The following is a 142,833-nucleotide window of genomic DNA, read 5'->3' on the forward strand; positions in this document are numbered from 1 at the left end:
GGTATCTAAGCTGAATTCATAGAATCAAAAAGTAGAATGACGATTGTCATGGGCTGGGGGAAAGGGATATGGGATTTATTAATCAATGGCATCAAGTTTCAGTTAAGCAAGTTAAGTAAGTTCTGGGTACAATATTGTACCCATAGTCAACAATAATGTATACTACACTTAACATTTTGATAAAAATGGTGTGCTTGGGTGGCTCAAATGGTTAAGCATCCACCTTTGGCTCAGGTCATAATCCCAGAGTCCTGGGATCAAGCCCCTCATCAGGTTCTTTGCTCAGTGGGGAGCCTGCTTCCCCCTCTCCCTCTGCCTGTTGCTCTCTCTGCTTGTGCTCAAATAAATAAATAAAATCCTAAAAAAAAGTTTAAAATTTTGTCAAAAAAGTAGATTTCTTATGTTGTTTCTACAATAAAAAATGAATAATTTAGGAATGTATGATATGGGTATGGAAGAGATTTGAAATTATACAAAAATATTTGTGCAAATCTGTTGTCACTAAATTTGAAAAGCTTAAGGAAAATATGGAAGGTTCTATATAGAGTTAAGATAATCATAATACCTTAACTTGATAAAGATGGCATTTTTTAACTTGCTTATCTGTTTTTGGGTATTGAGTTTAAGAAGTTCTTTCTAGGGGACGCCTGGGTGGCTCAGTTGGTTAAGCAGCTGTCTTCGGCTCGGGTCATGATCCCAGCGTCCTGGGATCGAGTCCCATATCGGGCTCCTTGCTCGGCGGGGAGCCTGCTTCTCCCTCTGCCTCTGCCTACCTCTCTGCCTACTTGTGATCTTTCTCTCTCTGTCTCTCTCTCTGACAAATAAATAAATAAAATCTTAAAAAAAAAGAAGTTCTTTCTAGATCTTAGTTATCAGCCCTTTGTCTGTAGCATCATTTGCAAATATCTTCTCCTATTTTCATTGTTTTGTTGACTGTTTTTATTGACATTATTTTGTTTGCTGTGCAGAAGCTTTTTATCTTGATGAAGTCCCAAAAGTTCATTTCCACTTTTGTTTCCCTTGCCTTTGGAGATGTGTCTTGAAAGAAGTTGCTGTGGCTGATGGTAAAGAGATTACTTACTGCCTGTATTCTCCTCTAAGATACTGATGGATTCCTGTCTCACATTGAGTTCTTTCATCCATTTTGAGTTTATCTTTGTATATGGAAAAGAATGGTCGAGTTTCATTCTTCTGTACACAGCTGTCCAATTTTCCCAGCACCATTTATTGAAGAGACTATCTTTTTTCCACTGGATATTTTTTCCTGCTTTGTCGAAGATTATGTCACTATAGAGTTGAGGGTACATATATGGGTTCTCTACTCTGTTCCACTGGTCTATGTGTCTGTTTTTGTGCCAGTACCATGCTGTCTTGGTGATCACAGCTTTGTAATATAGCTCGAAATCAGGCAACGTGATGCCCCCAGTTTTATTTTTCTTTTTCAACAATTCCTTGGTGATTGGGGGTCTTTTATGGTTCCATACAAATTTTAGGACTGCTTGTTCCAGCACTTTGAAAAATGCCAATGGTATTTTGATCAGGATGGTGTTGAAAGTATAGATTGCTCTGGGCAGAATAGACATTTTAATAATGTTTATTCTTCCGATCCATGAGCATGGAATGTTTTTCCATCTTTCTTTGTCTTTTTCAATTTCTTTCATGAGTGTTCTGTAGTTCCTCAAGTATAGATCCTTCACCTCTTTGGTTAGGTTTATTCCAAGGTATTATATGTGTTTTGGTGCTGTTGTAATGAACAGACATTTCTCCAGTGAAGACATAAATATGGCTAACAGACACATGAAAAAACGTTCATTATCATTTTCCATCAGGGAAATTCAAATCAAAACCACATTGAGATACCACCGTATACCAGTTAGAATAGCTAAAATGGCAAGAAACAGCAAATGTTGGAGAGGATGTGGAGAGAGGGAAACCCTTTTACATTGTTGGTGGGAATGCAGGTTGGTGCAGCCACTTTGGAAAACAGTGTGGAGATTCCTCAAAAATTTAAAAATAGAGCTACACTATGACCCAGCAATTGCATTACTGCATATTTGCCCCAGAGATACAGATGTAGTGAAAGAAGGGCCATATGTACCCCAGTGTTCATAGCAGCAATGTCCACAATAGCCAAACTATGGAAAGAGCTGAGACGCCTTTCAACAGACAAATGGATAAAGAAGATGCGGTCCTTATACCCAATGGAATATTACTCAGGCATCAGAAGGGATGAATACCCAACTTTTGTATCAACATGGATGGGACTGGAGGAGATTATGCTGAGTGTAATCAGTTAAGCAGAGAAAGTCAATTATCACATGGTTTCACTTATTTGTGGAGCATAAGGAATAACATGGAGGACATTAGGAGAAGGAAAGGAAAAGTGAAGGGGGGAATTGGAGGGGAAGATGAACCATGATAGATTGTGGACTCTGAGAAACAAACTGAGGATTTTAGGGGGGAGGAGGGTGTGGGGATGGGTGAGCCTTGTGGTGGGTATGAAGGAAGGCATGCATTGCATGGAGCACTGTGTGTTATATGCAAACAGTGAATCTTGGAACACTACGTCAAAAACTAATAAAGTATTGTATGGTGACTAACATAAAACAAAAAAAATAAATAAAAATAAAGCTTTGGAAAAAAAAGATGACTTTTTTTTTTTAATTTTAAGAACTATTTTATTTGTGTCTGTAAGATTTGGTTCCATTGTCCTCAAGCTGAGCAGTTTGTACTGAAAACTTGCAAGAGCAGGAAATGGCAGTCAAGACCTTTAATGTTGCAAATAAGATATTAATTTCTGCAAAAGAAAAAGTCAAATCTCAAAGAGGAAAATTCAGAGGGTGAAGAATAGAAAAAAATTTCTTTCTTGATGCTCAGCTGAAATCTACAGACTCAGAGCACAGCATTAACTCTTGTTCCAACTCAATCAGTGAAGAACATTAACTTCTACCACAGTGAAGTCAGCTTCCACCTGCCCTGCCAGTAACCAAGAAATTCATGGGCTGGATCTTTACCCTCAGAAGGAAATTCTATTCTCTACCCCAACAGAAGACATTCGTTCAAGTAAAAGATGACATTTTTAAAGTCAGAGACAAATCTCACTTATTCTGAATGCGGACGCAAACAAAAAGATATATTACAAATTTGTGAACTGGAGGAAAATACCATGCTCAAAAATAATTAGTGCCAGAAACATAACCATGAATTTGGCATTAAGAAGTAATCATAACTCTACATCTAAAGAAATAATCATACTCCACATCTAAAACTAATGATACACTATATGTTAACTAACTGAATTTAAATAAAATAAGTTAAATTTTAAAAGATGGTTCATCATAATTCATCACAAAAATGTAAAGGAGGGGGATTACCTTGGGAGCTCTGTTTCGCCAGTTGCAACTGCGGAGGAAAGAAGGATCTAGCGAAATATGGCTACGGAGGGTCCTGCCATGCGTTGAGTGCAAGTGGCAGAACATCCCAGATTGCTGAAGCTAAAGGAGATGTTTAACTCTAAGTTTGGATCCATTCCCAAGTTTTATGTTCGAGCACCAGGGAGAGTCAACATAATAGGAGAACATATAGATTATTGTGGATATTCTGTTCTTCCTATGGCTGTAGAACAAGATATGTTAATAGCTGTGGAACCTGTGAAAACCCAAACTCTTCAACTAGCCAATACAAATCCCTTACACCCGGACTTCAGTACTAGTTCTAATAATATTCAGATTGACAAAACCAAGCCTTTGTGGCACAACTATTTCCTATGTGGATTTAAAGGAATTCAGAAACACTTTGGTCTTAGCACCCTGACTGGAATGAATTGCTTAGGGGATGGAAATATCCCACCAAGTTCTGGACTCTCCAGCTCCAGTGCTTTAGTCTGTTGTGCTGGCTTGGTGACACTCACAGTGCTGGGAATGAACCTATCTAAGGTGGAACTTGCAGAAATCTGTGCCAAGAACGAGCGTTATATTGGCACTGAAGGAGGAGGGATGGACAAGTCCATATCATTTCTTGCAGAAGAAGGAACTGCCAAGTTGATAGAATTTAGTCCTCTGAGGGCAACTGATGTGAAACTTCCAAGTGGAGCAGTATTTGTGATTGCCAACAGTTGTGTGGAAATGAATAAGGCAGCGACTTCTCATTTCAATATCAGGGTGATGGAGTGTCGGCTGGCTGCAAAGCTCCTGGCAAAGTACAGAGGCTTGCAGTGGGGTAAAGTACTACGACTAGAGGAGGTGCAAACCAAACTGGGGGTCAGTCTGGAAGAAATGCTGTGGATCACAGAGGATGCCCTTCACCCCGAGCCCTATAGCCCTGAGGAGGTCTGCAGGTGTCTGGGAATTAGCCTGCAGGAGTTTCGAACCCAAATTCTGAGTCCAAACACTCAAGATGGTGAGTCTGCAGAAGAAAGTGAAGAACATGCTAGTTCCCCTACTCACAGCTGGAAAGATTCCACTTTTCCCATGAATTTTACTGATTTTGAAGCATACTTGAGGGTATTTGGAGAATGTGTATGTTTTGGCAAACTTAATTCTCTAGATTCTGGACTTCGTTAAATTCATTGATTCATTATTCAATAAACATTTCCTGATCTGCCATATGCCAGGTATTCTGGCGAGGTAAAGGTGGATAAAACATGGTTCCTGCCCTCGAGAAGTTCCTACTTCAAGACGTTTCTCTTTCTTTCTCCCTCTGTGCATTTTTCTGATTATTATACTACGTGCACAAAAAAGTCTAGGTTGGAGCAGTGCTTATAACTGCTGAGACACCCCCTGGAACACCAGGAAGTTCACTGCTTAGCTTGGAACTTGTTGCCCACCTAGCGTGAAAGCTTTTTCTGTTTGCCTGCTGCTTTCACGTGATGTTGTTTTCACAATGATAACATCAGATCCCTGAGACGGTAAAGGTTGGAGGTGAGGGATGCAGCGCTGGGGTGGCTTCTCTTCTTAGAAGTAAAAGTTGTCTATCTGTGGGCAGTCACCACTGGGGAGCAGGGGCATCTAGCTAAGATCCAGTTGTCTCTGGAGGTAGAGTTAGGGTGCGAGCTTGTAAAGGCTGGCCTTCAGTTCAGTGCATTGCCTAAGCTCCTTAACGTGGATGCTAGTTTTCTCCTCAGTTTGGCCTAATCCTGTGCTTTCCCTACTCCCTGTTGAGTCCATACAAGCACTCAGACACTATTGTCTTGGTTGAACTATTGTACTTACTAATTGCATCTTGGTTGTGCCTCTCGACTTTTAATCCTAAACATCACTGCCCTATTCTGATGGGATCTTTACTCTTTTCTGAATTGAGCTTATTCTCTTTCTCTGTACCCATGTTCCTTTTTCTCTGAATCTGCATGTCTTTCCAACCTTTTTTTTTTTTACCATTAAAAAAAACCCAAGTTAGCTTCCCAGAAAACCTTGGAAAACACGAAAGATACTTTCCTTAATATAGTACATGCATTGCTGTTTATGTATATATTTAAGGTTTCCCCCCAAAATAATGGTTTCATTGTTTTTATAAAAACGATGCATGCTTAATCTTACTCCTTCATCTAAAATAACTACCCTATTAACCCACTTGCAATGCCTTCTATAATTTACTTACACTTTGTACTCAATAAATCTATGTTGAATGAATGAAAAAAAAATGTAAAGGAATGGGCGCCTGAGTGGCTCAGTGGGTTGGGGCCTCTGCCTTCGGCTCGGGTCATTATCCCGGGGGCCTGGGATGGAGCCCCACATCGGGCTCTCTGCTCAGCAGGGAGCGTGCTTCCCTTCCTCTCTCTCTGCCTGCCTCTGCCTACTTGTGATCTGTCTGTGAAATAAATAAATAAAAATATTTTTAAAAAAACGTAAAGGAGAAAAAAATGAACATAAGAATACATGCCAAAAAATTGTTAAAATTCACCACCTATTCTTATTTTTGAAAATTTCATGGGAACACAAAAATACTACATAAACATAGTGAAGACTGTTTACCAAAATCTAATGGCAAATAACATTTTAATTATTGAGGGGTGCCTGGGTGGCTCAGTGAGTTAAGCCTGCTTTTCTTGTTTGGTTTTGTCAAATTGGCTCACTATGCTTCCCAGAGAATCTATTTGATAGTGAGGGGTTTTCTTATTCTGGGGTCCAGTTGGCATCTCATTACTCTGATTTCTGTCTGACACGCACTAATACCACTTCGGTCTTGGAGCTGTCAGTAGTTTGTCTTCATCTATGCATACTTTGGGGTTTGTGAGATGCCTTATCAGCTTTTGTTATTATTCATAAGTTTTGATTTTGCCGTCCTAATGCTTTGTCTTTATGGAGTGATTTGAGGAGATTCTGAAAAGGAGTGCTGTGCCACTTTCTACAAATCTCCCTTCCTTTCTCATAATTAAATATGTTTCCTAACCATTAAAAAGTAGAATATTGCCCAGTATGATAAATAATTTTTCCATGGACTGTGATATGAAGCCTTACTCAAAAAGTTTTTGTTTATATTTTTGTTTTGTTTTTAAACCTAGAAAACCTGAATTCAAGTCCCAGTTTGGTTATTTGCAAATTGTTATTTTTGTCATTTAATCTTTTTGAGCATCAGCTTCTTGTTTGTAAAGTGGAAATAACAATACATGAGATTTGTTGATTGTTCAACAGCATTTCTAGAAATGCTTTGCAAAGTACAAAGTGTGAGGCAAATATAAAATATTGTTACTTCCTTCAAAGTTTCCCTTTTGACTAAGAACTTTTCCAGGATTTCCCCTTTACCATGCATGTTTTTTTCCAAAAAGTTTTTTTTAATTTAAGGAGAATATAACAAAGTTCATACGATATAATCGGGAATATTTGACCCATCATAGAGGCTCAGTGAATCAGCCGGGAATGAAATCCTTTGCAGAAATGACAGTGCCATCCCCAGATGTCGTGATTCTGCTTTATTTGAATTACATCAAATATAGTAAGCATTTATAATGCCCAGGATCCCACCAGAGCACTTCCTTTGAAGACTTTTGTGTAAAATGGACCCATCTCCAAAATATAATGAGTTTTTTAAAGCATTATACTATTTATGTTATACATATACTGTAAGGGCCTATTCAGCCAGAGCAGCCCCACCCTGGTTGAACTGGCATTTTGTTGTAAAACTTGGATTGACCTTGCCCCCCCCCAGGGGAACTTGCTTAGAGGCAAGTCCCAGAAACCAGTCCCATGTAACAAAGTCCAAGTACAAGGGTGTGTAAGGCCAGGTGGAGACATTCAATCAGTGGGCGCATACTGTCTCCTTGCTACCAAGGTGATGGGCTAGTTTTCATGGCTACTGTGGGGTGAATTGTAATTCAATTAGCCACCTGTGTGTGGCCAGGCCCAACCACATGGCCTTTGCTCTATAAAAGTCTGGAAAGCAGGGAGGGGTCGTCCTCTGTAAGGGGTGGCCCCAACCTGTCTGTTTGACGGGTGGTCTGATTCCTGATGCTTGGCCCGAAATAAAGGTTTGTTTGACTTTCGCATCAGTCTCATTCCTTTAATCACAGACCCATTATTGGGTACCCAGTTTTGGGGGGACCCAACAATACTTATGTACATAAAACAATATCATATATTTTCTACCTAAAAATGGACAAAACTGATAATAATGGTTCCCAATAGGGAGGGCTGGGGAGAAGTGATTACGAGAGAATTAGCCATATATTTAATGTTCTTCACTTTAAAAAATAGCTTTACTGGGGGGGGCGCCTGGGTGGCTCAGTGGGTTAAAGCCTCTGCCTTCAGCTCAGGTCATGATCTCAGGGTCCTGGGATCGAGCCCCGCATCCGACTCTCTGCTCAGCGGAGAGCGTGTTTCCCCTCTCTCTCTGCCTGCCTCTCTGCCTACTTGTGATCTCTGTCAAATAAACAAATAAGATATTTAAAAAAAAATAGCTTTACTGGGGCATCTCAGTGGCTCAGTCAGTTAGTAGCTGCCTTTGGCTCAGGCCATGATCCCAGAGTCCTGGAATCAAGCCCTACATCGGGCTCCCTGCTCAGTGGAGAGCCTGCTTCTCCCTCTCTTTCTGCCAGCTGCTCTTCCTGCTTGTACTTGCTGTCAAATAAATAAATAAAATCTTTTTTAAAAATAAAAAAATAGCTTTATTGATGTATAATTAACATACTAAAAAAAGTCACCCATTTAAAGCTTACAATTCAGGGCGCCTGGGTGGCTCAGAGGGTTAAAGCTTCTGCCTTCGGCTCAGGTCATGATCCAAGGGTCCTAGGATCCAGCCCCACATCAGGCTCTCTGCGCGGCAGGGACCCTGCTTCCCTTCCTCTCTCTCTGCCAGCTTCTCTGCCTACTTGTGATCTCTGTCTGTCAAATAAATAAATAAAATCTTTAAAAAAAAATAAAGCTTATAATTCAGTGGTCTTAGAGTATTTACAGATTGTGCAGCCACCATCATAATCTAATTTTAGAACTTTTTTATTACTCCCCATTCTCTCCCCTAAGCTTCTTCTATATATATACTTTCTTTGATTTACCTATTTCAGACATTAATATAGATGAAATCATACAATATGTGAACTTTTGTGACTGGCTTTTTTTACTTAGCATAATGTTTTCCTTTTTGGTGGCTGAGTAATACATATATATGTATATATGTGTATATGTATATATCACATCTTCTTAATCCATTCATCAATTGATGCCAATTCTAAAATGTGTATGGAACCAGGAAAAACCCTAAATAGCCAAAGGAATTTTGAAAAAGAAAACCAAAGCTGGAGGCATCACAATTCTGGATTTTAAGTTGTATCACAAAGCTTAATCATCAAGACAGTATGGTACATGTACAAAGGTATGGAGGTCGAGAAAAATTAAGGCCATCCCACCTCAGGTTTAGCCTTAGAATAAGTACAGCCATCTCAGACCCCTATGCCCAAGGACTGAACTTTCCCCCACCCTGCTTTAGTAAGCCTCACCCTGCTTTGGTTCCAGGAATCCCCACCCTGCTTTGGTAACAGGGACCCGTAAATACCCCTGCTTTAACTAAACCTGGGGTCCAAGTCCCTACTCCGCTGTGTCGGATATACTTGGGCCCAAGCTTAAGCTTGTTGAATAAACCCTCGTGTGATTGCATAGGTTCTTGGCTCCTTGGTGGTCTCTCAGAGGCGAAAACTCAGGCATAACAGAAGGTAGACACAGATCAGTGGAGCAGAACAGAGAACTCAGAAATGGACCTTCAGCTCTATCTTAAACAAAGCAGGAAAGAATAACCAATGGAGGGACGCCTGGGTGGCTCAGTTGGTTAAGCAGCTGCCTTCAGCTCAGGTCATGATCCCAGCGTCCCGGGATCGAGTCCCACATCGGGCTCCTTGCTCTGCCAGGAGCCTGCTTCGCCCTCTGCCTCTGCCTCCAACTCTGTCTGCCTGTGCTTGCTCTCTCTCTCTCTCTCTGTCTCTCTAATAAATAAACAAAATCTTTTTTTTAAAAAAAAAAAAGAATAACCAATGGAAAAAAGACAGTCTCTTCCACAAATGATGTTGGGACAACTGGACAGCCACGTGCTGAAGAATGAAATCAGATCCCTTTCTTAAACCACACACAATAAACTCAAAATAGATGACAAACCTAAATGTGAGGCAGGAATCCATCAAAATCCTAAAGGAGAACACAGGCAGCAACCTCTTTGACCTTGGCTGCAGCAACTTCTTACTAGACCTGTCTCCAGAGGCAAGAGAAACAAAAGCAAAAATAAACTACTAGGACTTCATCAAGAAGTCAAAAAGGCTTTTGCACAACAAAGAAAACAGTCGACAGAACTAAAAGGCAACCTACGGAATGGGAGAAAATATTTGCAAATGACTTATCAGATAAAGGGCTAGTATCCAAAGTCTATAAAGAACTTCTCACACACAACACCCAAAAAACAAAATCCAGTCAAGAAATGGGCAGAAAACATGAATAGACATTTCTTCAAAGAAGACATAGAAATGGCTAACAGACACGTGAAAAAGTACTCAACATCACTTAGCATCAGGGAAATGGAAATCAGAACCACAATGAGATACCACCCCACACCGGTCAGAATGGCTAAAATTAACAACTCAGGAAACAACAGATGTTGGTGAGGATGTCGCGAAAGGGGAACCCTCCTACACTGTTGGTGGGAATACAAACTGGTACAGGCACTCTGGAAAACTGTATGGAGGCTCCTCAAAAAGTTAAACATAGAGCTACCCTATGACCCAGCAATTGTACTACTAGGTATTTATCCAAAGGTTACAAATGCAGTGATCTCAAGGGGCACATGCCCCCCATTATTTATAAGCAGCACTATCCACAGTAGTCAAAATATGGAAAGAGCCCACATGTCCATCAACTGATGAATGGACAAAGAAGATGTGGTATATTACACAATGGAATATAACTCAGCCACCAAAAAGAGTGAAATCTTGCCATTTGCAACAACATGGATGGAACTACAGGGTGTTATGCTAATCAAAATAAGTCAGTCAGAGAAAGACAAATATCATACAATTTTCATATGTGGAATTTAAGAAACAAAACTGATGAACATAGGGGAAGGGAAGGAAAAATAAGGTCAGCTAAAAACAGAGAAGGAAGCAAAGCATAAGAGACTTAACAATAGGGAACAAACTGGACACCTGTGTTGACTCAGTCACTTAAGTGTCTACCTTCAGCTCAGGTCATGAGCTCAAGAGTCCTGGGATGGAGCCCCACACTGGACTCCCTGCTCTGCAGGGAGTTTGCTTCTCCCTCTCCCTCTGACCCTCCCCACCCCCCGTTTGGCTCATGTTCTCTCTTGCTCTCTATCTCTCAAATAAATAGATAAAATCTTTTTATTTATTTATTTATTTTAAAGATTTTATTTATTTGACAGAGAGAGAGAGATCACAAGTAGGCAGACGAGCAGACAGAGAGAGAGGGGGAAGCAGGCTCCCTGCTGAGCAGAGAGCCCTATGTGAGGCTCGATCCCAGGACCCTGAGATTATGACCTGAGCCGAAGGCAGAGGCTTAAACCCCTGAGCCACCCAGGCACCCGATAAAATCTTTTTTAAAAAATAGGGAACAAACTGAGTTGTTGGAGGGGAGGTGAATGGGGGCATTGAGTAAAATGGGTGATGGACATTAAGGAGGGCACTTGATGAAATGAGCATTGGATGTTGTATGCAAGTGATGAATCACTAAATTCTATCCCTGAAACTAATACTACACATATGTTAACTAACTTGAATTTAAATAAAATCTAAAATAAAAATAAAGGCTTCCACAGTAAAGGAAACCATCAATAAAATGAAAATGCAGCTACTGAATAGAAGAAAGTATTTGCAAATCATGTATTTAATAAGGGGTTAATATCCAAAATATGTAAAGAACTCCAACAACTAAATAGCAATAAAACAATCCAAATAAAAAATGGGCAGAGCATCTGAATAGACATTTTGCAGAGAGGACATACCAGATGGCAAACAGGTCCATAAAAAGGAACTCAGGACCACTAATCATCAGGGAAATGCAAATCAAAGCTACAATGAGATATTACATTACACATGTTAGAATGGTTATTATCAAAGACACGGAATAACAAGAGTTGGCTAGGATGTGGACAAAAGGGAACACTTGTGCACTGTTGGGGGAAGATAAATTGGTGCAGCCACTATGAAAAACACTATGGAGGTTCCTCAAAAAATTATAAAGAGAACTATGATATGATTTAGTAATTCCAGTACTGGCTATCCAAAGGAAATGAAAACACTAAATTGAAAAGATCTCTGTAGGGGCGCCTGGGTGGCTCAGTGGATTAAGCCGCTGCCTTCGGCTCAGGTCATGATCTCAGGGTCCTGGGATCGAGCCCTGCATCGGGCTCTCTGCTCCGCAGGGAGCCTGCTTCCTCCTCTCTCTTTGCCTACTTGTGATCTCTCTCTCTCTGTCAAATAAATAAAAAAATAATAATAATAAAATAAAATCTTAAAAAAAAAAAGGAGCTCTGTACCTCCATATTTGTGGAGCATTATTTACAATAATCAAGACATGGAAGCAATCTATGTGTTTATCATTGGACGTATGGATAAAGAAATATATATATTTATATATACATATAAAATATCTAATATATACCTATGTATAAGGGAATGGTATATGTAATATATATACAATATTATTGAGAAATAAAAAAGAAAGAAATCTTGCCATTTGTAACAATATGAATGGATCTTGAGAGAATTCTGATATGTAAAATAAGTCACTAGAGAAAGACCAATACCATATGATCTCAACTGTATGTGGCATCTAAAAACAAGCAAAAAGCAAAACTACCTCATAGATACAGAGAATAAGTTGCCAGAGGCAGGGCATGAGAGGGTTGGTGAAATGGGTGAAGGTGACCAAAAAGTACAGACTTTCAGTTAGAATAAATAAGTCCTGGGGTATAATATACGGCATGATGACTAATTAATACTGTATTGTGTATTTGAAAATTGCTAAGAGAGTAGAACTTAAAAGTTCTCATCATAAGAAAAAAAATTATAACTGTGGTGACGGATGTTAACTAGACTTACTATGGTAACCATTTCACAGTATTTGCAAATACGAATCATGTTGTACACCTGAAACTAATATATTATATGTTCAATTATATTTCAATAAAAATAAGCTTAAAAATGAAGTTTGAACATACGAAAAGCTGAATTTTTATCAAACTAACATAAGTCTTTGTTGTGAGCATAATTACATTCATGTGAGGTTATGAAGATGTGATATGGGTTTTCAATAAATTATTTTTTAAAAAAGTTTCTTGGGGCCCCTGGGTGGCTCAGTTGTTAAGCGTCTGTTTCAGCTCAGGTCATGATCCCAGGGTCCTGGGATCGAACCCCACATTGGGCTCCTTGCTCAGTGGGAAGCCTGCTTCTCCCTCTCCCACTCCCCCTGCTTGTGCCCCCTCTCACTTTGTGTCTCTCTCTCTCTCTGCCAAGTAAATAAATAAAATCTTAAAAAAAATTTTTTTTAAGTTTCTTTCGCCTTTCACTGGGCCCCAGAGAATGTGGTGGAGTCTTATTCCAGGCAACAAGGATATTCTCATAAGCAGTCCTGCAGGAATAAGAGAGGTGGTTGGGTCAGGTCTGAGGAGAGAAATGGCCTCTCCAAGTCTACCATTAAGGCATAACCCCTGGACTCCAGGAGCACTAATACATATCTTCAGCACCCACATTTTCTTTCCCACATTGCAATTTCCCTTTGCTCCAAAATCTGGATAAAATTATAGAGCCTCCTCCCCTACCATAGTCTACCCTAATGTGGGTAAAACTTCATTTCCTGGAATTCAAGATTTGATAAACTTTTTATTATTTACTTGACAATTTATAAATGTTTAGCAATCAGGGTGCCAGGGTGGCACAGTTGGCTAAGCATTTGACTCTTGGTTTCAGCTCAGGTGGTGATCTCAGGGTCCTGGGATCAAGTGCCCTGTCAGGCTCCAAGCTCAGTGAAGAGTCTGCTTAGGATTCTCTCTCCCCCCTCTTCCCTCCTCCCTCTCTAATATGAATAAATTTTTAAAGTTTAGTATCAATATTGCATCTTAGTAAGATTTTGATTGTGTTAAGGAGTAGCAAGAGGCATTCTGCAAAGTGAATTGAATCTGGCCCTGTATTTTAAGGTTAGCTCCAGTAATTACTCATATGATAGACATTTATTAAGCATTTACAATATGCTGAGTTCAAGCACTGAATAGGAAGTCGACAGGCTCTTCCATGATGTCAGGATGTAATACGAGAAAAGACATTTTCATCAATAATAATGACACAATTTGAGAACTCATAATAGAGGTCAATTAGGGACACATTGAGTGTTTTCTCCATCATTTTTACCACAGTAAAAAGCCCATGAGGGAGTGGAGAATGGAGATGGAGTCATACCTGAGGAGTGATACAGGTTCCACCACTGACCAGTTCTGGAACAAATTTTCTTTGCTTCCTCATGAACAAGATGGAGATTTCATAGGGAAGTTGGGAGGACTAAATTGAGAAAATGAATGCGAAGTATTTAACATAGTTCCTACCACAGAATGAATAACAATATTATATTTGCTTCGTGCTTCTTCATGGAGAAGTATCTACCACCTCTAAGCTCCTTTGCCTGTAATTGGAGAGATTCCTTTTGATGTGAGTCAGCAAGTTATTAATTTCAATAAATTAAAAAAACAGAAAAGACAAAATTTTAGTTTTATACATATACTTAGCACTATGGTATGTTGGGGTGTGTATACTGTTAGAAAATAAGCTTAGTTTTTTGAGTCTAGGTGATGCTCTTCAGACATGAGACATTTAGAGGTCTGAAATTCATCCCATGAAGATTAGTAATGAGTAAAGGTTATGAAATCTGCTCTAGAACAAAAATAAATGAAACCTTTCAGGTGAAAGGGCATATGGCTCTATGAAATTCTTGGAAATGTTGGGAAGTAAACTGGATATACATACATCATGTTAAACACCTGCCAGATTTGAAAAGGTGGATGATTTTAACACTTGCCCCTTGACCTTGGGACAATCAGGGTCTTCTGGCTTCCCAGGTATAGTACCTCCCACAGAGTCCCAGAACAAAATGGACTCAATAAATATGCCAAGTGGAATCTGAAGATATGTATAATCTGAATAGGGTTTTATTTATTTTTATGCTTAAACACTCTTCATTTAATGAATATACATTTATAAGGCAAATTAAAATGATCACACAAACAACTACCCTCATAATAGGTAGTGGTTACTTACAAAGTGAAAGTAATAAATGCAGGCTAATGTGGTAGTACATGTCAAACAACTTAGACGAAAGATGGCATGTACTAAAAAAGTTTCTGGTGAATGGAAAAGTTGGCCCAAGACAAATACATTGATGTCTACAGATGCATGTGAAGAGTTCAAATGAAATGTGGAAAAGAAAAAGTAAAATATTTAGTATATTAAATAAATAAAAGCTTAATTACTAAAATGAGTTCCAAAAGTGGATGAATCCCTCCTCCTACATTAGTATATTTTTATTCAGAGCCCATTCCCGAGCCATCAATTCCCACTTCACTTGTACTTCCCTGAGCCTCATTCCCACTCAGTGCTTGAGATGTTTGATATATTTAGCTTCTTCCTCTCACTACTTCTCTTATGGCTCTGATTCTTCCTCCTCTTCCTCTTCTTCCTCTTCCTCTTCCTCCTCCTCCTCTTCTGGCTGAACCTCTTCTGCTGCCTCTTCTGGACCCTTTTCTTTGGGCTCTGGAGGAGCTTTTCTTGAATGTTTACACAAAAGGGTGATAAAAGCAGTTACAACTATTAATAGTAGGAAAAAAAGTATGAGAAATATTATGATCATATTGTCTACGAACTCATGCTCATCTTTGGCAACACTGAAAGCATTTTCAGATTCCCGTTGTAAAACAGGAGAGCCACTGTCCACACTACCCCCAGTTCCTATAGTCGTGCAGTCAGGAGGGGCATAGCCAGCCTCACAATGGCAGTGCTTTAAATTGTTGCAAACTCCTCTCCCATTACACATTTGTCGTGGTTCACAGTCGTAGTTCAGCACAGCATGATCAACGCAGGAGTAATTCAGACAGATTTTTTCTGGAGCACAACGTGTGCCAGCGTCCACATCTCCATCATCAGGGATATCAGTATTATTGTAGGCATCCATGCTCCAGCACCAGTCATCCCTATGAGGCACCTGGATCATTGTTTGCATGGGTTTGACCACTGGTACATGTTTAACATTTGTACATATAATTTTCCCACAATATATATTTTCAGCTGTACACTTTACGTATTCCTGGTTATCTGAAGTGGGAAGGCCACAGTTTCCAAACCGGTCCCCTTTAGTGTTCATGGAAACGTAACAGTCTTCTGGGGCAGACCTTGCAGGGTATCCAAAAACATTTGTGCATTGAAAATCAGCAGTCTTGCACAGACCTTCAATGCAATAGTGAACTCGTTGACAAGGTGTACCATTTTGCTTGTATGTGTTGGTGGGGCACTTGTCAGAGTTACCATCACAATACTCTGGGAGGTCACACTCTCCAAAAGGAGAACGGCACATGATTCCCTTTTCTAAATATCCACACGTTTCATTACAGCAGGGTCCAGAACTACACAATGCTGTTGCCTTCAGCCTACATGTTTCGTCACAGCACGGGTTATTACCACAGTCAGGTCCACAGTCACACTCCTCATTCACCTCCAACACACCGTTTCCACACGAGGCTTGCCTACGCAGGCGACCTTGGGGCCGGGGCTTGTTAAATAGGCAGGCCCCTTTGTGTTCCCGGAGGAACTGGTAGAAGTGGTCAGAACTGCAGTTGCTGAAGCCACTTTCTTTAGTGATGTTTTCACGCATGAGGCAAAAGCGTTTATCTTTACAAGTGCAGGCCGAGTGGTCGTGCTGAATACCCAAGTTGTGCCCAAGCTCGTGGGCCACGAGCGCCGCAAACAGGAGGACATCTTCATGGTGGAAGGATTCAACAGCGGCTGCAAAGCCTCTTGAACAGGCACCATTGAGAAATGCCTGTCCCACATGGTCTTCAGGATGATGTCCCACGATCATGTGGGCAACATCGTGCTTCACCCGGGGGAAGAGCTTCTCCTGTCTCCAGCTGTTGAAATTCCTCAGTGTAACTCGCAAGTCCGCTGGGACTTCTATGAGGTCCCCCTCGGTCCAGACCTCCATTCCAGCCAGCACCACCTCGGTGTTTATTCCCCGAGTGAAGATGTTGGCCAGAGCAGTGATGTCCATTACTCTCTGGACTGTCTCATCGACGTTACCGCCCCACATTTGGAAGCGCTGGTTGCTGACCACGACGAACATCTCCACGTACTTGGTGTGTGACCAAAAGGACGGCAGTGCCTGTGGACGGCGAGGCTTCCTGCTCCCTTGTTGCCGGCTGGTGGACACCACTTGGCTGCCTTTGGAAGTGACGCCGCAGGACACTCGAGCTTGGGGTGCCATGGTGTACAACACATGTTCAAACTGTTCTGAGCTGTCCATGGGCTCAATGCCATAGGGTTTCCCCTCCTTAATCAGGATGCCCCTGAGGCCTGAACAGGTGTTGAGGGAAACAAAAGAACCCGGGACTCCTTCTATGTAGCCTTCGTAGTGACAGTCATGCGAGATGAAAGGCACTTCTTGCCGCAGGACCCCACTGTGGTAGCTGAAGACTGGAAAGTTATTCACAAAATAGTCTCTCTTCACCTTCAGTTGAATCACCTGCTTCTGGCCCTGCATTAATAGCGTATAGGATGATGCCTTTTCCCCTGGATCTTCCCTTCCCTTGACCGTCAGACTCTTGGGGATGACTGTTTCGTAAGAAGCGTAATATACAGATCCAGGGTCACAGTACAAGCCTGGCAGGAAAATCAGTACCAACACCAGCATGATGCCCAACCTGACACACGAAGGTCCCGGCACTTCTGGTGCTCGCCTCCAGCCCTTCATTTGTGGAGCCCACGCCGGAAGCTCTCTGCCAGCCTCATAGGCAGCCACTTGGTATTTCTGTAGAGAAGACGAGGAGGAGGCAGACTGTCTCAAAGAAGCTGCCACTGACGTGGCCGTTGGGAATCGGTTGATGGTGTGTGGCCTGTGTCCATCAGTAGCAGCTGTCCCTGACACAGAGACCCTCGGGCGGTAGCTCCAGATCTATGCTGGCCGCATGAAGGGTGGCTACCGCCTACCTGAGAGAAGCATAGCCTCTGGCTATGTCCTTTCTAGTCTTTCCGATCTGTTATCCTTCAGGTAGTGTCCTTTCTGTGTGACTTCTTCCCCAGCATCAACTTCAGTGCTTCCTGGCTAAGGTCCTTTTGACATCGTGGACTGATGTAATCATGAAGGACTGCAGGTACTAAAAGGCAAGACCCTGCCTGGAGAGTGGAAACAAAACCTCCATGCCTTCTCAACTGTGCCGCGCGGAATGCCCCACCCCCGCCCCTCCTGTCGTCCGTTGCTTGGCTAACTCCAAGTGTTCCAGACCAGGGGGCTTAGACATCTTTGGAGGCACACTCTGTTGCTCACTTCCCCTCCTTTAAAACTCTTGCTCCAGGGGCACCTGGGTGGCTCAGTGGGTTAAAGCCTCTGCCTTCGGCTCAGGTCATGATCTCAAGGTCCTGGGATTGAGCCCCGCATCAGGCTCTCTGCTCAGCAGGGAGCCTGCTTCCCTTCCTCTCTCTCTCTCTCTGCCTGCCTCTCTGCCTACTTGTGATCTCTGTCAAATAAATAAAATCTTTAAAAAAAAACAAAACTCTTGCTCCATAACACACGGACATCATAACTCTGATTGTTCTTTATCCATGGATGGCATTATAGGGATATGCGTCATCTCACAGGCCAGTCTGTTAGAAAAGGCCAGTGGAGTGGCAGCCCTGTGCCACAAGATAGACTTGAGTGAGCTGGTGACTCTTGGGGCAAGGGTCAATACCCCTGTGTTTTAACATCGTCAGAGTTTGGTTTCTCAAGTTCTGTTGATAACACTGTCCAAACGTGTGTATGGGGATGCCAGTAGAGCGGCCTCCCCTTCTGGGTGAGTATCATGGGCCCGTTGGTGGGTGAGTCCAGGCCCACACTCTTCATAGGATGGCCCTGACATCCTGGTATGTAATACTATGCCTGTTGTAAACTAGGTATCCTGAAAGTCTCTCCTGTGTTAGAATGCGGCCTCCGTGTGTTCAGTGACCAATTCTGTCTGTTCGTCTTTATTATACCCTCAGGTCTAGGTGAGTGCTTGTCCAAAAGTAGACAAACAAGAATTATTTATCAAGTGAATAAATGACTCCCAGGTTATGAGTGCTGTGATGTCTCATCTGTTGTTTGTCATTTGTTTTTACTTGCTTGATGCCTGTCCTGAATGGCTAAAAATGTCTTCAGGAAAACCCACAACCATACTGACTAACGGCACATTTGTGTTCTCAGTATGTGCCTCTTCCTACATTCGGCCAGCAGGTCACTCTTCTGACTTCTTCTGGCCTCACCTTTGGCTGAGAAAAATAGAAGCAGTCCAAAGAGTGCTTCCACGTGTCGGTGCCGGGTGAGCCCCCCTGTGTCTAGATCTTCCTCCTACGATGGTGGATAAGTTGTCCATGCTCCAGTCGAAGGCCAGTCCCTCTGCTTGCATGAGGAGTCTCCTACCCTTTTTAATTTCTCGTGGACTTTGTTTGCTTTTCCAGTTGTCCCTTCTCCCTTTTCCATCTTAAACATCTGTTTGTCCATAGATCCAGTCTCATTATAAGCTGTAATATCTCACCCTTATGAAACCATCCTTCTCAGCCCATGTCACTCTCAGTCACATCCAGTTTCTCTTCTGTTTCATAGTGAAGCTCTTTGACAGAGTGTATTAACATTCTTTTTCCAGTTTGCATCACTTTTTTCTTTTCTGAAATGCTTAACTTTGAATCACACCACAAACCCATGACATGCATAAACAGAAATATGTTTTACACTGAATTATTAAAAAGAGAACAGCTTAGCCAGACACAAAAGGACAAATATTTATGATTTCATGTATTTAAAAATTTTTTTATTTAAGTGAAATTCAATTAATATAAGGTGTATTATTAGCTTTCAGAGGTAGAATTTAGGGATTCATCAGTTACATATAAACCCAGTGCTCATTCCATCAATTGCTCTCCTTAGTGGCCATCACCCAGTTACCTCATCCCCCCCAACCTCTGCCTAATTCCAGCAACCCTCAGTTTGATTCCCATGGTTAAGAATATCTGATGGTTTGTCTGCCTCTCTGTTTATGTCTGATTTAATTTTTTTCCCTTCACTGTGTTTATCTGTTTTGTTTCATTGATCTCACATGTGAATGAAATCATATATTTATCTTCCTCTGACTATCTTATTTCACTTAGCATAATACACTCTGGTTCCATCCAAGTCATTGCAAATGGCAAGATTTCATTCTTTCTGATTGGCTGAGTGATATTTCATTGCATATATACATATGCACATACACCCACACACACACACACACACACACACACACACACATACACCCCACATTTTCTTTATCCATTCACCTGTTGATGGACATCTAGGCTCTTTCCTTATTTTGGTGATTGTGGACATCAGTGCTATAAACATTGGCATGTGTGTGCCCCTTGAGATCATTACGTTTGTATCCTTTGGATAAATACCTAGTAGTGCAATTGCTGGGTCATAGGGTAGCTCTATATTTCACTATTTGAGGAACCTCCATAGAGTTTTCCAGAGTACCTGTACCAGTTTGCATTCCTACTAAGAGTGTTAGAGAGTTCCTCTTCCTCCACAGCTTTGCCAACATCTGTTGTTCCCTGAGTTGTTAATTTTAGCCATGCTGACTGGTGTGAGGTGGTACCTCATCATGAAACTGATTTGTATTTCTCTGATGCTGAGTGGTGTTGAGCATTTTTTCATACATCTGTTAGCCATTCCTATGTCTTCTTTGGAGGAATGTCTATTCATGTCTTCTGCCTATTTCTTGACTGGATTTTTTGTTTTTTTGGGTATTGAGTTTGAGAAGTTCTTTATAGATTTTGGATACTAGCCCATTTTCTGATATGTCATTTGTAAATATTTTCTCCCATTCTGTAGGTTGCCTTTTAGTTTATGTTTTGTTCTTTTTTTTTTTTTTTTTTTTTTAGATTTATTTATTTGACAGATAGAGATTACAAGTAGGCAGAGAGGCAGGCAGAGAGAGAGAGAGGAGGAAGCAGGCTCCCAGCCAAGCAGAGAGCCCGATGCGGGGCTCGATCCCAGGACCCTGGGATCATGACCTGAGCTGAAGGCAGAGGCTTTAACCCGCTGAGCCACCCAGGTGCCCCTGTTCTTTTTTTTTTTTTTAAGATTTTATTTACTCATTTGACAGAGAGAGAAAAGCAGGGGAAGTGGGAGAGGGAGAACCAGGTTTCCTGCTGAGCAGGCAGCCTGATTGGGGTAAAATCCCGGGACCCTGGGATCATGACCCGAGCCGAAGGCATCCACCCAACCCACTGAGCCACCCAAGCGCCCCTGCCTTTTAGTTTTGTTGACTGTTTTCTTTGTTGCGCAAAACTTTTTGTCTTGATGAAGTCCCAGTAGTTCTTTTTTGCTTTTGTTTCCCTTCCCGTTGAAGGGGTGTCAAACAAGAAGTTGCTGCAGCTGAGGTCAAAGAGGTTGCTGCCTGTGGTCACTAGTATTTTGATGGATTCCTGTCTCACATTTAGGTCTGTCTTCTGTTTTGAGCTTATTTGTGTGTATGGTTTAAGAAAGAGGTCTGATTTCATTCTTCTGCAATGTGGCTGTCCAGTATGAGTTATGTATCAATAAAGCTATTGTTGAAAGTCAAGATGTGTTGAACCACCCTGCAACTCAGGAGTAAATCCAACTTGGTCATGGTGATCCTATTAATGTAATCTTAGATCCTATTAGCTAGTGTCATGGAGAGAATTTTTGCATCCATGTTCATCAGGAGTATTGCTCTGTAGTTCTCCTTTTTGGTGAGGTCTTGGTCTGGCTTTGGAATCAAGCTAATGCTGGCCACATAGAGTGAGCTTGGAAGTTTTCCTTCCATTTCGATTTTTTCAAACAGCTTCAGAAGACTAGGAATTAATTCTTCTTTAAATGTTTAGTAGAATTCCACTGGGAGGCCATCTGGCCCTGGTTCTGGTTTTTAGGGAGATTTTTGATTACTGCTTCAATTTGTTTGCTGGTTATGGGTGTGTTTAAGTTTTCTATTACTTAAAAAAAAAAAAGGTTTTACTTATTTGTCCAAGAGAGCACAAGCACAAGCAAGGGGAGAGGCAGGCAGAGGAGAAGCAGGTTTCCTGCTGAACAGGGAGCCCGATGCAGGACTCCATCCCATGACCCTGGGATCATGACCTGAGCTGAAGGCAGGTGCTGAACCGACTGAACCACTCTTGGTGGTCCGGGTTTTCTATTTCTTTTTGTTTCAGAATTGGTCATTTGTATGTCTCTAGGAATGTGTCTGTTTCTTCCAGATTGTCTAATTTGTTACCATATAATTGCGCCTTATATTCACTTGTAATTGTATTTCTTCAGTGTTGGCTGTGATTTCTCCTCTTTCATTCATGATTTTGTTTGTTTGGGTCCCTTTCTCTTTCCTTTTTGGTAAATCTGCCTAGGGGTTTATTGATCTTTCAGAGAACCAGCTCCTAGTTCCCTTGTGATCTGTTGTAGTGTTGTTGTTGTTGTTTTTTTTTAAATTTCTGTATCTTTGATTTCTGTTCTGATCTTTATTATTGCTCTTCTCCTGCTGGATTTAGGCTTTGTTTGCTGTTCTTTCTCTAGCTCCTGTAGGTGTAAGGTTAGATTTTGTATCTGAGACTTTTCTTGTTTCTCGAGAAAGGCTTGAATTCTTATATACAATATAAGTGGCTTTGGGCATCCCAAAGGCTCTGAACCTTTCTGTTTTCATTTTCATTTGTTCCTATGTATTTTTTAAATTCTTCTTTAATTTCCTGGTTGACCCATTCCTTAGTAGGATGCTCTTCAACCTCCATGTATCTGTGTTCCTTCCAACTTTCCTCTTGTGATTGAGTTCATGTTTTGAAGCCTTGTGGTCTGAAAACATGCATGATATGATCTGTCTTTTTGTACCAGTTGAGACCTGATTTGTGACCCACTGTGTGTGACCTATTCTGGAGAATGTTCCATGGGCACTTGAGAAGAATGTGTATTTTGTTGTTTTAGGATGAAACGCTCTGAATATGTCTGCGAAGGCCATCTGGTGCAGTGTGTCATTCATTCAAAGCCCTTGTTTCTTGGTTGATCTTCTGCTTAGATGATCTGTCCATTGCCCTGAGTAAGGTGTTAACGTCCCCTACTGTTATTGTACTATTATCAATGTGTTTCTTTAATTTTGTTATTAATTGGTTTATACAGTTGGCTGCTCCCAAGTTAGGGGTATACATACTTATAATGGTTGGATCTTCTAGTTGGATAGACCCTTTTATTATGATATTGTGTCCTTCTTCATCTTTTATTACAGCCTTTGGTTTAAAATCTAGTTTGTCTGATATAAAGATTGCTACTTGCAGTTTTTATCAATGTCCATTAGCATGAAACATGGTTCTCCATCCCCTCACTTTCAATCTAGAGGTGCCTCTGGGTCTAAAATGTGTCTCTTGTAGAGAGCATATCAATGGGGCCTTTTTTTAAATCCAATCTGATACTGTGTGTCTGTTGATTGGAGCATTCAGCCCATTTATATACAGAGTAATTACTGAAAGATATTAAGTGCCATTGTATTACCTGTTAAGTTGCTATTTTTGTATATTGTCTCTGTTCTCGTGATCCCTGTTGCTTTTGGGCTCTCTCTGCACTCAAAGGATCCCCTTTAATATTTTTTGGAGAGGACACCCAGGTAGCTTGGTTAAGTGACTGCCTTTGGCTCAGGTCTTCATCCTGGAGTCCTGGGATGGAGTCCCACATCAGGCTCCCTGCTCACCAGGGAGTCTCCTTCTCCCTCTGACCTTCTCTCTGTCATCCTCTTCCTCCTGTTCTTTCCTTTGTGGTGAGTTCTTCCATCTCATCATTAATTCCAGAAAAGAAGAGAAGAAAGAGAGAAAAGACAAAAATAACAACAACATCAGAAAATACAAACAAAACTAACCAGAAGAAATAAGAAACAAACAAAAGTAAGAAATCAAACAACAAGTAAAACAACAAAACAATAAACTAAATCCTGAGTGTATTTTGGTTTGTTTGTTAAAAGAAACTGGATCTCAAAAACAGAAAAGAAAGAAAAACTTATATATATATTTTTGTGTATCTTTGTGTGTATATATATCTCAATGTGTATGTGTAGGTCTCAAATAGGAAAGAATGAAAAACTTTTATATATAAATATATATAATAAGTATAGTATTAATTTATATATAAATATATAAGATTATATATAAACATATGTATTTATATAGAAATAACAAAACTTACATGTAAATGTAATATATAATATAATGTTATAATAACATGTAACATTATATATAATAAAAATACAATAAAATACAACAGAAGGAAACATAAAGTATATATTACAAACTTTAATAAGAACCAAAAAGGAATTTAAAAAAAATAAGAAAATACCTGAAAAGAGTAAAACTGAAAGACTAATGAATAATAATTATTTTTAAAAAGCTGTGAATGCTCTATACTGTCTTTCCCAAAAGCTGAGGTTTTCTAGTTCCCTATAATGGAAAACTTGGTGCTGGAGAGTTGTTCCAGCCGGTCTTCTGGCGGAGGGGTCTGTTGTGGGGATTCTCAGGTGTCCTTGCTTGGTGGAATTGCACTGCTATTACCAGGGGGCAGGGCTCAGTGCGAGCAGCTCCAGATTGCACGGTGTTGCACACCGTTTTGTTCTCTGAAGGCCTTCAGCACCGATGGGGTTTAGGATATGGATATGACCATGCCCCAATCTCTAGCCACCACCACCCCCCAGCACTCTTCAGGGAGTCCTTACAGGTGCAGTGAATCACCTCTTGTCTCCCTGGTTCCGGACAGAACTCTTTGTTCACCGGGCCTGTGACCGAGCATTTTTATCTCAGGCACCCACCCAGCTCTGAATCTCTAAACTTGACAGACTCCTGCAGTGCGAACACATGCCGTTTTTCCTAGGAAAGGGGGTGCGGGCCTCACTGTATTTCTGCCTGTTGCTGTCCCCTGCCCAGAGAGCAGTCATACCACCATGAAGCAATTCACAGTTCATGGCAACACAGAGCAGAAAGCCGGCTGCTAGACTTGCTGTTTTCACCTGGCTTCCCAGCTCCGATCCCTGAAAATCCTGCCACACTCTGGCACCCCACATTCTTCTTGTGACCTTGGGGATCCCGGGGCCACGCTATCTGACATGGGATTCCACCCCGCCTCACCACCTGAGCATCTTTAAGCCAGGGACGTCCCCCACTGTAGCAGATTTCTAAAAGTTCCAATTTTGTGCTCCCCTGCTTATAATACTTTGAGGGAGCTTCCTTAAGCAGGCTTCCTCCCTCCGCCTTATCTACTCATCTATTGCCCCGAATTCACGTCTCCATACCTCCTACCCTCCAAAAGGTGGTCACTTTCCTATTTGTAGAATTGCAGCAATTCTTTTCTCAGATCTGCGATTAATGTTGCAGGTGTTCAGAATGATTTTGTAACTATGTAGCTGAATTCCAGGAACCAGACGAAATTAGGGTCCCCTACTCCTCTGCCATCTTAACTTCTCCTCTGTGATTTCCTTTAGATGAGGTTCCTCAAAAGGTCAAGTTTATAGAGAAAGTAGAATAGAGTTGACCAGGAGCTGGGGAAAAGAGTGACGGGGAGTTATTATTGTCTAATGGGTACAGAGTTTCAGTTTGGGACGATGACAGGTTCTGGAAATGGATGGTGGTGAAGGCTGTCCAGCAGTGTGAATGTACTTAATGCTACCAAACTGTACACTTAAAAATGGTAAAGACGGTTAATTTTATGTGATGTATATTTTACTGAAGGAGGGAGACTGCTGAGTAGGTACAACCCGAATGACGTAATCAACAGTTTTAGCTCCGTAGAAATCACCCATGTGCCATTGCCAATCACAGATCCTCCTGCATCACAGATAATCATGATCCTGTCTCTCATGGTAACAATTTTCTCCTTTAAAAAAATTGTTTTGCTTCCAAATATGCATCCTGGTTTAACTGTGTAATTTTATTTTACTTGTCTTCCCACCAAGCAGAGAACCCGATGTGGGGCTCAATCCTAGGACCCTGGGATCTTGACTTGAGTCGAAGGCAGAGGCTTTAACACACTGAGCCACCCAGGTGCCCCGGAATTTTTAGTTTTAATAGCCAGTCTTGTGGGTGTATAGCAACATCTCTTTGTGGCTATATGATCTGTGTTTCTCTGAATATCGATGACAGTGGAATGCCCTCACAGATGTTTGTTTGGCTCACCCTTGGCACTTTGACTCCAGTAGAATAAGCTTTCATTCCCACCCATCCATTCAAACTGCTCTGCTCCAGGATACCAATGAATAACTCTCCATTGTCAAATCAAATGATCAACACTCGGTCCTCACCTTGGACCTACTAACAACACTTAAAAGATGATCGGAATGTTCTGACTTACCTTTGAAAAGAATCGCTCTGCCCACTGGGTGGAAAACAGGCTGCTGGGAGAGCCAGAGTGGAGGCAGAGAGACCAGTTAGAGACTTCTGCGGTTGGAGAAGGGAAGAGGGAGTGGATGATGGCTTGCAGTGTGCTGCAGAGTGGGGGTCAGTGGCGGTGGTGGTAAGAGGTCTCATTCTGGATATCTGTTGAAAGTAGAGCCCCGAGAAATTGCAGATGGACTGGCATTGTAGTGTAAGGCTCTTCTAGAAACACTTTCGCTCTTGGGTTTTCAGGACATGCTCTCTCCTGGTGGTTCCCCTACCATACCAGCCACTCCTTCTCCCCCCACTTCTTTCCTGAGTCCTCATTTTATCAACACCTACACATGGAGCACCCCGGAGCTAAGCCCTCACCCAGTCCTTGGATCTGTTCCTTTCTCTATCTGCTGGCTCTGCTCCCTGGGCAGTGGCCACCATCCCGTGGCTTGAATATCATCTCCGGACTGGCAACTCTCAAACAGACATCTGTGGCTGACTTTCCTCCTGAGTTCCAGACCCAGTCGTCTTGCTGCCTAGCTGCCATGCCCGCCTGGGTGTTTAAGAGGCATCTCAAGCTAAACACGTCCAACGCCTGCTTTTTCCCACTCATCTGCACCTCAGTGAATGGCAACTCTGTTCTTGCCGTTGCTCAGGGCAGAGCCAGTAGAGTCCTCCTTCTTTGTCACCTTTCTCTAACACTCTACGTGTGCTCTGTCACCAAATCCTTTGAGCTCTACCTCACGGTATACGCAGATTCTAGCCGCTCCTCACCGCTACCACTTCAGCCACCCTCCTAAAAGCTTCCAACATCTCCTGCTTGGTATATCACAGGGTATCTCAGGATTTTCTGCTTATGCAATGGTGCATCATCCCACCCCTTCCTGTTCTTTGATCATGTAGCAGATGGAGTGATCCTTCAGTACTTCTCAGCTCTGGTCACCCCTTTGCCAAAGGCCTTCTGTGCTTCCCATCCCCACTGAAATAGAAATGTAAGTCCTTACCGGTCCTTACCAAGTCTTCACGTGACCTGTCTCCATCCACTGCCCTCAACTGCTACTCCACCATGCCCACTCTGTCCAGATAATGCTGACCTCCTTGCTGCTCTTCAGACATGCCAAGCACGCTCCCATCTCAGGACCCTTCCACTTAGACTCCCCTCACCCTGATGGGCTCTTCCCCTTCTCTGACCATTGGCTTCAAAGAGAATTCCACCTTCACATCACTCTTGTTCCCCTTGCACAGCTTCATCTGCTCCGTTGCACATGTTACAGCCTGACGCATCATGGAGTTATCTTTTAGTTGGTGCCAGGTTTGCAGTCTTTTCTTTTCTTTTCTTTTTTTTTCATTTTCATGGGATCAGAGGCTTTGTCTTATTTTCTACCATGTCCCTAGTACTAGTACAACAGTTCATAGGTAAGGACTCAACAGTGGTTGTATGCATGAATGAGGAGAGGTGACGTGTCAGCTTCACAGTTCAATTAGACTTCTGTAAAAAGCACCAAGGTTGGACAGCAAGCCGCGAATGTGCAAGTTGGCGTGTCTTGAGCCATTTGCACGTTAAGGACTAAGGATGCGGTCAGAAGAGGGAGATAGCTGGAATCTTTGACTTAGGATCCAAGCAGCAGGTTGCTTTTAATGCCACCATGGTCTTGAAAGGAGGGCTCTAAGGAAAGGAAGAAAGTCCTTACCAGGCTTACCTGTAACTGGGCCCAAGGCAGCAATTGCCACGTCAGTCAAATCTTGCTCCTCCTCCCCCCAGAAATTTTCAATTTAGTAGGGGAAGTAGAATGTGTTTGCAAATGATCATGTATGTGATAGGTCAGAATACCATAGGTATAAAGGAAGTTCAGTACTGGGACTTGGTGGGTGTAGATCTTACCATAGCTGAACAACGTACAATTCATACACTCTTACATCCATCGACACAGTTGATTTTAGATCTCCTAAAATCAGTGTTGATGTGCATACCCGCTGTATGCCAAGCAGTGCTCTCGATACCAGCACACACATCACCCAACTTAATCTCTCAGCCAGTCTGTGAGTGGCGTCCTTTGTGTGGCCATCTTACTGAAGCAGAAACCTAGGCCTGAGGAAGTGAAGTCTGGTGTCTAAGTCCAACCAGCCAGAGAGTAATACCTGGGTTTAGAGAGAGGGAAGATGAATCAGAAGAAAGGTGTTTCCCTTTTTTTTCTAAAAGATTTTATTTATTTATTTGACACAGAAAGAGATAGCAAGAGAGGGAACACAGCAAGGGGAGTGGGAGAGGGAGACACAGGCTCCCCGCTGAGCAAGGAGCCTGATGTAGGGCTTGATCCCAGGACCTTTTGATCATGACCTGAGTCGAAGACAGTGACCTAATGACTGAGCCACTCAGGTACCCCGACTCTCTTCTTTTTAGAAAGGTTATTTTTTACTCTCATTATCCTTTCTGGTTGGATTTGTTAGGTTAGGAGAACGCAAGACTCCAAGCTTACACAGTTCTCATGCTCTTAGCATCCAAGGAGAAGAAAAGAGCTCTCCTACCCTACGACTCAGCAATCCCACTACTGGGTATTTTCCCCAAAGATACAAATGTAGTGATTCAAAGGAGCATGTGCACCCAAATGTTTATATCAGCAATGTCCACAATAGCCAAAGTATGGAAAGAACCTAGATGTCCATCAACAGATGAATGGATTAAGAACGTATGGTGTATATATACAGTGGAATACTATGCAGCCATCAAAAGAAATGAAATCTTGCCATTTGCCACGACGTGGATGGAACTAGAGGGTATTATGCTGAGCAAAATAAGTCAATCAGAGAAAGACAATTATCATATGCTCTCCCTGATGTGAAGAATTTGAGATGCAACGTGGGGAGTTTGGGGGTTAAGGAAGGAAAAAATGAAACAAGATGGGATCGGGAGGAAGAGAAACCATAAGAGACTCTTAATCTCACAAAACAAACTGAGGGTTGCTGGGGGGAGGGAGATATGGAGAGGGTGGTTGGGTTATGGACATTGGAGAGGGTGTGTGCTATGGTGAGTGCTGTGAAGTGTGTAAATCTGGCAATTCACAGACCTGTACCACTGGGGCTAGGAATACATTATATGTTAATAAAAAAAAGAAAAAGAAAAAAGAAAAGAGCTGTCATGGTGCTTAGGAAAGGTAGTCTATTATTGTGTCTTATGCTTGAGTTGTTTTGTAAAACACCACTAATGTTGACATGGGTCATAAAAACAGTTAACGCGACAATAAAGATGATTAAAAATTGTATCTGTTTTGGAAAGAAAGAATGCATAAAAGGAATAGTTTCTTTTTTTTTAGGTGCATCGTTACATAAAATATAAGTACTGCAATAGAGACTCTGAATAGTTGGGGGATCTGATGTACTGGTACTTTGTTGCAACAGTTTTATAAAGAAATTCCTGGTTGTAGGCTTTCTTTAAACCATGACACATCAGTGTCCAGCCTGATTTTTACAAAGCATAGAATTAATTGGTAGCCTTTGCTCTATTTGGCATCTTGTTTACATTTCTGTATTTTTCTGATGACCTAACTTACCTGTGAAACCATAAAGGAAGGCCCTGTTTGGATAAGGGGTCAGTGGATGGCGTGAGGGAGATCCTTCTTTCCTGTCCTCTGGCACTTACACTGTGCTTTTTTTATTTCTGTTTTTCATGATGTGAAATTGTCTGCACTCACATCCAGCTCGTGATTGTTAGGCGACCGAAATGCATTACTAAGAGAAAGGTTGTGGCTTTGGAGCTCTTTCCTTTTGTGTCTTGCAAGGCTTTCTTTCCATTTCTCCACTAACACATGAGTAGCTCTAGAATTTGAGATTCTGAGAATATGTTGCATGAGTAAACACCTTTCTCACAAAGTCCTAACTGGAGATTTCACTCAAGGACAAGGATGGATGGATCCTCCCCTGTTCTATAGAAAGCAGTCCACTTGATGGTCTGTTTCAGACTGACTGCCGTATAGGACTTTCCATGGGTTTCCTTGAGAAAGAGACTCCATGTTTCCTTGAGAAAAGTAGAGAGAGGTATGCTGGAGCAGTTTTAAGAGCCTCCCTGGAGGGGTGAAGGTTGAACCAAGTAGTAGGGAAGAGTAAGGTCATTTGATGGAATCAAAAGCCCAGAGCAGAAAGTGGCCATGGCATGTAGTGAGGACACAGGTCCTTCCTATCAGACAAACTGATATGAGGAATGAGGACATGCTTGTTTTCAAGTCACAGGAGACAATGGCTGGAAGTGGACAGGAGGACCCAGTTGTCAGAGTCCTTTAAAGTCACACCAAGTTGGGGCACCTGGGTGGCTCAGTGGGTTAAGCCTTGCCTTCAGCTCAGGTCATGATCTCAGGGTCCTGGGATCGAGCCCCACGTCGGGCTCTCTGCTCAGCGGGAGCCTGCTTCCTCCTCTCTCTCTGCCTGCCTCTCTGCTTACTCGTGATCTCTCTCTGTCAAATAAATAAATAAATAAATCTTTAGGAAAAAAAAATCGTCACACCAAGTTTATGTTGTCTGCTCTAGATAATGAGAGACCAGTGGACATTCCTGAACTCCAGACTGTGGTGACAAGATTAGTGGCCAAACAACATTGGGAAGGTCATTAGAGAGCCTGGTTAGGTAGGTTTCAGCAATAAAACGAGCATTGGTTTGCAAATACTTGATCAGTCATGATTCCACCTCTGGTTTCCTTTGTAAATATTTAGAAAATTGTTTTCTTAACTGTGCGAAGAGTTGCGTGGGTTTGTCCTTCACAAACTAATGCTTTTGTTATCCTCATACATTTCATTGCAGCGTGACCTCCTTAGGTAAGACTGCCATGATTTTATTAAATAACAATAGCCATATTGGACCTTCCCCCCAGCCTTCTTCCCTGGTCCAAAAAGTTTTACAGCTTAATGTTCAGAAGCAGGGGGAATATTAATTTTAAAGAGTCAACATTTTGCAAACATTCTTGGAGGAAGTCTGCTCTTGGTTTTGAGCAAACATTTCAGTGAGCATGTTTGCCCAAAGGAAACACCAAAATTCTGTTCTGACGTTAAGTTTCTTAACACTGGAAGTTTTTATTTTAATTTTTAATACCATGTCAAGAAATTTTGCAGACAATGGGTGCCCGGGTGACTCAGTGGGTTAAAGCCTCTGCCTTCAGCTCAGGTCATGATCCCAGGGTCCTGGGATTAAGCCCCGCATCAGGCTCTCTGCTCGCTGGAGAGCCTGCTTCCTCCTCTCTCTCTGCCTGCCTCTCTGCCTACTTGTGATCTCTATCTGTCAAATAAATAAATAAAAATCTTTAAGAAGAAAAAAGAAATTTTGCAGACAAGTGCAGAACTTTAGTTAGTGCAGCGTTGTATCTCTGTGAAATTGATAATGTCACCTGTGTTTAATGTAAATCTTTTATTTTTCCTTCAACTGAGCCCCAGAGGGGAGGGTGGTGTCTGGCTCCAAGTTTTGAGGACATTCCTAAAGTACTCCTACATGAACAAGGAAAGATGTCAGGTTGGGGACATCCAAGGAAAGAGAGGACGTATCCAAATCTCCCAGGTAGGCGCATGACCTCTGGACTCCAGGAACATTAATATTGGCCACATCCAAATGCATTCTTTTTCACATTGTAGTTTCTCTTTGTTCCCTCTAAGTCTTGATAAAAGTCTAGAGCCTGGACTTGGCTGTGCTTTGGGGAAGCAAGGAAAGGGCTTCAGTCTCCACCAGCCTTAGGGAGCACAGAGAGGACAGTAGCCACCCAGAGAAGATGGGTTAAAGGATGGCAAGGAGTCATTGTCAGAATCTCTTGGGGCTGCAACCAGCTGGGTCATGACTGACTACCCATGCAGATCACTTGTACATGTAAGCAAACACACCTCAGAATCCCCCAAACATAATGGGGTAAGGAATTAGGTGATAAGACTATGCTCTGTAGAAGCAATCACACAAATGCTGAACACTGAACCTTGACTCCAACTTACCCTACTTCCCCTATTTTGCCCACATTAAAATCGGTCCCCTCCTTTCTATAACATACGCTAAACAACTTCAACCAATCCCTGGGATTTGGAGTTTCCATACATTTTAAGATTTACCTGAGAGTTTATAAGTATGTCCAATTTTCTATCACTTTTTCAGAGGAAGTTCGTTCAAAGAGCCTGTCCTGACCTTTGTTTCCTGCTTTCAATGCAATCATAAGGACAGCAACTAAAAATTTATAATGTCTGTTCAACTTCCAACTTGCGTATTTGCTAAATTTTTATAAATTTTGTTGTGAAATATTGTGAAGTTTTTGTTTTTGTTTTAAAGATTTTGTTTACTTATTTGAGAGAGAGCATGAGTGCAGGGTGGGGGGCAGAGAGAGGAAGAGGGAGAAGGAGAAGCAGACTCCCCACTGAGCAGGGAGTCTGACATGGGCCTTTATCTCAGGACCCCAAGATCATGACCTGTGCCAAAGGCAGACGCTTAACTGACTGAGCCACCCAGGCGCCCCTTGTTGTGAAGTTTAGATAAGTTTCAATGATTGATTCCAATTATCTATCTGACTTTTGGTCTTTAAAGAATGCTATTAAATAGCTAAGCATAATTACCCCCTACCTAAATCATGATTCCCTTATACTTGAGAAGCTAGTAAAACTATGTGATGCTTTTCAGCTTTTGGCCTAGTCCCCATCACATGTGCAGTTAGGAAGGTCACCCCTTCTGTTCTCCACTGAAGTGCTTCTCACTGGAAATACTTCACATCTTTTTCAAAGTCTCTAAGCACAGGTTTATATGTGGGTAAACTTACCCAGTTTTACCCTTATCATCACAGCTCTTGGCTGACCACCATTTAATGTTCTAATTAGATGGTGGTCTAGGAGTGTTTTCACCATGCATCCTGACCTTCTGGCATAAAACACTTTGAGATTTGGCTACCAATAACTCTCATGACCTGGAATCTTACATAACTGAAGTCCTGAGTTTGGATTTTTGCCCTTAAGTTTAGTTTTGTTCCAGCAAAAGTAATTAATATAAGCTTCTTTAAGGCTGAAGTCAGGTCTTACCATTCTTTTTTTTTTTTTTAACTTATTTGACAGAGAGAGATCACAAGCAGGCAGAGAGTCAGGCAGAGAGAGAGAGGAGGAAGCAGGCTCCCTGCCGAGCAGAGAGCCCGATGCGGGACTTGATCCCAGGACCCTGGGATCATGACATGAGCTGAAGGCAGAGGCTTTAACCCACTGAGCCACCCAGGCACTCAGATCTTACCATTCTTTTTTCTGTTCTTTTCTGCTCATGTAGGCCAGGCAGTTAGAAGAGGAATTCAGCAAATGTATTTTCAGGGACTGATGCTCAGGAACGTCCCTGAGACTCAGAACACTCAACCTGTAGCAACACTGCAGCCAAGCAAGGTTTTGGCAAGTGGCATCCATAGAAGTTACCCTCGTATTTTAAGGTTCCCTCTGGTTAAGTCCTTCATTTGGTCAACATTTACTGAGCACCCACAATGAGCTGAGGTCTCTGCCTCAGCTGCCTGCCACTCCATGATGTCAAGGTATAATAGGGGAAAAGGCACTTTCATCGGTAATGATTACACAGTGTGGTAGGTTCATGATAGCAGTAAGGCATCCCTCTGTAAGGCTTTTGTTTCGTTAGAGTCACTGAGGAAGAAGCCATTATCTGGGCACTTAAAAGACATATTGACCATCTTTCTAGTCACTTTTTTGTACTGAAGGAAGGGCTCATGAGACAGTGGGGAACGTAGATTCAGTTGGATGTTGGGTGGAACAAAGGTTGCTAGGTCTGGAATAGAACTCTTTGGGGTCTGTTTCCTCATGCAGAAGATGGGAGGTCTCATAGGACGGGAGGTAGGATAAAATTAAGACAACAAATGTAAAGTGTTTAGCACAGTGTCTCGTTCTGAATGGGTCATGTTTTTATGTAGGTACTTCTGCTGTCTTTATAATTAACTACCTTCCAAAGCTCTGGTCCTTTAGACAGTCACTCAACAATAAATTAACTTAAAAGAATTGAGAATTAAACAGAATCAAAAAGGTTGAAAATAGGAGTGCCTGGGTGGCTTAGTGGGTTAGAACCTCTGCCTTCAGCTCGGGTCATGATCCCAGCATCCTGGGATGGAGTCCCGCATGGGGCTCTCTGCTTGGCAGGAAGCCTGCTTCCTCCTCTCTCTCTCTCTGCCTGCCTCTCTGCCTACTCGTGATCTCTGTCAAATAAATAAATAAAATCTTTTTTTTTTTTTAAAAGTAGAAAATAGAAAATGAGCACTAGTCAAGATCATCTCTTGGCCAGATTGCCCACCCCTGTCACCCGGAACCAGGGTGATCATACTGCCATGAATTGAATGGAGAACCACAAAATGGAAGGAGACCCAGGTAATAGGCCACATAAAGCCCAAAGTGATACCGTTTGAAAACAGGTATTTATTTACTTTTTAATTTAAATCTTTTCATTTCATGGATATACTTCACAGAGCAATTAGAACAATAAACATAGAAACTACTTTCCTAACATAATGTGTAGTTATAAGTGGGGTGAAAAACCTGGACCCTAATAGATATAAACGTTTAATACTGTATATCCAACACAGTCGATGCAAGATGACATTCCCTAAAAAACAGTTAACTCAAAACTGGACCTACTGAAGACAAAATATTGAGCTGAAAGTTTCATGAGAGAATTTTAATTTAAATAAAATTTCACAAAATATGATAATGAAATATTAAAATATTTTTATAAATGATTTCATCTATGTATATGTAATCAATGAGTACATTGAAGAAGAAAAGCCCTTCCTTGCACAGTTGTACATTTCATAAGACTGTGGAGTCCCTCTTAGGGCCACTGCTGCCATCGGTGTGCACTTCATATTTCCTCCACTGAACCTCCATTCCAGCTAGTGTTTGGGTATTGGCTATATTAGACTTCTTCCTATCACTACTTATTTCTTCCCTCTACTTCTTCCTCTACTTGGCCTCCTTCCTTTTCTTGTACAGCTTCTTCTTCAGTATCTTCTAGAGCCTCTTGTGAGCACTGTGATATCTCCTTTCCAGCCCCAACACTGGCACCAATAATCAGACTTAAAAATATTGCCACAAGAAATAAGGGAAATATGTACAATAGATTGCCAAGACTTTTGCTTTCAAATTTATTCTCACTGCCTCTGCCAAAACTACCATGATGAGAACTAAGACCTCTAGTTTCATCTTCACTTACATTTCCATCATCTGGCTTGCCGGGGGGACCACTGTCCACACTACCCCCATTTCCTGAAACTTTGCAGTCAGGGGGTGCATAGCCCTCCTCACAATGGCAGTGCCTTAAATTGTTGCAGACTCCTCTCCCATTACACATTTCTTGAGGTTCACAGTCGTACTTGAGCACAGCACGATCAATGCAGGAGTAGTTCATGCAGATTTTGTTTGGGGCACAAAGGGTGCCAGTGTCCACATCTCCATCATCAGGGATATCAGTAATGTTATAGACATCCATGCTCCAGCACCAGTCATCATTGTGAGCTACTTGAATCAGAGTATGGTGGGGTTTGATTGGTGGAACCTGTGTAATATTTGTACATATAAGTTTCCCACAAAATATATTCTCATCAGTGCACTTAACGTATCTAGGGACAGCAGCAGTAGGACAGCCACAGTTTCCAAACCGGTTCCCTTTCGTGTTCATGGAAATGTAACAGTTTTCTGGGGCTGACTTTGCAGGTGACCCATATATATCCATGCACTGAGTATCAGGGTTCCTGCACCGGCCCATAAAACAATAGTGAATTATATCACACGATGTACCATCTTGCTTATAGTGGTCCCTGGGACATTCTCCAGAAGTACCATCACAATACTCTGGGAGGTCACACTCCCCAAGAGCAGAACGACACATGAAACCCTTATGTCTCCACTGGCAATTAAAAGAGCACAGTCCATCACTACACTGTGCATGCTCATTCAGCCTACATGTTTGGTCACAGCACGGGTTATTACCACAGTCAGGTCCACAGTCACACTCCTCATTCACCTCCAACACACCGTTTCCACACGAGGCTTGCCTACGCAGGCGACCTTGGGGCCGGGGCTTGTTAAATAGGCAGGCCCCTTTGTGTTCCCGGAGGAACTGGTAGAAGTGGTCAGAACTGCAGTTGCTGAAGCCACTTTCTTTAGTGATGTTTTCACGCATGAGGCAAAAGCGTTTATCTTTACAAGTGCAGGCCGAGTGGTCGTGCTGAATACCCAAGTTGTGCCCAAGCTCGTGGGCCACGAGCGCCGCAAACAGGAGGACATCTTCATGGTGGAAGGATTCAACAGCGGCTGCAAAGCCTCTTGAACAGGCACCATTGAGAAATGCCTGTCCCACATGGTCTTCAGGATGATGTCCCACGATCATGTGGGCAACATCGTGCTTCACCCGGGGGAAGAGCTTCTCCTGTCTCCAGCTGTTGAAATTCCTCAGTGTAACTCGCAAGTCCGCTGGGACTTCTATGAGGTCCCCCTCGGTCCAGACCTCCATTCCAGCCAGCACCACCTCGGTGTTTATTCCCCGAGTGAAGATGTTGGCCAGAGCAGTGATGTCCATTACTCTCTGGACTGTCTCATCGACGTTACCGCCCCACGTTTGGAAGCGCTGGTTGCTGACCACGACGAACATCTCCACGTACTTGGTGTGTGACCAAAAGGACGGCAGTGCCTGTAGACGGCGAGGCTTCCTGCTCCCTTGTTGCCGGCTGGTGGACACCACTTGGCTGCCTTTGGAAGTGACGCCACAGGACACTCGAGCTTGGGGTGCCATGGTGTACAACACATGTTCAAACTGTTCTGAGCTGTCCATGGGCTCAATGCCATAGGGTTTCCCCTCCTTAATCAGGATGCCCCTGAGGCCTGAACAGGTGCTGAGGGAAACAAAAGAACCCGGGACTCCTTCTATGTAGCCTTCGTAGTGACAGTCATGCGAGATGAAAGGCACTTCTTGCCGCAGGACCCCACTGTGATAGCTGAAGACTGGAAAGTTATTCACAAAATAGTCTCTCTTCACCTTCAGTTGAATCACCTGCTTCTGGCCCTGCATTAATAGCGTATAGGATGATGCCTTTTCCCCTGGATCTTCCCTTCCCTTGACTGTCAGACTCTTGGGGATGACTGTTTCGTAAGAAGCGTAATATACAGATCCAGGGTCACAGTACAAGCCTGGCAGGAAAATCAGTACCAACACCAGCATGATGCCCAACCTGACACACGAAGGTCCCGGCACTTCTGGTGCTCGCCTCCAGCCCTTCATTTGTGGAGCCCACGCCGGAAGCTCTCTGCCAGCCTCATAGGCAGCCACTTGGTATTTCTGTAGAGAAGACGAGGAGGAGGCAGACTGTCTCAAAGAAGCTGCCACTGACGTGGCCGTTGGGAATCGGTTGATGGTGTGTGGCCTGTGTCCATCAGTAGCAGCTGTCCCTGACACAGAGACCCTCGGGCAGTAGCTCCAGATCTATGCTGGCCGCATGAAGGGTGGCTACCACATACCTGAGAGAAGCATAGCCTCTGGCTATGTCCTTTCTAGTCTTTCCGATCTGTTATCCTTCAGGTAGTGTCCTTTCTGTGTGACTTCTTCCCCAGCATCAACTTCAGTGCTCCCTGGCTAAGGTCCTTTTGACATCGTGGACTGATGTAATCATGAAGGACTGCAGGTACTAAAAGGCAAGACCCTGCCTGGAGAGTGGAAACAAAACCTCCATGCCTTCTCAACTGTGCCGCGCGGAATGCCCCACCCCCGCCCCTCCTGTCGTCCGTTGCTTGGCTAACTCCAAGTGTTCCAGACCAGGGGGCTTAGACATCTTTGGAGGCACACTCTGTTGCTCACTTCCCCTCCTTTAAAACTCTTGCTCCGTAACACACAGCTATCATAACTCTGATTGTTCTTTATCCCTGGATGGCATTATAGGGATATGCGTCATCTCACAGGCCAGTCTGTTAGAAAAGGCCAGTGGAGTGGCAGCCCTGTGCCACAAGATAGACTTGAGTGAGCTGGTGACTCTTGGGGCAAGGGTCAATACCCCTGTGTTTTAACATCGTCAGAGTTTGGTTTCTCAAGTTCTGTTGATAACACTGTCCAAACGTGTGTATGGGGATGCCAGTAGAGCGGCCTCCCCTTCTGGGTGAGTATCATGGGCCCGTTGGTGGGTGAGTCCAGGCCCACACTCTTCATAGGATGGCCCTGACATCCTGGTATGTAATACTATGCCTGTTGTAAACTAGGTATCCTGAAAGTCTCTCCTGTGTTAGAATGCGGCCTCCGTGTGTTCAGTGACCAATTCTGTCTGTTCGTCTTTATTATACCCTCAGGTCTAGGTGAGTGCTTGTCCAAAAGTAGACAAACAAGAATTATTTATCAAGTGAATAAATGACTCCCAGGTTATGAGTGCTGTGATGTCTCATCTGTTGTGTGTCATTTGTTTTTACTTGCTTGATGCCTGTCCTGAATGGCTAAAAATGTCTTCAGGAAAACCCACAACCATACTGACTAACGGCACATTTGTGTTCTCAGTATGTGCCTCTTCCTACATTCGGCCAGCAGGTCACTCTTCTGACTTCTTCTGGCCTCACCTTTGGCTGAGAAAAATAGAAGCAGTCCAAAGAGTGCTTCCACGTGTCGGTGCCGGGTGAGGCCCCCTGTGTCTAGATCTTCCTCCTACGATGGTGGATAAGTTGTCCATGCTCCAGTCGAAGGCCAGTCCCTCTGCTTGCATGAGGAGTCTCCTACCCTTTTTAATTTCTCGTGGACTTTGTTTGCTTTTCCAGTTGTCCCTTCTCCCTTTTCCATCTTAAACATCTGTTTGTCCATAGATCCAGTCTCATTATAAGCTGTAATATCTCACCCTTATGAAACCATCCTTCTCAGCCCATGTCACTCTCAGTCACATCCAGTTTCTCTTCTGTTTCATAGTGAAGCTCTTTGACAGAGTGTATTAACATTCTTTTTCCAGTTTGCATCACTTTTTTCTTTTCTGAAATGCTTAACTTTGAATCATACCACAAACCCATGACATGCATAAGACAGAAAAGTGTTTTACACTGAATTATTAAAAAGAGAACAGCTTAGCCAGACACAAAAGGACAAATATTCTATGATTTCATGTACTTAAAATTTTTTTATAATGCAATTCAATTAATATATGGTGTATTATTAGCTTCAGAGGTAGAATTTAAGGATTCATTAGTTACATATAACACCCAGTGATCATTCCATCAAGTGCTGTCCATAGTGACCATCACCCAGTTACCCCATTACTCCCACCCCCGCCTATTTCCACTCCAGACACCCTCAGTTTGATTCCCATGGTTAAGAGTCTCTTATGGTGGGGCATCTGGGTGGCTCAGTGGGTTAAGCCTCTGCCTTCAGCTCAGGTCATGATCTCAGGCTCCTGGGATCAAGCCCTACATCAGCATCTCTGCTCAGCAGGGAGCCTGTCCCACCCACCCCCCACCTGCCTCTCTGCCTACTTGTGATCTCTGTCTAATAAATAAGTAAAATCTTTTTAAAAAATTTAAAAAAGAATCTCTTATGGTTTGTCTCCCTCTTTGTTTACATATGATTTAATTTTTCGTTCCCTTCCACTGTGTTTATCTGTTTTGTTTCTTTGGTCCCACAAGTGAGTGAAGTCATATGATATTTGTCTTCCTATGTCTTATTTCACTTAGCATAACACCCTCTAGTTCCATCCAAGTCATTGCAAATGGCAGAATTTCATTCTTTTTTTTTTTTTTAAGATGGGACCTCATCGTGATATTGATTTGTATTTCCCTGATGCTGAGTGATGCTGAGCATTTTATCATGTGTCTGTTAGCCATTCCTATGTCTTCTTTGGAGGAATGTCTATTCATGTCTTCTGCCTATTTCTTGACTGGATTTTTTGGTTTTTTGGTTGTTGAGTTTGAGAAGTTCTTTATAGATTTTTGATACTAGTATGTCATTTTTCTGGTATGTCATTTGTAAATATTTTCTTTTCTGGTATGTTTATTGATCTTATTAATTCTTTCAGAGAACCATCTCCTAGTTCCCTTGTGATCTGTTGTACTGTTATTGTTGTTGTTGTTGTTTAATTTCTGTATCTTTAATTTCTGCTCTGATCTTTATTACTGCTCTTCTGCTGGATTTAAGCTTTATTTGCTGTTCTTTCTCCAGCTCCTGTAGGTGTAAGGTTAGATTGTGTACTTGAGACTTTTCTTGTTTCTTGAGAAAGGCTTGAATTCTTATATACAATGTAAGTGCATTTGGTGCATCCCAAAAGCTCTGAACCTTTAGTTTTCATTTTCATTTGTTTCCATGTATTTTTTAAATTCTTCTTTAATTTCCTGGTTGACCCATTCCTTAGTAGGCTGCTCTTCAACCTCCATGTATTTGTGTTCCTTCCAACTTTCCTCTTGTGATTGAGTTCACGTTATGAAGCCTTGTGGTCTGAAAACATGCATGATATGATCTGTCTTTTTGTACCAGTTGAGACCTGATTTGTGACCCACTGTGTGTGACCTATTCTGGAGAATGTTCCATGGGCACTTGAGAAGAATGTGTATTTTGTTGTTTTAGGATGAAATGCTCTGAATATGTCTGCGAAGGCCATCTGGTGCAGTGTGTCATTCATTCAAAGCCCTTGTTTCTTGGTTTGTCTTCTGCTTAGATGATCTGTCTATTGCCCTGAGTAAGGTGTTAATGTCCCCTACTGTTATTGTACTATTATCAATGTGTTTCTTTAATTTTGTTATTAATTGGTTTATACAGTTGGCTGCTCCCAAGTTAGGGACATACATACTTATAATGGTTGGATCTTCTAGTTGGATAGACGCTTTTATTATGATATTGTGTCCTTCTTCATCTCTTATTACAGCCTTTGGTTTAAAATCTAGTTTGTCTGATATAAAGATTGCTACTTGCAGTTTTTATCAATGTCCATTAGCATAAAACATGGTTCTTTATCCTCTCACCTTCAATCTGGAGGTATCTTTGGGTCTCAAATGTGTCTCTTGTAGACAGCCTATCGATGGGGACTTTTTTTTTTTTAATCCAATCTGATACCATGTGTCTGTTGATTGGAGCATTCAGCCCATTTATATTCAGAGTAATTACTGAAAGATATTAAGTGCCATTGTATTACCTGTAAAGTCGCTCTTTCTGTAGATTGTCTCTGTTCCTTCATGATCCTTGTTACTTTTGGGGTCTCTCTGTACTCAGAGGATCCCCTTTAATATTTCTTTTTTTTTTTTTTTTTTTTTTTTTTTCCATTTTATTTATTTTTTCAGCGTAACAGTATTCATTCTTTTTGCACAACACCCAGTGCTCCATGCAAAACGTGCCCTCCCCATTACCCACCACCTGTTCCCCCAACCTCCCACCCCTGACCCTTCAAAACCCTCAGGTTGTTTTTCAGAGTCCATAGTCTCTTATGGTTTGCCTCCCCTCCCCAATGTCCATAGCCCGCTCCCCCTCTCCCAATCCCACCTCCCCCCAGCAACCCCCAGTTTGTTTTGTGAGATTAAGAGTCATTTATGGTTTGTCTCCCTCCCAATCCCATCTTGTTTCATTTATTCTTCTCCTATCCCCTTACCCCCCCATGTTGCTTCTCCATGTCCTCATATCAGGGAGATCATATGATAGTTGTCTTTCTCCGATTGACTTATTTCACTAAGCATGATACACTCTAGTTCCATCCACGTCGTCGCAAATGGCAAGATTTCATTTCTTTTGATGGCTGCATAGTATTCCATTGTGTATATATACCACATCTTCTTTATCCATTCATCTGTTGATGGACATCTAGGTTCTTTCCATAGTCTGGCTATTGTAGACGTTGCTGCTATAAACATTCGGGTACACGTGCCCCTTCGGATCACTATGTTTGTATCTTTAGGGTAAATACCCAGTAGTGCAATTGCTGGGTCATAGGGTAGTTCTATTTTCAACATTTTGAGGAACCTCCATGCTGTTTTCCAGAGTGGTTGCACCAGCTTGCATTCCCACCAACAGTGGAGGAGGGTTCCCCTTTCTCCACATCCTCTCCAGCATCTGTCATTTCCTGACTTGTTAATTTTAGCCATTCTGACTGGTGTGAGGTGATATCTCATTGTGGTTTTGATTTGTATTTCCCTGATGCCGAGTGACGTGGAGCACTTTTTCATGTGTCTGTTGGCCATCTGGATGTCTTCTTTGCAGAAATGTCTGTTCATGTCCTCTGCCCATTTCTTGATTGGATTGTTTGTTCTTTGGGTGTTGAGTTTGCTAAGTTCCTTATAGATTTTGGATACTAGCCCTTTATCTGATATGTCGTTTGCAAATATCTTCTCCCATTCTGTCAGCTGTCTTTTGGTTTTGTTAACTGTTTCCTTTGCTGTGCAAAAGCTTTTGATCTTGATGAAATCCCAATAGTTCATTTTTGCCCTTGCTTCCCTTGCCTTTGCCGTTGTTCCTAGGAAGATGTTGCTGCGGCTGAGGTCGAAGAGGTTGCTGCCTGCATTCTCCTCAAGGATTTTGATGGATTCCTTTCTCACATTGAGGTCCTTCATCCATTTGGAGTCTATTTTCGTGTGTGGTGTAAGGAAGTGGTCCAATTTCATTTTTCTGCATGTGGCTGTCCAATTTTCCCAGCACCATTTATTGAAGAGGCTGTCTTTTTTCCATTGGACATTCTTTCCTGCTTTGTCGAAGATGAGTTGGCCATAGAGTTGAGGGTCGATTTCTGGGCTCTCTATTCTGTTCCACTGATCTATGTGTCTGTTTTTGTGCCAGTACCATGCTGTCTTGATGATGACAGCTTTGTAATAGAGCTTGAAGTCCGGAATTGTGATGCCACCAACTTTGGCTTTGTTCTTCAATATTCCTTTGGCTATTCGAGGTCTTTTCTGGTTCCATATAAATTTTAGGATTATTTGTTCCATTTCTTTGAAAAAAATGGATGGTATTTTGATAGGGATTGCATTAAATGTGTAGATTGCTTTAGGTAGCATAGACATTTTCACAATATTTATTCTTCCAATCCAGGAGCATGGAACATTTTTCCATTTTTTTGTGTCTTCCTCAATTTCTTTCATGAGTACTTTATAATTTTCTGTGTATAGATTCTTAGTCTCTTTGGTTAGGTTTATTCCTAGGTATCTTATAGTTTTGGGTACAATTGTGAATGGGATTGACTCCTTAATTTCTCTTTCTTCAGTCTTGTTGTTGGTGTACAGAAATGCAACTGATTTCTGTGCATTGATTTTATATCCTGACACTTTACTGAATTCCTGTACAAGTTCTAGCAGTTTTGGAGTGGAGTCTTTTGGGTTTTCCACATATAGTATCATATCATCTGCGAAGAGTGATAGTTTGACTTCTTCTTTACCAATTTGGATGCCTTTAATTTCTTTTTGTTGTCTGATTGCTGAGGCTAGGACTTCTAGTACTATGTTGAATAGCAGTGGTGATAATGGACATCCCTGCCGTGTTCCTGACCTTAATGGAAAAGCTTTCAGTTTTTCTCCATTGAGAATGATATTTGCAGTGGGTTTTTCATAGATGGCTTTGATAATATTGAGGTATGTGCCCTCTATCCCTACACTTTGAAGAGTTTTGATCAGGAAGGGATGCTGTACTTTGTCAAATGCTTTTTCAGCATCTATTGAGAGTATCATATGGTTCTTGTTCTTTCTTTTATTAATGTGTTCTATCACATTGATTGATTTGCGGATGTTGAACCAACCCTGCAGCCCTGGAATAAATCCCACTTGATCGTGGTGAATAATCCTTTTAATGTACTGTTGAATCCTATTGGCTAGTATTTTGGCGAGAATTTTTGCGTCTGTGTTCATCAAGGATATTGGTCTGTAGTTCTCTTTTTTGGTGGGATCCTTGTCTGGTTTTGGGATCAAGGTGATGCTGGCCTTGTAGAATGAGTTTGGAAGTTTTCCTTCCATTTCTATTTTTTGGAACAGTTTCAGGAGAATAGGAATGAGTTCTTCTTTAAATGTTTGGTAGAATTCCCCTGGGAAGCCATCTGGCCCTGGGCTTTTGTTTGTTTGGAGATTTTTGATGACTGTTTCAATCTCCTTACTGGTTATGGGCCTGTTCAGGTTTTCTATTTCTTCCTGGTTCAGTTGTGGTAGTTTATATGTCTCTAGGAATGCATCCATTTCTTCCAGATTGTCCAATTTGTTGGCGTAGAGTTGCTCATAGTATGTTCTTATAATTGTCTGTATTTCTTTGGTGTTAGTTGTGATCTCTCCTCTTTCATTCATGATTTTATTGATTTGGGTCCTTTCTCTTTTCTTTTTGATGAGTCTGGCCAGGGGTTTATCAATCCTATTGATTCTTTCAAAGAACCAGCTCCTAGTTTCATTGATTTTTTCTATTGTTTTTTTGGTTTCTATTTCATTGATTTCTGCTCTGATCTTTATGATTTCTCTTCTCCTGCTGGGTTTAGGGTTTCTTTCTTGTTCTTTCTCCAGCTCCTTTACGCGTAGGGTTAGGTTGTGTACTTGAGACCTTTCTTGTTTCTTGAGAAAGGCTTGTACCGCTATATATTTTCCTCTCAGGACTGCCTTTGCTGTGTCCCACAGATTTTGAACTGTTGTGTTTTCATTATCATTTGTTTCCATGAATTTTTTCAATTCTTCTTTAATTTCCTGGTTAGCCCATTCATTCTTTAGAAGGATGCTGTTTAGTCTCCATGTATTTGGGTTCTTTCCAGCTTTCGTCTTGTGATTGAGTTCTAGCATCAGAGCATTGTGGTCTGAAAATATGCAGGGAATAATCCTAATCTTTTGATACCGGTTGAGACCTGATTTGTGACCCAGGATGTGATCTATTCTGGAGAAGGTTCCATGTGCACTAGAGAAGAATGTGTATTCTGTTGCTTTGGGATGAAATGTTCTGAATATATCTGTGATGTCCATCTGGTCCAGTGTGTCATTTAAGGCCTTTATTTCCTTGTTGATCTTTTGCTTGGATGATCTGTCCATTTCAGTGAGGGGAGTGTTAAAGTCCCCTACTATTATTGTATTATTATTGATGTGTTTCTTTGATTTTGTTATTAATTGGTTGATATAGTTGGCTGCTCCCACGTTAGGGGCATAGATATTTAAAATTGTTAGATCTTCTTGTTGGACAGACCCTTTGAGTAGGATATAGTGTCCTTCCTCATCTCTTATTATAGTCTTTGGCTTAAAATCTAATTGATCTGATATAAGGATTGCCACCCCAGCTTTCTTCTGATGCCCATTAGCATGGTAAATGGTTTTCCACCCCCTCACTTTAAATCTGGAGGTGTCTTCGCGTCTAAAATGAGTTTCTTGTAGGCAACATACTGATGGGTTTTGTTTTTTTATCCATTCTGATACCCTGTGTCTTTTGATTGGGGCATTTAGCCCATTAACATTCAGGGTAACTATTGAGAGATATGAATTTAGTGCCATTATTAGCCTGTAAGGTGACTGTTACTGTATATTGTCTCTGTACCTTTCTGATCTACTACTTTTAGGCTCTCTCTTTGCTTAGAGGACCCCTTTCAATATTTCCTGGAGACCTGGTTTGGTGTTTGCAAATTCTTTCAGTTTTTGTTTGTCCTGGAAGATTTTGATCTCTCCTTCTATTTTCAATGATAGCCTAGCTGGATAGAGTATTCTTGGCTGCATGTTTTTCTCGTTGAGTGCTCTGAATATATCATGCCAGCTCTTCCTGGCCTGCCAGGTCTCTGTGGATAAGTCTGCCGCCAATCTAATATTTTTACCATTGTATGTTACAGACTTCTTTTCTCGGGCTGCTTTCAGGATTTTCTCTTTGTCACTAAGACTTGTCAATTTTACTATTAGGTGACGGGGTGTGGACCTATTCTTGTTGACTTTGAGGGGGGTTCTCTGCATCTCCTGGATTTTGATGCTTGTTCCCTTTGCCATATTAGGGAAATTCTCTCCAATGATTCTCTCCAATAGACCTTCTGCTCCCCTCTCTGTTTCTTCTTCTTCTGGAATCCCAATTATTCTAATGTTGTTTCGTCTTATGGTGTCACTTATCTCTCGAATTCTCCCCTCATGGTCCAGTAGCTGTTTGTCCCTCTTTTGCTCGGCTTCCTTATTCTCTGTCATTTGGTCTTCTATATCACTAATTCTTTCTTCTGCCTCATTGATCCTAGCAGTGAGAGCCTCCATTTTTGATTGCACCTCATTAATAGCTTTTTTGATTTCAACTTGGTTAGATTTTAGTTCTTTAATTTCTCCAGAAAGGGCTTTAATATCTCCAGAGAGGGTTTCTCTAATATCTTCCATGCCTTTTTCGAGCCCGGCTAGAATGTTCAGAATCGTCATTCTGAACTCTTGATCTGACATAGTACCAATGTCTGTGTTGATTAGGTCCCTAGCCTTCGGTACTGTCTCTTGTTCTTTTGTTTGTGGTGATTTTTTCCGCCTTGTCATTTTGTCCAGATAAGAGGATATGAAGGAGCAAATAAACTACTAATAGGGTGGCAAAGACCCCGGAAAAATGCGCTGTAACCAAATCAGAAGAGACCCCAAATTGTGGGGGGGAGAAAGGGGATAAAAAACAGGTTCTGAAAAAAAAAGGAAAAAAAAGAAAAAAAAAAAAAGAAAAGAAAAAAATTTAAAAAATAAAACAAATAAAAAAATATAAAAAAGAAAGAAAAAATATATATATTTAGATGAACTAGTCAAAAAATGTTAAAAAAGAAAAGGGTAAAAGTTTTAAAAAAATTTAGCAGAAGAAGAAAAAAGAAAAAAGAAAAAAAAATTGAAAAAAGAAAAAAAAAATTGAAAAAAGAAAAAAAAATTGAAGTAGCCGCAAGACTAAAGAATCATGGGGAGAAAGCCATGAGTTCCGTGCTTTGCTTTCTCCTCGTCTGGAATTGCTCTGCTGTCTTAGGAATTGAATCTGCTTTCTCCTTGATAGATGAACTTCGTCCTGGCTGGATATTTTGTTGATCTTCTGGGGGAGGGGCCTGTTGTAGTGATTCTCAAGTGTCTTTGCCCGAGGCGGGATTGCACCGCCCTTACCGGCGGCCGGACTAAGTAATCGGCTCGGGTTCGCTTTTGGGAGCTTCTGTTCCCTGAACGCTTTCCGTAGAGTTCCGGAGGACGGGAATGAAAATGGCGGCCTCCCAGTCTCCGGCCCGGAGGAGCCGAGAGCCTGGGGCCCCACTCCTCAGTGCGCCCCCAGAGGACAGCACCCAATCACTCCCGTATCCCCAGCCTCTAGCCGCGCTCCGAGCTCACCCAGCCCGCGACCAGTTCAAGGTAACCCCGAGCTGAGAGTTCAGTCCTCGGCTCTGTCTTTGCAGCCGGTTTTCCGTTCTAATACCTGCAAGCTCTCCGACACTCTGACACCCCCGATCCTTCTGTGACCTTGCGGGGCCTGGGGCCACGCTGGCCCCGCGTGGGCTTCACCCCGGTTTAGCCCCTGGAGCAATGTCCCTCAGTGGAACAGACTTTTAAAAGTCCTGATTTTGTGCTCCGTTCCTCCGCCGCTTGCCGGGAGCCGGCCCCTCCCCCCGCGGTCTATCTTCCCGTCGTTTTAGATTCACTTCTCCGCCAGTCCTACCTTTCAGAAAGTGGTTGATTTTCTGTTTCTAGAGTTGCTGTTCTTCTTCTCTTCACTCTCCCGTTGGATTTGTAGGTGTTTGCAATGTTTAGATAAGCTATCGAGCTGATCTCCTGTTACCTGATGTAGTCTCAGGCTGCTACTTCTCCGCCATCTTGACTCCCTCTCCCCCTTTAATATTTCTTGTAGAGGCTTCTGGGTAGCTTGGTTAAGCAACTGTCTTTGGCTCAGGTCATCATCCTGGAGTCCCAAGATGGAGTCCCGAATCTGTCTCCCTGCTTGCCAGGGAGTCTGCTACTCCCTCTGACCTTCTCCCTATCTCTCTCTCTCTCATTCTTTCTCATCTCTCTCATTCTCCCATCAATCAATCAATCAGTCAATTAATAAATAAATAAAATCTTTAACAAAATATATTTCTTGCATGGCTGGTTTAGTGTTCAGGAATCCCTCTAGTTTTTGTTGGTCCTGGAAACTCTTAATCTTGCCTTCTGTTCTGAATGACATCCTTGCCAGATAAAGTAATCTTGGTTGCGTATTTTTCCCATTTAGCACATTGAGTATATCATGCCTGTCCTTTCTGGCCTGCCAGGTAGGTCTCTGTGGACAGGTCTGCTGCCAGTCTTATGTTTCTGCCCTTGTAGGTTACAGACCTCCTGTCCTGAGCTGCTTTTAGGTTTTTCTCTTTATCTCTGAAATTTGCAAGCTACACTATTGTAGGTCGAGATGTTGACCTATTTTTATTGATTTTGAGGGGGTTTCTCTGTGCCTCCTGGACTTGAATGCCTCTTTCCTACTCCAGATTAGGGAAGTGCTCAGCTGTGATTTGTTGAAATAAACCTTCTTCACCCCCTTCATCTTCTGGGACCCCTATTATTCGAATATTATTTCACTTTATGGTATCACTGATTTCTCCAAGTCTCCCTTCATCATCCAGTAATTGTTTTTCTCTCCCTTTCTTAGCTTCCTTGTTTTCCATCATTTTGTCTTATATATCACTGGTTCTCTTTTCTGCCTCATTTATCCAAGCAGTTAGAGCCTCCTTTTTTTTTTTTAAATTTTTTAAAGATTTTATTTATTTATTTGACCAAGAGAGAGGTCACAAGTAGGCAGAGAGACAGGCAGAGAGAGAGGGAAAAACAGGCTCCCCACTGAGCAGAGAGCCCAATGCGGGGCTCGATCCCAGTACCCTGAGATCATGACCTGAGCTGAAGGCAGAGGCCTAAACCACTGAGCCACCCAGGCGCCCCAGAGCCTCCTTTTTTTTTTTTACTGCATCTCAGGAATAGCATTTTTATTTTTCACCCGATTAGTTTTTACTTCTTTCATTTCTATAATAATGGAGTCTCTAGTGTCTTCTCTGCTTTTTTTCAAGCATACTTTTTAAATAATTGTTTTGAATTCTAGTTGTGACATCTTACTTTTATCCATATTGATTAAATCCCTGGAAGTGAGTAGTACTTCCTCCTGTTCTTTCTTTTGGTGTGAGTTTCTCCATCTCATCATTATGTCCAGAAAAGAATAAAAGAGAGAAAAGGCAAAACAAACAAACAAAACAAAAACCACCAGAAAAATACAAACAAAACTAACCAGAGGAAATAAGAAACAAACAAATGTAAGAAGAAATTAAACAACAACTAAAACAGAACAAAACAATAAACTAGATCCTGAGTGTATTTTGGTTTGTTTGTTAAAAGAAACTAGATCTCAAAAATAGGAAAGAGAGAAAAACTTATATATATATATATATATATATTTTTGTGTATCTGTTTGTGTATATGTATCTCAATGTGTATGTATAGATCTCAAATAGGAAAGAATGAAAAACTTTTATATATAAATATATAATAAGTATAATATTAATTTATATATAAATATATGTTATATATAAACATATGTATTTATACAGAAATACAAAATGTATATGTAAATGTAATATATAATATAATAACATATGTAACATTATATATAATAAAATAGTACAGAAGGAAACAAAGTATATATTACAAACTTTAATAAGAACCAGAAAGGAATTTAAAAAAATAAAATACCTGAAAAGAATAAAACTGAAAGGCTAATGAATAATAATTATTTTTAAAAAGCTGTGAATTCTATATACTGTCTTTCCCCAAAGCTAAAATTTTGCGGTTCCCTATAATGGGAAAACTTGGTGCAAGCGAGTTGTTCCAGCCCGTCTTCTGGCGGAGGGGTGTCTGTTGCAGGGAATCTCAGGTGTCCTTGCTTGGTGGAATTGCACTGCTATTACCAGGGGGCAGGGCTCAGTGCGAGCAGCTTCAGATTGCACGGTGTTGTGCACCGTTTTGTTCTCTGAAGGCCTTCAGCACCGATGGGGTTGAGGATGTGGATATGGCCATGCCCCAATCTCTAGCCACCAACCCCCCTCCCCGCACTCTTCAGGAAGCCCTCACAGGTGCAGTGAATCACCTCTTGTCTCCCTGGTTTCGGACAGAACTCTTTGTTCACCGGGCCTGTGACCGAGCATTTTTATCTCAGGCACCCACTCAGCTCTGAATCTCTAAACTTGACAGACTCCTGCAGTGCAAACACATGCCGTTTTTCCCAGGAAAGGGGGTGCGGGCCTCACTGTATTTCTGCCTGTTGCTGTCCCCTGCCAAGAGAGCAGTCATACCACTATGAAGTAATTCACAATTCATGGCAACACAGAGCAGAGAGCCGGCTGCTAGACTTGCTGTTTTCACCTGGCTTCCCAGCTCCGATCCCTGAAAATCCTGCCACACTCTGGCACCCCACATTCTTCTTGTGACCTTGGGGATCCAGGGGCCACGCTATCTGACATGGGATTCCACCCCGCCTCACCACCTGAGCATCTTTAAGCCAGGGACGTCCCCCACTGTAGCAGATTTCTAAGTTCCAATTTTGTGCTCCCCTGCTTATAATACTTTGAGGGAGCTTCCTTAAGCAGGCTTCCTCCCTCCGCCTTATCTACTCATCTATTGCCCCGAATTCACGTCTCCATACCTCCAAAAGGTGGTCACTTTCCTATTTGTAGAATTGCAGCAATTCTTTTCTCAGATCTGTGATTAATGTTGCAGGTGTTCAGAATGATTTTGTAACTATGTAGCTGAATTCCAGGAACCAGACGAAATTAGGGTCCCCTACTCCTCTGCCATCTTAACTTCTCCTCTGTGATTTCCTTTAGATGAGGTTCCTCAAAAGGTCAGGTTCACGGAGAAAGTAGAATAGAGTTGACCAGGAGCTGGGGAAAAGAGTGACCAAGAGTTATTGTCTGATGGGTACAGAGTTTCAGTTTGGGACGATGACAGGTTCTGGAAACAGATGGTGGTGAAGGCTGTCCAGCAGTGTGAATGTACTTAATGCCACCAAACTGTACACTTAAAAAATGGTAAAGACATTTACCATTTTCAAACTGTACACTTAAAAAATGGTAAAGACGTTTACCATTTTCAAACTGTACACTTAAAAAATGGTAAAGACGTTTACCATTTTCAAACTGTACACTTAAAAAATGGTAAAGACGTTTACCATTTTCAAACTGTACACTTAAAAAATGGTAAAGACGTTTACCATTTTCAAACTGTACACTTAAAAAATGGTAAAGACGTTTACCATTTTCAAACTGTACACTTAAAAAATGGTAAAGACGTTTACCATTTTCAAACTGTACACTTAAAAAATGGTAAAGACGTTTACCATTTTTTAAGTGTACAGTTTGGTGGCATTAAGTACATTCACACTGCTGGACAGCCTTCACCACCATCTGTTTCCAGAACCTGTCATCGTCCCAAACTGAAACTCTGTACCCATCAGACAATAACTCTCGGTCACTCTTTTCCCCAGCTCCTGGTCAACTCTATTCTACTTTCTCCATGAACCTGACCTTTTGAGGAACCTCATCTAAAGGAAATCACAGAGGAGAAGTTAAGATGGCAGAGGAGTAGGGGACCCTAATTTCGTCTGGTTCCTGGCATTGGGGAGGGGAGGCGAACCATAAGAGACTATGGACTCTGAAAAACAACCTGAGGGTTTTGAAGGGTCAGGGGTGGGAGGTTGGGGCAACCTGAAGGTATTGAAGGGTCAAGGGTGGGAGGTTGGGGGAACAGGTGGTGGGTAATGGGGAGGGCACGTTTTGCATGGAGCACTGGGTGTTGTGCAAAAAGAATGAATACTGTTACGCTGAAAAAATAAATAAAAGGGGGACAAAAAAAGAAAAAAAATGGTAAAGACGGTTAATTTTATGTGATGTATATTTTATCGAGGGAGGGAGACTGCTGTGTAGGTCGAATGATGTAATCAACAGTTTTAGGTCCGTAGAAGTCATCCATGTGCCATTGCCAATCACAGATCCTCCTGCATAACAGATAATCATGATTCTGTCTCTCATGGTAACTATTTTCTCCTTAAAAAAATTGTTTTGGGTGGGCTCCTGAGTGGCTCAGTGGGTTAAGCCGCTGCCTTCGGCTCAGGTCATGATCTCGGGATCCTGGGATCGAGTCCCGCATCAGGCTCTCTGCTGAGCGGAGCCTGCTTCCCTCTTTCTCTCTCTCTCTCTCTCTCTCTCTCTCTGCCTGCCTCTCTGTCTACTTGTGATCTCTCTCTGTCAAATAAATAAATAAAATCTTAAAAAAAAAAAATTGTTTTGAGGACGCCTGGGTGGCTCAGTTGGTTGGGCAGCTGCCTTCGGCTCAGGTCATGATCCCAGCGTCCTGGGATCGAGTCCCACATCGGGCTCCTTCTTCTCTCTCTGCCTCTGCCTGCCACTCTGTCTGCCTGTGCTCTCTCTCTCTGACAAATAAATAAAATCTTTAAAAAAAAAAAAAGAATAAAAAAAATTATTTTGCTTCCCAAATATGCATCCTGGTGTAACTGTAATTTTATTTTACTTGTCTTCTAATAACACCTTTATTGAGATACAATTCACATGCCATGATTGTTTTTGTTTAAGAAGTCCAGTTCAAATAAGTCAAGCAGAGAAAGTCAGTTTTCGTATGGTTTCACTTACTTGTGGAACATAAGGAATAGCACGGAGGACATTAAGAGAAGGAAGGGAAAAATGAAGGGATGGGAATCAGAGGGGAAGACGAACCATGAGAGACTGTGGACTCCCAGAAACCAGCTGAGAGTCTTAGAGAGAAGGGGTGGGGGATGGGTTGGCCTGGTGATGGATATTAAGGAGGGCACGTATTGCATGGAGCACTGGGTGTTATACACAAACAGTGAATCACGAACCCTACATCAACACCGATGATGTACTGTATGGTGACTAATATAACATAATATGAAAATAAATAAAGAGTCCAGTTCAGGGGCACCTGAGTGGCTCAGTCGGTTAAGTGTCTGCCTTCAGGTCAGGTCGTCATCCCAGGGTCCTGGCATCAAGCCCCACTGAGCAGAGAGCCTGCTTCTTCTTCTCCCTGATGCTTCCCTGTTTGTACTTTCTCTCTGTCTCTCTGTCAAATAAATAAATTCTTCAAAAAGTAATAGAGAGTCCAGTTCAGTGGTTTGTAGTATGTTCAGAAAATTATGCAACCATCACCACAGTCGAATTTAGAACATTTTTCCTCACCCTATAAAGAAAACTCTCCCATTCATTAGCAGCCCCTCTTCATGTCACCCCTCCCCCTGAGCCCCCGGCCACTGCTAGTGTGCTCTCTAGGACTTTGTCTGTTCCGGGTATTTCATAGTAAGAGACTCGTACAAGTTGTCATCTTCTGTGATGGACTTACTTCACCTCACGTGTTTTCAAGGATGAGCCATGTTGTAGCATGTGTCAGTATTTCATTTCCTTTGGGCCAAATAGTAGATTCCTTTTGAATAAAGGAATAGGCCACATTTTATTTATTTACTTATTTAGGACTCATCAGTGGTTGACCATGTTGGTAGTTTCCACTTTTGGGCTATTGTGAATAATACTGCTGTGGACATTGGAGTATAAGATTTTGCTTGGACGTATGTTTTCATTTCCCTTGGGTAGGCGCTTGGGAGTGGAATGGCTCGGTCATGCGTTAACTCTGTGTTTAGCGTTTCGAGGAACTGCCCGACTCTTCTCTAAAGCAGCTACATACTTTTCCATTCTTGCCAGCCGTGAATGAGTATTCCAGTTTCTCCACATCCTCACTGACATTCAACACTGCCTGTCTTTTTTATTTTAGCCATCCCAGTGGATGTAAAATGGCTTCTGATTGTAGTTTTGATGAGCACTTTTCTGATAATTCATGATATTGCACATCCTTTCACATTCTTATTGATCTTTGCTTCTTCTTTGAAGAAATGTCTGTTCACAGTCTATGCCCTTTTAAAATTGGACATCTTTTTCTGGTAAGAGTTCTTGATCTTTTCTGGGTACTAGTCCCCATCAGATATATGATCCACTAATATTTTCTCCCATCCTGTGGACTGTCTTTTCACCTTCTCAGTGCTGTTTCTCTGAGTGGAGAAGTATTCATTTCTCCTTCCAATAGTTTTTTCACCACTATTGATTACCAGGACTCCTTTTCATCTTATAACCTATAACTGAAACTGTAAATCTCCATTGCCTATTTGCCTCCATCCCCTAGCCACCACCATTCTACTTCCTGTCTCTAGAATTGTGACTACTCTAGGTGCCTCCTATGAGTGGACTCATACAAGACTTGTCTTTTAGGAACTGGCTTATTTCAACTTGGCATAATGTCCTTGAGGGTCATCCATTTTAGTGGCACACGTTAGAATTTCTTTTCTTTCTGAGGATGGATAGTGTTTCATTGTAAGTATACACCACATTTTGCTTATCCATTGGTCATCCATCGATGGACATTTAGGTTGCTTCTGTGTTTTAGCTATTGTGAATAGTGCTGCTGTGAACACGGACATACCAACAGCTATTCAAGACCCTGCTTTCAGTTCTTTGGGGTGTATACCCAGGAGTGGAATTGCTGGTTCCTATGGCAAGTCTATTTGTGATCCTTTGAGGAACCGCGACACTGTATTCCACAGCCTCTGTACCATTTTACATTTTCACTGGCAGCACACATAGGTTCCAATTTCCTCCACATCCACGCCAACACCGGATGTCTTATTTTCTGTTTTTTGGACAGCAGCCATCCTCATGGGTGGGAGGTGGTATCTCACTGCAGTTTTGGTTTGCGTTTCCCTCATGATGAGTGATGTTGAACATCTTTTTATGTGCCGTAGGCCATTTGTGTATCTTCTTTGCAGAAATGTCTCTTCAAGTCCTCTGCCCATTTTTTGAATCAGGTCATTCCTTTTGTTGTTCTTGGTGTTGAGTTGTAGGACTGTCCCTGTATATTCTGGATATTAATCCCTTATCAGACAGACACTTGATTTGCAAATATTTTCTCCCATTCTGTGGGTAGCCTTTTTCCTGTGTCAGAAGTGGTTTTTGATGCACAAAAGTTTTAACGTTTTGTTAAGTCCATTTCGTCTGTTTTTTTGTTGTTGTTGTGACCTGTGTCTTTGGTGTCATGCCTCAGAATTATCTTGGCCAAATCGAGTGCCGTGAAACGCTTCTTTATGTTTTCTTCTAAGAGTTTATAGCAAGGCAAGTCCTGTGAAGGGGGATTTTCTGGGGAACTGCCAGGCATAAAATTAGTAACAGCTCTATGGCCATGGTGCTTTTGAGGGAGCTCTAAACTGTCCTGCCCATTCCACTGGGTGCTAGGCTGCCTGTTTTCACAGCTACCCTAGTTGCTGTGATACAGTTTTTCAAGGCTAGTGGGAACCTGAGGGAGAGGGATATGGGACGAAGGCAATTAAAACGACATAGCTCAGTGCTCTTACCAAGATTCAGCCGTTTTATACCCATTTTTTGAACAAACAAGCTTCACTGGTTCAGTGTCTTGGATTAATACCCACACCTCCAAAAGGTGGGTTTTGACTCTTTTTGCCTGTGTTGTAACTGTTTTTATGGAGGAGGGGATTTCTGAAGGACCTTATTTTAACATTTTGGGAGTGCTTCCCATTTTACCTCTTAAGTTCCTGCGATTCCGAAGGAATGCAGTGTGACCTCTTCTGTTCCACGTGGTATTTAAGTTTACAGTTACTTACCCTGTTCGATGCCACCATAGTTCATTCACTGCCACATTGTTCTACCCTTGTATTTCTGTGTGTGGATCCATCACAACGTTCATTGTATTATCTGTGAACACAGGGCTCTTTTCTTTTGGAATATTATGCAAGTCCTTCTTATGACCATTATTGTCCAGTAACATGATGCAAATAAGCAGAAATTTCTAAGGCATTTGCCAAAGAGTAAAAGAGCTAAGTTATAGGGAACCTGAGAAAATAAAATTAACTAGAAAACTGTAAGTGCTATTTCAAAGTGGCACGCCACTTTATGTTTCTGAGGCAGTTTATGAGAGCTTCTACTATTCCACATCAACACCTGGAATTTTAAGTTTCAACAGCCAGTCTTGTGGGTGTGTAGCAACATCTCTTTGTGGCTATATGATCTGTGTTTCTCTGAATATCGATGACAGTGGAATGCCCTCACAGATGTTTGTTTGGCTCACCCTTGGCACTTTGACTTCAGTAGAATAAGCTTTCATTCCCACCCATCCATCCAAACTGCTCTGCTCCAGGATACCAATGAATAACTCTCCATTGTCAAATCAAATGATCAACACTCGGTCCTCACCTTGGACCTACTAACAACACTTAAAAGATGATCGGAATGTTCTGACTTACCTTTGAAAAGAATCGCTCTGCCCACTGGGTGGAAAACAGGCTGCTGGGAGAGCCAGAGTGGAGGCAGAGAGACCAGTTAGAGACTTCTGCGGTTGGAGAAGGGAAGAGGGAGTGGATGATGGCTTGCAGTGTGCTGCAGAGTGGGGGTCAGTGGCGGTGGTGGTAAGAGGTCTCATTCTGGATATCTGTTGAAAGTAGAGCCCCGAGAAATTGCAGATGGACTGGCATTGTAGTGTAAGGCTCTTCTAGAAACACTTTCGCTCTTGGGTTTTCAGGACATGCTCTCTCCTGGTGGTTCCCCTACCATACCAGCCACTCCTTCTCCCCCCACTTCTTTCCTGAGTCCTCATTTTATCAACACCTACACATGGAGCACCCCGGAGCTAAGCCCTCACCCAGTCCTTGGATCTGTTCCTTTCTCTATCTGCTGGCTCTGCTCCCTGGGCAGTGGCCACCATCCCGTGGCTTGAATATCATCTCCGGACTGGCAACTCTCAAACAGACATCTGTGGCTGACTTTCCTCCTGAGTTCCAGACCCAGTCGTCTTGCTGCCTAGCTGCCATGCCCGCCTGGGTGTTTAAGAGGCATCTCAAGCTAAACACGTCCAACGCCTGCTTTTTCCCACTCATCTGCACCTCAGTGAATGGCAACTCTGTTCTTGCCGTTGCTCAGGGCAGAGCCAGTAGAGTCCTCCTTCTTTGTCACCTTTCTCTAACACTCTACGTGTGCTCTGTCACCAAATCCTTTGAGCTCTACCTCACGGTATACGCAGATTCTAGCCGCTCCTCACCGCTACCACTTCAGCCACCCTCCTAAAAGCTTCCAACATCTCCTGCTTGGTATATCACAGGGTATCTCAGGATTTTCTGCTTATGCAATGGTGCATCATCCCACCCCTTCCTGTTCTTTGATCATGTAGCAGATGGAGTGATCCTTCAGTACTTCTCAGCTCTGGTCACCCCTTTGCCAAAGGCCTTCTGTGCTTCCCATCCCCACTGAAATAGAAATGTAAGTCCTTACCGGTCCTTACCAAGTCTTCACGTGACCTGTCTCCATCCACTGCCCTCAACTGCTACTCCACCATGCCCACTCTGTCCAGATAATGCTGACCTCCTTGCTGCTCTTCAGACATGCCAAGCACGCTCCCATCTCAGGACCCTTCCACTTAGACTCCCCTCACCCTGATGGGCTCTTCCCCTTCTCTGACCATTGGCTTCAAAGAGAATTCCACCTTCACATCACTCTTGTTCCCCTTGCACAGCTTCATCTGCTCCGTTGCACATGTTACAGCCTGACGCATCATGGAGTTATCTTTTAGTTGGTGCCAGGTTTGCAGTCTTTTCTTTTCTTTTCTTTTTTTTTCATTTTCATGGGATCAGAGGCTTTGTCTTATTTTCTACCATGTCCCTAGTACTAGTACAACAGTTCATAGGTAAGGACTCAACAGTGGTTGTATGCATGAATGAGGAGAGGTGACGTGTCAGCTTCACAGTTCAATTAGACTTCTGTAAAAAGCACCAAGGTTGGACAGCAAGCCGCGAATGTGCAAGTTGGCGTGTCTTGAGCCATTTGCACGTTAAGGACTAAGGATGCGGTCAGAAGAGGGAGATAGCTGGAATCTTTGACTTAGGATCCAAGCAGCAGGTTGCTTTTAATGCCACCATGGTCTTGAAAGGAGGGCTCTAAGGAAAGGAAGAAAGTCCTTACCAGGCTTACCTGTAACTGGGCCCAAGGCAGCAATTGCCACGTCAGTCAAATCTTGCTCCTCCTCCCCCCAGAAATTTTCAATTTAGTAGGGGAAGTAGAATGTGTTTGCAAATGATCATGTATGTGATAGGTCAGAATACCATAGGTATAAAGGAAGTTCAGTACTGGGACTTGGTGGGTGTAGATCTTACCATAGCTGAACAACGTACAATTCATACACTCTTACATCCATCGACACAGTTGATTTTAGATCTCCTAAAATCAGTGTTGATGTGCATACCCGCTGTATGCCAAGCAGTGCACTGGATACCGACACACACGTCACCCAACTTAATCTCTCAGCCAGTCTGTGAGAGGCGTCCTTTGTGTGGCCCTTACTGAGGCAGAAACCTAGGCCCGAGGAAGTGAAGTTTGGTGTCTAAGACCAACCAGCCAGAGGGTAACACCTAGGATTTAGGAAGAGAGAAGATGAAAGCCCCCTTAATCAGAAGAAAGGTTCTCTTCTTCTGGTTGGATTTGTTAGGTTAGGAGAACACAAGATGCCAAGCTTACACAGCTCTCATGCTCTTAGCATCCAAGGAGAAGAAAAGAGCTCTCAGGGTGCTTAGGAAAGATAGTTTCTACTCTTCTCTCTTATGCTTGAGTTTTTTTGTAAAACACCCACTTATATTGACATGGGTCATAAAAACAACATGACAATAAAGATGATTAAAATTGTATCTGTTTTAGAATAAAAATCATGAATAAAAGGAATTTTTTTTTGGTGCATTGTTACATAAAATGTAAATACTGCAGTAGGACTCTGATTAGTTGGGGGATCTGATGTATTGGTACCATTTTGTTCCAACAGTTTTATAGTTTTCTGTCTGGCTTTTCTTAAACCATGATGCATCAGTTACCACAAAGTTCGTGTATTGTTACCTGGAATTTTAGAGGTTCCCATGAATTGTGAATAGATAAAATATCGACTTTAATATAGAAACTAAGAAATCAAGAGAATAAACAAAACTCAAATGAATTTAACACTGTGTATGTGTCTGTCCCTTGGTCTCCATTGTCTACCCTGCCCCACTCAACCTGGATCCCTGAATCAGATGCAGCTGCTTCCAGAGAGCCCCAATTTTATAAACCCCAGTTACTAGGCTGCATCGAGTTTGAAGTGATGCTTCATCCAAAAATTGCCTTTATTTATTTTAAATTACCAGTATTTCATGAATAAAAACTGTCATAGTAAATTAGAGTACTCAGTAGGTAATGTTCCTAAAATAATACATTGATGTGACTTGGGTGAATAATCCCAGGATAGCTAGAGATAGTACAATTCTGTCAAACAATGTAGATGGAAGATGGTATGCCCTGAAAAGTAATTTTAGCTCAGAAATCGAGCCAAATGATACAAGGTATTGATACAATATTGTTTCATGAAATGGGATAAGGCAAAACTACAGAATATTTTGTATATTATTTCATGTATCAATGTATAACCAAACTGCTAAAGTAAATATTGAAAGCTGGGTTCCTCCTCCCAGATTACTGTTTCTCTAGACTGTATAGTCCAGTCAGAGCACTGGAGCCATCAGTTCTCACTTCACCTTTGCCTCTATGAGCCTCTCATCCCCCCTCAGTGCTTGAGATATTTGATGTATTTGGCTTCTTCCTTCACTATTTTTATGCCTTCGGTTATACCTGTCCTTTACCTGCTACCTCTTATGGTGCAGGCCTTCCTGGGACTTCTGGAGGCGGGGAAGGTGGGGCCTGCGGGGGAGGTGGGGCCTCTGGAGGTGGTGGGACCTCCAGGGGTGCAGGGGCCTCCGGGGGTGGAGGGGCCTCCGGAGGTGGGGCCTCTGGAGGCGAAGGGCCCTGTGGGGGTGGGGAATCCGGTTGTTGGGGGACTTCCTGGGGTGGGGGCACCTCCTGGGAAGGGGGCGCCTCCTGTGGTGGGGGGCCCTCCTGTGGTGGGGCGCCCTCCTGCGGTGGGGGTGCCTCCTCTGGTGGTGGGGCTTCCTTTAGAGCCCCCTTTGGACCCATCTCTGAAATATCCGCGGGTTTCTTTCCTAAGTCCTGTGGTAAGACCTCTGTGTCCTCAGTAGTCTCTGTGGTCTCCTCAGAGGAGCCTTCTGGCGTCTCTGTTGACTCAATTCCAGCCTTAAAGCTAATGGAAAATACTAAAATCAACAATATTAGCAAAAGAAATGCGGGGAGTATGAAAATCACCTTGTGAAGAACATTCATTTCATTCTTGCGTTTAGTAGGAATGCCACTTCCTCCTACACTTAGATTTTCATCAGGTGATTTGCCAGGGGGACCACTGTCCACACTACCCCCATTTCCTGGAGCTCTGCAGTCAGGGGGGGCATAGCCAGCCTCACAATGGCAGTGCCTTAAATTGTTGCAAACTCCTTTCCCATTACACATTTCTTTTGGTTCACAGTCATACCTAAGCACGGCATGATCACTACAGGAGTAATTCACACAGACTTTGTGTGGGCCACAAAGGGTGCCAGTGTCGACATCTCCATCATCAGGGATATCAGTATCATTAAAGGCATCCATGCTCCAGCAGAAGTCTTTTTGATGAGGCACCTGGATTAATGTATGCTGGTGTTTGACTGCTGGTATCTTTTTAATATTTGTACATACAAGCTTCCCACAGAATATATTCTTATCAGAGCACTTAACATATTTTGGACTAGTTGAAGCCCCAAAGCCACAGTTTCCAAACCGGTTCCCTTTCGTGTTCATGGAAATGTAACAGTCTTCTGGGGCTGACCTTGCAGGGAACCCATATATATCCATGCACTGAGTATCAGGGTTCTTGCACCGGCCCATAAAACAATAGTGAATTATATCACACGATGTACCATCTTGCTTATAGTGGTCCCTGGGACATTCTCCAGAAGTACCATCACAATACTCTGGGAGGTCACACTCTCCAAGAGCAGAACGACACATGAAACCCTTATGTCTCCACTGGCAATTAAAACAGCACAGTCCATCACTACACTGTGCATGCTCATTCAGCCTACATGTTTGGTCACAGCACGGGTTATTACCACAGTCAGGTCCACAGTCACACTCCTCATTCACCTCCAACACACCGTTTCCACACGAGGCTTGCCTACGCAGGCGACCTTGGGGCCGGGGCTTGTTAAATAGGCAGGCCCCTTTGTGTTCCCGGAGGAACTGGTAGAAGTGGTCAGAACTGCAGTTGCTGAAGCCACTTTCTTTAGTGATGTTTTCACGCATGAGGCAAAAGCGTTTATCTTTACAAGTGCAGGCCGAGTGGTCGTGCTGAATACCCAAGTTGTGCCCAAGCTCGTGGGCCACGAGCGCCGCAAACAGGAGGACATCTTCATGGTGGAAGGATTCAACAGCGGCTGCAAAGCCTCTTGAACAGGCACCATTGAGAAATGCCTGTCCCACATGGTCTTCAGGATGATGTCCCACGATCATGTGGGCAACATCGTGCTTCACCCGGGGGAAGAGCTTCTCCTGTCTCCAGCTGTTGAAATTCCTCAGTGTAACTCGCAAGTCCGCTGGGACTTCTATGAGGTCCCCCTCGGTCCAGACCTCCATTCCAGCCAGCACCACCTCGGTGTTTATTCCCCGAGTGAAGATGTTGGCCAGAGCAGTGATGTCCATTACTCTCTGGACTGTCTCATCGACGTTACCGCCCCACATTTGGAAGCGCTGGTTGCTGACCACGACGAACATCTCCACGTACTTGGTGTGTGACCAAAAGGACGGCAGTGCCTGTGGACGGCGAGGCTTCCTGCTCCCTTGTTGCCGGCTGGTGGACACCACTTGGCTGCCTTTGGAAGTGACGCCGCAGGACACTCGAGCTTGGGGTGCCATGGTGTACAACACATGTTCAAACTGTTCTGAGCTGTCCATGGGCTCAATGCCATAGGGTTTCCCCTCCTTAATCAGGATGCCCCTGAGGCCTGAACAGGTGTTGAGGGAAACAAAAGAACCCGGGACTCCTTCTATGTAGCCTTCGTAGTGACAGTCATGCGAGATGAAAGGCACTTCTTGCCGCAGGACCCCATTGTGGTAGCTGAAGACTGGAAAGTTATTCACAAAATAGTCTCTCTTCACCTTCAGTTGAATCACCTGCTTCTGGCCCTGCATTAATAGCGTATAGGATGATGCCTTTTCCCCTGGATCTTCCCTTCCCTTGACCGTCAGACTCTTGGGGATGACTGTTTCGTAAGAAGCGTAATATACAGATCCAGGGTCACAGTACAAGCCTGGCAGGAAAATCACCAACAGCAACACAATCCCCAACGTAACACATGGAGTTTTTGGCACAGGTCCCAGCCTGAAGTCCCTCTTTTGCTGAGCCCAAGTCCGAAACTTTATCTTACCCTCTTTCAAGGCCCCTTGGTTCTTCCATAGTGAAGGCAATATAGAGGAATAGTTTCTCAAAGAGGCTGGCATTGACAATGCCATTGTGAGTCAGTTGATGCTGTGTGGCCTATGCCACAGCAACAGCTCTCCCAGGCATGCTGAGACCCGGAGAGTCAGACATCAGCTCCACGCCTAGGCTGGCTCCCTAAGGGGTGGCTGCTGAAACTTTGGGGCTGGATTTCTATTTGGTCTTGGCCTTTGGTAGTTCCCTTACCATAGGACTTTCTTCCAACAGCAGAAGCTCTAATGTTCCTTGGGTATGTTCCCTTTACCTTCACAGGTATGCCGTGTAGGCAGACTGTAATGATTCAGACAGTACTATTAACTCGTAATTTGCCTAAATTATCCTTATTCTCAGCCCAGGCCACACTACTCCTGATATCCGTTAATCTGCTCATTCTTTGAAACCCAACATTCTGACAGGAGGTAGGGGGAGGGGACAGGGATTCTTTGGGGATCTCTGAGCAGGACAAAGTTCTCTGTACCCACTGCCTCCTTTCCTCATTTCTGTAGTTATCAGGATACCGTTTCTCATCCTAACCCTCCTCCATCAGCCTATGTTCATAAGACATGAATTTAGACTTTTTGTATCTGTATGTAAACATAATTCTTCCCTACAGCAAGTTTTCCTAATACACATAAGTGATAAATGAACTAAAGCTAGTTTTACCATGGAAGTATACAAGTGACTAGGATCAACATTCAATTCCTCCTAACTGCCCCAACATAAAAACAAACTCTGATTAGATACCCAGTTACCGTTTCATCAAGAAAATAAAAAATGGACTGTATAAGAATTTTTAAAATATTTTTTCACTCTTATAACTAAAATTAAACTGTAATGTCTATATAAGTCCTTGGATTTGGTTTTGTGTCAATTTCCTCGTGTATTTAGCAGTAATTTTAAAAGGGGGGGGAAGCCTTATCCATTTACTTTTCTTGTAGTTATTCTCTGATAAACTAAGACTGTATATGTTACCCTGCATAAAAATAATTTTATATCAAGTCAAATATTTACAATATAAAACCTTTAAAATAAAGGTTATGACTACAAGTAGCACTAAAAAATGGGGATATGCCCTAATTCAAAAAGGAATGGTACAGGGTCACCTGCATGGCTCAGTCCGTTGAGCATCCTGACTCCTCTCAGGGTCGTGAGATGGAGCCCTGCATCAGGCTCTGCTCAGCGAGGAGGGTGCTTGAGATTCTCTCTCTCCTTCTGCTTCTGCGCCTCCCCCCACTCATGCTTGCTATATCAAATTTAAGAAAAAGGAATGGTTCAATACCACAAGATCTCAGATATGAGCAGGAAAGCAGATCAACTCAATAATATTTAATTCCTAATACAGATTTTGAAATTTATCATTAGGATCTGGCAATAGAACTTGCACTGTTATATCACAAATCCACTAAAAAATTTATAGCAAAAGGTAAAATGATTTCTAGCTGGACTTCTTCTTTTATTTTATATAAGAGGAGAAAGCCTCTCAAAATTATATAATTTGGAAATCATCAGACTTAAGGTATTTCCCTTATTTGAACCACAAACAGGCAGGGCAAATTAGGCAGTCATTTTCTAGGATAAAATAATCAAATCAATAATGAAAGAACACTTCTATTTTTAAAATAAAAATTGTAACTAAGCATATCCAATTTTCTAATTCTCAAATTGAAACATTTTCTTCAAAAAATACACATGCACATAAACATTCACACACAAGATCTGACTTAGATCACTTGCATTCTTTAACCAATAATTCCTTCAATTTGTTCTTTCTCACATTAATACAACAAGCTCTTTTTAAAAGCTATCATTTTAATTTTCTTTTTATTTCTTAAGTAAGTTCTATGCCGATTGTGGGGTTCAAACTCCTAACCCTGAGATCAAGAGTTGCAGCCGCTACCAACTGAGCCAGCCAGGCGCCCCTAAAAACTATATCCATTTTTAGCTTTGAAGAGCTAAAAAGCAGGGCGCCTGGCTGACTCAGTTGGTTAAGCATCTAACTCTTGATTTCTGCTCAGGTCGTGATCTCAGGGTCATGAGATCTAGCTCTTGGGCTCAGCATGGAGTCTAGTTGTCCTTCTCCCTCTGTTCCTCCCCCTGCCTGCACTCTCTTTCCCTCTCAAATAAATCTTTTTTTTTTTTTTGAGATTTTTTATTTATTTATTTGACAGACAGAGATCACAAGTAGGCAGAGAGGCAGGCAGAGAGAGAGAGTGGGAAGCAGGCTCCCTGCTGAGCAGACAGGCTGATGCTCGATCCCAGGACCTCGAGACCACGGCCCAAGCCAAAGGCAGAGGCCCTTTGAGCCTCCCAGCCACCCCTCAAATAAATAAATCTTTAAAAAAAAAAAAAGCTAAAAAGCTATCCTCTTATGTTTCAAAAAATAAATTTCTGAAAGGTATGCTCATACAATATATTAACCAGGAAGATACACAAACTGTTTTACATCAAGCAGATCTATAACTATGGTGAAGTCCATAGGCATCTGAGTGGTAAATAATGGTTTTAGTTAAACAGAGGGTTAGCAAATCATGTGGGAAATCTTGAATTTCTTGAATGCCTACAAAAGTTGTAATTACAATATGACTTCCTACGGGTATGAGCATTTAAAGATTTTATTTATTTACTTGACAAAGAGAGAGACAGACAGCGAGAGAGGGAACACAAGCAGGGGGTGTGGGAGAGGGAGAAGCAGGCTTCCCGCTGAGCAGGGAGCCTATGCAGGGATCAATCCTAGGACCGACCCTAGGATCATGACCCGAAGACAGACGCTTGACTGACTGAGCCACCCAGGCGCCCCGCAGGTAGAAGCATTTAGAGGCTGGAAGAGATGAGGACAATTCTGTTTCACTACCAGTTACATGTGAAATTTGCCTTATTAGTCAACCTGACGTAAAGCAGGATTTGCTACTAGCCTACAAACTCCACAAATAAAAGCCCACTTGGAAGATCAAACAGTGCAGAGTCCTTTGGGGACTACTGTTTTGTCAAGAGTCCCAAGTAGGACCCACTTTTATATCACAACAACTGGATCATCCTCCAGGGCATTCATAAACTTCCAGCATGGTACTCTCGTGTGGACATGTATGGACGTAGCATTTATTTTGGGGGCCAGATTAATTCAGTCTGGTAAGACTAAGACATGGGCAACTGCTGCTCTCTGAGTAAAAAGAAGCACTATTTTGGATGTCCTAGCTCATGCCTAAAATTCACCACACACTAATGGAAAAAAGTTATCCTGAGCCTTTGGAAGACACCTAAGTAAAAAATTGAGAAGGGAATGGTAGATAGGGCATACCAGAAGTTTCCTCTGAAGAGTAACAAAGCTAACTATGGCCTTCCTCTCTTCAGCCAATACCTCGACACTGAGAAAAACAGGTGAACATTCAGTTGTTCTAGAAATAAGTACAGAGTTTTCCTGACTGCAGTGATTTGTAAGACTGCATTTCATTAAAAAACAATAATTTGATTCAGCACTTAATTCAACTCTCAGCTAAGTCTTCAAGTCAGTAAATAAGAAAACCTTTTGTTTTCCTCTGCTGCCTAACTCTTAGATTTTGCCATGTTTAAAAGTATTGAATTCTCAGGGCACCTGGATGGCTCGGTGGGTTAAAGCCTCTGACTTCAGCTCAGGTCATGATCCCAGGATCCTGGGATTGAGCCCCACGTCAGGCTCTCTGCTCAGCAGTGAGCTTGCCCCCCCCCACCCCGCCTACTTGTGATCTCTGTCTGTTAAATAAATGGATAAAATCTTTAAAAAAAAAAAAGTATTGAATTCTCAGGGTGCCTGGGTGGCTCAGTTGTTAAGCCTCTGCCTTCACTCAGATCATGATTCCAGGCTCCCTACTCAGCGGGGAGTCTGCTTCTCCCTCTGCCCCTCCCCCTGCTCATGCTCCCCTCTCAAATAAATAAATAAAATCGTAAAAAAAAAATACTGAATTCTTCTTACATGGTATACATTCACAACAGTTATTCATCACCTAAGATTAGGGAGCCTTACCTCAAAAAATATCTATTACCCAATGTAATAAGGTAATTCTTACAAAATACTTTGTGTTTTTATCCTACATTTCCAGTCAGTCACATACATATGGGGCAAATGAACCAAATGTCATCCTGAAGACAAACTCAGCCAAGTGGAAGAGTTGCAAAAGTAAGTGAGCTCTGTGAGATCAATTTTGGTCGAAGAGAATGTGATGGGATGAAAGCGAAGAACTTGCCTACAGATCGTCTTCCTCTGCCCTATAATGCAATTTGCCTGCTAGACCTTCTATTTACCAACACAGGCACCCACCCAAAACTGCTACAATAAACAAACAAAAAAATAAAAAGGGTTTATGGAAGCCCATGAGCACAATAGAAAACAATAAAAAGCATCCGGCCTTGCTTTCTGTTCAAACAGCTGATCTCTGGGCCAGAACTACCCTTCCTGAAAATGACAGTACGGAACAAATAACTACAGCCCGGGCACGCCCACATGAAGCACAGGCCAAAGCATTCGACAGTAAAGTGGCATGTTTGAGAGAAAAAACCTGGTCTTAGCACTGGGGTATGGGGAGTAGGCAGAATCAGGTTTTTTTCTCTCCTTAGGTGCTAACCCAATAGTTCAGTTTACATGTATGTAACTTTTTCTCAGAAAAATCATCCAATAAAAAGAGCCAAGAGAACAGAGAAAAGGAAGAAAAAGCAACAGAGCTCAGGGAGGTCCATGAGGAAGGGGAGACGACTAAGAGGGATCTCAGACGACCAGAAGGAAGCTCTGGTTCTACGTGAAAAGAACATTCAGATTTAAGAAGTACACCGATACCTTTTGAAAGATACAATAAAAAAGAAATGTTACCACTTTTCTTGAAATAATTAGGGACAAGAAAAATGAGGACTCTGCTACCTGCCTCTTCCGTCATGGGAGTTGGTATCCTGTGGGTTCCAGCAGGCCGTCTACAGTATGGATTCACAAAAATTTTTTGGCAGCAGAGATAGTCTACCCATAGTGCAGAAAGCAAATACACAGGGCAAGTGAAACCAGATTCCACGGTACTTGATTCAACTGTTTACTAAAGAGACAGGTCAGTATAGTCAGTCCTTTGTCTACCACCAGCAAATGGTTTTTGTACACTTTATTACAAATAAAATAATCTTGTTTGACGATACCGCCTGTCATCTTACAAACGTATGAGAAAGCAGTCCTAGAGTAAGAGTGTATCTCTAGGAACTGAACTTTTCTTAAAAACAAACAAATGAACTATACTATGAATAAATCCTGTATCTAAATTTATACAGCGTCTTTAGATAATGTGGAAATGAAATTACGATTTATTAATTTACATAAAAATTACTTTATACATTAAAGAAGAATTTTTCAAATTGTTAAAAAAACAAAGTCTGAAGCTGTCATTATTGGGATTCGTGGGACATAGTTTGCTCTTCTATCACTTGCTTCACAATTTCTGCCAGTTTTAGTCGATCTACTTTATCTGTGAATCCACGACCTGAAATGTAAAAAAGAAGCCAGTCAGCCTCCAAATGTGTGGAGCTGAGATTCCTGACAGGGACCCAATAAGGTACCAACGTGGTGTATGACAGGGACTCTGCAGGGTTGAATCTGCAGCACACTGTTTATCTGAATTCTGTAAAACAAGTGACAGGGCCAGACATCCAGATATGCCTATGCAGTTAATGTAGGACGAACCCCCACCCACAATACCCTTCTCACTCTCTAGCCTCACTTCACCTCAAAACAGCCCCAGCTCAGCCCCCAAAGATCCTTCATGTTCTACACATAGTCACTTCTCTGCATCAATGAAGAAAGGAAGGATTTTCCTACCATTCCAGCTGAAGCTTTGCAGAGTATCTCTTAGAAGTTTGCATTCCCGGTTATACTTCCAAGCCTCCTGCATTACTTCATTCAATTTTTCATCTTCATTCTCTCCTATTGATAAAGATGAAGAAGTAGTTGTGTTTTCCAGTGGCATCATGGGATTTTAAGTGTCAGAGATGGAAGGACACCATCTCCAACTTCTTGAGAAGTGATGAGTAAAGGCACAAACTTTTGACACTGTTGTTACTACCAGTCTCTACATTACATGTAGGCCACTTCTGGGCTTTGCATTCTTCTACTCTGACAGCCTCACACAAATCTTCTGACGTCCCCAGGGTCTTAGCACTAGGGTATGGGGAGTAGGCAGAATCAGACTCTGCTGCTGAGCAAAAACACATGGTTAATCTAAGAAACCAGAAGAAGGGAGAACAAGGCTGAGTGGACCACTTTCTTTCTCCTAAGCTCTTTTCTTACTTTGGAAGCTATCTATATACGCTATGTGAATTCTCTGAAAACCCAAGGAATTTAGATAGTTTTCTGGGTGCCTACTTGAGGCATCCCATTCATCTGCTGAGAAGAGCCCATTATACCCCACTGAATGGAGAGATTGCACTAAAAGAAAGCTCTCACTCAAAAGGAGACATGTACAAGTCACAGTCTGGCCATGATACATGTAGCAGCAAGGGGCACTTCTGAACTTCTGGGAGGTACTCTCTTTATATTCACGAGTTAATGACAGCCTTGCACTCTAAAGGCTCTAGAAATGTTTCCTGACCTTCATAAGCTGATCCAGACCCTGTCCACATTTTCTGTTCTTCATCTTCTGTCCTGCGCCCTCGTTAACAAACAAAGAAAACACAAAACTGCATGCTGCACCAGATACTGGTAATTAACCCTCAACTAGCAGTTTCACAGAAAACTAAAGGGGGGCAGAACTTACCACCTTTCTGAGTTCCCACTGCCATCTCTTTTTAGTGGACACGGAATAACTTATATAACGTACTTATTCTCTTAGAACACAAAGATGAGGAAGACAACCTCAAATTAAACTGCTCCTTCTAGCATGTGCACCCACGTACGCGGAACATTCATAAATGGCGTGACCTTTACCAGCCTGGGGGAGAATACACTGAGCAATCACGTCTCGGAGCTTTTCCAAGGCAACGTTTGAATCCTCGGCTCCATTCTCACGGTCGTGGATATAAACACCGTCCTTTGGCTTGGTGCTTTAAAAGTTCGGAAGAGAGAGAATAACAACGTGAAATGTCAAAAACCAACTCTCTAGGTTTGGTTAACTCTAAACACAAAGTTAACTCTAAACATAAGGCAGAACATTTTTTGGATAAATAATTAACAACAGAGTGTCTCCAACTTCTGATGCTATTTAAAGGGCTTATCCTTTCCACCCTCATAAGAGGTAGCAAAAGGGCAAACCCCTGGCTGACCTTCCAGAACCCTGCACTCAGTCACACCAGCCATGAAAGAGAATCCACGGAATAATCAGTTACCCGAGTAATTTCCTCTTCCTCAGAATGGGGTTGTTCACAGAGTGAAGGGGTTTGAGGCTGACTTTCAGATCCTGGATTCTCATGTTGGCCAACTGTTCTGCGTGAGCCTGCTGGATTCCTGCAACCACCGCCTGAATGTAAACACTGTCATCAGTTTTCACGCTCACTTCAGGGCACCTAAAAAGCTAATCTAAGAAACTGCGAAGGAGAAGCTACAAGAACTAAAAAGGCAATTTCGCTGTAATGCTGGCAGTATACACATTTTGATAAGCCAGAGCATTCTTCTCCATGGACTAGCAAGCCCAGGGAATACCAGGCAAACCAAGGGCCATACAACAGCTAGCCCTTCCTCCTGCCACAAGGACATTAATGCAAGTAAGAAATACTAACAGACTCATGTTCACAGTCATTGGCAAGAGCAAGTGTAAAAAGAGGCATTCATGTACATCAGGGAAAGGGTGGTAAGCTGTGCCCAAGAAGCCTCCCACAGTGGCATTTACTCACTGCCCCACAGTGTGGACAGTCACTTCAGCCCCAATGGCTCAGAACCCCAACCACTTCATATGATAAGCAAGTAGATCCTCAGGAACTCATCTACAAGTCAGTCAATTAATTTACAATGAGAAATAACTGTCATGGAGTCTAGAACTTTTGAAGCCTGTGTCTTTATGACCAGTTCGGGCTCTTAATATGGGCATACCAATTAAGGAAGGTAAATAATCAGCAGAAAGCTTTCTAAGAACAAGATGATTCCATGTTTATATTTTAAAAAAGGACAAAGTGAGTAGATGTGAGTCTCCCCAGAAAAAGATGAGGAAGGATAGGATACTAAGCCAGAGATGACCTCATCTCTGAGGGATGAGACTGAGGCAGAGGAATGAAAAGGGATTTATGCTTTTTAAAAAGATACACCTCTGTTATTACTTTAATTTCAACAATAAAATTTGACAATTTTAAAAAGTAGTTAGTTCCCTCTTAAGCATGCAATTAGAGCAGGTAGAGTTTGAACTCATTTAAAGGAACTGTAATAGCTGGCTCTGGCTATACTTTACTGGATCTTCAAATCACCCTTACCAGTGATGGCCCAACTGGAGAGATGAGAATAGCTCAGGTTTGTGAGCTCAGGTTCCACCTCCTAGGCAGGCTTAGATGGACACTATTTAACAACTGCATACATGGCCATTTTTCTACACTTCACATTTAGTTTTCTACACTTCAACTCACATCATGACCCCATAATTCCTTTACAAATGGGAATATACTGTCACCTTGCAGTTCCACCTTATAGGCCTAGGGGCCACTCTTAAAAGATTCTGCACATCCATATTTTGGCTTCATTATATACTAATTCTACAGTAACTCCAGAAAGCAATCTTATTTCTTCAATTTCAAGATTTTGAGGAAAGCCACACTAACCCCATGTGCTGATCTAAGCAATCCCTTAGGATTTTGGATCGATCAAACCAATTCTGGGCTACTAGGCTTATTTATTGATTTACTTACTTACTTTTTTTTTTAATTTATTAATTTGACAGACAGAGATCACAAGTAGGCAGAGAGGCATGCAGAGAGAGAGTGGGAAGCAGGATCCCTGCTGAGCAGACAGGCTGATGCTCGATCCCAGGACCCTGAGATCATGACCTGAGCTGAAGGCAGAGGCTTAACCCACTAAGCCACCCAGGCGCCCTACTAGGCATATTTAAACCAGAAAGACAACCATACACAAATCAGAGATGGCAGAAAACTCTGCTCTTTCCAGTTCTTTCTTTCCCATACTACAGCAAAACTAAGGGAGGTCTTAGGATTCTTTTTTCCTGGGCGTCTGGGTGGCTCAGTTGGTTAAGCGTCTGATTTTGGCTTAGATCATGATCTTAGGGTCCTAGGATTGAGCCCCATGGCGGGCTCCCCACTCAGTGGGGAGTCTACTTGTCCTTCTCCCTCTCCCTCTATCCCTCCCTGCCCCTTGGCTCCTGCTCTCTCTCTCAAATAAATAAATAAAATCTTTAGGAAAAAAGTACTTTCTTACACTTCAATTCCCCTCGCTTCTAAGTGGGTAAGACATAAGCCTGTTTCTCTGCCTTTACCTCTCAACCACACTACGGTCCCACACAACACGTCATTCATCTGCGTGTCCATCTAAGCAATATCTAAAACCTAAAAGGGGTGCCTGGGTGACTCAGTGGGTAAAGCTTCTGCCTTTGGCTCAGGTCATGATCTCAGGGCCCTGGGATCAAGCTCTGCATCGGGCTCTCTGCTCAGCGGAGAGCCTGCTTCCTCCTCTCTCTCCGCCTGCCTCTCTGCCTACTTGTAATCTCTGTCAAGTAAATAAATAAAATTTTAAATAAATAAATAAATAAAACCTAAGAGACTTCCCTTGACCTAAACGAGCCTTGATCCTGATTTCCCTCTATCTGTCAATAAGATCACTAGATATAGTGCGCATTATCTCTTTATTATCTAGTAAGTCACCCCAAATTGTAGAAATTTGTCTTCAAAAATACTGAGCCTATTCCCTTGTCTCTACTTCTCTGCTCCAGAGCTGTCCCAGGCTTGCCGATGGCTGCAGAAGTCTTGGGTTGACAAGTCTGCAAGTCTGGCTGACCATCCCTAAATACCTTCCCTGTGGCAAATCTCTTCCCCAAAATTGACAGTGGCCTCTCAGTTATGTGCTACTAAGACTTAAGTCCCTCTGTGTACTTTCAAAGCCTGGCCCTGCCACATATATTTCACTGACTTCCCATTAATGAAGCCAGGTGGTTTTCCCCACGGATGCACTTCGGTCAGTACTCGTTTGCTCCTGCCAGAGCTCACTGTAGCTCCACGTGCTCCTGTGGCTCATTTGGCGACGTATGTTCTCTACTCAAATTTTTAAAGGCAGCTCATGCCTAAACTAATGGGAATAGGTTAAAAACTGCCATGCAGTAATTAATAAATATAAGGGGTTTTGCCTTCTCTTTAGGAACCCTTCCCTAATTACAGCCCTTCAAAGATGTTCTCTTTTTCTGAATTCCCACAGCATTCGTAGAAAAGGTAGCATGCAAACTTCTGATATCTGAAATGTTCCCTCCTTATTTCATATAAATTGGTCTTTCCAGTCTTGTTTAAGCCCCTTGGGGGAAAGGAGGTTGTCTCATAGTACACCATGCCCCTGCCAACCCCAAAGCACAAATATGGAGGATTTCAGTTTTCACTTAGTGTATATTTACCGGGCCTTGATCTGGTCTTTTACGCAAAGAAGCTTTTATTTCAGATCCTGATTTTCAGGAAAGCAGGGATGTCTCTCTGGGAAAGACTGAGTTCTCTGCATTGCTCTGCCTTTGACCCCTCCCTGAGCCTTGTCCCAGCATTCCTTCTCAACACAGCCTTTTTGGCGAACAAAGTAAGCACATTCGAAACCTTATCCATCATCAGTTGAGCAGATGGTAGCACATTATCCAAGGCCTCAGTCGAGTTGAGCCACGGGTGGTCCAATACTCCCTCAATGGTGAGTCTTTCCTCTGGTTTGACCTTCAAGAGCCTGTAGAGAAAAGCCCAACAGAGTTGCTTTCAGAAGGCCAGGAAGTTCCTGGGTCTGGTTCTAACCAGCTCCAACTTTTGACTTTCTACCAACTCCTACGAGCCTCGGTTTTCCATCTGTTGGCAGGGGTGGGGGTACCTAACCCCTAGTGGTGAAGGCACTGTATCCTTTGGTAAGTCCTTTCTACGCTAGGCAGAGTAAGATAAAAACTGTAGGATAAGGCTTAATCCAGTGATAACTGCAGACTGAGTTCTAGGTTCAATAAGCCTACATATAGCTTATAGTTCCTGAGACTTGAATCTCCCACATCTATGTTTTTAGGACAGTGGGTTCCAGTTTCCTAAAGGGACTCAAAGGGCTCTTTTGGCTAACAGTGGCTACAAAATTAGTTGAGGGGTCATGTGGTTGTGAAAGTCCAGGTTGCTACTTGTGATAAAACTGCTAGATGTCACCATATGGCAGGACATGAACACTTTATTCCGGAAATATTCAAAAGCCAAAAATCTAAAGTCTCTGATAAGGGGATGGCATTTCCTTCTAAGCTGCATGTATTGCTCTGCACCATCTGCTTTTTGATCCCACTTCTTCACATCTTGTCCATTCATGCTGATGCAGTTCTCGGCCCACCTCCGCATGTTCCCTGGCCTTTTTAGCCCCTCCTTCCAACTACACATCCTCACCTCGTAAATGTCAGTCAGGACAACATGCATACTTGCTCTTTCAGGTTCTCTGCAACCTTCTAGATCATTCTGAACAAACAGCTTCGGATTCTGAAGAAATGATTATTTAGAATAGAGTCCCAAAGCTGAAAGAAGATAATCCTGCTCTATGGACAGGAAATATATTCTATAGAACTGACAAGAACCACTTAGAGGATATTGATGTTTTGGTTAAGTAGCTGAGAATACAGTGTGGAAACAGCAAGGGAAGACAAGTGATGCTTTAAACATTGCTCCACCATCCTAAAAACTTTTACTTGTATATTTTAGAAACTAGTCTATCTTTATATACATATTTTTCAACCAACAGGACAAGCTCTCTATTGAAAGGGAGTAATCTCCATAGAGAAATGGTTGTACTGTCAGGAGAAACCTCCCAGGCACTCCCCCTTTAATGCCTTCCTTCATCATATTACAGATGAAGAAACTGAAACCAAAAGAGGAAAAATTACTCAGTGAACACCAAGCAGTAGGAATACAAGAAGAATGCCAAATCCCTGGCAGCTAAGCCTCCCACACAGGTGGGCAGGAAAAGAAAATATACATCAAATTTAGGTCTGATTTCTTACCTAGCCCTTCAGCTACAAAAGTACTCTGTCAACTCTCCCTTAACCACTCACTAGCACTGAATCTTCTAAATTTATCTTAGCAGTGGGGAGGCTAGAGGCCCACACAATCAGCCACCTCCTCCCCACAGCAGCTAAGGAATGAAAAGACAAATGTCATTGTCATCTTAGCCCGAGTTCAGTTCCTGACGCCATGTCTGTTCCACATGACTGGCTAACATTCAGGAAGGGCACACCATGGGGCTTACCATTTAAGTTCCTAAATTAATGCCCCAAGGGATCCGGATTCACAGCCTGGGGACAAATTCTAAGAATACAACAAGAGGGAGCAAAGCTCCCATTTTCACCAAGGTGTGGACATGAAGAGCTCTCATCTCAGGCTCCAGGGATAAGATTTCTATGAAGCACCAAGGGGAAGGTGCATGCCTGGGAAACCAATGACTTTTCCCTGGTGATCCGCCATTTTGAGGCCTCCTTGGCCTCCCTGCCCCACAGCCTGGGTACTCACTTCCTCACAACATCTTTGGCCATCTCTGAAATCTGGCTCCACTCTTCTTCTGGGAACTCAAAACTGCCTGTCATGATCTTTCTCCGCATATCCTTTGGGATAGTCCGGCTGTGGTGTTTGGAGTAAAAAGGAGGGTATCCACACAACATCACGTAGATAATCACCCCTAGGGACCACAAGTCACAGCTCTGAAAAGAAAATTAAAATAGTCACTTACAGCAGAGGCACAGCCCCAAAATAAAGGACCAGCCCAGAAACAGCCCCTTACACAGGCTGCTATCATCAAAAATCAATTAACAGGGGCACCTGGGTGGCTCAGTGGGTTAAAGCCTCTGCCTTCAGCTCAGGTCATGATCCCAGGGTCCTGGGATCGAGCCCCACATCGGGCTCTCTGCTCAGCAAGGAGTCTGCTTCCCTCTCTCTCTCTGCCTGCCTCTCTGCCTACTTGTGATCTCTGTCTATCAAATAAATAAGTAAAATCTAAAAAAAAAAAAGCACAAAGTAAAAAAAAAATAAAATAAAATAATATAAGCACAAAATGGATACATTAAAAAAATGCAAATCTGAGACGTGTAATAAAATTGGATTCTTGGGTGGTTTAAAAAAAAAAAATCAATTAACAAAGAATAGAAAAGTTTCAAGTCCTAAGGGAACCAACCTTCCTCTCTACCATAGATACTCTAACCCATGTTTTTGCCTAATACTAATGGATATTTGTAGATGACACAACCCATGCTACAGAACATAATTACAAAATTATAGAGGTGAGGTGCCTGGGTGGCTCAGCTGGTTAAGTGTCTGCCTTCAGTTCAGGTCATGATCCTAGGGTCCTGCTCAGCAGGGAGTCTGCTTATCCCTCTGTGCCCTCACCCTGCTCATGCTCTCTCTCAAGTAAATAAATGAAATCTTAAAAAATTATAGAGGTGATGGGGTGCCTAAGTGGCTCAGTGGGTTAAAGCCTCTGCCTTCGGCTCAGGTCATGATCCCAGGGTCCTGGGATCAGGCCCCCCCATCAGGCTCTCTGCTCAGCGGGGAGCCTGCTTCCTCCTTTCTCTCTGTCTGCCTCTCTGCCTACTTGTGATCTCTGTCAAATAAATAAATAAAATCTTTTTAAAAAAAAATTATAGAGGTGAAAGGAATCTTAAAAATAGTTCAAACTAGGGCAACTGGGTGGCTCAGTCAATTAAGAATCTGTCTTTGGTTCTGGTTATGAGCCCAGAGTCCTGGGATTGAGCCCCACATCAGACTTCTTGCTCAGTGGGGAGCCTGCTTCTCCCTCTCCCTCTGCCTGTTGCTCTACTTACTTGTGCTCGCTCACTCTCTAATAAATAAATAAAATCTTTGAAAAAATAGTTCAAATCCCTCACTTTCCACATGAAGAAGCTGATACAACTTTTTTTAAAATTAAGATTGATATAGTTATTTAATTTCTAAAAATTTAGTTACATCAGATTACGTATTTGTTATTTGCAAATGTAGCATTCAGTTTTCATTTAGTTGCCAATATAAAGAGGACTATCTCTTAACTAACATATATACACATTCAAAAGTAATATGAGTTGTTTATTATTCCAACATGCTACTCATCTGCAGCGTATAATTTTTATGAACGCCATGCTAATTCATGAGCACCACTAGGCTCACAAAATGGAACAGAAAAAGAAGACAAAAATACTACTGGAAAATAATATATAACACAAGGATCCATTGCATGCATGCTGAGCAAATTTTAGCAAGTAAATTAATGTCATCTAAGTGCTTCTACCACTCACTTCCTGCATGTATCAAGAAGCAGGAAGCAGTTTCCAACTCTGATGCCATAATCAGCACAGCCCTCAAATCCTCACTACATAAGGGTAGAGCTGACTATGGTTTTGGGTTCGTAGGGCAAGAAGGTGTGGAGCAGTGATTTCTTGGGGACTGACCAGAGTTACGGATGAAAGTAGATGTTTAGGGTTTTTGGTCACACTGTCCCAGTGACAGGGTGGAGCACAGGGCCCTGAGTGGCAGAGGAACCTGTGTGTTCTTTCTTATGTATGCTTGTGTGTATATGTGTGCATACACTATAGGAATATGTGGGGCCCTCTCAGTGTGGGACCCAAGAAGTGCTGACCTACTACCTTTTACCACCCTCTGGTCCCTCTCTGTCACCTGTATTCAGCCATGAGTCCCCAAGAAGCATCTACTCAGCGGCTCTAGGACCTGCTTTTAAGAGGCCCTAATCCTCTTGTGTTTTAGAACAGAGATACTTGATGTACAGACTACAGACTGAGAACTATAGGACCAGGAACATTTGCCGTGTGCTGTAGACACTGTTCTAAGTTGGGTATTTTATGGGAAGAATGGTACCATAAATGGCCATGGAATGTTCTCAGAAATGGCCTCCACCTCAAAAAAACAAAAACAAAAACCAAAAAAACCCACGATAACCATGTCTTTGAGATGTGGTCAGTGGACTACAACTAACCAGATAACTTGCAGGTGATCATTGCCCTTGGCTCCTGCTGCAAAACCTCAACTGTTAAGAACCTTATTTCCTACTTCATCAGACAAAAAACCTGAATTCCAAGGAATTTTCTGCATGGATGGCTGTTGTCGGCCTTTTGGGCAAGAATATTAAGGGATAAGAATTCCCTTAGAATTCCAAAGAATTCATTCTCAGAGAACCACAAACACTTCACAGGAGTAGAGGGGCTATACCTGAAGGGTGCATGAAAGTATCTCTTCCCCTACCTTGTTGTAAGTGTAGGGCGTTGGCGAGGTAGGTATGATGCCAGATTTCTCCTTCTGGTGCCTTCTCTGTGCCTCCAGTACCTGTCAGAGTCAGACCAAAGGGGACAATTTACTAAAGACCACACAAATGACCTATAACTTGAGAAAGAATATTGAAAAAGAATGCTGAAAGACAGTAGACACTGGCAATTTTGACAATTTAAAAAAAAAAAAAAGACCCTCCAGAAAACACAAACTTTCAAAAACCTCTTAAAACCAGCAATTTTTCAGTTTTTGCCCAGGTCAAGGACATGAAGATCAAGTCCTTGGAAGAGATTTAACTCTTCTTCCTGCCCATCAAGGCATCCAAGGTCATGGACTTTTTCCTGGAGACACAGACATCCCTTACGCCTGTATAAAAGCAGACCAGTGCTGGCCAGTGGATCAGGTTCAAGGTACTTGTTGCCATCAAGGACTGTAACAGTCACGTTATTCTGGGTATTAAGTGTTCAAGGAGGTGACCATTGCCATCCATGGGGCCATGATCCTGGCCAAGTTCTCCATTGTCCTCTGACTGAGAACCCGAGGGGAACAACACCGGTGTACCCCACAGATTCCTTGCAACTGCAAGGATGCTGCAACTCTGCACTGGTCTGCTTCCTCCTGGCACCCAGACCCATGCTATGGTCTTAGCCCCGTGCCCACAAAGCTGCTGATGGCCGATGTTGACAACTGCCACACCTCAGCCAGGGGCTGCAATGTCACCTGGGGCAACTTTGCCATCTCCAAGACCTACAGCTGCCTTACCCCAACACTCTGGAAAGAGACTGTGTTCACCAAGTCTCCCTGTCAGGAATTCACTGACCATCTTGTAAAGACCCACATCAGAGTCTCCATGCGGAGGACCCAGGCTCCAGCTATGGCCACCACATAGTGTTTTTATACAAGAAGAGTAAAGCGAATTAATTAAACCTGAAAAAGAAAATACCATTTATAATAGGACCATAGAATAAATCTAACAAAGATGGGAAACACCTGTATACTGAACACCACACAAATACTGCTGAGATAAACTACAGGCAAAAATAAATGGAGAAATACAGCTTGCTCATGGGCTAGAAGGCTCAGTATTGTCCAGATGTCAGTGTCCTCATATTGAACCATACCTCTAAAAGAACCCCAGTCAAAATCCCAACAGACTCCTTTGTAGAAATTAACAGCTGATTATAAAGTTTATAAGGGGGTGCCTGAGTGGCTCAGTGGGTTAAGCCCTGCCTTCAGCTAAGGTCATGATCTCAGGGTCCTGGGATTGAGTCCCACATCAGGCTTCCTGCTCAGTAGGAAGCCTGCTTCTCCCTCTCCTTGCCACCTGTGTTCTCTGTCACTCTCTCTGTCTCTCTCTCTAATAAATAATTAAAATCTTAAAAAAGAAAAGTCTATACAGAAATGCAAAGAAATTAGAATAGCCAAAACAACTATGAAAAAGAACTAAGTTAAAGGGCTAACTCTACCTTATCTCAATAGTTATTATAAACCCACAGTAATCAAGACAGTACAGTACTGGTGTAAAGACAGACAAAGAGATCACTGGAACAACAGAAAATCCAAAATTAACACTCATTCAATTGATCTTTGAAGAGACTCAAAAGCAATGCAATGCAGAAAAGACAGCCTTTTCAACAAACGGTACTGGAACTGGATATCCGAATGCTAAAAAAAAAAGAACTTAGATCCACACTCATATATTATATAAAAATTAAATCAAAATGGATCATGCATATACATGTAAAACCTAAAACTATAAAACTTGTAGGAGGAAATCTTGGTGATCTTGGGTGAGACAAAGATTTCTTACATAGGAAACCAAAAGCTGAGTCCATAAATATTTTAAAAAATTGATAAATTGTGGGGCCCTGGGGTGGCTCTGTTGGTTAAGCGCCTGCTTTCAGCTCAGGCCATGATTCCAGGGTCCTGGGATTGAGTCCCGCATCAGGCTCCTTGCTCAGTGGGGAGCCTGCTTCTCCCTCTGCCTGCTGCTCCCCCTGCTTGTACTTGCTTTCCCTCTCTCTCTCTCTCTCTCTGACAAATAAATAAGTAAAATCTTTAAAAATAAAAATCTTTTAAAAAATCAATTAATTCATCATATTAACAAAATAAAGAAGAAAAATATATTATCAGCCCAACAGATGCAGAAAAAGCACTGGACAGAATTTAATACATTCCCTTTCAGTAAACTAGAAATAGAAACCTCCTCAGCCCGAAAAAGGGCATCTACAAAAATGTAACAGTTAATATGGTTAATGGTAAAAGATTGAGCATTTTTTCCTAAGATCAGGAATGAGGCCAGGATGTCTGCTCTAATCCCTTATAATCAGCTAGTGGTCCCAGCTAGTACGTAAGACAACAAAAAGAAATAAAAGGCAAACATCCTGCAAAAAGCAAAGTAAAACTGTCATTATTCATAGACAACATGACTTTATACATAGAAAATTTTAACACATCTACAAAAAAATCTACTATAATTGATAAGTGAATTTATCAAGATAAAAGGAATCAAAAGTCAATTGTACTTCTACAAACAATCAACAACTGGAAAATGAAATTGTTAAAAATATAATTTTCAACAGCATCCAATAATATGAAATATAGGAATAAATTTAAGAAAGTATATATAAAACCTATGCACTAAGAAATATAAACATTTCTGAAAAACATGAAGACCTAGTAGATCTACCATGTTCACTGATTGAAAGCCAAAGATTTCAGAAGAACACAGTCCTGACAAGACCTTGAACTGTTTCAGACTTCTAACCTCCAAAACTGTGAGGAAATAAATGTGTTCCTTAAGGCACTAAGTTTGTGGCAATTCATCACAATAGCAATAAAAAGTAATACATAAACACAACAAAGAACTTGTATCTAGAAAATAATAACTTCTTAAACCTCGCGATTATAAAACCAAAAATGGGCATGTAAGATTTATATCTGTAGTTTATGGGTTGTTGTAGAAAATACTGTACCCATATTTCACAGTAGAATATCTAATAAACACATGGAAAAATACAGAACAGTAACCATTAAGAAAACGTTATAATTAAATCCATAATGAAATAATACTATGGACTTACCAGAAGGACTAAGATTATATATACTAACAAACATGAGTTGACGGTAAGAACATGAAGAAACTGGAACTCTTATATATTACTGGGGAATAGGTAAAATGGTACAACCATTTTGGAAAAGATGTCCCCCAAAACTTGTAAATGAATGTTCCTAGCAGCTTTATTCATAACAGTCAAAATTAGAAAACCCAAAATGGCCACCAGTCAACAAACATGGTTCAGTCCTCTATAATAGAACACTACTTAACAACAAAAAAGAACTAACTGGTGATGTATGCAGCAACGTGGATGAATTTCAAACACATGTTGAGCAAAAGAAGTAAAACACAATAGGTAAGGGCGCCTGGTTGGCTCAGTGGGTTAAGCCTCTGCCTTTGGCTCAGGTCATGATCTCAGGGTCCTGGGATTGAGTCCCGCATCAGGCTCTCTGCTCAGCACGGAGCCTGCTTTCCCTTCTCTCTCTGCCTGCCTCTGCCTGCTTGTGATCTCTCTCTCTGTCGAATAAATTAATAAAATCTCTAAAACAAAAAACAAAAACAAAATACAATAGGTACATGAGTTCCATTCATATGAATTTCTACAACAGGCAAAACTAACCCATAAGGACAGAAAGTAGATCAGTGGTCACCTGGGGCAGACTACTACAAAGATACATAAGAGCTCCTAACATGATGGAAATGTTTCGTACCTTGATCATGGTGGTGACCATGCAAGAATATCTGTTTGTCAAAAGTCATCAAACTACACTTAAAGTAGGAGTATTTTATTGTACATAAATTTTACCTTGTTTTTAAAAGAAGCTGATTTTAAAATAAATGCCTGCACCTCATTAAGCAGACTGTTGGTTTCTGAAACTGGGCCCTCCCCTTCCCATTGGTAATACATGCCCGCTTGTGCTGTCAAAGAGAAGAACATGCCTACAGACAGCCCAGTGATATATCCTGTGGCAGAAACAGCAAATGCTTACCTGAGGTGCAACATAATAAGGGGTGAATTGGGGTGTCATCAAGTCACCTTGGTCAATTTTGGCAAATCCAAAGTCACACAACTTCACTGGGGCATCCTGAAATAAAATAAATGGGAGTCTTTCTCCAGAGTCCTCAGTAAACACTAGCAGAAAATCCAGGTGGAAGACAGGTTACCTTGAGCTCTCTTTCACGAGTTTCTGGCTGACACTCAAAGCCTATGAATAGCATGTCCTCACATCTGAAGAAATGATTCATACTGAGGAATTTTTCTTACTATCACAGAGGTAAAGAATTTCTCCCCGCTCACAGTTGGCCTTGTTTCATGACTGATATATGCAGTACTAAAATCAAGATCTTAGCCAACTTTCCCTGACTCTATCTACTGGCCCATCGTCTCCCATCCAGGGTGCGATTTCACTTTTAGCATCAGCGTCAAGACTGCCAGAGCAGCTTATTTGTTGGCACATGATACACAGGGCAGGGAGTGAGACTGGAGAGAAAAAAACACCTTATCAGCATTAACAAACAGCAAATACAACTGTTACACTTCAAGGTAATATTTAACATCTTACAGACTCCTGCCCCTCTCCAAAGCACCTCCAAATCGTATCTAAAACCTAAAGTCTTACAAATGTGTATCAGTACCATCCAACATTATCAATGCCAGGGGTATAGCAGAATGTCTCTGAGCCTCTAGCAAGGAAACGAGTGGGGAAAGTAAGATGCTGGAAGCACTTGGCTCCAAGCCTCTTCACCATGGATTCAGAGAACTCTGAATCTACACCCACCCACCCATTCCCAAACTGTGTTGAGAGCGGCAGCGCTAAGATGCAGAAAAATAAGTCATCTCACCAACGAGTTATCCTTGAAGAGCAGATTTTCAGGCTTGAGGTCTCTGTGAGCAATGTTTAACAAGTGACAGTGCCGTAGAGCCAAAGCTATCTGGAAAAGGACATAATGGAGCAACCATATCTTAGAAAAGATAGCTCTTTAATACCTCTGGTTTAGAGAACTCAGGATATTTAAAAAAAAAATCCTTAATTAAGTCCATTCAGACTGTGGTTGGTTTTCAATTTTACAGCAGAAATTAAGTAAGACTTTGGGTACCAAGAAATAGAAATGAATTCAGCTTAGTTTAGCTGCAACCTGTATTTCATTAAACAAAATAAGTAAATAAAACAGTAAAACACTTCTTTGTCCGAGTAAACTGATGGTTAAATCCTGTACGAAATGGGAAGGATGAAATGCTTCCAATTCCACTCCTCTGAGATGCAACCAGCACGGCAGAGTAAACTCTGTGCCGGGCAGTCTTCAGCAGGCCTGGGCTCTCCCAGCGAGGCAGCAGGCACTAACAGCTGGCTCCGGAGAGAACCGCACTGTCCGGAAGCTCAACTCCAGGCTCTGCCTTCAAGAAAAATGGAAAGGCGCTAACTGCATATTTTCCCTCCTGATGGTCCAGTTTGCTCATCTCATTTGCTAAAATGAAACGTCACCTGTTTAGGTGGGCTGGAAGGGTTTTTGTTTTATACGAGATTCTCAGAGTACATCCTAATACTTGAAACTTTGAAAAATACAAGATGTAACTGTTAAAATTAAATAGAACAAATTCTACCTGTTCTTCAACTGTCAGTATGGAATTGTCTTGGCATTCCAAATATCAGCTCCTTCCTACCAGAAAGGAGTTGTCAAAAAATGCCTGAGGCTCCCGCACATGGCCAGGGCTCACAGCCAAGTGGGCTACCTGAAGGGCAAGTCCTCCAGTAACACCACAAGAGGCTCCTGCCCAGTGAGCAGACTTTATAGGAATTCTTGCTTTAAGGGAGAGAAAAATGCTTGAGGCTCATGGAAAATTTGGGAGAATTTTGTATTTAGAACAAATTGAACTGATTTCTTCTTTTTGCCTTGCTTGCTTAGCCTGAAGATAACCCTTGTGCAGTTAGCTTTTCACCTCTTCAAGAGGTTATTTCCAGTTAGATTCCTAATACCATTTGTGACATAAATCATTTTTCTAGCAATAAAATGTGATGTCAAAAGAGAGAGACTATAATCAGGAATAACCCAGAATTACAAAGACCTTAGAATTCTATTAAAATCTGATGAGGTGACTCATAAGCAAAAAAAAATCTTGTATACAGTTGTCCCAGAAGATATTTTTATCCCAATCTTTCAGATGTTATCAGTAGCAATTTATCTCCAAGTCCAACAGTGTTTGAACACTACGTACTCAAAGATATCTACAGTCTACACAGTAATTAAAAGATTACCTTCCTTTCAGAGTTTATTTAAATTTATAATAGGCAAACAATTGACAACCACTTAAAAGTACAGTCCCCCCCCCAACCAAAGCTTATAAGGGGTCACATTTCTCCTGTCAAAGCATCTTTTCTGATTACATAACAAAGCAGGCAATGAGAGATCAAATAGAGCTTTTCTTCAAGCTTTCTTTTATTCCCCCCCATGAAATTGTGCTTGTTAACCAACGCTGTTGGCAGTTTGATTGGTACCCGGGGTTAACTTGCCTGCTTTGTTACTTGGCTGGCTTGCTTCTCTGTAAAGTGCCGGTGCTGGCTGATTCTGTGAAATAGCTCTCCCCCTTCCATCATCTCCATTACAATTAAGAGTCGAGCCCTGTTTGAAAGCATTTGATTTTGTTAAGTTAAAAAAAAAAAACTGAAACATCAAATAGCTAACCTAAAGATACCTCATCTACAAAGTGTGCAACTACTTTCTAAGTCTAGCCCTACCATGCCCCTTGGAGTTGGACCCCTTGTCACTGTCAACTGGACACTACAGATAAGGAATATCCTTCACCTAAAATTTTCTAAGAAGCTAAAATGAGAGTAAAATCATTAAGTTCTGAAGACAATGATCCTTTTGAAGATACTGTACTTAACTTGTTATTACTAGATATTAAGGGGAGGGGGGAGTGATCCTTTAAGTGACATGTTTTTATATCATATTTAGGGCACCTAGATGGAAAGTGTATTGAAAATAGAATATGACTTTGTGTAGGACATGAATTTCAACTTGGCTGGTGTTGGACTACCCTGGTTATTCACTCTCTGTCTGTGTCTGTGTCTATGTCTATGTGTGTCTCTCTACACTCCTTCTCCCCACTATGCTAGTTTTCCATGTGACCCACAGCATACCCAGCAAGACAGCTGCTGGACAGGGTTACACAGGTACTAAAGAAAAGCAAAAATTCTCATGTTGTAAAAAAAAAAAAAAAAAAAAATCGGAACTCTGGTTACCATTCATTCTTTGATATAAATGCTTCCAGCTTCTATCCAAATGCTTTCACCAACAGAGCACAGTTGTGAGACATAGTCATAATTTCCCATTTGTTTTTACAAATCCATCTTCTTTCTCCACCTGGAAGACTCCTACCACCCCCTTCAAGTCCTAGCCACGACATAAGCACTCTGTGAGACACCTCACCTCCCCAGCCTATAGTCAGCAGCTCTCTTCTCCTTTATAAGCTCAAAATATCTTATGGAGGCCTCTTCTTGGTGCCTATCACATTGCTATGATGATAGGTTTACATCTCAGTCCCCAGTAGAAATCATACCTCATTTAACTTTGAATTCCCTGGAAGACACTTAGAATGCCACCCAGTGGGCTTGCCAAACATTTGGCAGCTAAAAGAATAATGTTGATTTCTTCCTTTAAAAGGAATGTCAGACTAAGCAATAAGGGCTTGTTGCCATAGCAACTCTAAGCCAGTGCCTAGTATTATCTGGTCCCCTTTCACTAATTTGAAACAGAATCTGTTTTAATTCCACACTACATACTTTTTTTTTTTTTAAGAGAAAGTAATCACAATAATTGGGGGGTACCAGAGAGTGGATGGAGCAGAGATGAAACAAGACTGGCAATGAGTTGGTAACTGCTGAAGCTGGGTGATGGCTACCTGGGAATTCATTATATAATTCTGTCTGCTTTTACAAATGTTTGAAGATTTCCAAAATAAAAAGAAGAGAAGAGAGAAAGGGGGAGGGAAGCAAGCAGGCAGGGAGGGAAGGAGGAATGGAGAGAAAGGGGAGAGCAGAAAAAAACAGCACAAAAGAGAAGAAAACCCCACTATACCTTGGCCTACATGTAAAGAGGACATGTGGTGATCACCTCCGTGCGGTCTTACCTGGGGCTGGACTCATGAGGAAACTGTACACTGTTAGCAAACACTTCAATAATTTGAACTATATTTGGGTGTGTGGCACACATCATGTGCAGACGTACCTTAAAGAGAACAGAGGAAACATACCACCTCACCAACAGATTTACTTTCTGCTGCCCCATTCATTAGGAAATGAAAAACCTGGCAAATAACTTACTTTGTTTCAGAAATTATTCATGTATCCCTAAGCAAAAGAATACATCCTCCACTGCACATGTTACTAGTATGTCTTCACCACATGACTTAAAACAAATGTGTATTTTTTAGAACTAGAAACACATCCTCACAGCCCTCCTGCAGCACACTTACAAGACACTAGTCTTAGTGTCTTAGTACAAGGACAGACAAGAATCTTGTTGGATACTCTGATTTAGGGCACACAACGACGCTTATGCTTCCAAAACCTAAACACCATCTTAAAGTGAAGATTCACAAAAGGCAGTTTGTTCCCAGTTATGGAATGAAGTTAGAACCTGGGCGTACTAGAGGCAAGTTGTATACTCTAAGGTAAGTGCACGCAAGTCCCTTCTGCTTTCAAAACGTATAATCGCTCTTAAGGTTAAGTCCCATAAGTGGCAGTGAGTTCCCAGGTGAGGAAAGATCTTAGAACAAGGGTAGACTAGAAACATGTTGGACACTCTGAGTTAAATTGAACTGAACGCCCTTATACTTCCAAAACCTACAAACGCACGGAAGATGAACACTCCTAAGTGGCAGTGTTGCCCCAGGGGAGGAAAGGTGTTCGAACAAGGGCGGTTTCTAGGCAGGTAGGAGACCGTGAATTAAGTGCTCGCCAGTGCGCTTCTGCTTCCAAAACGTAAAATCCCACTTAATACTAAAACCCATTTTGGCAGTGTTTTCCCAGTTGAGGAAAGAAGTGAGTACAAGGACTGTCTGAACGCTACTTGTATACTCTGCGTGAAGAGCACACCCAGTCCCTTAGACTGCCAAAATGTATCATCGCTCTTTAGGTGAAGTCTCATTTGAGGCAGTGTGTTCACAGTTCAGGAAAGAACACAGAGCAAAGGCGGACCAGAAGCAGTTGTAAGCTATAAGTAAAAAGCAGGATAAGGCTGTAGGCATCCAAAACGTATAAAGGCTCTTACTGCGAGGAGGCCTATTCTGCCGCGTGTTCCCAGTTCAGGAAAGAACTTAGAACAAGGGCAGTCTAGAAGCCAGTTGAATACTCTGAGTTAAGTGCACGTCCAGTCCCTTAGGCTTCCAATACGTATAAAGGCTCATAAGGTGAAGAGGCCTATGCGGTCATGTGTTCCCAGTTCTCGAAAGAGCTTAGAACAAGGGAACACTGGAAGCCATTTGAATACTGTGAGTTAAGTGCACGTCCAGTCCCTTAGACTTCCAAAATGTTTAAACCCTCTTAATGCGAAGAGGCCTACACGGCCGTTTGTTCCCAGTTCAAGAAAGAACTGAGAACCAGGGGAGACTAGAAGCCCGTTGGATACTCTGAGTTAAGTGCACTTCCAGTCCCTTATGCTTCCAATACGTATAAATGTTCTTAAGGCGAACAGGCCTATGCAGCCGTGTGTTCACAGTTCAGGAAAGACCTTAGAACAAGGGCAGACTAGAAGCCAGTTGGATACTCTGAGATAAGTGCACGTCTAGTCCCTTACGCTTGCAAATGTTCTAAACGCTCTTAAGGCGAACAGGCCTATGCGGCCGTGTGTTCCCAGTTCAGAAAGAACTTAGTACAAGTACTGACAAGAATTTTGTTGTATACTCTGAGTTAGGGCACACAACGACGCTTATGCTTCCAAAACCTAACCGCGATCTTAAAGTGAAGATTCACAAATGGCAGTTTGTTCCCAGTTATGGAATTAAGTTAGAACCTGGACACACAGGAGGCAAGTTGAATACTCTAAGGTAAGTGCACGCAAGTCCCTTCTGCTTTCAAACTGTATAATCGCTCTTAAGGTTAAGTCCCATAAGTGGCAGCGAGTTCCTAGGTGAGGAAAGATCTTAGAACAAGGGTAGACTAGAAACATGTTGGGCACTCTGAGTTAAATTCAAGTGAAGGCCCTGATGCTTCCAAAACCTACAAACGCACTGAAGATGAACAGTCCTAAGCGGCAGTGTTGCCCCAGTGGAGGAAAGGTGTTCGAACAAGGGCGGTCTCTAGGCAGGTAGGAGACCCGGAGTTAAGTGCTCGCCAATGCACTTCTGCTTCCGAAACGTAAAATCCCGCTTAATTCTAAAACCAATTCTGGCAGGGTTTTCCCAGTTGAGGCAAGAAGTTAGAAGAAGGACGGTCTGAACGCTGCTTGTATAATCTGAGTGAACAGCACAACCAGTCCCTTAGACTGCCAAAACGTATCATCGCTCTTAGGTGAAGTCTCATTTAAGGCAGTGTGTTTGCAGTACAGGAAAGAACCGAGAGCAAAGCCGGACGATAGGCAAGTTGTAAGCTCTAAGTAAAAGGCAGGCTAAGGCCCGTAGGCTTCCAAAACCTATAAAGGCTCTTAGGGCGAGGAGGCCTATTCTGCCTTGTGTTCTCCATTCAAGAATGAACATAGAACAAGGGCAGACTAGAAGCCAGTTGGATACTCTGAGTTAAGTGCACGTCCAGTCCCTTATGCTTCCAAATCGTATCAATGCTCTTACGGTGAACAGGCCTATGCGGCCGTGTGTTCCCAATTCAGGAAAGAACTTAGAACAAGGGCAGACTAGAAGCCAGTTGAATACTCTGTTTTAAGTGCACGTCCAGTCCCTAAGGCTTCCAATACGTATAAAGGCTCATAAGGTGAAGAGGCCTATGCGGTCGTGTGTTCCCAGTTCTCGAAAGAACTTAGAACAAGGGAAGTCTGGAAGCTAGCTGAATACTCTGAGTTAAGTGCAGGTCTAATCCCTGAACCTTCCAAATGTTATAAACGCTCTTAAGGCGAACAGGCCTATGCGGCCGTGTGTTCCCAGTTCAGAAAGAACTTAGTACAAGGACAGACAAGAATCTTGTTGGATACTCTGATTTAGGGCACACAACGACGCTTATGCTTCCAAAACCTAAATGCCATCTTAAAGTGAAGATTCACAAAAGGCAGTTTGTTCCCAGTTATGGAATGAAGTTAGAACCTGGGTGCACTAGAGGCAAGTTGTATACTCTAAGGTAAGTGCACGCAAGTCCCTTCTGCTTTCAAAACGTATAATCGCTCTTAAAGTTAAGTCCCATAAGTGGCAGCGAGTTCCTAGGTGAGGAAAGATCTTAGAACAAGGGCAGATTAGAAACATGTTGGACACTCTGAGTTAAATTGAAGAGAACGCCTTTATGCTTCCAAAACCTACAAACGCACTGAAGATGAACACTCCTAAGCGGCAGTGTTGCCCCAGTGGAGGAAAGGTGTTCGAACAAGGGCGGTCTCTAGGCAGGTAGGAGACCGTGAATTAAGTGCTCGCCAGTGCGCTTCTGCTTCCAAAACGTAAAATCCCACTTAATACTAAAACCCATTCTGGCAGTGTTTTCCCAGTTGAGGAAAGAAGTGAGTACAAGGACTGTCTGAACGCTACTTGTATACTCTGCGTGAAGAGCACACCCAGTCCCTTAGACTGCCAAAACGTATCATCGCTCTTTAGGTGAAGTCTCATTTGAGGCAGTGTTTTCACAGTTCAGGAAAGAACTCAGAGCAAAGGCGGACCACAAGCAGTTGTAAGCTCTAAGTAAAAAGCAGGCTAAGGCCGTAGGCTTCCAAAACGTATAAAGGCTCTTACTGCGAGGAGGCCTATTCTGCCGCGTGTTCCCAGTTCAGGAAAGAACTTAGAATAAGGGCAGACTAGAAGCCAGTTGGATACTCTGAGTTAAGTGCACGTCCAGTCCCCTAGGCTTCCAATACGTATAAAGGCTCATAAGGTGAAGAGGCCTATGCGGTCGTGTGTTCCCAGTTCTCGAAAGAGCTTAGAACAAGGGAAGACTGGAAGCCATTTGAATACTGTGAGTTAAGTGCACGTCCAGTCCCTTAGACTTCCAAAATGTGTAAACCCTCTTAATGCGAAGAGGCCTATGCGCCCGTGTGTTCCCACTTCAGGAAAGAACTTAGAACCAGGGCAGACTAGAAGCCCGTTGGATACTCTGAGTTAAGTGCACTTCCAGTCCCTAATGCTTCCAATACTTATAAATGTTCTTAAGGCGAACAGGCCTATGCAGCGGTGTGTTCACAGTTCAGGAAAGACCTTAGAACAAGGGCAGACAAGAAGCCAGTTGGATACTCTGAGTTAAGTGCACGTCTAGTCCCTTAGGCTTGCAAATGTTCTAAACGCTCTTAAGGCGAACAGGCCTATGCGGCCGTGTGTTCCCAGTTCAGAAAGAACTTAGTACAAGGACTGACAAGAATTTTGTTGTATATTCTGAGTTAGGGCACACAACGACGCTTATGCTTCCAAAACCTAAACGCGATCTTAAAGTGAATATTCACAAATGGCAGTTTGTTCCCAGTTATGGATTTAAGTTAGAACCTGGACACACAGGAGGCAAGTTGAATACTCTAAGGTAAGTGCACGCAAGTCCCTTCTGCTTTCAAACTGTATAATCGCTCTTAAGGTTAAGTCCCATAAGTGGCAGCGAGTTCCTAGGTGAGGAAAGATCTTAGAACAAGGGTAGACTAGAAACATGTTGGACACCCTGAGTTAAATTGAAGTGAACGCCCTTATGCTTCCTAAACCTACAAACACACTGAAGATGAACACTCCTAAGCGGCATTCTTGCCCCAGTGGAGGAAAGGTGTTTGAACAAGGGCGGTCTCTAGGCAGGTAGGAGACCCGGAGTTAAGTGCTCGCCAATGCACTTCTGCTTCCAAAACGTAAAATCCCGCTTAATTCTAAAACCCATTCTGGCAGTGTTTTCCCAGTTGAGGCAAGAAGTTAGAAGAAGGACGGTCTGAACGTTGCTTGTATAATCTGAGTGAACAGCACAACCAGTCCCTTAGACTGATAAAACGTATCATCGCTCTTTAGGTGAAGTCTCATTTGAGGCAGTGTGTTCGCAGTTCAGGAACGAACTCAGAGCAAAGTCGGACGAGAGGAAAGTTGTAAGCTCTAAGTAAAATGCAGGCTAAGGCCCGTAGGCTTCCAAAACCTATAAAGGCTCTTACGGCGATGAGGCCTATTCTGCCTTGTGTTCTCCATTCAGGAAAGAACATAGAACAAGGGCAGACTAGAAGCCAGGTGGATACACTGAGTTAAGTGCTCGTCCCGTCCCTTATGCTTCCAAATGGTATCAATGCTCATACGGAGAACAGGCCTATGCGGCCGTGTGTTCCCAGTTCAGGAAAGAACTTAGAACAAAGGTGGACTAGAAGAAGGTTTACTACTCTGAGTTAAGTGCACGTCCAGTCCCTAAGGCTTCCAGTACGTATAAATGCTCATAAGGTGAAGAGGCCTATGAGGTCGTGTGCTCCCAGTTCACAAAAGAACTTAGAACAAGGGAAGACTGGAAGCCAGCTGAATATTCTGAGTTAAGTGCACGTCCAGTCCCTTAGACTTCCAAAATGTGTAAACCCTCTTAAGGCGAAGAGGCCTATGCGCCCGTGTGTTCCCAGTTCAGGAAAGAACTTAGAACAAGGGCAGACTAGACGCCAGTTGGATACTCTGAGTTAAGTGCACGTCCAGTCCCTTATGCTTCCAAATCGTATCAATGCTCTTGCGACGAACAGGCTTATGCGGCCGTGTGTTCCCAGTTCAGGAAAGAAATTAGAACAAAGGCAGAATAGAAGAAGGTTGAATACTCTGAGTGAAGTGCACGTCCAGTCCCTAAGTCTTCCAATATGTATAAAGGCTCATAAGGTGAAGAGGCCTATGCGGTCGTGTGTTCCCAGTTCTCGAAATAACTTAGAACAAGGGAAGTTTGGAAGCCAGCTGAATACTCTGAGTTAAGTGCAGGTCTAATCCCTGAACCTTCCAAATGTTATAAACGCTCTTAAGGCGAAAGGCCTATGTGGCCGTGTGTTCCCAGTTCAGAAAGAACTTAGTACAAGGACAGACAAGAATCTTGTTGGATACTCTGATTTAGGGCACAAAACGACGCTTATGCTTCCAAAATCTAAACGCGATCTTAAAGTGAAGATTCACAAAAGGCAGTTTGTTCCCAGTTATGGAATGAAGTTAGAACCTGGGCGCACTAGAGGCAAGTTGTATACTCTAAGGTAAGTGCACGCAAGTCCCTTCTGCTTTCAAACTGTATAATCGCTCTTAAGGTTAAGTCCCATAAGTGGCAGCGAGTTCCTAGGTGAGGAAAGATCTTAGAACAAGGGTAGACTAGAAACATGTTGGGCACTCTGAGTTAAATTGAAGTGAACGCCCTTATGCTTCCTAAACCTACAAACGCACTGAAGATGAACAGTCCTAAGCGGCAGTGTTGCTCCAGTGGAGGAAAGGTGTTCGAACAAGGGCGGTCTCTAGGCAGGTAGGAGACCCGGAGTTAAGTGCTCGCCAATGCACTTCTGCTTCCGAAATGTAAAATCCCGCTTAATTCTAAAACCAATTCTGGCAGGGTTTTCCCAGTTGAGGCAAGAAGTTAGAAGAAGGACGGTCTGAACGCTGCTTGTATAATCTGAGTGAACAGCACACCCAGTCCCTTAGACTGCCAAAACGTATCATCGCTCTTTAGGTGAAGTCTCATTTGAGGCAGTGTGTTCGCAGTTCAGGAAAGAACTGAGAGCAAAGGCGGACGATAGGCAAGTTGTAAGCTCTAAGTAAAAGGCAGGCTAAGGCCCGTAGGCTTCCAAAACCTATAAAGGCTCTTAGGGTGAGGAGGCCTATTCTGCCTTGTGTTCTCCATTCAAGAATGAACATAGAACAAGGGCAGACTAGAAGCCAGTTGGATACTCTGAGTTAAGTGCACGTCCAGTCCCTTATGCTTCCAAATCGTATCAATGCTCTTACGGTGAACAGGCCTATGCGGCCGTGTGTTCCCAATTCAGGAAAGAACTTAGAACAAGGGCAGACTAGAAGCCCCAGTTCTCATAAGAACTTAGAACAAGGGAAGACTGGAAACCAGCTGAATATGCTGAGTTAAGTGCACGTCCAGTCCCTTAGACTTCCAAAATGTGTAAACCCTCTTAAGGCGAAGAGGCCTTTGCGGACATGTGTTCCCACTTCAGGAAAGAACTTAGAACAAGGGCAGACTAGACGCCAGTTGGATACTCTGAGTTAAGTGCACGTCCAGTCCCTTATGCTTCCAAATCGTATCAATGCTCATACGATGAACAGACCTATGCGGCCGTGTGTTCCCAGTTCAGGAAAGAACTTAGAACAAAGGTAGAATAGAAAAAGGTTGAATACTCTGAGTTAAGTGCACGTCCAGTCCCTAAGGCTTCCAATAGGTATAAATGCTCATAAGGTGAAGAGGCCTATGCGGTCGTGAGTTCTCAGTTCTCAAAAGAACTTAGAACAAGGGAAGACTGGGAGCCACCTGAATATTCTGAGTTAAGTGCACGTCCAGTCCCTTAGACTTCCAAAATGTGTAAACCCTCTTAAGGCGAAGAGGCCTATGTGGACGTGTGTTCCCAGTTCAGGAAAGAACTTAGAACAAGGGCAGACTAGACGCCAGTTGGATACTCTGAGTTAAGTGCACGTCCAGTCCCTTATGCTTCCAAATCGTATCAATGCTCTTACGACGAATAGGCCTATGCGGCCGTGTGTTCCCAGTTCAGGAAAGAACTTAGAACAAGGGCAGACTAGAAGCCAGTTGAATACTCTGAGTGAAGTGCACGTCCAGTCCCTAAGGCTTCCAATATGTATAAAGGCTCACAAGGTGAAGAGGCCTATGCGGTCGTGTGTTCACAGTTCTCGAAAGAACTTAGAACAAGGGAAGTCTGGAAGCCAGCTGAATACTCTGAGTTAAGTGCAGGTCTAATCCCTGAACCTTCCAAATGTTATAAACGCTCTTAAGGCGAACAGGCCTATGCGGCCGTGTGTTCCCAGTTCAGAAAGAACTTAGTACAAGGACAGACAAGAATCTTGTTGGATACTCTGATTTAGGGCACACAACGACGCTTATGCTTCCAAAACCTAAATGCCATCTTAAAGTGAAGATTCACAAAAGGCAGTTTGTTCCCAGTTATGGAATGAAGTTAGAACCTGGGTGCACTAGAGGCAAGTTGTATACTCTAAGGTAAGTGCACGCAAGTCCCTTCTGCTTTCAAAACGTATAATCGCTCTTAAAGTTAAGTCCCATAAGTGGCAGCGAGTTCCTAGGTGAGGAAAGATCTTAGAACAAGGGCAGATTAGAAACATGTTGGACACTCTGAGTTAAATTGAAGAGAACGCCTTTATGCTTCCAAAACCTACAAACGCACTGAAGATGAACACTCCTAAGCGGCAGTGTTGCCCCAGTGGAGGAAAGGTGTTCGAACAAGGGCGGTCTCTAGGCAGGTAGGAGACCGTGAATTAAGTGCTCGCCAGTGCGCTTCTGCTTCCAAAACGTAAAATCCCACTTAATACTAAAACCCATTCTGGCAGTGTTTTCCCAGTTGAGGAAAGAAGTGAGTACAAGGACTGTCTGAACGCTACTTGTATACTCTGCGTGAAGAGCACACCCAGTCCCTTAGACTGCCAAAACGTATCATCGCTCTTTAGGTGAAGTCTCATTTGAGGCAGTGTTTTCACAGTTCAGGAAAGAACTCAGAGCAAAGGCGGACCACAAGCAGTTGTAAGCTCTAAGTAAAAAGCAGGCTAAGGCCGTAGGCTTCCAAAACGTATAAAGGCTCTTACTGCGAGGAGGCCTATTCTGCCGCGTGTTCCCAGTTCAGGAAAGAACTTAGAATAAGGGCAGACTAGAAGCCAGTTGGATACTCTGAGTTAAGTGCACGTCCAGTCCCCTAGGCTTCCAATACGTATAAAGGCTCATAAGGTGAAGAGGCCTATGCGGTCGTGTGTTCCCAGTTCTCGAAAGAGCTTAGAACAAGGGAAGACTGGAAGCCATTTGAATACTGTGAGTTAAGTGCACGTCCAGTCCCTTAGACTTCCAAAATGTGTAAACCCTCTTAATGCGAAGAGGCCTATGCGCCCGTGTGTTCCCACTTCAGGAAAGAACTTAGAACCAGGGCAGACTAGAAGCCCGTTGGATACTCTGAGTTAAGTGCACTTCCAGTCCCTAATGCTTCCAATACTTATAAATGTTCTTAAGGTGAACAGGCCTATGCAGCGGTGTGTTCACAGTTCAGGAAAGACCTTAGAACAAGGGCAGACAAGAAGCCAGTTGGATACTCTGAGTTAAGTGCACGTCTAGTCCCTTAGGCTTGCAAATGTTCTAAACGCTCTTAAGGCGAACAGGCCTATGCGGCCGTGTGTTCCCAGTTCAGAAAGAACTTAGTACAAGGACTGACAAGAATTTTGTTGTATATTCTGAGTTAGGGCACACAACGACGCTTATGCTTCCAAAACCTAAACGCGATCTTAAAGTGAATATTCACAAATGGCAGTTTGTTCCCAGTTATGGATTTAAGTTAGAACCTGGACACACAGGAGGCAAGTTGAATACTCTAAGGTAAGTGCACGCAAGTCCCTTCTGCTTTCAAACTGTATAATCGCTCTTAAGGTTAAGTCCCATAAGTGGCAGCGAGTTCCTAGGTGAGGAAAGATCTTAGAACAAGGGTAGACTAGAAACATGTTGGACACCCTGAGTTAAATTGAAGTGAACGCCCTTATGCTTCCTAAACCTACAAACACACTGAAGATGAACACTCCTAAGCGGCATTCTTGCCCCAGTGGAGGAAAGGTGTTTGAACAAGGGCGGTCTCTAGGCAGGTAGGAGACCCGGAGTTAAGTGCTCGCCAATGCACTTCTGCTTCCAAAACGTAAAATCCCGCTTAATTCTAAAACCCATTCTGGCAGTGTTTTCCCAGTTGAGGCAAGAAGTTAGAAGAAGGACGGTCTGAACGTTGCTTGTATAATCTGAGTGAACAGCACACCCAGTCCCTTAGACTGCAAAACGTATCATCGCTCTTTAGGTGAAGTCTCATTTGAGGCAGTGTGTTCGCAGTTCAGGAAAGAACTCAGAGCAAAGGCGGACCACAAGCAGTTGGAAGCTCTAAGTAAAAAGCAGGCTAAGGCCGTAGGCTTCCAAAACGTATAAAGGCTCTTACTGCGAGGAGGCCTATTGTGCCGCGTGTTCCCAGTTCAGGAAAGAACTTAGAATAAGGGCAGACTAGAAGCCAGTTGGATACTCTGAGTTAAGGGCACGTCCAGTCCCTTATGCTTCCAATACGAATAAATGCTCTAACGGTGAACAGGCCTATTCTGCCGTGTGTTCCCAGTTCAGGAAAGAACTTAGAACAAGGGTAGACTAGACGCCAGTTGAATACTCTGAGTTAAGGGCACGTCCAGTCCCTTAGGCTTCCAAAACGTATAAATGCTCATAAGCTGAAGAGGCCTATGCGGTCGTGTGTTCACAGTTCTCGAAAGAGCTTCGAACAAGGGAAGCCTGGAAGCCAGTTGGATACTCTGAGTTAAGTGCACGTCCAGTCCCTTAGGCTTCCAACACGAAGAAATGCTCATAAGCCGAAAGGCCTATGCGGCCCTGTGTTCCCAGTTCAGGAAAGAACTTTGAAAAGGACAGACTAGAAGCCAGTTGAATACTCTGAGTTTTGTGCACGTCCAGTCCCGTAGTCTTCCGAAACGTATAAACGCTCTTAAGGCGAAGAGGCCTATGCGACCATGTCTTCCCAGTTCAGGAAAGAACTTAGAACAAGGGCAGACTAGAAGCCAGTTGGATACTCTGAGTTAAGTGAATGTCCAGTCCCTTATGCTTCCAATACGAATGAATTCTCATAAGGCGAAGAGGCCTATGCGTCCGGATGTTCCCAGTTCAGGAAAGAACTTAGAAGAAGGGCAGACTAGAAGCCAGTTGGAAACTCTGAGTTAAGTGCACGTCAAGTCCCTTATGCTTCCAAAACGAATACATGCTCATAAGGCAAATAGGTCTATGCGGCCGTGAGATCCCATTTCAGGAAAGAACTTAGACCTAGGGCAGACTAGAAGCCAGTTGGATACTGTGAGTTAAGTGCATGAACAGTCCCTTAGGTTTCCAAAATGTATAAACGCTCTTTAGGCGAAGAAGCCTATGCGTCCGTGTGTTCCCAGTTCAGGAAAGAACTTAGAACAAGGGCAGACTAGAAGCCAGTTGAATACTCTGAGATAAGTGCACGTCCAGTCCCTTAGGCCTCCAAAATGTATAAACGCTCTTAAGGCGAAGAGTCTTTTGCGACCGAGTGTTCCCAGTTCAGAAAAGAACTTAGTACAAGGGGAGACAAGAATCTTGTTGGATACTCTGTGATAGGGCACACAAAGACGCTTATGCTTCCAAAACTTAAACGTGATCTTAAAGTGAAGATTCACAAATGTCAGTTTGTTCCCAGTTATGGAATGAAGTTAGAACCTGGGCGCACTAGAGGCAAGATGTATACTCTAAGGTAAGTGCACGCAAGTCCCTTCTGCTTTCAAAACGTATTTTTTTTTAAATTTTATTTTATTTTATTTTTTTCAGCGTAACAGTATTCATTCTTTTTGCACAACACCCAGTGCTCCATGCAAAACGTGCCCTCCCCATCACCCACCACCTGTTCCCCCAACCTCCCACCCCTGACCCTTCAAAACCCTCAGGTTGTTTTTCAGAGTCCATAGTCTCTTATGGTTCGCCTCCCCTCCCTCTTAAGGTTAAGTCCCATAAGTGGCAGTGAGTTCCCAGGTGAGGAAAGATCTTAGAACAAGGGTAGACTAGAAACATGTTGGACACTCTGAGTTAAATTGAACTGAACGCCCTTATACCTCCAAAACCTACAAACGGACTGAAGATGAACACTCCTAAACCGCAGTGTTTCCCCAGTGGAGGAAAGGTGTTCGAACAATGGCGGTCTCTAGGCATGTAGGAGACCGTGACTTAAGTGCACGCCAATGCGCTTCTGCTTCCAAAACATAAAATCCCACTTAATACTAAAACCCATTCTGGCAGTGTTTTCCCAGTTGAGGAAAGAAGTTAGAAGGACGGTCTGAACGCTAATCTATAGTCTGAGTGAACAGCACACCCAGTACCTTAGATTGCCAAAACGTATCATCGCTCTTTAGGTGAAGTCTCATTTGAGGCAGTGTGTTCGCAGTTCAGGAAAGAACTCAGAGCAAAGGCGGACCACTAGCAGTTGGAAGCTCTAAGTAAAAAGCAAGCTAAGGCCGTAGGCTTCCAAAACGTATAAAGGCTCTTACTGCGAGGAGGCCTATTCTGCCGCGTGTTTGCAGTTCAGGAAAGAACTTAGAATAAGGGCAGACTAGAAGCCAGTTGGATACTCTGAGTTAAGTGCAGGTCCAGTCCCTTATGCTTCCAATACGTATAAATGCTCTTACGGTGAACAGGCCTATGCGGCCGTGTGTTCCCAGTTCAGGAAAGAACTTAGAACAAGGGGCGCCTGGGTGGCTCAGTGGGTTAAGTCGCTGCCTTTGGCTCAGGTCATGATCTCGGGGTCCTGGGATCGAGTCCCGCATCGGGCTCTCTGCTCAGCGGGGAGCCTGCTTCCCTCTCTCTCTCTCTGCCTGCCTCTCTGTCTACTTGTGATCTCTCTCTGTCAAATAAATAAATAAAATCTTAAAAAAAAAAAAAAGAACTTAGACCAAGGGTAGATTAGAAGCCCGTTGGATACTCTGAGTTAAGTGCACGTCCAGTCCCTTCGGCTTCCAATAGGTATAAATGCTCATAAGCTGAAGAAGCCTATGCGGTCGTGTGTTCACAGTTCTCGAAAGAGCTTAGAACAAGGGAAGCCTGGAAGCCAGTTGAATACTCTGAGTTAAGTGCACGTCCAGTCCCTTAGACTTCCAAAATGTTTAAACCCTCTTAATGCGAAGAGACCTATGCGTCCGTGTGTTCCCAGATCAGGAAAGCACTTAGAACAAGGGTAGACTAGAAGCCCGTTGGATACTCTGAGTTAAGTGCACTTCCAGTCCCTTATGCTTCCAATACGTATAAATGTTCTTAAAGAGAACAGGCCTATGCAGTCGTGTGTTCCCAGTTCCGAAAAGAAATTAGTACAAGGGCAGACAAGAATCTTGTTGGATACTCTGAGTTAGGGCACACAACGACGCTTATGCTTCCAAAACCTAAACGCGATCTTAAAGTGAAGATTCGCAAATGGCAGTTTCTTCCCAGTTTTGGAATTAAGTTAGAACCTGTGCACACAGGAGGCAAGCTGAATACACTAAGGTAAGTGCACGTAAGTCCCTTCTGCTGCCAAAATAATCGCTCTTAAGGTTAATTCCCATAAGTGGCAGCGAGTTCCCAGGTGAGGAAAGAACTTAGAACAAGGGCAGACTAGAAACATGTTGGACACTCTGAGTTAAATTGAAGTGAACGCCCTTTTGCTTCCAAAACCTACAAACGCACAGAAGATGAACACTCCAAAATGGCAGTGATTCTCCTGTGGAGGAAAGGTGTTCAAACAAGGGCAGTCTCTGGGCAGGTAGAAGACCTTAGATAAGGGCCCGCCAATGTGCTTCTGCTTCCAAAACGTAAAATCCCGGTTAATACTAAAACCCATTCTAGCAGTGTTTTCCCAGTTAAGGAAAGAAGTTAGAACAAGGACGGTCTGACGATACTTGTATTCTCTGCGTGAAGAGCACACCCAGTCCCATAGACTGCCAAAACGTATCATCGCTCTTTAGGTGCAGTCTCATTTGAGGCAGTGTGTTCGCAGTTCAAGAAAGAACGCAGAGCAAAGGTGGACCACAAGCACTTGTAAGCTCTAAGTAAAACCAGGCTAAGGCCGTAGGCTTCCAAAATATATAAAGGCTCTTATTGCGAGGAAGCCTATTCCGCCGCGTGTTCCCAGTTCAGGAAAGAACTTGGAACAAGGGCAGACTAGAAACTAGTTGCATACTCTGAGATTAGTGCACGTCCATTCCCTTACGCTTCCAATACGTATGAATGCTCTTACGGCAAACAGGCCTATGCGGCCGTGTGTTCCCAGTTCAGGAAAGACCTTAGAACAAGGGCAGACTTGAAGCCAGTTGAATACTCTGAGTTAAGTGCACGTCCAGTCCCTTAGGCTTCCACTACGTATAAATGCTCCTAAGTTGAAGAGGCCTATTCGGCCGTGTGTTCCCAGTTCAGAAAGAACTTAGTACAAGTGCAGACAAGAATCTTGTTGGATACTCTGAGTTAGGGCACACAACGACGCTTATGCTTCCAAAACCTAAACGCGATCTTCAAGTGAAGATTCACAAATGGCAGTGTGTTCCCAGTTATGGAATGAAGTTAGAACCTGTGCACACAGGAGGCAAGCTGAATACACTAAGGTAAGTGCACGTAAGTCCCTTCTGCTGCCAAAATAATCGCTCTTAAGGTTAATTCCCATAAGTGGCAGCGAGTTCCCAGGTGAGGAAAGAACTTAGAACAAGGGCAGACTAGAAACATGTTGGACACTCTGAGTTAAATTGAAGTGAACGCCCTTTTGCTTCCAAAACCTACAAACGCACAGAAGATGAACACTCCAAAATGGCAGTGATTCTCCTGTGGAGGAAAGGTGTTCAAACAAGGGCAGTCTCTGGGCAGGTAGAAGACCTTAGATAAGGGCCCGCCAATGCGCTTCTGCTTCCAAAACGTAAAATCCCGGTTAATACTAAAACCCATTCTAGCAGTGTTTTCCCAGTTAAGGAAAGAAGTTAGAACAAGGACGGTCTGACGATACTTGTATTCTCTGAGTGAAGAGCACACCCAGTCCCATAGACTGCCAAAACGTATCATCGCTCTTTAGGTGCAGTCTCATTTGAGGCAGTGTGTTCGCAGTTCAAGAAAGAACGCAGAGCAAAGGTGGACCACAAGCACTTGTAAGCTCTAAGTAAAACCAGGCTAAGGCCGTAGGCTTCCAAAATGTATAAAGGCTCTTATTGCGAGGAGGCCTATTCCGCCGCGTGTTCCCAGTTCAGGAAAGAACTTGGAACAAGGGCAGACTAGAAACTAGTTGCATACTCTGAGATTAGTGCACGTCCATTCCCTTACGCTTCCAATACGTATGAATGCTCTTACGGCAAACAGGCCTATGCGGCCGTGTGTTCCCAGTTCAGGAAAGACCTTAGAACAAGGGCAGACTTGAAGCCAGTTGAATACTCTGAGTTAAGTGCACGTCCAGTCCCTTAGGCTTCCAGTACGTATAAATGCTCCTAAGTTGAAGAGGCCTATTCGGCCGTGTGTTCCCAGTTCAGAAAGAACTTAGTACAAGTGCAGACAAGAATCTTGTTGGATACTCTGAGTTAGGGCACACAACGACGCTTATGCTTCCAAAACCTAAACGCGATCTTCAAGTGAAGATTCACAAATGGCAGTGTGTTCCCAGTTATGGAATGAAGTTAGAACCTGGGCGCACTGAAAGCAAGTTGAATACTCTAAGGTAAGTGCACGCTGTCCCTTCTGCTGCCAAAACGTATAATCGCTCTTAAGGTTAAGTCCCATAAGTGGCAGCCAGTTCCTAGGTGAGGAAAGATCTTAGAACAAGGGCAGACTAGAAACATATTGGACACTCTGAGGTAAATTCACGTGAAGGCCCTGAGGCTTCCAAAACCTACAAACACACTGAAGATGAACACTCCTAAACGGCAGGGTTTCCCCAATGGAGGAAAGGTGTTCGAACAAGGGCGTTCTCTAGGCAGGTAGGAGACCGTGAGTTAAGTGCTCGCCAATGCACTTCTGCTTCCAAAACATAAAATCCCGCTTCATTCTAAAACCCATTCTGGCAGTGTTCTCCCAGTTGAGGAAAGAAGTTAGAAGGACTGTCTGAACGCTGCTTGTATACTCTGAGTGAACAGCACACCCAGTCCCTTTGACTGGCAAAACGTATCATCGGTCTTTAGGTGAAGTCCCATTTGAGGCAGTGTGTTCGCAGTTCAGGAAAGAACTCAGAGCAAAGGCGGACGATAAGCATGCTGTAAGCTCTAAGTAAAATGCAGGCTAAGGCCCGTAGGCTTCCAAAACCTATAAAGGCTCTTACGGCGAGGAGGCCTATTCTGCCTTGTGTTCTCCATTCAGGAAAGAACATAGAACAAGGGCAGACTAGAAGCCAGTTGGATACTCTGAATTAAGTGCACGTCCAGTCCCTTATGCTTCCAAATCGTATCAATGCTCTTACGGTGAACAGGCCTATGCGGCCGTGTGTTCCCAGTTCAGGAAAGAACTTAGAACAAGGGTAGACTAGAAGCCCGTTGAATACTCTGAGTTAAGTGCACGTCCAGTCCCTTAGGCTTCCAATAGGTATAAATGCTCATAAGCTGAAGAAGCCTATGCGGTCGTGTGTTCACAATTCTCGAAAGAGCTTAGAACAAGGGAAGCCTGGAAGCCAGTTGAATACTCTGAGTTAAGTGCACGTCCAGTCCCTTAGACTTCCAAAATGTTTAAACCCTCTTAATGCGAAGAGACCTATGCGTCCGTGTGTTCCCAGATCAGGAAAGAACTTAGAACAAGGGCACACTAGGAGCCAGTTGGATACTCTGATTAAGAGCACTTCTAGTACCTTAGGCTTCCAAATGTTATAAACGCTCTTAAGGCGAACAGACCTATGCGGCCGTGTGTTCCCAGTTCCGAAAAGAAATTAGTACAAGGGCAGACAAGAATCTTGTTGGATACTCTGAGTTAGGGCACAGAACGACGCTTATGCTTCCAAAACCTAAACGCGATCTTAAAGTGAAGATTCGCAAATGGCAGTTTCTTCCCAGTTTTGGAATTAAGTTAGAACCTGTGCACACAGGAGGCAAGCTGAATACTCTAAGGGAAGTGCACGTAAGACCCTTTTGCTGCCAAAACGTATAATCGCTCTTAAGGCGAAGTCCCATAAGTGGCAGCGAGTTCCTAGGTGAGGAAAGATCTTAGAACAAGGGCGGACTAGAAACGTGTTGGACACTCTGAGTTAAAATGAAGTGAACGCCCTTTTGCTTCCAAAACCTACAAACGCACAGAAGATGAACACTCCAAAATGGCAGTGTTTCGCCTGTGGAGGAAAGGTGTTCGAACAAGGGCGGTCTCTAGGCAGCTAGAAGACCCTGAGATAAGTGCCGGGCAATGCGCTTCTGCTTCCAAAACGTAAAATCCCGGTTAATACTAAAACCCATTCTAGCAGTGTTTTCCCAGTTGAGGAAAGAAGTTAGAAGGACGGTCTGAACGATGCTTGTATACTCTGAGTGAACAGCACACCCAGTCCCTTTGACTGGCAAAACGTATCATCGGTCTTTAGGTGAAGTCTCATTTGAGGCAGTGTGTTCGCAGTTCAGGAAAGAACTCAGAGCAAAGGCGGACGATAAGCATGCTGTAAGCTCTAAGTAAAATGCAGCCTAAGGCCCGTAGGCTTCCAAAACCTATAAAGGCTCTGACTGCGAGGAGGCCTATTCTGCCTTGTGTTCTCCATTCAGGAAAGAACATAGAACAAGGGCAGACTAGAAGCCAGTTGGATACTCTGAGTTAAGTGCACTTCCAGTCCCTTATGCTTCCAAATCGTATCAATGCTCTTACGGTGAACAGGCCTATGCGGCCGTGTGTTCCCAGTTCAGGAAAGAACTTAGAACAAGGGTAGACTAGAATCCCATTGAATACTCTGAGTTAAGTGCACGTCCAGTCCCTTGGGCTTCCAATAGTTATAAATGCTCATAAGCTGAAGAAGCCTATGCGGTCGTGTGTTCACAGTTCTCGAAAGAGCTTAGAACAAGGGAAGCCTGGAAGCCAGTTGAATACTCTGAGTTAAGTGCACGTCCAGTCCCTTAGACTTCCAAAATGTTTAAACCCTCTTAATGCGAAGAGACCTATGCGTCCGTGTGTTCCCAGATCAGGAAAGAACTTAGAACAAGCGCACACTAGGAGCCAGTTGGATACTCTGATTAAGAGCACTTCTAGTACCTTAGGCTTCCAAATGTTATAAACTCTCTTAAGGCGAACAGACCTATGCGGCCGTGTGTTCCCAGTTCCGAAAAGAAATTAGTACAAGGGCAGACAAGAATCTTGTTGGATACTCTGAGTTAGGGCACACAACGACGCTTATGCTTCCAAAACCTAAACGCGATCTTAAAGTGAAGATTCGCAAATGGCAGTTTCTTCCCAGTATTGGAATTAAGTTAGAACCTGTGCACACAGGAGGCAAGCTGAATACTCTAAGGGAAGTGCACGTAAGACCCTTCTGCTGCCAAAACGTATAATCGCGTTTAAGGTTAAGTCCCATAAATGGCAGTGAGTTCCCAGGTGAGGAAAGATCTTAGAACAAGGGCAGACTAGAAACATGTTGGGGACTCTGAGTTAAATTGAAGTGAACGCCCTTTTGCTTCCAAAACCTACAAACGCACAGAAGATGAACACTCCAAAATGGCAGTGATTCTCCTGTGGAGGAAAGTTGTTCGAACAAGGGCGGTCTCTGGGCAGGTAGAATACTTTAGATAAGGGCCCGCCAATGCGCTTCTGCTTCCAAAACGTAAAATCCATTCTAGCAGTGTTTTCCCAGTTAAGGAAAGAAGTTAGAACAAGGACGGTCTGACGATACTTGTATTCTCTGCATGAAGAGCAACACAGTCCCTTAGACTGCCAAAACGTATCATCGCTCTTTAGGTGAAGTCTCATTTGAGGCAGTGTGTTCGCAGTTCAAGAAAGAACGCAGAGCAAAGGTGGACCACAAGCAGTTGTAAGCTCTAAGTACAACCAGGCTAAGGCCGTAGGCTTCCAAAACGTAGAAAGGCTCTTACTGCGAGGAGGCCTATTCTGCCGAGTGTTCCCAGTTCAGGAAAGAACTTGGAACAAGGGCAGACTAGAGACTAGTTGCATACTCTGAGATTAGTGCACGTCCAGTCCCTTACGCTTCCAATACGTATGAATGCTCTTACGGCAAAGAGGCCTATGCGGCCGTGTGTTCCCAGTTCAGGAAAGACCTTAGAACAAGGGCAGAGTAGGAGCCAGATGGATACTCTGAGTTAAGTGCACTTCTAATCCCTTAGGCTTCCAAATGTTATAAACGCTCTTAAGGCGAACAGGCCTATGCGGCCTTGTGTTCCCAGTTCCGAAAAGAACTTAGTACAAGGGCAGACAAGAATCTTGCTGGATCATCTGAGTTAGGGCACACAACGACGCTTATGCTTCCAAAACCTAAACGCGATCTTCAAGTGAAGATTCACAAATGGCAGTTTGTTCCCAGTTATGGAATGAAGTTAGAACCTGGGCGCACTGAAGGCATGTTGAATACTCTAAGGTAATTGCACGCTGTCCCTTCTGCTGCCAAAACGTATAATCGCTCTTAAGGTTAAGTCCCATAAGTGGCAGCCAGTTCCTAGGTGAGGAAAGATCTTAGAACAAGGGCAGACTAGAAACATATTGGACACTCTGAGGTAAATTCACGTGAAGGCCCTGAGGCTTCCAAAACCTACAAACGCACTGAAGAGGAACACCCCTAAACGGCAGGGTTTCCCCAGTGGAGGAAAGGTGTTCGAACAAGGGCGTTCTCTAGGCAGGTAGGAGACCGTGAGTTAAGTGCTCGCCAATGCACTTCTGCTTCCAAAAGGTAAAATCCCGCTTCATTCTAAAACCCATTCTGGCAGTGTTTTCCCAGTTAAGGAAAGAAGTTAGAACAAGGACGATCTGACGATACTTGTATTCTCTGCGTGAAGAGCACACCCAGTCCCTTAGACTGCCAAAACGTATCATCGCTCTTTAGGTGAAGTCTCATTTGAGGCAGTGTGTTCGCAGTTTAAGAAAGAACGCAGAGCAAAGGTGGACCACAAGCAGTTGTAAGCTCTAAGTAAAACCAGGCTATGGCTGTAGGCTTCCAAAACGTAGAAAGGCTCTTACTGCGAGGAGGCCTATTCTGCCGCATGTTCCCAGTTCAGGAAAGAACTTGGAACAAGGGCAGACTAGAAACTAGTTGCATACTGTGAGATTAGTGCACGTCCAGTCCCTTACGCTTCCAATACGTATGAATGCTCTTACGGCAAAGAGGCCTATGCGGCCGTGTGTTCCCAGTTCAGGAAAGACCTTGGAACAAGGGCAGACTTGAAGCCAGTTGAATACTCTGAGTTAAGTGCACGTCCAGTCCCTTAGGCTTCCAGTACGTATAAATGCTCCTAAGTTGAAGAGGCCTATTCGGCCGTGTGTTCCCAGTTCAGAAAGAACTTAGTACAAGTGCAGACAAGAATCTTGTTGGATACTCTGAGTTAGGGCACACAACGACGCTTATGCTTCCAAAACCTAAACGCGATCTTCAAGTGAAGATTCACAAATGGCAGTGTGTTCCCAGTTATGGAATGAAGTTAGAACCTGGGCGCACTGAAAGCAAGTTGAATACTCTAAGGTAAGTGCACGCTGTCCCTTCTGCTGCCAAAACGTATAATCGCTCTTAAGGTTAAGTCCCATAAGTGGCAGCCAGTTCCTAGGTGAGGGAAGATCTTAGAACAAGGGCAGACTAGAAACATATTGGACACTCTGAGTTAAATTCACGTGAAGGCCCTGATGCTTCCAAAACCTACAAACACACTGAAGATGAACACTCCTAAACGGCAGGGTTTCCCCAATGGAGGAAAGGTGTTCGAACAAGGGCGTTCTCTAGGCAGGTAGGAGACCGTGAGTTAAGTGCTCGCCAATGCACTTCTGCTTCCAAAACGTAAAATCCCGCTTCATTCTAAAACCCATTCTGGCAGTGTTCTCCCAGTTGAGGAAAGAAGTTAGAAGGACTGTCTGAACGCTGCTTGTATACTCTGAGTGAACAGCACACCCAGTCCCTTTGACTGGCAAAACGTATCATCGGTCTTTAGGTGAAGTCTCATTTGAGGCAGTGTGTTCGCAGTTCAGGAAAGAACTCAGAGCAAAGGCGGACGATAAGCATGCTGTAAGCTCTAAGTAAAATGCAGGCTAAGGCCCGTAGGCTTCCAAAACCTATAAAGGCTCTGACTGCGAGGAGGCCTATTCTGCCTTGTGTTCTCCATTCAGGAAAGAACATAGAACAAGGGCAGACTAGAAGCCAGTTGGATACTCTGAATTAAGTGCACGTCCAGTCCCTTATGCTTCCAAATCGTAACAATGCTCTTACGGTGAACAGGCCTATGCGGCCGTGTGTTCCCAGTTCAGGAAAGAACTTAGAACAAGGGTAGACTAGAAGCCCGTTGAATACTCTGAGTTAAGTGCACGTCCAGTCCCTTAGGCTTCCAATAGGTATAAATGCTCATAAGCTGAAGAAGCCTATGCGGTCGTGTGTTCACAGTTCTCGAAAGAGCTTAGAACAAGGGAAGCCTGGAAGCCAGTTGAATACTCTGAGTTAAGTGCACGTCCAGTCCCTTAGACTTCCAAAATGTTTAAACCCTCTTAATGCGAAGAGACCTGTGCGTCCGTGTGTTCCCAGATCAGGAAAGAACTTAGAACAAGGGCACACTAGGAGCCAGTTGGATACTCTGATTAAGAGCACTTCTAGTACCTTAGGCTTCCAAATGTTATAAACGCTCTTAAGGCGAACAGACCTATGCGGCCGTGTGTTCCCAGTTCCGAAAAGAAATTAGTACAAGGGCAGACAAGAATCTTGTTGGATACTCTGAGTTAGGGCACAGAACGACGCTTATGCTTCCAAAACCTAAACGCGATCTTAAAGTGAAGATTCGCAAATGGCAGTTTCTTCCCAGTTTTGGAATTAAGTTAGAACCTGTGCACACAGGAGGCAAGCTGAATACTCTAAGGGAAGTGCACGTAAGACCCTTTTGCTGCCAAAACGTATAATCGCTCTTAAGGTGAAGTCCCATAAGTGGCAGCGAGTTCCTAGGTGAGGAAAGATCTTAGAACAAGGGCGGACTAGAAACGTGTTGGACACTCTGAGTTAAAATGAAGTGAACGCCCTTTTGCTTCCAAAACCTACAAACGCACAGAAGATGAACACTCCAAAATGGCAGTGTTTCGCCTGTGGAGGAAAGGTGTTCGAACAAGGGCGGTCTCTAGGCAGCTAGAAGACCCTGAGATAAGTGCCGGGCAATGCGCTTCTGCTTCCAAAACGTAAAATCCCGGTTAATACTAAAACCCATTCTAGCAGTGTTTTCCCAGTTGAGGAAAGAAGTTAGAAGGACGGTCTGAACGATGCTTGTATACTCTGAGTGAACAGCACACCCAGTCCCTTTGACTGGCAAAACGTATCATCGGTCTTTAGGTGAAGTCTCATTTGAGGCAGTGTGTTCGCAGTTCAGGAAAGAACTCAGAGCAAAGGCGGACGATAAGCATGCTGTAAGCTCTAAGTAAAATGCAGCCTAAGGCCCGTAGGCTTCCAAAACCTATAAAGGCTCTGACTGCGAGGAGGCCTATTCTGCCTTGTGTTCTCCATTCAGGAAAGAACATAGAACAAGGGCAGACTAGAAGCCAGTTGGATACTCTGAGTTAAGTGCACTTCCAGTCCCTTATGCTTCCAAATCGTATCAATGCTCTTACGGTGAACAGGCCTATGCGGCCGTGTGTTCCCAGTTCAGGAAAGAACTTAGAACAAGGGTAGACTAGAATCCCATTGAATACTCTGAGTTAAGTGCACGTCCAGTCCCTTGGGCTTCCAATAGTTATAAATGCTCATAAGCTGAAGAAGCCTATGCGGTCGTGTGTTCACAGTTCTCGAAAGAGCTTAGAACAAGGGAAGCCTGGAAGCCAGTTGAATACTCTGAGTTAAGTGCACGTCCAGTCCCTTAGACTTCCAAAATGTTTAAACCCTCTTAATGCGAAGAGACCTATGCGTCCGTGTGTTCCCAGATCAGGAAAGAACTTAGAACAAGCGCACACTAGGAGCCAGTTGGATACTCTGATTAAGAGCACTTCTAGTACCTTAGGCTTCCAAATGTTATAAACTCTCTTAAGGCGAACAGACCTATGCGGCCGTGTGTTCCCAGTTCCGAAAAGAAATTAGTACAAGGGCAGACAAGAATCTTGTTGGATACTCTGAGTTAGGGCACACAACGACGCTTATGCTTCCAAAACCTAAACGCGATCTTAAAGTGAAGATTCGCAAATGGCAGTTTCTTCCCAGTATTGGAATTAAGTTAGAACCTGTGCACACAGGAGGCAAGCTGAATACTCTAAGGGAAGTGCACGTAAGACCCTTCTGCTGCCAAAACGTATAATCGCGTTTAAGGTTAAGTCCCATAAATGGCAGTGAGTTCCCAGGTGAGGAAAGATCTTAGAACAAGGGCAGACTAGAAACATGTTGGGGACTCTGAGTTAAATTGAAGTGAACGCCCTTTTGCTTCCAAAACCTACAAACGCACAGAAGATGAACACTCCAAAATGGCAGTGATTCTCCTGTGGAGGAAAGTTGTTCGAACAAGGGCGGTCTCTGGGCAGGTAGAATACTTTAGATAAGGGCCCGCCAATGCGCTTCTGCTTCCAAAACGTAAAATCCATTCTAGCAGTGTTTTCCCAGTTAAGGAAAGAAGTTAGAACAAGGACGGTCTGACGATACTTGTATTCTCTGCATGAAGAGCAACCCAGTCCCTTAGACTGCCAAAACGTATCATCGCTCTTTAGGTGAAGTCTCATTTGAGGCAGTGTGTTCGCAGTTCAAGAAAGAACGCAGAGCAAAGGTGGACCACAAGCAGTTGTAAGCTCTAAGTACAACCAGGCTAAGGCCGTAGGCTTCCAAAACGTAGAAAGGCTCTTCCTGCGAGGAGGCCTATTCTGCCGAGTGTTCCCAGTTCAGGAAAGAACTTGGAACAAGGGCAGACTAGAGACTAGTTGCATACTCTGAGATTAGTGCACGTCCAGTCCCTTACGCTTCCAATACGTATGAATGCTCTTACGGCAAACAGGCCTATGCGGCCGTGTGTTCCCAGTTCAGGAAAGACCTTAGAACAAGGGCAGAGTAGGAGCCAGATGGATACTCTGAGTTAAGTGCACTTCTAATCCCTTAGGCTTCCAAATGTTATAAACGCTCTTAAGGCGAACAGGCCTATGCGGCCTTGTGTTCCCAGTTCCGAAAAGAACTTAGTACAAGGGCAGACAAGAATCTTGCTGGATCATCTGAGTTAGGGCACACAACGACGCTTATGCCTCCAAAACCTAAACGCGATCTTCAAGTGAAGATTCACAAATGGCAGTTTGTTCCCAGTTATGGAATGAAGTTAGAACCTGGGCGCACTGAAGGCATGTTGAATACTCTAAGGTAATTGCACGCTGTCCCTTCTGCTGCCAAAACGTATAATCGCTCATAAGGTTAAGTCCCATAAGTGGCAGCCAGTTCCTAGGTGAGGAAAGATCTTAGAACAAGGGCAGACTAGAAACATATTGGACACTCTGAGGTAAATTCACGTGAAGGCCCTGAGGCTTCCAAAACCTACAAACGCACTGAAGAGGAACACTCCTAAACGGCAGGGTTTCCCCAGTGGAGGAAAGGTGTTCGAACAAGGGCGTTCTCTAGACAGGTAGGAGACCGTGAGTTAAGTGCTCGCCAATGCACTTCTGCTTCCAAAACGTAAAACCCGCTTCATTCTAAAACCCATTCTGGCAGTGTTTTCCCAGTTGAGGAAAGAAGTTAGAAGGACGGTCTGAACGATGCTTGTATACTCTGAGTGAACAGCACACCCAGTCCCTTTGACTGGCAAAACGTATCATCGGTCTTTAGGTGAAGTCTCATTTGAGGCAGTGTGTTCGCAGTTCAGGAAAGAACTCAGAGCAAAGGCGGACGATAAGCATGCTGTAAGCTCTAAGTAAAATGCAGGCTAAGGCCCGGAGGCTTCCAAAACCTATAAAAGCTCTTACGGCGAGGAGGCCTATTCTGCCTTGTCTTCTCCATTCAGGAAAGAACATAGAACAAGGGCAGACTAGAAGCCAGTTGGATACTCTGAGTTAAGTGCACGTCCAGTCCCTTATGCTTCCAAATCGTATCAATGCTCTTACGGTGAACAGGCCTATGCGGCCGTGTGTTCCCAGTTCAGGAAAGAACTTAGAACAAGGGTAGACTAGAAGCCCGTTGAATACTCTGAGTTAAGTGCACGTCCAGTCCCTTAGGCTTCCAATAGGTATAAATGCTCATAAGCTGAAGAAGCCTATGCGGTCGTGTGTTCACAGTTCTCGAAAGAGCTTAGAACAAGGGAAGCCTGGAAGCCAGTTGAATACTCTGAGTTAAGTGCACGTCCAGTCCCTTAGACTTCCAAAATGTTTAAACCCTCTTAATGCGAAGAGACCTGTGCGTCCGTGTGTTCCCAGATCAGGAAAGAACTTAGAACAAGGGCACACTAGGAGCCAGTTGGATACTCTGATTAAGAGCACTTCTAGTACCTTAGGCTTCCAAATGTTATAAACGCTCTTAAGGCGAACAGACCTATGCGGCCGTGTGTTCCCAGTTCCGAAAAGAAATTAGTACAAGGGCAGACAAGAATCTTGTTGGATACTCTGAGTTAGGGCACAGAACGACGCTTATGCTTCCAAAACCTAAACGCGATCTTAAAGTGAAGATTCGCAAATGGCAGTTTCTTCCCAGTTTTGGAATTAAGTTAGAACCTGTGCACACAGGAGGCAAGCTGAATACTCTAAGGGAAGTGCACGTAAGACCCTTTTGCTGCCAAAACGTATAATCGCTCTTAAGGTGAAGTCCCATAAGTGGCAGCGAGTTCCTAGGTGAGGAAAGATCTTAGAACAAGGGCGGACTAGAAACGTGTTGGACACTCTGAGTTAAAATGAAGTGAACGCCCTTTTGCTTCCAAAACCTACAAACGCACAGAAGATGAACACTCCAAAATGGCAGTGTTTCGCCTGTGGAGGAAAGGTGTTCGAACAAGGGCGGTCTCTAGGCAGCTAGAAGACCCTGAGATAAGTGCCGGGCAATGCGCTTCTGCTTCCAAAACGTAAAATCCCGGTTAATACTAAAACCCATTCTAGCAGTGTTTTCCCAGTTGAGGAAAGAAGTTAGAAGGACGGTCTGAACGATGCTTGTATACTCTGAGTGAACAGCACACCCAGTCCCTTTGACTGGCAAAACGTATCATCGGTCTTTAGGTGAAGTCTCATTTGAGGCAGTGTGTTCGCAGTTCAGGAAAGAACTCAGAGCAAAGGCGGACGATAAGCATGCTGTAAGCTCTAAGTAAAATGCAGCCTAAGGCCCGTAGGCTTCCAAAACCTATAAAGGCTCTGACTGCGAGGAGGCCTATTCTGCCTTGTGTTCTCCATTCAGGAAAGAACATAGAACAAGGGCAGACTAGAAGCCAGTTGGATACTCTGAGTTAAGTGCACTTCCAGTCCCTTATGCTTCCAAATCGTATCAATGCTCTTACGGTGAACAGGCCTATGCGGCCGTGTGTTCCCAGTTCAGGAAAGAACTTAGAACAAGGGTAGACTAGAATCCCATTGAATACTCTGAGTTAAGTGCACGTCCAGTCCCTTGGGCTTCCAATAGTTATAAATGCTCATAAGCTGAAGAAGCCTATGCGGTCGTGTGTTCACAGTTCTCGAAAGAGCTTAGAACAAGGGAAGCCTGGAAGCCAGTTGAATACTCTGAGTTAAGTGCACGTCCAGTCCCTTAGACTTCCAAAATGTTTAAACCCTCTTAATGCGAAGAGACCTATGCGTCCGTGTGTTCCCAGATCAGGAAAGAACTTAGAACAAGCGCACACTAGGAGCCAGTTGGATACTCTGATTATGAGCACTTCTAGTACCTTAGGCTTCCAAATGTTATAAACTCTCTTAAGGCGAACAGACCTATGCGGCCGTGTGTTCCCAGTTCCGAAAAGAAATTAGTACAAGGGCAGACAAGAATCTTGTTGGATACTCTGAGTTAGGGCACACAACGACGCTTATGCTTCCAAAACCTAAACGCGATCTTAAAGTGAAGATTCGCAAATGGCAGTTTCTTCCCAGTATTGGAATTAAGTTAGAACCTGTGCACACAGGAGGCAAGCTGAATACTCTAAGGGAAGTGCACGTAAGACCCTTCTGCTGCCAAAACGTATAATCGCGTTTAAGGTTAAGTCCCATAAATGGCAGTGAGTTCCCAGGTGAGGAAAGATCTTAGAACAAGGGCAGACTAGAAACATGTTGGGGACTCTGAGTTAAATTGAAGTGAACGCCCTTTTGCTTCCAAAACCTACAAACGCACAGAAGATGAACACTCCAAAATGGCAGTGATTCTCCTGTGGAGGAAAGTTGTTCGAACAAGGGCGGTCTCTGGGCAGGTAGAATACTTTAGATAAGGGCCCGCCAATGCGCTTCTGCTTCCAAAACGTAAAATCCATTCTAGCAGTGTTTTCCCAGTTAAGGAAAGAAGTTAGAACAAGGACGGTCTGACGATACTTGTATTCTCTGCATGAAGAGCAACCCAGTCCCTTAGACTGCCAAAACGTATCATCGCTCTTTAGGTGAAGTCTCATTTGAGGCAGTGTGTTCGCAGTTCAAGAAAGAACGCAGAGCAAAGGTGGACCACAAGCAGTTGTAAGCTCTAAGTACAACCAGGCTAAGGCCGTAGGCTTCCAAAACGTAGAAAGGCTCTTCCTGCGAGGAGGCCTATTCTGCCGAGTGTTCCCAGTTCAGGAAAGAACTTGGAACAAGGGCAGACTAGAGACTAGTTGCATACTCTGAGATTAGTGCACGTCCAGTCCCTTACGCTTCCAATACGTATGAATGCTCTTACGGCAAACAGGCCTATGCGGCCGTGTGTTCCCAGTTCAGGAAAGACCTTAGAACAAGGGCAGAGTAGGAGCCAGATGGATACTCTGAGTTAAGTGCACTTCTAATCCCTTAGGCTTCCAAATGTTATAAACGCTCTTAAGGCGAACAGGCCTATGCGGCCTTGTGTTCCCAGTTCCGAAAAGAACTTAGTACAAGGGCAGACAAGAATCTTGCTGGATCATCTGAGTTAGGGCACACAACGACGCTTATGCCTCCAAAACCTAAACGCGATCTTCAAGTGAAGATTCACAAATGGCAGTTTGTTCCCAGTTATGGAATGAAGTTAGAACCTGGGCGCACTGAAGGCATGTTGAATACTCTAAGGTAATTGCACGCTGTCCCTTCTGCTGCCAAAACGTATAATCGCTCATAAGGTTAAGTCCCATAAGTGGCAGCCAGTTCCTAGGTGAGGAAAGATCTTAGAACAAGGGCAGACTAGAAACATATTGGACACTCTGAGGTAAATTCACGTGAAGGCCCTGAGGCTTCCAAAACCTACAAACGCACTGAAGAGGAACACTCCTAAACGGCAGGGTTTCCCCAGTGGAGGAAAGGTGTTCGAACAAGGGCGTTCTCTAGACAGGTAGGAGACCGTGAGTTAAGTGCTCGCCAATGCACTTCTGCTTCCAAAACGTAAAACCCGCTTCATTCTAAAACCCATTCTGGCAGTGTTTTCCCAGTTGAGGAAAGAAGTTAGAAGGACGGTCTGAACGATGCTTGTATACTCTGAGTGAACAGCACACCCAGTCCCTTTGACTGGCAAAACGTATCATCGGTCTTTAGGTGAAGTCTCATTTGAGGCAGTGTGTTCGCAGTTCAGGAAAGAACTCAGAGCAAAGGCGGACGATAAGCATGCTGTAAGCTCTAAGTAAAATGCAGGCTAAGGCCCGGAGGCTTCCAAAACCTATAAAAGCTCTTACGGCGAGGAGGCCTATTCTGCCTTGTCTTCTCCATTCAGGAAAGAACATAGAACAAGGGCAGACTAGAAGCCAGTTGGATACTCTGAGTTAAGTGCACGTCCAGTCCCTTATGCTTCCAAATCGTATCAATGCTCTTACAGCGAACAGGCCTATGCGGCCGTGTGTTCCTAGTTCAGGAAAGAACTTAGAACAAAGGTAGGCTAGAAGCCCGTTGAATACTCTGAGTTAAGTGCACTTCCAGTCCCTAAGGCTTCCAATACGTAAAAATGCTCGTAAGGTGAAGAGGCCTATGTGGTCGTGTGTTCCCAGTTCTCGAAAGAACTTAGAACAAGGAAAGACTGGAAGCCAGCTGAATATTCTGAGTTAAGTGCACGTCCAGTCCCTTAGACTTCCAAAATGTGTAAAACTCTTAAGGCGACGAGGCCTATGTGGCTGTGTGTTCCCAGTACAGGAAGGATTTAGAACAAGGGCAGATAGACGCCAGTTGGATACTCTGAGTTAAGTGCACTTCCAGTCCCTTATGCTTCAAATTCGTATCAATGTTCTTACGGGGAACAGGTCTATGCGGACATGTGTTCCCAGTTCAGGAAAGAACTGAGAACAAGGGCAGACTAGAAGCCAGTTGAATTCTCTGAGTTAAGTGCACGTCCAATCCCTAAGGCTTCCAATACGTATAAATGCTCATAAGGTAAAGAGGCCTATGCCGTCGTGAGTTCCCAGTTCTTGAAAGAACTTAGAACAAGGGAAGACTGGAAGCCACCTGAATACTCTGAGTTAAGTGCACGTCCAGTCCCTTAGACTTCCAAAATGTGAAAACCCTCTTAAGGCGAACAGGCCTATGCAGCCGTGTGTTCCCAGTTCAGGAAAGAACTTAGAACAAAGGTAGACTAGGAGCCAGTTGGATACTCGGAGTTAAGTGCACGTCCAGTCCCTATGCTTCCAATACGTTTAAATGTCCTTAAGGCAAAGAGGCCTATGCGGCCTTGTGTTCACAGTTCAGGAAAGACCTTAGAACAAGGGCAGACTAGGAGCCAGTTGGATACTCTGGGTTTAGTGCAATTCTAATCCCTTAAGCTTCCAAGTGTTATAAACGCTCTTAAGGCGAACAGGCCTATGCGACCGTGTGTTCCAGTTCAGGATAGAAATTTAGTACAAGGGCAGACAAGAATCTTGTTGGATACTCTGAGTTAGGGCACACAACGACGCTTATTCTTCCAAAACCTAAACGCGATCTTAAAGTGAAGACTCACAAAAGGCAGTTTGTTCCCAGTTACGGAATGAATTAGAACCTGGGCGCACTGGAGGCAAGTTGTATACTCTAAGGTAAGTGCACGCAAGTCCCTTCTGCTTTCAAAACGTATAATCGCTCTTAAGGTTAAGTCCCATAAGTTTCAGCGAGTTCCTAGGTTAGGAAAGATCTTAGAACAAGGGCGGACTAGAAACATGTGGACACTCTGAGTTAAATTGAAGTGAACGCCCTTTTGCTTCCAAAACCTACAAACGCACAGAAGATGAACACTCCAAAATGGCAGTGTTTCGCCTGTGGAGGAAAGGTGTTCGAACAAGGGCGGTCTCTAGGCAGGTAGACGACCCTGAGATAAGTGCCGGGCAATGCGCTTCTGCTTCCAAAACGTAAAATCCCGGTTAATACTAAAACCCATTCTAGCAGTGTTTTCCCAGTTAAGGAAAGAAGTTAGAACAAGGACGATCTGACGATACTTGTATTCTCTGCGTGAAGAGCACACCCAGTCCCTTAGACTGCCAAAACGTATCATCGCTCTTTAGGTGAAGTCTCATTTGAGGCAGTGTGTTCGCAGTTTAAGAAAGAACGCAGAGCAAAGGTGGACCACAAGCAGTTGTAAGCTCTAAGTAAAACCAGGCTATGGCTGTAGGCTTCCAAAACGTAGAAAGGCTCTTACTGCGAGGAGGCCTATTCTGCCGCATGTTCCCAGTTCAGGAAAGAACTTGGAACAAGGGCAGACTAGATACTAGTTGCATACTCTGAGATTAGTGCACGTCCAGTCCCTTACGCTTCCAATACGTATGAATGCTCTTACGGCAAAGAGGCCTATGCGGCCGTGTGTTCCCAGTTCAGGAAAGACCTTAGAACAAGGGCAGACTTGAAGCCAGTTGAATACTCTGAGTTAAGTGCACGTCCAGTCCCTTAGGCTTCCAGTACGTATAAATGCTCCTAAGTTGAAGAGGCCTATTCGGCCGTGTGTTCCCAGTTCAGAAAGAACTTAGTACAAGTGCAGACAAGAATCTTGTTGGATACTCTGAGTTAGGGCACACAACGACGCTTATGCTTCCAAAACCTAAACGCGATCTTCAAGTGAAGATTCACAAATGGCAGTGTGTTCCCAGTTATGGAATGAAGTTAGAACCTGGGCGCACTGAAAGCAAGTTGAATACTCTAAGGTAAGTGCACGCTGTCCCTTCTGCTGCCAAAACGTATAATCGCTCTTAAGGTTAAGTCCCATAAGTGGCAGCCAGTTCCTAGGTGAGGAAAGATCTTAGAACAAGGGCAGACTAGAAACATATTGGACACTCTGAGTTAAATTCACGTGAAGGCCCTGATGCTTCCAAAACCTACAAACACACTGAAGATGAACACTCCTAAACGGCAGGGTTTCCCCAATGGAGGAAAGGTGTTCGAACAAGGGCGTTCTCTAGGCAGGTAGGAGACCGTGAGTTAAGTGCTCGCCAATGCACTTCTGCTTCCAAAACGTAAAATCCCGCTTCATTCTAAAACCCATTCTGGCAGTGTTCTCCCAGTTGAGGAAAGAAGTTAGAAGGACGGTCTGAACGCTGCTTGTATACTCTGAGTGAACAGCACACCCAGTCCCTTTGACTGGCAAAACGTATCATCGGTCTTTAGGTGAAGTCTCATTTGAGGCAGTGTGTTCGCAGTTCAGGAAAGAACTCAGAGCAAAGGCGGACGATAAGCATGCTGTAAGCTCTAAGTAAAATGCAGGCTAAGGCCCGGAGGCTTCCAAAACCTATAAAGGCTCTTACGGCGAGGAGGCCTATTCTGCCTTGTGTTCTCCATTCAGGAAAGAACATAGAACAAGGGCAGACTAGAAGCCAGTTGGATACTCTGAATTAAGTGCACGTCCAGTCCCTTATGCTTCCAAATCGTAACAATGCTCTTACGGTGAACAGGCCTATGCGGCCGTGTGTTCCCAGTTCAGAAAAGAACTTAGAACAAGGGTAGACTAGAAGCCCGTTGAATACTCTGAGTTAAGTGCACGTCCAGTCCCTTAGGCTTCCAATAGGTATAAATGCTCATAAGCTGAAGAAGCCTATGCGGTCGTGTGTTCACAGTTCTCGAAAGAGCTTAGAACAAGGGAAGCCTGGAAGCCAGTTGAATACTCTGAGTTAAGTGCACGTCCAGTCCCTTAGACTTCCAAAATGTTTAAACCCTCTTAATGCGAAGAGACCTGTGCGTCCGTGTGTTCCCAGATCAGGAAAGAACTTAGAACAAGGGCACACTAGGAGCCAGTTGGATACTCTGATTAAGAGCACTTCTAGTACCTTAGGCTTCCAAATGTTATAAACGCTCTTAAGGCGAACAGACCTATGCGGCCGTGTGTTCCCAGTTCCGAAAAGAAATTAGTACAAGGGCAGACAAGAATCTTGTTGGATACTCTGAGTTAGGGCACAGAACGACGCTTATGCTTCCAAAACCTAAACGCGATCTTAAAGTGAAGATTCGCAAATGGCAGTTTCTTCCCAGTTTTGGAATTAAGTTAGAACCTGTGCACACAGGAGGCAAGCTGAATACTCTAAGGTAAGTGCACGTAAGACCCTTTTGCTGCCAAAACGTATAATCGCTCTTAAGGTGAAGTCCCATAAGTGGCAGCGAGTTCCTAGGTGAGGAAAGATCTTAGAACAAGGGCGGACTAGAAACGTGTTGGACACTCTGAGTTAAAATGAAGTGAACGCCCTTTTGCTTCCAAAACCTACAAACGCACAGAAGATGAACACTCCAAAATGGCAGTGTTTCGCCTGTGGAGGAAAGGTGTTCGAACAAGGGCGGTCTCTAGGCAGCTAGAAGACCCTGACATAAGTGCCGGGCAATGCGCTTCTGCTTCCAAAACGTAAAATCCCGGTTAATACTAAAACCCATTCTAGCAGTGTTTTCCCAGTTAAGGAAAGAAGTTAGAACAAGGACGATCTGACGATACTTGTATTCTCTGCGTGAAGAGCACACCCAGTCCCTTAGACTGCCAAAACGTATCATCGCTCTTTAGGTGAAGTCTCATTTGAGGCAGTGTGTTCGCAGTTCAAGAAAGAACGCAGAGCAAAGGTGGACCACAAGCAGTTGTAAGCTCTAAGTAAAACCAGGCTATGGCCGTAGGCTTCCAAAAGGTAGAAAGGCTCTTACTGCGAGGAGTCCTATTCTGCCGCATGTTCCCAGTTCAGGAAAGAACTTGGAACAAGGGCAGACTAGAAACTAGTTGCATACTCTGAGATTAGTGCACGTCCATTCCCTTACGCTTCCAATACGTATGAATGCTCTTACGGCAAAGAGGCCTATGCGGCCGTGTGTTCCCAGTTCAGGAAAGACCTTAGAACAAGGGCAGAGTAGGAGCCAGATGGATACTCTGAGTTAAGTGCACTTCTAATCCCTTAGGCTTCCAAATGTTATAAACGCTCTTAAGGCGAACAGGCCTATGCGGCCTTGTGTTCCCAGTTCCGAAAAGAACTTAGTACAAGGGCAGACAAGAATCTTGCTGGATCATCTGAGTTAGGGCACACAACGACGCTTATGCCTCCAAAACCTAAACGCGATCTTCAAGTGAAGATTCACAAATGGCAGTTTGTTCCCAGTTATGGAATGAAGTTAGAACCTGGGCGCACTGAAGGCATGTTGAATACTCTAAGGTAATTGCACGCTGTCCCTTCTGCTGCCAAAAGGTATAATCGCTCTTAAGGTTAAGTCCCATAAGTGGCAGCCAGTTCCTAGGTGAGGAAAGATCTTAGAACAAGGGCAGACTAGAAACATATTGGACACTCTGAGTTAAATTCACGTGAAGACCCTGAGGCTTCCAAAACCTACAAACGCACTGAAGAGGAACACTCCTAAACGGCAGGGTTTCCCCAGTGGAGGAAAGGTGTTCGAACAAGGGCGTTCTCTAGGCAGGTAGGAGACCGTGAGTTAAGTGCTCGCCAATGCACTTCTGCTTCCAAAACGTAAAACCCGCTTCATTCTAAAACCCATTCTGGCAGTGTTTTCCCAGTTGAGGAAAGAAGTTAGAAGGACGGTCTGAATGATGCTTGTATACTCTGAGTGAACAGCACACCCAGTCCCTTTGACTGGCAAAACGTATCATCGGTCTTTAGGTGAAGTCTCATTTGAGGCAGTGTGTTCGCAGTTCAGGAAAGAACTCAGAGCAAAGGCGGACGATAAGCATGCTGTAAGCTCTAAGTAAAATGCAGGCTAAGGCCCGGAGGCTTCCAAAACCTATAAAAGCTCTTACGGCGAGGAGGCCTATTCTGCCTTGTCTTCTCCATTCAGGAAAGAACATAGAACAAGGGCAGACTAGAAGCCAGTTGGATACTCTGAGTTAAGTGCACGTCCAGTCCCTTATGCTTCCAAATCGTATCAATGCTCTTACAGCGAACAGGCCTATGCGGCCGTGTGTTCCTAGTTCAGGAAAGAACTTAGAACAAAGGTAGGCTAGAAGCCCGTTGAATACTCTGAGTTAAGTGCACTTCCAGTCCCTAAGGCTTCCAATACGTAAAAATGCTCGTAAGGTGAAGAGGCCTATGTGGTCGTGTGTTCCCAGTTCTCGAAAGAACTTAGAACAAGGAAAGACTGGAAGCCAGCTGAATATTCTGAGTTAAGTGCACGTCCAGTCCCTTAGACTTCCAAAATGTGTAAAACTCTTAAGGCGACGAGGCCTATGTGGCTGTGTGTTCCCAGTACAGGAAGGATTTAGAACAAGGGCAGATAGACGCCAGTTGGATACTCTGAGTTAAGTGCACTTCCAGTCCCTTATGCTTCAAATTCGTATCAATGTTCTTACGGGGAACAGGTCTATGCGGACATGTGTTCCCAGTTCAGGAAAGAACTGAGAACAAGGGCAGACTAGAAGCCAGTTGAATTCTCTGAGTTAAGTGCACGTCCAATCCCCAAGGCTTCCAATACGTATAAATGCTCATAAGGTAAAGAGGCCTATGCCGTCGTGAGTTCCCAGTTCTTGAAAGAACTTAGAACAAGGGAAGACTGGAAGCCACCTGAATACTCTGAGTTAAGTGCACGTCCAGTCCCTTAGACTTCCAAAATGTGAAAACCCTCTTAAGGCGAACAGGCCTATGCAGCCGTGTGTTCCCAGTTCAGGAAAGAACTTAGAACAAAGGTAGACTAGGAGCCAGTTGGATACTCGGAGTTAAGTGCACGTCCAGTCCCTATGCTTCCAATACGTTTAAATGTCCTTAAGGCAAAGAGGCCTATGCGGCCTTGTGTTCACAGTTCAGGAAAGACCTTAGAACAAGGGCAGACTAGGAGCCAGTTGGATACTCTGGGTTTAGTGCAATTCTAATCCCTTAAGCTTCCAAGTGTTATAAACGCTCTTAAGGCGAACAGGCCTATGCGACCGTGTGTTCCAGTTCAGGATAGAACTTTAGTACAAGGGCAGACAAGAATCTTGTTGGATACTCTGAGTTAGGGCACACAACGACGCTTATTCTTCCAAAACCTAAACGCGATCTTAAAGTGAAGACTCACAAAAGGCAGTTTGTTCCCAGTTACGGAATGAATTAGAACCTGGGCGCACTGGAGGCAAGTTGTATACTCTAAGGTAAGTGCACGCAAGTCCCTTCTGCTTTCAAAACGTATAATCGCTCTTAAGGTTAAGTCCCATAAGTTTCAGCGAGTTCCTAGGTTAGGAAAGATCTTAGAACAAGGGCGGACTAGAAACATGTGGACACTCTGAGTTAAATTGAAGTGAACGCCCTTTTGCTTCCAAAACCTACAAACGCACAGAAGATGAACACTCTAAAATGGCAGTGTTTCTCCTCTGGAGGAAAGGTGTTCGAACAAGGGCGGTCTCTGGGCAGGTAGAAGACCCTGAGATAAGTGTCGGGCAATGCGCTTCTGCTTCCAAAACGTAAAATCCCGGTTAATACTAAAACCCATTCTAGCAGTGTTTTCCCAGTTAAGGAAAGAAGTTAGAACAAGGACGATCTGACGATACTTGTATTCTCTGCGTGAAGAGCACACCCAGTCCCTTAGACTGCCAAAACGTATCATCGCTCTTTAGGTGAAGTCTCATTTGAGGCAGTGTGTTCGCAGTTCAAGAAAGAACGCAGAGCAAAGGTGGACCACAAGCAGTTGTAAGCTCTAAGTAAAACCAGGCTATGGCCGTAGGCTTCCAAAAGGTAGAAAGGCTCTTACTGCGAGGAGTCCTATTCTGCCGCATGTTCCCAGTTCAGGAAAGAACTTGGAACAAGGGCAGACTAGAAACTAGTTGCATACTCTGAGATTAGTGCACGTCCATTCCCTTACGCTTCCAATACGTATGAATGCTCTTACGGCAAAGAGGCCTATGCGGCCGTGTGTTCCCAGTTCAGGAAAGACCTTAGAACAAGGGCAGAGTAGGAGCCAGATGGATACTCTGAGTTAAGTGCACTTCTAATCCCTTAGGCTTCCAAATGTTATAAACGCTCTTAAGGCGAACAGGCCTATGCGGCCTTGTGTTCCCAGTTCCGAAAAGAACTTAGTACAAGGGCAGACAAGAATCTTGCTGGATCATCTGAGTTAGGGCACACAACGACGCTTATGCCTCCAAAACCTAAACGCGATCTTCAAGTGAAGATTCACAAATGGCAGTTTGTTCCCAGTTATGGAATGAAGTTAGAACCTGGGCGCACTGAAGGCATGTTGAATACTCTAAGGTAATTGCACGCTGTCCCTTCTGCTGCCAAAAGGTATAATCGCTCTTAAGGTTAAGTCCCATAAGTGGCAGCCAGTTCCTAGGTGAGGAAAGATCTTAGAACAAGGGCAGACTAGAAACATATTGGACACTCTGAGTTAAATTCACGTGAAGACCCTGAGGCTTCCAAAACCTACAAACGCACTGAAGAGGAACACTCCTAAACGGCAGGGTTTCCCCAGTGGAGGAAAGGTGTTCGAACAAGGGCGTTCTCTAGGCAGGTAGGAGACCGTGAGTTAAGTGCTCGCCAATGCACTTCTGCTTCCAAAACGTAAAACCCGCTTCATTCTAAAACCCATTCTGGCAGTGTTTTCCCAGTTGAGGAAAGAAGTTAGAAGGACGGTCTGAATGATGCTTGTATACTCTGAGTGAACAGCACACCCAGTCCCTTTGACTGGCAAAACGTATCATCGGTCTTTAGGTGAAGTCTCATTTGAGGCAGTGTGTTCGCAGTTCAGGAAAGAACTCAGAGCAAAGGCGGACGATAAGCATGCTGTAAGCTCTAAGTAAAATGCAGGCTAAGGCCCGGAGGCTTCCAAAACCTATAAAAGCTCTTACGGCGAGGAGGCCTATTCTGCCTTGTCTTCTCCATTCAGGAAAGAACATAGAACAAGGGCAGACTAGAAGCCAGTTGGATACTCTGAGTTAAGTGCACGTCCAGTCCCTTATGCTTCCAAATCGTATCAATGCTCTTACAGCGAACAGGCCTATGCGGCCGTGTGTTCCTAGTTCAGGAAAGAACTTAGAACAAAGGTAGGCTAGAAGCCCGTTGAATACTCTGAGTTAAGTGCACTTCCAGTCCCTAAGGCTTCCAATACGTAAAAATGCTCGTAAGGTGAAGAGGCCTATGTGGTCGTGTGTTCCCAGTTCTCGAAAGAACTTAGAACAAGGAAAGACTGGAAGCCAGCTGAATATTCTGAGTTAAGTGCACGTCCAGTCCCTTAGACTTCCAAAATGTGTAAAACTCTTAAGGCGACGAGGCCTATGTGGCTGTGTGTTCCCAGTACAGGAAGGATTTAGAACAAGGGCAGATAGACGCCAGTTGGATACTCTGAGTTAAGTGCACTTCCAGTCCCTTATGCTTCAAATTCGTATCAATGTTCTTACGGGGAACAGGTCTATGCGGACATGTGTTCCCAGTTCAGGAAAGAACTGAGAACAAGGGCAGACTAGAAGCCAGTTGAATTCTCTGAGTTAAGTGCACGTCCAATCCCCAAGGCTTCCAATACGTATAAATGCTCATAAGGTAAAGAGGCCTATGCCGTCGTGAGTTCCCAGTTCTTGAAAGAACTTAGAACAAGGGAAGACTGGAAGCCACCTGAATACTCTGAGTTAAGTGCACGTCCAGTCCCTTAGACTTCCAAAATGTGAAAACCCTCTTAAGGCGAACAGGCCTATGCAGCCGTGTGTTCCCAGTTCAGGAAAGAACTTAGAACAAAGGTAGACTAGGAGCCAGTTGGATACTCGGAGTTAAGTGCACGTCCAGTCCCTATGCTTCCAATACGTTTAAATGTCCTTAAGGCAAAGAGGCCTATGCGGCCTTGTGTTCACAGTTCAGGAAAGACCTTAGAACAAGGGCAGACTAGGAGCCAGTTGGATACTCTGGGTTTAGTGCAATTCTAATCCCTTAAGCTTCCAAGTGTTATAAACGCTCTTAAGGCGAACAGGCCTATGCGACCGTGTGTTCCAGTTCAGGATAGAACTTTAGTACAAGGGCAGACAAGAATCTTGTTGGATACTCTGAGTTAGGGCACACAACGACGCTTATTCTTCCAAAACCTAAACGCGATCTTAAAGTGAAGACTCACAAAAGGCAGTTTGTTCCCAGTTACGGAATGAATTAGAACCTGGGCGCACTGGAGGCAAGTTGTATACTCTAAGGTAAGTGCACGCAAGTCCCTTCTGCTTTCAAAACGTATAATCGCTCTTAAGGTTAAGTCCCATAAGTTTCAGCGAGTTCCTAGGTTAGGAAAGATCTTAGAACAAGGGCGGACTAGAAACATGTGGACACTCTGAGTTAAATTGAAGTGAACGCCCTTTTGCTTCCAAAACCTACAAACGCACAGAAGATGAACACTCTAAAATGGCAGTGTTTCTCCTCTGGAGGAAAGGTGTTCGAACAAGGGCGGTCTCTGGGCAGGTAGAAGACCCTGAGATAAGTGTCGGGCAATGGGCTCCTGCTTCCAAAACGTAAAATCACGATTAATACTAAAACCCATTCTAGCAGTGTTTTCCCAGTTAAGGAAAGAAGTTAGAACAAGGACGGTCTGACGATACTTGTATTCTCTGAGTGAAGAGAACACCCAGTCCCTTAGACTGCCAAAACGTATCATCGCTCTTTAGGTGAAGTCTCATTTGAGGCAGTGTGTTCGCAGTTCAAGAAAGAACACAGAGCAAAGGTGGACCACAAGCAGTTGTAAGCTCTAAGTAAAACCAGGCTATGGCCGTAGGCTTCCAAAACGTATAAAGGCTCTTACCGCGAGGAGGCCTATTCTGCCGCGTATTCCCAGTTCAGGAAAGAACTTGGAACAAGGGCAGACTAGAAACTAGTTGCATACTCTGAGATTAGTGCACGTCCAGTCCCTTACGCTTCCAATACGTATAAATGCTCTTACGGTAAACAGGCCTATGCGGCCGTGTGTTCCCAGTTCAGGAAAGACCTTAGAACAAGGGCAGACTAGGAGACAGTTGGATACTCTGAGTTAAGTGCACTTCAAATCCCTTATGCTTCGAAATGTTATAAACGCTCTTACGGCGAACAGGCCTATGCGGCCTTGTGTTCCCAGTTCAGGAAAAAACTTAGAACAAAGGTAGTCTAGAAGAAGGTTGAATACTCTGAGTTAAGTGCACGTCCAGTCCCTAAGGCTTCCAATACGAATAAATGCTCATAAGTTGAAGAGGCCTATGCGGTCGGGTGTTCCCAGTTCTGGAAAGACCTTAGAACAAGGGTAGATTGGAAGCCAGTAGAATACTCTGTGCTAAGTGCACGTCCAGTCCCTTAGACTTCCAAAATGTGTAAACACTCTTAAGGCGAACAGGCCTATGCAGCCGTGTGTTCCCAGTTCAGAAAAGAACTTAGTACAAGGGCAGACAAGAATCTTGTTGGATACTCTGAGTTAGGGCACACAACGACGCTTATGCTTAAAAAACCTAAACGCGATCTTCAAGTGAAGATTCACAAATGGCAGTTTGTTCCCAGTTACGGAATGAAGTTAGAACCTGGGCGCACTAGAGGCAAGTTGTATACTCTAAGGTAAGTGCACGCTGTCCCTTCTGCTGCCAAAACGTATAATCGCTCTTAAGGTTAAGTCCCATAAGTGGCAGCCAGTTCCTAGGTGAGGAAAGATCTTAGAACAAGGGCAGACTAGAAACATATTGGACACTCTGAGTTAAATTCAAGTGAAGGCCCTGATGCTTCCCAAACCTACAAATGCACTGAAGATGAACACTCCAAAATGGCAGTGTTTCTCCTGTGGAGGAAAAGTGTTCGAACAAGGGCGGTCTCTGGGCAGGTAGAAGACCCTGAGATAAGTGCTGGGCAATGCGCTTCTGCTTCCAAAAGGTAAAATCCCGGTTAATACTAAAACCCGTTCTAGCAGTGTTTTCCCAGTTAAGGAAAGAAGTTAGAACAAGGACGGTCTGACGATACTTGTATTCTCTGAGTGAAGAGCACACCCAGTCCCTTAGACTGCCAAAACGTATCATCGCTCTTTAGGTGAAGTCTCATTTGAGGCAGTGTGTTCGCAGTTCAAGAAAGAACACAGAGCAAAGGTCGACCACAAGCAGTTGTAAGCTCTAAGTAAAACCAGGCTATGGCTGTAGGCTTCCAAAACGTAGAAAGGCTCTTACTGCGAGGAGGCCTATTCTGCCGCATGTTCCCAGTTCAGGAAAGAACTTGGAACAAGGGCAGACTAGAAACTAGTTGCATACTCTGAGATTAGTGCACGTCCAGTCCCTTACGCTTCCAATACGTATGAATGCTCTTACGGCAAAGAGGCCTATGCGGCCGTGTGTTCCCAGTTCAGGAAAGACCTTAGAACAAGGGCAGAGTAGGAGCCAGATGGATACTCTGAGTTAAGTGCACTTCTAATCCCTTAGGCTTCCAAATGTTATAAACGCTCTTAAGGCGAACAGGCCTATGCGGCCTTGTGTTCCCAGTTCCGAAAAGAACTTAGTACAAGGGCAGACAAGAATCTTGCTGGATCATCTGAGTTAGGGCACACAACGACGCTTATGCTTCCAAAACCTAAACGCGATCTTCAAGTGAAGATTCACAAATGGCAGTTTGTTCCCAGTTATGGAATGAAGTTAGAACCTGGGCGCACTGAAGGCATGTTGAATACTCTAAGGTAATTGCACGCTGCCCCTTCTGCTGCCAAAACGTATAATCGCTCTTAAGGTTAAGTCCCATAAGTGGCAGCCAGTTCCTAGGTGAGGAAAGATCTTAGAACAAGGGCAGACTAGAAACATATTGGACACTCTGAGGTAAATTCACGTGAAGGCCCTGAGGCTTCCAAAACCTACAAACGCACTGAAGAGGAACACTCCTAAACGGCAGGGTTTCCCCAGTGGAGGAAAGGTGTTCGAACAAGGGCGTTCTCTAGGCAGGTAGGAGACCGTGAGTTAAGTGCTCGCCAATGCACTTCTGCTTCCAAAACGTAAAACCCGCTTCATTCTAAAACCCATTATGGCAGTGTTTTCCCAGTTGAGGAAAGAAGTTAGAAGGACGGTCTGAACGATGCTTGTATACTCTGAGTGAACAGCACACCCAGTCCCTTTGACTGGCAAAACGTATCATCGGTCTTTAGGTGAAGTCTCATTTGAGGCAGTGTGTTCGCAGTTCAGGAAAGAACTCAGAGCAAAGGCGGACGATAAGCATGCTGTAAGCTCTAAGTAAAATGCAGCCTAAGGCCCGTAGGCTTCCAAAACCTATAAAGGCTCTGACTGCGAGGAGGCCTATTCTGCCTTGTGTTCTCCATTCAGGAAAGAACATAGAACAAGGGCAGACTAGAAGCCAGTTGGATACTCTGAATTAAGTGCACTTCCAGTCCCTTATGCTTCCAAATCGTATCAATGCTCTTACGGTGAACAGGCCTATGCGGCCGTGTGTTCCCAGTTCAGGAAAGAACTTAGAACAAGGGTAGACTAGAAGCCCATTGAATACTCTGAGTTAAGTGCACGTCCAGTCCCTTGGGCTTCCAATAGTTATAAATGCTCATAAGCTGAAGAAGCCTATGCAGTCGTGTGTTCACAGTTCTCGAAAGAGCTTAGAACAAGGGAAGCCTGGACGCCAGTTGAATACTCTGAGTTAAGTGCACGTCCAGTCCCTTAGACTTCCAAAATGTTTAAACCCTCTTAATGCGAAGAAACCTATGCGTCCGTGTGTTCCCAGATCAGGAAAGAACTTAGAACAAGCGCACACTAGGAGCCAGTTGGATACTCTGATTAAGAGCACTTCTAGTACCTTAGGCTTCCAAATGTTATAAACGCTCTTAAGGCGAACAGACCTATGCGGCCGTGTGTTCCCAGTTCCGAAAAGAAATTAGTACAAGGGCAGACAAGAATCTTGTTGGATACTCTGAGTTAGGGCACAGAACGACGCTTATGCTTCCAAAACCTAAACGCGATCTTAAAGTGAAGATTCGCAAATGGCAGTTTCTTCCCAGTTTTGGAATTAAGTTAGAACCTGTGCACACAGGAGGCAAGCTGAATACTCTAAGGTAAGTGCACGTAAGACCCTTCTGCTGCCAAAACGTATAATCGCTTTTAAGGTTAAGTCCCATAAATGGCAGTGAGTTCCCAGGTGAGGAAAGATCTTAGAACAAGGGCAGACTAGAAACATGTTGGGGACTCTGAGTTAAATTGAAGTGAACGCCCTTTTGCTTCCAAAACCTACAAACGCACAGAAGATGAACACTCCAAAATGGCAGTGATTCTCCTGTGGAGGAAAGTTGTTCGAACAAGGGCGGTCTCTGGGCAGGTAGAATACTTTAGATAAGGGCCCGCCAATGCGCTTCTGCTTCCAAAACGTAAAATCCATTCTAGCAGTGTTTTCCCAGTTAAGGAAAGAAGTTAGAACAAGGACGGTCTGACGATACTTGTATTCTCTGCATGAAGAGCAACCCAGTCCCTTAGACTGCCAAAACGTATCATCGCTCTTTAGGTGAAGTCTCATTTGAGGCAGTGTGTTCGCAGTTCAAGAAAGAACGCAGAGCAAAGGTGGACCACAAGCAGTTGTAAGCTCTAAGTACAACCAGGCTAAGGCCGTAGGCTTCCAAAACGTAGAAAGGCTCTTCCTGCGAGGAGGCCTATTCTGCCGAGTGTTCCCAGTTCAGGAAAGAACTTGGAACAAGGGCAGACTAGAGACTAGTTGCATACTCTGAGATTAGTGCACGTCCAGTCCCTTACGCTTCCAATACGTATGAATGCTCTTACGGCAAAGAGGCCTATGCGGCCGTGTGTTCCCAGTTCAGGAAAGACCTTAGAACAAGGGCAGAGTAGGAGCCAGATGGATACTCTGAGTTAAGTGCACTTCTAATCCCTTAGGCTTCCAAATGTTATAAACGCTCTTAAGGCGAACAGGCCTATGCGGCCTTGTGTTCCCAGTTCCGAAAAGAACTTAGTACAAGGGCAGACAAGAATCTTGCTGGATCATCTGAGTTAGGGCACACAACGACGCTTATGCCTCCAAAACCTAAACGCGATCTTCAAGTGAAGATTCACAAATGGCAGTTTGTTCCCAGTTATGGAATGAAGTTAGAACCTGGGCGCACTGAAGGCATGTTGAATACTCTAAGGTAATTGCACGCTGTCCCTTCTGCTGCCAAAACGTATAATCGCTCATAAGGTTAAGTCCCATAAGTGGCAGCCAGTTCCTAGGTGAGGAAAGATCTTAGAACAAGGGCAGACTAGAAACATATTGGACACTCTGAGGTAAATTCACGTGAAGGCCCTGAGGCTTCCAAAACCTACAAACGCACTGAAGAGGAACACTCCTAAACGGCAGGGTTTCCCCAGTGGAGGAAAGGTGTTCGAACAAGGGCGTTCTCTAGACAGGTAGGAGACCGTGAGTTAAGTGCTCGCCAATGCACTTCTGCTTCCAAAACGTAAAACCCGCTTCATTCTAAAACCCATTCTGGCAGTGTTTTCCCAGTTGAGGAAAGAAGTTAGAAGGACGGTCTGAACGATGCTTGTATACTCTGAGTGAACAGCACACCCAGTCCCTTTGACTGGCAAAACGTATCATCGGTCTTTAGGTGAAGTCTCATTTGAGGCAGTGTGTTCGCAGTTCAGGAAAGAACTCAGAGCAAAGGCGGACGATAAGCATGCTGTAAGCTCTAAGTAAAATGCAGGCTAAGGCCCGGAGGCTTCCAAAACCTATAAAAGCTCTTACGGCGAGGAGGCCTATTCTGCCTTGTCTTCTCCATTCAGGAAAGAACATAGAACAAGGGCAGACTAGAAGCCAGTTGGATACTCTGAGTTAAGTGCACGTCCAGTCCCTTATGCTTCCAAATCGTATCAATGCTCTTACAGCGAACAGGCCTATGCGGCCGTGTGTTCCTAGTTCAGGAAAGAACTTAGAACAAAGGTAGGCTAGAAGCCCGTTGAATACTCTGAGTTAAGTGCACTTCCAGTCCCTAAGGCTTCCAATACGTAAAAATGCTCGTAAGGTGAAGAGGCCTATGTGGTCGTGTGTTCCCAGTTCTCGAAAGAACTTAGAACAAGGAAAGACTGGAAGCCAGCTGAATATTCTGAGTTAAGTGCACGTCCAGTCCCTTAGACTTCCAAAATGTGTAAAACTCTTAAGGCGACGAGGCCTATGTGGCTGTGTGTTCCCAGTACAGGAAGGATTTAGAACAAGGGCAGATAGACGCCAGTTGGATACTCTGAGTTAAGTGCACTTCCAGTCCCTTATGCTTCAAATTCGTATCAATGTTCTTACGGGGAACAGGTCTATGCGGACATGTGTTCCCAGTTCAGGAAAGAACTGAGAACAAGGGCAGACTAGAAGCCAGTTGAATTCTCTGAGTTAAGTGCACGTCCAATCCCTAAGGCTTCCAATACGTATAAATGCTCATAAGGTAAAGAGGCCTATGCCGTCGTGAGTTCCCAGTTCTTGAAAGAACTTAGAACAAGGGAAGACTGGAAGCCACCTGAATACTCTGAGTTAAGTGCACGTCCAGTCCCTTAGACTTCCAAAATGTGAAAACCCTCTTAAGGCGAACAGGCCTATGCAGCCGTGTGTTCCCAGTTCAGGAAAGAACTTAGAACAAAGGTAGACTAGGAGCCAGTTGGATACTCGGAGTTAAGTGCACGTCCAGTCCCTATGCTTCCAATACGTTTAAATGTCCTTAAGGCAAAGAGGCCTATGCGGCCTTGTGTTCACAGTTCAGGAAAGACCTTAGAACAAGGGCAGACTAGGAGCCAGTTGGATACTCTGGGTTTAGTGCAATTCTAATCCCTTAAGCTTCCAAGTGTTATAAACGCTCTTAAGGCGAACAGGCCTATGCGACCGTGTGTTCCAGTTCAGGATAGAACTTTAGTACAAGGGCAGACAAGAATCTTGTTGGATACTCTGAGTTAGGGCACACAACGACGCTTATTCTTCCAAAACCTAAACGCGATCTTAAAGTGAAGACTCACAAAAGGCAGTTTGTTCCCAGTTACGGAATGAATTAGAACCTGGGCGCACTGGAGGCAAGTTGTATACTCTAAGGTAAGTGCACGCAAGTCCCTTCTGCTTTCAAAACGTATAATCGCTCTTAAGGTTAAGTCCCATAAGTTTCAGCGAGTTCCTAGGTTAGGAAAGATCTTAGAACAAGGGCGGACTAGAAACATGTGGACACTCTGAGTTAAATTGAAGTGAACGCCCTTTTGCTTCCAAAACCTACAAACGCACAGAAGATGAACACTCCAAAATGGCAGTGTTTCTCCTCTGGAGGAAAGGTGTTCGAACAAGGGCGGTCTCTGGGCAGGTAGAAGACCCTGAGATAAGTGTCGGGCAATGGGCTCCTGCTTCCAAAACGTAAAATCACGATTAATACTAAAACCCATTCTAGCAGTGTTTTCCCAGTTAAGGAAAGAAGTTAGAACAAGGACGGTCTGACGATACTTGTATTCTCTGAGTGAAGAGAACACCCAGTCCCTTAGACTGCCAAAACGTATCATCGCTCTTTAGGTGAAGTCTCATTTGAGGCAGTGTGTTCGCAGTTCAAGAAAGAACACAGAGCAAAGGTCGACCACAAGCAGTTGTAAGCTCTAAGTAAAACCAGGCTATGGCCGTAGGCTTCCAAAACGTATAAAGGCTCTTACCGCGAGGAGGCCTATTCTGCCGCGTATTCCCAGTTCAGGAAAGAACTTGGAACAAGGGCAGACTAGAAACTAGTTGCATACTCTGAGATTAGTGCACGTCCAGTCCCTTACGCTTCCAATACGTATAAATGCTCTTACGGTAAACAGGCCTATGCGGCCGTGTGTTCCCAGTTCAGGAAAGACCTTAGAACAAGGGCAGACTAGGAGACAGTTGGATACTCTGAGTTAAGTGCACTTCAAATCCCTTATGCTTCGAAATGTTATAAACGCTCTTACGGCGAACAGGCCTATGCGGCCTTGTGTTCCGAGTTCAGGAAAAAACTTAGAACAAAGGTAGTCTAGAAGAAGGTTGAATACTCTGAGTTAAGTGCACGTCCAGTCCCTAAGGCTTCCAATACGAATAAATGCTCATAAGTTGAAGAGGCCTATGCGGTCGGGTGTTCCCAGTTCTGGAAAGACCTTAGAACAAGGGTAGATTGGAAGCCAGTAGAATACTCTGTGCTAAGTGCACGTCCAGTCCCTTAGACTTCCAAAATGTGTAAACACTCTTAAGGCGAACAGGCCTATGCAGCCGTGTGTTCCCAGTTCAGAAAAGAACTTAGTACAAGGGCAGACAAGAATCTTGTTGGATACTCTGAGTTAGGGCACACAACGACGCTTATGCTTAAAAAACCTAAACGCGATCTTCAAGTGAAGATTCACAAATGGCAGTTTGTTCCCAGTTACGGAATGAAGTTAGAACCTGGGCGCACTAGAGGCAAGTTGTATACTCTAAGGTAAGTGCACGCTGTCCCTTCTGCTGCCAAAACGTATAATCGCTCTTAAGGTTAAGTCCCATAAGTGGCAGCCAGTTCCTAGGTGAGGAAAGATCTTAGAACAAGGGCAGACTAGAAACATATTGGACACTCTGAGTTAAATTCAAGTGAAGGCCCTGATGCTTCCCAAACCTACAAATGCACTGAAGATGAACACTCCAAAATGGCAGTGTTTCTCCTGTGGAGGAAAAGTGTTCGAACAAGGGCGGTCTCTGGGCAGGTAGAAGACCCTGAGATAAGTGCTGGGCAATGCGCTTCTGCTTCCAAAAGGTAAAATCCCGGTTAATACTAAAACCCGTTCTAGCAGTGTTTTCCCAGTTAAGGAAAGAAGTTAGAACAAGGACGGTCTGACGATACTTGTATTCTCTGAGTGAAGAGCACACCCAGTCCCTTAGACTGCCAAAACGTATCATCGCTCTTTAGGTGAAGTCTCATTTGAGGCAGTGTGTTCGCAGTTCAAGAAAGAACACAGAGCAAAGGTCGACCACAAGCAGTTGTAAGCTCTAAGTAAAACCAGGCTATGGCTGTAGGCTTCCAAAACGTAGAAAGGCTCTTACTGCGAGGAGGCCTATTCTGCCGCATGTTCCCAGTTCAGGAAAGAACTTGGAACAAGGGCAGACTAGAAACTAGTTGCATACTCTGAGATTAGTGCACGTCCAGTCCCTTACGCTTCCAATACGTATGAATGCTCTTACGGCAAAGAGGCCTATGCGGCCGTGTGTTCCCAGTTCAGGAAAGACCTTAGAACAAGGGCAGAGTAGGAGCCAGATGGATACTCTGAGTTAAGTGCACTTCTAATCCCTTAGGCTTCCAAATGTTATAAACGCTCTTAAGGCGAACAGGCCTATGCGGCCTTGTGTTCCCAGTTCCGAAAAGAACTTAGTACAAGGGCAGACAAGAATCTTGCTGGATCATCTGAGTTAGGGCACACAACGACGCTTATGCTTCCAAAACCTAAACGCGATCTTCAAGTGAAGATTCACAAATGGCAGTTTGTTCCCAGTTATGGAATGAAGTTAGAACCTGGGCGCACTGAAGGCATGTTGAATACTCTAAGGTAATTGCACGCTGCCCCTTCTGCTGCCAAAACGTATAATCGCTCTTAAGGTTAAGTCCCATAAGTGGCAGCCAGTTCCTAGGTGAGGAAAGATCTTAGAACAAGGGCAGACTAGAAACATATTGGACACTCTGAGGTAAATTCACGTGAAGGCCCTGAGGCTTCCAAAACCTACAAACGCACTGAAGAGGAACACTCCTAAACGGCAGGGTTTCCCCAGTGGAGGAAAGGTGTTCGAATAAGGGCGTTCTCTAGGCAGGTAGGAGACCGTGAGTTAAGTGCTCGCCAATGCACTTCTGCTTCCAAAACGTAAAACCCGCTTCATTCTAAAACCCATTATGGCAGTGTTTTCCCAGTTGAGGAAAGAAGTTAGAAGGACGGTCTGAACGATGCTTGTATACTCTGAGTGAACAGCACACCCAGTCCCTTTGACTGGCAAAACGTATCATCGGTCTTTAGGTGAAGTCTCATTTGAGGCAGTGTGTTCGCAGTTCAGGAAAGAACTCAGAGCAAAGGCGGACGATAAGCATGCTGTAAGCTCTAAGTAAAATGCAGGCTAAGGCCCGTAGGCTTCCAAAACCTATAAAGGCTCTGACTGCGAGGAGGCCTATTCTGCCTTGTGTTCTCCATTCAGGAAAGAACATAGAACAAGGGCAGACTAGAAGCCAGTTGGATACTCTGAATTAAGTGCACTTCCAGTCCCTTATGCTTCCAAATCGTATCAATGCTCTTACGGTGAACAGGCCTATGCGGCCGTGTGTTCCCAGTTCAGGAAAGAACTTAGAACAAGGGTAGACTAGAAGCCCATTGAATACTCTGAGTTAAGTGCACGTCCAGTCCCTTGGGCTTCCAATAGTTATAAATGCTCATAAGCTGAAGAAGCCTATGCGGTCGTGTGTTCACAGTTCTCGAAAGAGCTTAGAACAAGGGAAGCCTGGACGCCAGTTGAATACTCTGAGTTAAGTGCACGTCCAGTCCCTTAGACTTCCAAAATGTTTAAACCCTCTTAATGCGAAGAAACCTATGCGTCCGTGTGTTCCCAGATCAGGAAAGAACTTAGAACAAGCGCACACTAGGAGCCAGTTGGATACTCTGATTAAGAGCACTTCTAGTACCTTAGGCTTCCAAATGTTATAAACGCTCTTAAGGCGAACAGACCTATGCGGCCGTGTGTTCCCAGTTCCGAAAAGAAATTAGTACAAGGGCAGACAAGAATCTTGTTGGATACTCTGAGTTAGGGCACAGAACGACGCTTATGCTTCCAAAACCTAAACGCGATCTTAAAGTGAAGATTCGCAAATGGCAGTTTCTTCCCAGTTTTGGAATTAAGTTAGAACCTGTGCACACAGGAGGCAAGCTGAATACTCTAAGGTAAGTGCACGTAAGACCCTTCTGCTGCCAAAACGTATAATCGCTTTTAAGGTTAAGTCCCATAAATGGCAGTGAGTTCCCAGGTGAGGAAAGATCTTAGAACAAGGGCAGACTAGAAACATGTTGGGGACTCTGAGTTAAATTGAAGTGAACGCCCTTTTGCTTCCAAAACCTACAAACGCACAGAAGATGAACACTCCAAAATGGCAGTGATTCTCCTGTGGAGGAAAGTTGTTCGAACAAGGGCGGTCTCTGGGCAGGTAGAATACTTTAGATAAGGGCCCGCCAATGCGCTTCTGCTTCCAAAACGTAAAATCCATTCTAGCAGTGTTTTCCCAGTTAAGGAAAGAAGTTAGAACAAGGACGGTCTGACGATACTTGTATTCTCTGCATGAAGAGCAACCCAGTCCCTTAGACTGCCAAAACGTATCATCGCTCTTTAGGTGAAGTCTCATTTGAGGCAGTGTGTTCGCAGTTCAAGAAAGAACGCAGAGCAAAGGTGGACCACAAGCAGTTGTAAGCTCTAAGTACAACCAGGCTAAGGCCGTAGGCTTCCAAAACGTAGAAAGGCTCTTCCTGCGAGGAGGCCTATTCTGCCGAGTGTTCCCAGTTCAGGAAAGAACTTGGAACAAGGGCAGACTAGAGACTAGTTGCATACTCTGAGATTAGTGCACGTCCAGTCCCTTACGCTTCCAATACGTATGAATGCTCTTACGGCAAAGAGGCCTATGCGGCCGTGTGTTCCCAGTTCAGGAAAGACCTTAGAACAAGGGCAGAGTAGGAGCCAGATGGATACTCTGAGTTAAGTGCACTTCTAATCCCTTAGGCTTCCAAATGTTATAAACGCTCTTAAGGCGAACAGGCCTATGCGGCCTTGTGTTCCCAGTTCCGAAAAGAACTTAGTACAAGGGCAGACAAGAATCTTGCTGGATCATCTGAGTTAGGGCACACAACGACGCTTATGCCTCCAAAACCTAAACGCGATCTTCAAGTGAAGATTCACAAATGGCAGTTTGTTCCCAGTTATGGAATGAAGTTAGAACCTGGGCGCACTGAAGGCATGTTGAATACTCTAAGGTAATTGCACGCTGTCCCTTCTGCTGCCAAAACGTATAATCGCTCATAAGGTTAAGTCCCATAAGTGGCAGCCAGTTCCTAGGTGAGGAAAGATCTTAGAACAAGGGCAGACTAGAAACATATTGGACACTCTGAGGTAAATTCACGTGAAGGCCCTGAGGCTTCCAAAACCTACAAACGCACTGAAGAGGAACACTCCTAAACGGCAGGGTTTCCCCAGTGGAGGAAAGGTGTTCGAACAAGGGCGTTCTCTAGACAGGTAGGAGACCGTGAGTTAAGTGCTCGCCAATGCACTTCTGCTTCCAAAACGTAAAACCCGCTTCATTCTAAAACCCATTCTGGCAGTGTTTTCCCAGTTGAGGAAAGAAGTTAGAAGGACGGTCTGAACGATGCTTGTATACTCTGAGTGAACAGCACACCCAGTCCCTTTGACTGGCAAAACGTATCATCGGTCTTTAGGTGAAGTCTCATTTGAGGCAGTGTGTTCGCAGTTCAGGAAAGAACTCAGAGCAAAGGCGGACGATAAGCATGCTGTAAGCTCTAAGTAAAATGCAGGCTAAGGCCCGGAGGCTTCCAAAACCTATAAAAGCTCTTACGGCGAGGAGGCCTATTCTGCCTTGTCTTCTCCATTCAGGAAAGAACATAGAACAAGGGCAGACTAGAAGCCAGTTGGATACTCTGAGTTAAGTGCACGTCCAGTCCCTTATGCTTCCAAATCGTATCAATGCTCTTACAGCGAACAGGCCTATGCGGCCGTGTGTTCCTAGTTCAGGAAAGAACTTAGAACAAAGGTAGGCTAGAAGCCCGTTGAATACTCTGAGTTAAGTGCACTTCCAGTCCCTAAGGCTTCCAATACGTAAAAATGCTCGTAAGGTGAAGAGGCCTATGTGGTCGTGTGTTCCCAGTTCTCGAAAGAACTTAGAACAAGGAAAGACTGGAAGCCAGCTGAATATTCTGAGTTAAGTGCACGTCCAGTCCCTTAGACTTCCAAAATGTGTAAAACTCTTAAGGCGACGAGGCCTATGTGGCTGTGTGTTCCCAGTACAGGAAGGATTTAGAACAAGGGCAGATAGACGCCAGTTGGATACTCTGAGTTAAGTGCACTTCCAGTCCCTTATGCTTCAAATTCGTATCAATGTTCTTACGGGGAACAGGTCTATGCGGACATGTGTTCCCAGTTCAGGAAAGAACTGAGAACAAGGGCAGACTAGAAGCCAGTTGAATTCTCTGAGTTAAGTGCACGTCCAATCCCTAAGGCTTCCAATACGTATAAATGCTCATAAGGTAAAGAGGCCTATGCCGTCGTGAGTTCCCAGTTCTTGAAAGAACTTAGAACAAGGGAAGACTGGAAGCCACCTGAATACTCTGAGTTAAGTGCACGTCCAGTCCCTTAGACTTCCAAAATGTGAAAACCCTCTTAAGGCGAACAGGCCTATGCAGCCGTGTGTTCCCAGTTCAGGAAAGAACTTAGAACAAAGGTAGACTAGGAGCCAGTTGGATACTCGGAGTTAAGTGCACGTCCAGTCCCTATGCTTCCAATACGTTTAAATGTCCTTAAGGCAAAGAGGCCTATGCGGCCTTGTGTTCACAGTTCAGGAAAGACCTTAGAACAAGGGCAGACTAGGAGCCAGTTGGATACTCTGGGTTTAGTGCAATTCTAATCCCTTAAGCTTCCAAGTGTTATAAACGCTCTTAAGGCGAACAGGCCTATGCGACCGTGTGTTCCAGTTCAGGATAGAACTTTAGTACAAGGGCAGACAAGAATCTTGTTGGATACTCTGAGTTAGGGCACACAACGACGCTTATTCTTCCAAAACCTAAACGCGATCTTAAAGTGAAGACTCACAAAAGGCAGTTTGTTCCCAGTTACGGAATGAATTAGAACCTGGGCGCACTGGAGGCAAGTTGTATACTCTAAGGTAAGTGCACGCAAGTCCCTTCTGCTTTCAAAACGTATAATCGCTCTTAAGGTTAAGTCCCATAAGTTTCAGCGAGTTCCTAGGTTAGGAAAGATCTTAGAACAAGGGCGGACTAGAAACATGTGGACACTCTGAGTTAAATTGAAGTGAACGCCCTTTTGCTTCCAAAACCTACAAACGCACAGAAGATGAACACTCCAAAATGGCAGTGTTTCTCCTCTGGAGGAAAGGTGTTCGAACAAGGGCGGTCTCTGGGCAGGTAGAAGACCCTGAGATAAGTGTCGGGCAATGGGCTCCTGCTTCCAAAACGTAAAATCACGATTAATACTAAAACCCATTCTAGCAGTGTTTTCCCAGTTAAGGAAAGAAGTTAGAACAAGGACGGTCTGACGATACTTGTATTCTCTGAGTGAAGAGAACACCCAGTCCCTTAGACTGCCAAAACGTATCATCGCTCTTTAGGTGAAGTCTCATTTGAGGCAGTGTGTTCGCAGTTCAAGAAAGAACACAGAGCAAAGGTGGACCACAAGCAGTTGTAAGCTCTAAGTAAAACCAGGCTATGGCCGTAGGCTTCCAAAACGTATAAAGGCTCTTACCGCGAGGAGGCCTATTCTGCCGCGTATTCCCAGTTCAGGAAAGAACTTGGAACAAGGGCAGACTAGAAACTAGTTGCATACTCTGAGATTAGTGCACGTCCAGTCCCTTACGCTTCCAATACGTATAAATGCTCTTACGGTAAACAGGCCTATGCGGCCGTGTGTTCCCAGTTCAGGAAAGACCTTAGAACAAGGGCAGACTAGGAGACAGTTGGATACTCTGAGTTAAGTGCACTTCAAATCCCTTATGCTTCGAAATGTTATAAACGCTCTTACGGCGAACAGGCCTATGCGGCCTTGTGTTCCCAGTTCAGGAAAAAACTTAGAACAAAGGTAGTCTAGAAGAAGGTTGAATACTCTGAGTTAAGTGCACGTCCAGTCCCTAAGGCTTCCAATACGAATAAATGCTCATAAGTTGAAGAGGCCTATGCGGTCGGGTGTTCCCAGTTCTGGAAAGACCTTAGAACAAGGGTAGACTGGAAACCAGTAGAATACTCTGTGCTAAGTGCACGTCCAGTCCCTTAGACTTCCAAAATGTGTAAACACTCTTAAGGCGAACAGGCCTATGCGGCCGTGTGTTCCCAGTTCAGAAAAGAACTTAGTACAAGGGCAGACAAGAATCTTGTTGGATACTCTGAGTTAGGGCACACAACGACGCTTATGCTTAAAAAACCTAAACGCGATCTTCAAGTGAAGATTCACAAATGGCAGTTTGTTCCCAGTTACGGAATGAAGTTAGAACCTGGGCGCACTAGAGGCAAGTTTTATACTCTAAGGTAAGTGCACGCTGTCCCTTCTGCTGCCAAAACGTATAATCGCTCTTAAGGTTAAGTCCCATAAGTGGCAGCCAGTTCCTAGGTGAGGAAAGATCTTAGAACAAGGGCAGACTAGAAACATATTGGACACTCTGAGGTAAATTCACGTGAAGGCCCTGAGGCTTCCAAAACCTACAAACGCACTGAAGAGGAACACTCCTAAACGGCAGGGTTTCCCCAGTGGAGGAAAGGTGTTCGAACAAGGGCGTTCTCTAGGCAGGTAGGAGACCGTGAGTTAAGTGCTCGCCAATGCACTTCTGCTTCCAAAACGTAAAACCCGCTTCATTCTAAAACCCATTCTGGCAGTGTTTTCCCAGTTGAGGAAAGAAGTTAGAAGGACGGTCTGAACGATGCTTGTATACTCTGAGTGAACAGCACACCCAGTCCCTTTGACTGGCAAAACGTATCATCGGTCTTTAGGTGAAGTCTCATTTGAGGCAGTGTGTTCGCAGTTCAGGAAAGAACTCAGAGCAAAGGCGGACGATAAGCATGCTGTAAGCTCTAAGTAAAATGCAGGCTAAGGCCCGTAGGCTTCCAAAACCTATAAAGGCTCTGACTGCGAGGAGGCCTATTCTGCCTTGTGTTCTCCATTCAGGAAAGAACATAGAACAAGGGCAGACTAGAAGCCAGTTGGATACTCTGAATTAAGTGCACTTCCAGTCCCTTATGCTTCCAAATCGTATCAATGCTCTTACGGTGAACAGGCCTATGCGGCCGTGTGTTCCCAGTTCAGGAAAGAACTTAGAACAAGGGTAGACTAGAAGCCCATTGAATACTCTGAGTTAAGTGCACGTCCAGTCCCTTGGGCTTCCAATAGTTATAAATGCTCATAAGCTGAAGAAGCCTATGCGGTCGTGTGTTCACAGTTCTCGAAAGAGCTTAGAACAAGGGAAGCCTGGACGCCAGTTGAATACTCTGAGTTAAGTGCACGTCCAGTCCCTTAGACTTCCAAAATGTTTAAACCCTCTTAATGCGAAGAAACCTATGCGTCCGTGTGTTCCCAGATAAGGAAAGAACTTAGAACAAGCGCACACTAGGAGCCAGTTGGATACTCTGATTAAGAGCACTTCTAGTACCTTAGGCTTCCAAATGTTATAAACGCTCTTAAGGCGAACAGACCTATGCGGCCGTGTGTTCCCAGTTCCGAAAAGAAATTAGTACAAGGGCAGACAAGAATCTTGTTGGATACTCTGAGTTAGGGCACAGAACGACGCTTATGCTTCCAAAACCTAAACGCGATCTTAAAGTGAAGATTCGCAAATGGCAGTTTCTTCCCAGTTTTGGAATTAAGTTAGAACCTGTGCACACAGGAGGCAAGCTGAATACTCTAAGGTAAGTGCACGTAAGACCCTTCTGCTGCCAAAACGTATAATCGCTTTTAAGGTTAAGTCCCATAAATGGCAGTGAGTTCCCAGGTGAGGAAAGATCTTAGAACAAGGGCAGACTAGAAACATGTTGGGGACTCTGAGTTAAATTGAAGTGAACGCCCTTTTGCTTCCAAAACCTACAAACGCACAGAAGATGAACACTCCAAAATGGCAGTGATTCTCCTGTGGAGGAAAGTTGTTCGAACAAGGGCGGTCTCTGGGCAGGTAGAATACTTTAGATAAGGGCCCGCCAATGCGCTTCTGCTTCCAAAACGTAAAATCCATTCTAGCAGTGTTTTCCCAGTTAAGGAAAGAAGTTAGAACAAGGACGGTCTGACGATACTTGTATTCTCTGCATGAAGAGCAACCCAGTCCCTTAGACTGCCAAAACGTATCATCGCTCTTTAGGTGAAGTCTCATTTGAGGCAGTGTGTTCGCAGTTCAAGAAAGAACGCAGAGCAAAGGTGGACCACAAGCAGTTGTAAGCTCTAAGTACAACCAGGCTAAGGCCGTAGGCTTCCAAAACGTAGAAAGGCTCTTCCTGCGAGGAGGCCTATTCTGCCGAGTGTTCCCAGTTCAGGAAAGAACTTGGAACAAGGGCAGACTAGAGACTAGTTGCATACTCTGAGATTAGTGCACGTCCAGTCCCTTACGCTTCCAATACGTATGAATGCTCTTACGGCAAACAGGCCTATGCGGCCGTGTGTTCCCAGTTCAGGAAAGACCTTAGAACAAGGGCAGAGTAGGAGCCAGATGGATACTCTGAGTTAAGTGCACTTCTAATCCCTTAGGCTTCCAAATGTTATAAACGCTCTTAAGGCGAACAGGCCTATGCGGCCTTGTGTTCCCAGTTCCGAAAAGAACTTAGTACAAGGGCAGACAAGAATCTTGCTGGATCATCTGAGTTAGGGCACACAACGACGCTTATGCCTCCAAAACCTAAACGCGATCTTCAAGTGAAGATTCACAAATGGCAGTTTGTTCCCAGTTATGGAATGAAGTTAGAACCTGGGCGCACTGAAGGCATGTTGAATACTCTAAGGTAATTGCACGCTGTCCCTTCTGCTGCCAAAACGTATAATCGCTCATAAGGTTAAGTCCCATAAGTGGCAGCCAGTTCCTAGGTGAGGAAAGATCTTAGAACAAGGGCAGACTAGAAACATATTGGACACTCTGAGGTAAATTCACGTGAAGGCCCTGAGGCTTCCAAAACCTACAAACGCACTGAAGAGGAACACTCCTAAACGGCAGGGTTTCCCCAGTGGAGGAAAGGTGTTCGAACAAGGGCGTTCTCTAGACAGGTAGGAGACCGTGAGTTAAGTGCTCGCCAATGCACTTCTGCTTCCAAAACGTAAAACCCGCTTCATTCTAAAACCCATTCTGGCAGTGTTTTCCCAGTTGAGGAAAGAAGTTAGAAGGACGGTCTGAACGATGCTTGTATACTCTGAGTGAACAGCACACCCAGTCCCTTTGACTGGCAAAACGTATCATCGGTCTTTAGGTGAAGTCTCATTTGAGGCAGTGTGTTCGCAGTTCAGGAAAGAACTCAGAGCAAAGGCGGACGATAAGCATGCTGTAAGCTCTAAGTAAAATGCAGGCTAAGGCCCGGAGGCTTCCAAAACCTATAAAAGCTCTTACGGCGAGGAGGCCTATTCTGCCTTGTCTTCTCCATTCAGGAAAGAACATAGAACAAGGGCAGACTAGAAGCCAGTTGGATACTCTGAGTTAAGTGCACGTCCAGTCCCTTATGCTTCCAAATCGTATCAATGCTCTTACAGCGAACAGGCCTATGCGGCCGTGTGTTCCTAGTTCAGGAAAGAACTTAGAACAAAGGTAGGCTAGAAGCCCGTTGAATACTCTGAGTTAAGTGCACTTCCAGTCCCTAAGGCTTCCAATACGTAAAAATGCTCGTAAGGTGAAGAGGCCTATGTGGTCGTGTGTTCCCAGTTCTCGAAAGAACTTAGAACAAGGAAAGACTGGAAGCCAGCTGAATATTCTGAGTTAAGTGCA

At 43.8% G+C, this 142,833-nt stretch overlaps 5 protein-coding genes and 1 pseudogene across 6 annotated transcripts; 2 read left to right on the forward strand and 4 right to left on the reverse strand.

Moving 5' to 3' along the window:
* The first annotated feature begins 3,393 nt into the window (after window positions 1–3,393).
* On the forward strand, window positions 3,394–4,562 carry LOC123954381 (N-acetylgalactosamine kinase-like). The gene is given in 1 exon segment (XM_046025506.1): window positions 3,394–4,562. A coding segment is annotated over 1 exon segment (1,131 nt). The 5' UTR covers window positions 3,394–3,431.
* Window positions 4,563–15,113: 10,551 nt separating this feature from the next.
* LOC123954382 (disintegrin and metalloproteinase domain-containing protein 1a-like) lies at window positions 15,114–27,355 on the reverse strand. Its single transcript, XM_046025507.1, has 2 exons — window positions 27,236–27,355; window positions 15,114–17,633 (listed from the first exon to the last, which is right to left on the reverse strand). The coding sequence occupies exons 1-2, from the start codon at window positions 27,353–27,355 to the stop codon at window positions 15,114–15,116; spliced, it is 2,640 nt and encodes an 879-aa protein (XP_045881463.1).
* Window positions 27,356–34,930: 7,575 nt separating this feature from the next.
* Window positions 34,931–57,594, reverse strand: LOC123954383 (disintegrin and metalloproteinase domain-containing protein 1a-like). Its single transcript, XM_046025508.1, has 3 exons — window positions 57,475–57,594; window positions 38,641–38,725; window positions 34,931–37,491 (listed from the first exon to the last, which is right to left on the reverse strand). Exons 1-3 carry the CDS (start codon window positions 57,592–57,594, stop codon window positions 34,982–34,984), a joined length of 2,715 nt encoding a protein of 904 aa, XP_045881464.1. The 3' UTR covers window positions 34,931–34,981.
* Window positions 57,595–59,708: 2,114 nt separating this feature from the next.
* LOC123954385 (disintegrin and metalloproteinase domain-containing protein 1a-like) lies at window positions 59,709–63,127 on the reverse strand. Its single transcript, XM_046025509.1, has one exon. It carries the CDS (start codon window positions 62,451–62,453, stop codon window positions 59,709–59,711), a length of 2,745 nt encoding a protein of 914 aa, XP_045881465.1. The 5' UTR covers window positions 62,454–63,127.
* A 4,390-nt stretch (window positions 63,128–67,517) lies between these two features.
* On the reverse strand, window positions 67,518–86,089 carry LOC123953776 (MAP kinase-activated protein kinase 5-like). 2 transcript variants are annotated; one of them, XM_046024135.1, is made up of 11 exons: window positions 85,995–86,089; window positions 84,376–84,484; window positions 82,709–82,798; window positions 81,856–81,951; window positions 77,785–77,865; window positions 75,052–75,239; window positions 73,138–73,258; window positions 69,742–69,872; window positions 69,344–69,459; window positions 68,240–68,344; window positions 67,518–67,904 (listed from the first exon to the last, which is right to left on the reverse strand). In XM_046024135.1, exons 1-11 carry the CDS (start codon window positions 86,078–86,080, stop codon window positions 67,810–67,812), a joined length of 1,218 nt encoding a protein of 405 aa, XP_045880091.1. In that variant the 5' UTR covers window positions 86,081–86,089; the 3' UTR covers window positions 67,518–67,809. The 2 variants fall into 2 exon arrangements, with proteins under 2 accessions (XP_045880091.1, XP_045880090.1); XM_046024134.1 differs by having other exon boundaries at window positions 69,338–69,459.
* LOC123953778 lies at window positions 77,874–79,106 on the forward strand (annotated as a pseudogene).
* Window positions 86,090–142,833: the final 56,744 nt, after the last annotated feature.

The sequence above is a fragment of the Meles meles genome, chromosome 12 (genome assembly GCF_922984935.1).
Source record: "Meles meles chromosome 12, mMelMel3.1 paternal haplotype, whole genome shotgun sequence".
In the NCBI taxonomy this organism is placed as follows: Eukaryota; Metazoa; Chordata; class Mammalia; order Carnivora; family Mustelidae; genus Meles; species Meles meles.

Coding starts and splice junctions, on each gene's coding strand:
- LOC123954382 (XM_046025507.1), bottom strand. CDS start 27,355: ATGCGTCAGGCTGTAACATGTGCAACGGAGCAGATGAAGCTGTGCAAG. Junction 17,634..27,235: donor AAGGGGAAGAGCCCATCAGG/GTGAGGGGAGTC, acceptor CGGCCAGCATAG/ATCTGGAGCTACCGCCCGAG.
- LOC123954385 (XM_046025509.1), bottom strand. CDS start 62,453: ATGGCATTGTCAATGCCAGCCTCTTTGAGAAACTATTCCTCTATATTG.
- LOC123954383 (XM_046025508.1), bottom strand. CDS start 57,594: ATGCGTCAGGCTGTAACATGTGCAACGGAGCAGATGAAGCTGTGCAAG. Junction 38,726..57,474: donor AAGGGGAAGAGCCCATCAGG/GTGAGGGGAGTC, acceptor CCACCATCGTAG/GAGGAAGATCTAGACACAGG. Junction 37,492..38,640: donor TCTATTTTTCTCAGCCAAAG/GTGAGGCCAGAA, acceptor TCTCTGTGTCAG/GGACAGCTGCTACTGATGGA.
- LOC123953776 (XM_046024134.1), bottom strand. CDS start 86,080: ATGATGTGTGCCACACACCCAAATATAGTTCAAATTATTGAAGTGTTT. Junction 68,345..69,337: donor TCTCCCCCAGGCTGGTAAAG/GTCACGCCATTT, acceptor CTTTATCAATAG/GAGAGAATGAAGATGAAAAA. Junction 67,905..68,239: donor GCAAAGCTTCAGCTGGAATG/GTAGGAAAATCC, acceptor TTTACATTTCAG/GTCGTGGATTCACAGATAAA.